The 111770-nt window shown below is 42.9% G+C and overlaps 1 protein-coding gene and 1 pseudogene across 19 annotated transcripts; one reads left to right on the forward strand and one right to left on the reverse strand.

The window, feature by feature from the left end:
* Positions 1-9056: 9056 nt before the first annotated feature.
* CELF1 (CUGBP Elav-like family member 1) lies at positions 9057-89647 on the reverse strand. 19 transcript variants are annotated; one of them, XM_035012824.1, is made up of 18 exons: positions 89493-89647; positions 72663-72799; positions 49763-49802; positions 46060-46131; positions 44606-44757; positions 33206-33393; positions 31431-31513; positions 31004-31052; positions 25531-25665; positions 24904-24983; positions 24418-24579; positions 21663-21738; positions 20049-20177; positions 19601-19711; positions 18696-18881; positions 15995-16138; positions 15371-15537; positions 9057-15283 (listed from the first exon to the last, which is right to left on the reverse strand). In XM_035012824.1, the coding sequence occupies exons 5-17, from the start codon at positions 44674-44676 to the stop codon at positions 15410-15412; spliced, it is 1542 nt and encodes a 513-aa protein (XP_034868715.1). In that variant the 5' UTR covers positions 44677-44757; positions 46060-46131; positions 49763-49802; positions 72663-72799; positions 89493-89647; the 3' UTR covers positions 9057-15283; positions 15371-15409. The 19 variants fall into 19 exon arrangements, with proteins under 19 accessions (XP_034868715.1, XP_034868716.1, XP_034868727.1 ...); XM_035012825.1 differs by lacking the exon at positions 46060-46131; XM_035012836.1 differs by lacking the exon at positions 44606-44757 and having other exon boundaries at positions 89493-89646.
* A 9217-nt stretch (positions 89648-98864) lies between these two features.
* LOC118015570 lies at positions 98865-100360 on the forward strand (annotated as a pseudogene).
* Positions 100361-111770: the final 11410 nt, after the last annotated feature.

Raw genomic sequence — 111770 nt, forward strand, 5'->3', positions numbered from 1 at the left:
GACTCCAAGATCATGACCTGAGCCGAAGGCAGATGCTTAACTGACTGAGCCACCCAAGCTCATATGTTGAATTCCTTTTTGGTTTTGTTTTTAAATCCTCAGAGACTCCTCTGAGTGTGTGTATGTGTATATATGTGTGTTTGTGTGTATGTACATATATATACACACATATATGTATTTTAAGATTTTATTTATCTGACAGAGAGAGCACAAGCAGGGGGAGTGGCAGGCAGAGGGCGGGGGAGGAGCAGGCTCCCCGCTGACGTGGGGCTTGATCTCAGGACCCTGGAATCACGACCTGAGCCGACAGCAGATGCTTAACCGACTGAGGAACCCAGGCTCATATGTTGACTTCTTAACCCCCAGATGGGATGTACTCGGAGACACCGTCTCTAAAGAGGTCAAGTGAGGTCATTAGGGTGGGTGCTAATCCAGTATGACTAGTGTCATGCGATCAGGACACAGACACACAACGTAAGACCAAGTGAAGCCACAGGAAAAGGACAAGCCTTCTACAAGCCCAGGAGAGAGGCCTTGGAAGGAATCCACCCTCTCGACCCCTTGATCTCTGACTTCCGGCCTCTGGAACTGTGAGAAAACAAATTTCTATTGTTTAAGCCACTCAGTGTGTGGTACTTTGTTTTGTTTTTTAGGTTTATTTATTTATACAATCTCTAACCCAACGTGGGGCTCAAACTCACAACCCCGAGATCGAGAGCCACACACTCCACTGAGCGAGCCAGGCGCCCTGCTGGTACTTTGTGATGGCAGCCCGAGCAAACTCATACACCCCGCAGCCCCCATCTACTTTCCATGGAATTGTCTATACTGGACATTTCACATAAATGCAATCATTCAGTAAATACGTGGCCTTTGGTGACTGGCTTCTTTCACTTGGCATCGTTTTCAAGGTTCATCCATACTGTAAATCAGTACGTCATTCCTTTTTATGGCTGAATAGTATTCATTGTAGGGATCTATTTTATTTAGCCATTCATTAGCTGGTGGACATTTGGGGTTTGTTTCACTTTTTTGGCTGTAGAGAGTAACAGTGCTATGAACATTCGTGTACAAATCTTCCTACTTTCATTTTTGTTGTGTTCTGCTTCTGAGGAATTGCCAAGCTGTTTGCCCCAGGGCCTTTGTATGTCTTGATTCTTTTCCTCCTCCCTACCCCAACATTCTGCCCAGTGACATTCTAGTTAGGGTGAGTCAGCTACTCTCATGGAGAATTACATTCCATTCTGATACAAGACTTTTCTCTACAATTTTATAGTCATCAATAGGTTGTTTGCTTGACATCGGTTTCCCCTACTCAAATGTGTGGGCAGTGACCGTCTCAGCCACCACTGACTGTCTCCAGAGCAAGGCCGGGCACACAGGGGTTACTCAATACACGTGCTGAACGAATGAATGGGAAAAGGGGGAGGAACGAAAGTCTAATTTTGAAATTTAAAGCGCACTGTTGCAGGCTTCCCAACCGATCTGCGAGGACCTCCTGCCCCAGCCCCGGGCAGGGATGGCTTCCTGTTTATTGTGAGCAAAGCAGGTCCAGAGAGGGGCAATCTGGAGCAGGGGGCACATCGCCAGCTCAGGGGTCAAGGGTCAGCAGAGGTGGAGGGGATTTAGAAGTAGACCCCTGGGACTGGGCAAGGCCACCAGGACTCCCCAGGGGGAAGTGCTCTTGAACCCCCACCCCAGGGAGCTGGGAAAAGGGGGCGAGAGCGAGAGGTACAGGGGAGTTGGCTGGGCTCTTCCTCTCATCTGGGAAAGTGGGTTCTTCGTGAAAGTAAACCTCCAGAGGGGAAGGAAGCTGGGCCCACTCGGGAAGTGCTGAAGGGCTCGCAGATTCTCTCCCACTCACTAGTCCAGACCTGAGTTTGGCAGGAAGGAAAGGACACGGGCAGCCTGCATCTGTGCCCCAAAGGAGTCTGGAAGCCTTTTGGGTACCTGGCAACTCAAATGATCTCAAAACTTGAGACTTGACGGGAGAAAGGTTTCCTCTGCCCCAGAGTCAGCTCTTTGCTGACGACTGCACACACTTATTATGTCAAGGTCATGTTCCATTAGGGCAAGGGCTATGGTTTGTCTCTGTACCCTGAGTACCTGCACAGCCCCTGGAAAAGTGAGAGACCAACAGATGACAGCTGACATTTTCCAAGCTAATTAATTTCCTCCAGTTTACAGATAAGGAAACTGAGGCACTGAGCTGTAACATGACCGGCCCAAGACCACACAGCTAGAGACAGAGCAGGGACTGGATCTGAGCAATGTGACTTAGGGGTCCCACTCTTAACCACAATACTGTACCCAAAAGGGAGGAGGGAGAAGGAGAGAAGTAAAGGGGAATGGGAGCCATTTTCAGAAATCACAGTGATCTTTACCTGACACACAACAAGCTCCCTGGGAACCTTAGCCAAGGCTCTGGTCAGGGTGGCCGGGAGAACTGTATACAAAGAAGGCTAAGGAGAGGCTCAAGAGTCAAGCCTGCTCACCGGGGCCTGGCAGTGGGGGCAGACACATGGCCCCTGGAAGCTGGAAGGACAAGCCACAAAATCAAATGGTCTTTTCTGGGCCACTTAACCTCCCAGGGGGTACGATGCAGGGGCACAGAGCCTTCTACCAAGTTCCGTCTGTGTCAGGTACCAGCTACAGGCCTCGCAGGTTAGACTCCTGCTTTCCAGTCAAAAGTAGAAAATCTAAGTTGGGGCCCGAAGCAGGGGTCACTGTGTCTCCCTGTGGCATGTGAGCGCTGAAGAGCTGTGTGTTGGCTGGGCCCCATCTGTCACCTGGGAGATTACAGGCAAAACTCTGCATTTCCTGCTTCTCCTGGAGACCAGAGGCTCAGGCAAACCGGGCCCTGGGATTCTGTGCAGTCCAGACCCCATCTTGCTCCCACTATTCTCGCCTTGACACTGAAGCCAAGTGTCGCTTGTCATCTTATATGGGCCTCCTTCCACTCACTTGCATCACCTATTCCAGAAGCACAACAAACATAAGCCGAGGGGACTGTCCCAGGCCCCCTCTGCCACAATTTGTGGGATCCTTGGGCAGTTTGTCCCTCTCGACGAATTCATTTTCCTGGTTGTAAATGGGGTTATCAGCTCTCTGGTAAGGTTTCTATGAAAACCAAATGAAAAGATAAAACAAGAACTTGCTTTGAAAACAAGTCGTTGGGGGCACCTGGGGGGGTACCTGGGGGGCTCAATCGGTTAAGTGTCTGCCTTCGGCTCAGGTCATGATCTCAAGGTCCTGGGATCGAGCCCCACGTTGGGCTCACTGCTCGGTGGGAGAGTCTCCTTCTCCCTCTCCCTCTGCCCATGCTCCTGTACTCTCTTGCTCGCTCTCTCTCTCAAATAAATAATATCTAAGAAAGAAAGAAAAGAAAGAAAGAAAGAAAACAAGTCAATGAACTAACGCCCCTATAATGGGCCTCCTGAACCTTCCCGGAATTGGCTTTTACTGTCTCTAAGAGTGGAAAACCTAGAAGTAATCTATGTCCAGTAGGAAAGTGGTTAAGAAACCATGACATGCCATATAGCCTCTAAAAATGAAAGTTGTAGATCCTGGTGTACATACCCAGATGGAAGGGTGCCCATGACATAGTAACTGAAATAATGCATGAAGAACATTCTGTACATTATGGCATGATCTCATTTTTATTAACAGAAATTATGTATGTACATATTTTTTTGTATATAGAGAGAAAAATTCTGGAAGCATACTTACCCCATCTGTTTAACAGTTATCAATGGGCTGTGGGATGGAGAAACGCTCACTTTTAACTTTTATATACTTAGGGTTGTTAGCAAGTTGAACAAGTGTCTGCCAGGGGCGGCCCTGAGCCAATCTCTCATCTTCCCAGCTCTGGTGGGTGGGTGTTTTCACTTCCATTTGGCAGATGAGGAATCTGAGGCTGACAGATTCAAGTCACTCGCCCAAGGTCACAGGGACTGGTGGTATAACCAGATTAAGAGACTCCCGTACAAAGCTTTTCCCACCATACTCTAAAGTCTCTTCTATATAACTATATTAATGTTTTGCATTAAAAAACCCCTCAAACCCTAAAATGAAATTTTTAAAGCTTTATTTGAGAGAGAGAGAGAGAGAGACTCGGGCACACTTTCAGGATGCCTGGGTTGGTGGCACTCTCAAGGCCGGAGGACCGCAAGCAGGTGCCCCTCTCTGGGGAGTTCCCAGACTGCCAGAGGGGCTCTCCAGCAGCATAGGGCCAAGCAGGGTCTGGTACCAACTTCCTCGTGGGACGCCCCCCCCACCCCCCATGGCTGCCTCAGAAGTTGTATTAGAATTCCTGTAAAGTGGCTCTAAGGGACTTGGCTGTCATTTGTTACATGGCCACTGAGGGCCTATGGAGAACTCGGGTATTGGCTGGTGGCTAGCAATCTATAAACAAGGTATGAATTATTTCCTTTCTTCTGGAGTGGATGGAAATTTCTAAATCAAACTCTAATGTAGTGGGGTGCGGGGAAGCACATCAGGAAGCTCTTGAACAAAAGCAACTATCATTTTTTGGTATCTGTTCATTTACTCATTAAATGTTTCCTGAATACTGATTACCTGCCAGCCCCTAGGGCTCCAGCGAGGAACAAGACATGCATAGTCCCTGCCTTCATGCAGCTCCAGTCTAGAGGTGGAATTTAAACCAGGGCCCACCTTAGACCCTCCCAAAGGAATGTAGTCCGGCAGGACTTCAGAATCAGGTTGGCCTGGGTTAAAAGCCCAACTCTCCTACTTACGGCTATGTGACAAGGACTGTAGCTTCCCTGTGCTGCAGTCTCTACCTTCCTATGCTGCCAGGTGCTGGGTGGACAAGAACAGCTCCAATGTGGGGCTTGAACTCACAACCCTGAGATCGAGACCTGAGTCGAGATCAAGAGTCGGACGCTTAACCTACTGAGCCATGCAGGCGCCCCTATTTTGTCTTTTTTTTTTTTTTTTAAAGATTTTATTTATTTATTTGAGAGAGAGAGAATGAGAGAGAGCACATGAGAGGGAGGAGGGTCAGAGGGAGAAGCAGACTCCCTGCCGAGCAGGGAGCCCGATGCGGGACTCGATCCCGGGACTCCAGGATCATGACCCGAGCCGAAGGCAGTCGCTTAACCGACTGAGCCACCCAGGCGCCCCCCTATTTTGTCTTCTTAAATGTAGAGTAAGATCTAGAACGGTCTTGACCACTGTAACTGACTGCCATGATGGAAATGGTCTAGGCCCCGCACTGGCCAGTACAGTAGCCCCTGGTTACATGGAGCTTCGTGGCCAAAGTGAGGAATGAAAGTTCTTAATTAAACAGCTACAGTGGCTAGTGGCTGGTCAAACAGGACAGTGCAGACAGGTCCTGAAGACAGCCAGATGCAGGGTGAGGCAGATGGTGCAGCAGGTAAACAGGAGCAACTGGAGAGGGGGAAGGGACAGGGGCTGCAGGAACGTGGCTGGACTGCGAGGAGGCCGCTCAGAAGGACCAGGAATGGCAGCCGCGGGTGGCATAAGCCTAGGGCTGTGAGCTGCTTTCAAGGAGGGGGAGGAAAGAACATGGCTTGGGAGGTAGGCTAAGTGAAAGCCAGACACAAAAGGCACATATTCTATGACTGCATTTATAGGACACGTCCAGAATAAGCAAATCTATAGAGCAGAGAGATTCGCAGTTGCCAGGGGCTGGGAATGAGAGGGAGGTGAGAAGGGGAGTGGCTGCTAATGAGTACGGGGTTTCTTTTCAGGGTGATGAAAATGTTCTAAAATTAGGTTGTGGTGATGGTTGCACAACGCTAAAATGCAAGGACTTGTCCCCTTGAAGTGGGTGAATGGTAGCGGTTAAAAACACCAAAACCTCAGAAGGCCTCAGGACAGCGGGACCCCCTCAGCGGCGGAGGGGGGTGTTGGTGCGGATGCAGGCAGGCCTAAAGCCCTGGCTTTGTTCCATTTCCCCTCCCAAGACTCTGACTTTGATTTAAAAAAGCAAGAGCCGTCCCTAGAGCTGAAGCCTTTACCAGGAAAAGAGAAAGTCAATGTATGCACAAGAAATTAAACACCAGATGGTGGGGGTTGGAAAGGACTCCTGAGAGAGAAGGAAGATGCTTGAGAAAGGCAGAAGGTGCAAGAAAAAGCCATCTACGATCCCTCCTGGAAGGGCAACGCTGTCAGTAGTGTGACATTCCCAGCGGTGAAGTCACAAACCTGATCTCGTTTCCTTCCCCATGCCTTTCTTCCTCCGGGACCGAGAGGCTCAGGGGACGCAGCGTGTGGAAGACCTGGGAGCGTCAGGGCAGCCGCGGGCTGGCCGGGAAAGCCGACGCAGGGGCTGTCTCTGCGGTGAGCCGGGAACCAGGGCTGTGGCAACAACTAGGTGCTGAGGAATCGATTCAAAAATAAAAGATGACTGCATGTGGGTTTCAAAATGGAATACAAACCGTTTCAGACAAAGCTGTATGATTATAAAGGTGCACAGGCCTACATTTTTAAAAGGTTAAAAAACAGTACTTTGGGCACATTCTTTGTGGTAAATTTTGAAGAGAAACAACAGCCTAAGTACGATGTCACATTGAAAGATTTAAGTTGTACTTCACATTCTATTTTTATACCAAGTTCTGTCTCAGGAGAACAAGAGTCCCAAGGCAAAGACTTAAAGGCAAGACCTGCCATCTTTTTCTTGAGTGACAGAAGAATCTGTGCTGGATGGGAGAGAACTTCAGGTTCAACCACCTTGTCCTTACAGAGGAAACAAGTCGGGAAGGGACTCCTCAAAGCCCCTGACTCTCCATCTTGGCCCCATTTCCCAGCATGTAAAACGACCTCTTTGAGAAGGCGCCTTATGGGCATTTCATATATATATATTGGTTATGCAGTTTAATGTGCATTTAAACACATATAATTAATGTACAATTTAAAAACAAAATACCAAACTTGTGATTTCATAAATATTAATGGTCAGAATGAGGTGAAGTTGAAATAGATGCATTTCAAGTCGATTTAAAACATCAGGTGGTGGTGATTGTACAAGACTGTAAATGTGCTGAATACCACCGAATGATCCACTTATGAGGGGTTAAGAACATCTTGTGTTCTATGTATTTTGCCACAAAGGAAAAAAAAAAAAGGTAAAGAATAGTTTAGGTGGTACCAGATCCAGGAAAGACCTGAGTGGCTGGAATGACGCAGGAAACACCCCATTCCTCACAGGAAGTGACACCTCATGGATCGTGCTGACCACCTACCTGGGTGCAGTGAGTTATCAGTAAATCCCTTCTACACAAGACAGCTGCTCGAAGGAGGACCAGGCTGCAATGCTTCACCACCTGAGGGAGCCGCACGAGTTGTAGGCCCCCCAGGTTCCCTTCACTAGAGCCTAGAGGACGCTGTGCAATCGTGTGATGAGAAGGCACAGGTTAACTAAAGCACATCTATTTGCTTTTCTGGCGTTTTCTCCTCAGTCATGGTTAAGAGAAAGGGCCTGGGAGGTGGGCAGACCTGGTTTGATTCTCAGTGCACACCACTTTCTAGTAGGCAACACAATCCCCCCCCCCTTTTTTTTTTTACTATTTGAGAGAGAGACAGCGAGCGAGCACACCAGCGGAAGGGGCAGAGGAAGGAGAATCTCTGGCAGACTCCACACTCAGCGCAGAGCCCGACTTCACGACCCTGAGATCACAACCTGAGCTGAAACCAAGAGTCAGACACTTAACCGACTGCACCACCCAGGCGCCCTAACCCAATTTCCCTTAACCTCAGCAGTTCGCTCACCTACAAAATGGGGATGGGAACAGTAGCTCCCTCCCAGGGATGTTATAAAGATTAAAACATGTAACAGGTATCAAGTGTTTCCCACAGCACTTGGATTGTGGTAAACAATGAACATTAGCTAGGATAATTACTACAGAGTAATACCAAGTTTCCACTTAAAAAATATTTTTTAAGATCTTGAGAGAGAGTGCTAGCCAGAGAGAGCATGAGTGAGGGTAGGGAGAGGGAGAAAGAGACTCCTGCTGAGCAGGGAGCCCAATGCGTGGCTCGATCCCGGAATCCTGGGATCCTGACCTACCCAAAGGCAGACACGTAACCAACTGAGCCACCCAGGCGCCCTCTTTTCAACTTATTTTTAATGGGGGTGCCTGGGTGGCTCAGTCGTTGAGCGTCTGCCTTCAGCTCAGGTCATGGTCCCAGGGTCCTGGGATCGAGCCCCACATCGGGCTCCCTGCTCCGCGGGAAGCCTGCTTCTCCCTCTCCCACTCCCCCTGCTTGTGTTCCCTCTCTCGCTGTGTCTCTGTCAAATAAACAAACAAACCTTTAAAAAAACAAACAAACAAACATATTTTTAATGAAAGCAAATGAGAAAGCACTATTCCCAAATGCATTTGCGTTCAGAACTCTTACTTCAGAGAACATTTCCTGGGCTAGTACTCAGTGCAACGGCCACTGAGAAATGCTCCTCCAGACATACCCCACAGAGAGGGACTCTGAGGAGGTTGAGGCCTGGCCCACCCCACCCCACAGCCCACGTGCTGGTCGCAAGCCTCTAACACTCCCAGCCCAGTGTTGAGCCTGCAGCTCTCGGACGCCAGAGGCGGCTCAGATGTTGGGCTTCACTTGGAGACTGATGTAGAATTATTGAGTAGTAAACGCAATCTTTGAAATGCCCTCTGTGACCCTGTTCTGAGCTCAGGATGAGGGGGAAAGTGGGTGGAGCATGAAAGGCCCCAAGAGGGGATGTGCACTCACAAGTTGGCAATTCTGCAGTGTGGCAGCCACGATGCTAGAAATGGAAGCATTACAAAAATGAAGGTTGCCAAAAAAGTTTGAAGGTGCTCCTGTGTCAGCAGGGACGTTGTCAGAAGAATGGAGGATGATGGAGAAGGTAGTTTTCTGGGAGAAATTATGGTCTTGCAGGAGCCTTAAGGTGAGTTCAGTTTCATGAAACTGGCACACCAAGCTGAAACCTTACCAGGACCCCCACCCCTTCCTCGGGGATGCCACCAACCCGCACCAGCCCCAGGGACCCTACTGACCACCCCGACCGTCAATAAAAACTCTGTAGACAACATCAGTTCTTCTCAAACAGTTTAATAGCAAATAAACAAAGGAAGGTACCACACTTGGCAGATACAAAATGACTTTTTGTCCGTGTGTCTGTGCAATTAAAACAGATTTAGGTTCCTCATTGGGACAAAAGGAAAAACACACAAAAAAGGAAGGAGATTCCTTTTAAACACATACTCCCTTGCTCCAAACTTGTAACAATTTTTTCTTTTTTAATCCACTACACAAACTCTGTGATCAAGTCAGAAAAGCAACAAAGGCTCTTCTTGCCTTTTTTTTTTTTTTAAACCATTAAAGTAAAATCCATAATTTTCTACATAGTACAACACAAGTTCACACAAAAAAGACATTTTCTTTTGCAAATCAAAACAGGAAAGAAAGGAAAAGCTCAAACAAGGTAAAGGAAAAGCATTTCTACGGCTGAATCACGACTTTGAGTTGATTGAATCCCGTTGTTGCTGCAGAACAGACTGTGCGTTTGGTCATAGTGGCAATTTTTTTTCTCTTCACATTGTGAAATCACTTTACATTGTTTTCTAGTAGAAAAGGCAAAAAACTGTACAAAACCCCTAGTGTTAAATACAACGTTTGTACCAATAAAAAACTCACACAGGTTTGTCTCCAAAATGTAAAGTTTCTTTTTTTTTTTTTCTTTTTAAATTATTCACAAAAAGCAGCTGGAAATCAGAAAGGCAGCTGCCGCTCCAGGGTCTCAAATCCATTAAAACCACCACAGAACAATTAAAACAATCAGAGAGAGAAAAGGAAAAGGAAACAACGTCCAACGTTTGGCATTTGGTTTTATCCACAGGTTTTCCCAGAGCTCCTCTTGGAATTGAAAGCAAAATAGATTGGCAAACACGGATTCTGAATACACAGGAAGGGGAGCCTCAGGGCCTTCTGCCAACAGAGGCGGCTCTGTGCAGTCAGACTGTGGGGTGCACGGCAGTCTCGCTCAGGCTGGGGTTCCTGGCCTCTTTCCACCCAATCACCCCTTCCAGGAAATTAAGCAACCTACCATGCACTGGGCCTCCATCTGGCTGCCCTCTCTTCCTAGTAAGAGTGGCCTCCAGCATAATACTAGGCAACCTGCGGGTCCCAGGGCAGAAATTCTGCCAGGATCCCTTCCTTCATCAACCCCTGCGTGGATGATGCTAACAGTGCTTCTACCTTCCCCACCCCCCTCCCCCCCCAGTACCCTCGGCTACCCCCTCTTCACCCTTCCCTGGATAATCCTACTTCCCAGCTCTCCCACCCACCAGCAGCTTAGGTCTGGGTGGAATCCATCACAAACTCCTCCCTCTGCAACCTCTTACCTCCACAGATCCATCCTGTGACCTCTTGTCTCCTCTGGCCTCTCCCTCCACCATTCACATTCTTACTCAAAAGTCCCTAAGACCCTGAGGCTGGATGGTGCCACAAGAGAGGAGAGCAAGCTCCCTTCAGGGAACCAAGGAACTGGCTTGCCTGGCACCCAGGGACAGTAGCTATTTGGCTCTTCACTCAATTAAAAAAGAAAGAAAGAGATCCCTGCCCTCCCCCCGACCCCACTAGCTAAGCAAGAGCAGAGCTGTGGTGAAGAGCCAGTGTGGGGTAGTTGGTGGCCAGGGCTGTAAACAGTGTGAAGACTGTAGTATTGTGCTTGTCACCTAGGGAGAAGCGCGGGCAGGTATATTGCTGCTCAGTGCACGGATGGCCTCCTCCGAGCGGTTAAGAGCACCCTCCTTCTTCGGGGCTGAGGGGCGCTCACTACCCCTGATGGGCTAAAAGCCTCTTGCCCGCCCCCTACCCCCACCCCCGCAGCCACTTTCTGGGTTCTACCTCTGCTCCTTGTGCCTCTCCAGGCCCCCTTCCCACCCATGTCTGAGCAGAGCAGCCAGCCTCCTGGGGGCCCCCTCCCCCCGGCCCCCCTGAGGCCTGGAGGCCACATGAGGTGACAGTCTAAGTGCACAGGCAAACGCTCTAAGGGCAAAAGAGGAGAAAGTTGCCACTTCAAAATAAAACAATACAATCTTGAAAAAAATAATCAACCCCGCAACAATTTAAAACAGCTTCTTTGAAACCCTTTTAAATCGGTCAGTTTTTGCACAAACTATAGAAAACAGAGAGGTGAAGGTGATATATACGAAGGTGTGAAGAAACAGCAGGAAACATGCAAAACTTGTTTTTTCTGGGCATAATCTTAGTAGGAAAGGAAAAAATTCAAAACAAAAACACAAAACAATACAAAAACAAAAAATCAAAGCATCACATTTTGCTGTGGAGACTGTAGGAACAAGCATGGAGGTGGGCACAGCAGGGCTGAGGGGAAGGGGCCAGGGGGATTTGAAGGCTCCCTGCAGAGTCACTCCAGGGAAGAACCACAAAAGAAAAAGAAAAAGGGCTGGCTGGGGCCCAAAACTGCAGCCTGTGGTCAAAAAGGAAAGGGGGTTCAGGTGTTTTCTGCAGTTGAGAACTCAGAAAAACAAAAGAACACATGCAGTCTCCTCAAGCCCCACAAACTATCAGCAAAATGTGCTCAGGAGCCTCAAAGGTTTTAGTGACATCTTTTATTTCATTGTTTACTTCAAAGTTGTCTTTAAAACTAAGCACACAGAGAAACAAAGCCTAGAAACGGACTGGCTGTGTGTTCACAGAAATACAAACACCACGCGGTATGTGCTAGTAGGGCTGCTCTGAAGACAGTTACAAAGAATTGGAATCACAAAATCAAGTGGTTATCTTATGAAGTTCTAGAAAAATAGATTTTTTTTTATATTCAAATGCAAGTTTAAATATTTCCCCTTCAGCAGTCGTTCTAGCAAAACCAATTTGGCAGCACAAAAGAAAAAAAAAAGGAAAAGAAAAAAGAAATAACAAAGAAAGAAACAAACATAATAAAAATACACGTCAGCATCAAAGGTCAACACAAGGTCAAAGGTGAGAGTTCAAGCATCAGAGAAGCTGAAGAGACAGGGATTTGGACGATGTACTTGACGCCACATCGACATGCTTTAGGCACAACGATGAACAAACGGCAGGAATCTAGAAAAAAAAACAAACCAGAAAGAGGGAGACCCACTGAGTTACACAGAGCAATACATCCAAACAGAGAGAGAGAGAGAAGAGGAACACTCACTGTGTACAGCCCTGAAATGAGGAGGCGGGCGGGGCGGGGGCTGGGTAATGACAGGGAACTTTTGCACATGCTAACAATGGACACAGGGAAAAGTCAAAAAGGACATGGAGGACACCAAGAAAACATCCAAGTGCCAGAGACAGAAGGGAACCTAAGGCTTGGATTTCCCCTGAGGCGCCCAAACAAGTCCGTGGTGGGAGAAGATAGGTCTCTGGTGGAACAGAGCTCCAGCCTCTCTCCTCCTCAAACCCGGGAGAAAGTAGAAGACAATGGCTGGGGTGGGGGGAACTCTCTAGGGGAGAGGGCCAGGATTTCCCCTCAGTTCAATGGGGATGGCCTTGTGTTTCCAGAAATCCAAGCTCTTAGCTTCCACGCAGGCCCTGGCCACTCATGTGGGACCCAGGAGACAATGTCTGGCTGCACTCAAGGCAAATCAATTTCATGATGAAACCCAGTAAGAAACAAAACTATAGGCAGAAAACACATTTATGTTAGGTGAAACCCCCACACAACAGAAAAGGATTGCTTAAGACTTGACTGCTAGTCTCCACTCTCCGAGCTGAACCCTTCCACACCATGAGACTTGTAGGGGAGCAGCTTCTTCACAAACCATCTTTGGCCTGGGGAGAGAACTGTGCTCAAGGGCAGCACTACTGTGTGCACTCACCGGGCAGGGGGAGGACAACAGAGAGAAGTGCCTGGTCTCACCAGCTGGCCGCCACGGCAGCCCAGGGCCCTGCTGTGGTACACAACCCCTTTTAGAAAAGAGAACCCCACAAGCAGGTATGGAACCTCTGGGTCTGCTAGCAAAGGCAGGCTGATTGCACCTTTGCCTTTCATGTTATTCGAAAAGGCGTTTCATAAGGTCCCAGAGCCCAGGACAAGTAATAGTGAAATGGGGGGAGGAGGGGGAGGGGAGAGAGCGTAGGAAGGGAGTGGAGTTCTGGGCTTTGGAAAACCCCGCGATGGCCAAGGAGGAAGACGGAACAGAAGGTCAGCTATGGCAGCACCGGCAGCACCCTGGGGAGCACAGCTCTCTCCTCTGCCAATTCACAGCATTAACTCCTTCCCCTCTGGCAGATTATTAGCTGGGCTGCAAACGGGCCACAGAGAGTCAGTAGTTTCAATCATACACAGCACCCTGTGTGTACAACAATCACATTCTGGATTCTACAAAATCCTGGCCTTTTCCAGAGATATAATTTAGGTAATAAATATTCTCCACCCCGGAGCTGTATAAAACTTCTATAAAAATAGAAACGACATTCTTGGTTCCAGCCGGTTGGGATTCAGAACAGCGCCTCCCCAACCTAGCATTTTTTTCTTTTTTTCTTTTTTCTTTTTTATTTTTATTTTTTGCATTTATTTAAAAAATCCCATCATGACCCTGGAAGCCTTTGGAACAGTTTTATCCTTGAAACACAGGACACATTTCTCCCAGTGCGCGGAATTCAAGTTTACGTGGTTCAGCTTAAGAAGTATGTTTCACGTCTCTTAGAGGACAACAGACCCAAGATATCACTATGAGAAGGGAACAGCTGTCCCTGCTTCAATGGGATAATCCAACACCACCAAACTACCTGTACAACAGCAAGATGGTCAATCCCTGTCTGTGACCCAAACGGACAGCGTGACAAGGAAAGAGCCCCCCCAGTCTGACTTAATACCAAACCAACCCCTTGAATCTCATCTCTGCTGCTAGGGGTCAGGACTGATGTTTGTGAGGCTGAAGATCCCAGGGACCCAGTCCCTGGCCTTGGCTAAGAGTCAGATCCCAACAGGGCTACCTCTGCCCAGATGCACATTCCCAACAGCACGTCCTTTCTGGCTCTCCACCCCCACAGCATTTCTTGGAGCTGAGGCAGGGCCCAGAGGCTGTGTGGGTCACAGGCAAGGGCTGGAGTAAGACCTGTGGGAGGCAGCAGGGAGCTAACTGTAAGCACGAGGACAAAAATGAACATGGTAATACTGAGGTAAATGAACACTAAATCCATATGGAGGCTGTAAACGTCCTGTTGTCTCCTCTGTCCCCAAGAGCAGAAGGGGCTGGAGTGGCTAGAAGAGGGGCCTGCCTTGAGGGGAATACTACATCTGGGACCCCTCAACCAAGGAGGCAAGCGCAGATTTCTCATCTTTTTAAGTAGTTAGTGCTGGCCACTGACAAATGCAGCACTCTGGCTTAAAGAGACCTTCTGATTCAGGTACACCAAGAAGCAGGCTCCTCCTCCCCTAACTCGATGGCTTTCGATCACTCTGCTCGGGAGAGGTGCCCCCCTCAGCTGGATACTATAAGCCCCTCTTGGATTTACCCTCAAGAAAAAGCTGTGCCTCGGGATGGAAGTGACACTCTCTGCTGTGGTCAACTACACGGAAGGAAACCAGACAGTGTCTTCCCTAGAGGCCTTGTTTAAAGGGACCTGTTAGAAATGGGCCATGTGGTCTTGAAATAAACTAAAAACGACCTGACTGGCTGCTTATTCCTAACAGCCAGCCACCAGCCAGGCAGAGCCAATCCAACACCAATGGATGGCTGGAAAAGCTGGTAATGGGGGACGTCTCCCTGCTTTTTGCATATGTCAGGCTAATTTAACAGGTGCTTTATTCCCAGAGAACTGTCATCCCCTTCTTGGGAAAGAGGAGCAGAAATCTTGCAAAATAGGTGGCAAGAACTCAGCAGGCAGCGAGGGAGGTGCTCCAGCCTCCAGCTCCCGGGGCCAGCGGGTGTGGGTCAACTCTCCTCACCTCCAAAGGCAGCCCTGCCTCCGCCCCCCAAGGCTCTTGGGCGCCAGTTATTTCACCCACTCTTGCACTAAGGTAGATTCTGGGGTCAGTTTTTGGTTTCACTCAGTCCTCTCTCTTGGGGTAGTTTGAGGAAAGCTCTGATCTTCTTTTTTTAATGTTTCTCCATTCCCCCTCCTCCCCCAGGGCGGTTTGATGTTGGTCCTTCTCAACACACACTGGTTACAAACACAGCAAACTTTAAATAAAGAAAAAAACTTAGGATATGGCACCTAAACTCCAAAGTAAAACACTGGAAACCAAAGCACAAACTCGTCCTCTGTACGAAGCGAAACTCCCACAGAAGGCAGTAGCCGAGTCTTCAGGGCAAAGCTGTGCCTGCAGAGTGGCGGGGGTCAGGGTCCAGGGCTGTCAACACACAGCCTTAGGGCTTCGAATCATTAAGGGTGCTCCTCCCCCACTTACCAGAAGACCCTCTCACTCCAGTCTCAGAGGGGAGCACGCTCAGTAGGGCTTGCTGTCATTCTTCGAACGTTTGAGCTGCACTTTAAGCCGCTTCATGCCAATCTGAAAGCCGTTCATGGACTGGATGGCAGCTTGAGCCGAAACAGGATTGTCGTAACTTACAAAACCTGTGTGTCCAAGCAGAACCCAGGGGGAGGGGCATGATGAGGCAAGGAGATTCTGGGTCCTCCTTACACAGGAGATACCTTATGAGTGAGCACAGTCTGATGTCCCAAATATCTCAGCAGGGACAAGCAATCCGGGAATTACATCACATGAGATAGATTAGGTTCCCAACTGTACCACTTGACATCTACGTGGCACTTTTAAGTTTTTTGACCAAGCTATTTCCATACATTATTATTATTTTTTAACCTGTGGAACAACAGTGTGGGTAGAAACCCACCATCCCTGCTACAGAAATGAAAAAATTGAGGCTCAACAAGAGGTCATGATGTCTGCCCAAGGCTGAGTTAAACAGTAACCCAAACTCAAACCCAGTTCTTCCTGCTATCATCAGCCCCTTCTCATTCTCAGTGGTAACAATACTTAACCCTCCCAACACCAGAAGAGAAGCCAACATACCAAAACACTTGCTCAGGTTTGTCTGCTTGTCTATGAAAACCTTGGCAGACACGACATTCCCAAAGGGCATAAACATCTGCAGCAGGTCCTGATCTCCAAACTCCTGGGGCAGGTGGTAGATGAACAGGTTGGCTCCCTCTGGACCTTCAAAATACCCATTGATTGAAAAGGCATCAGTGTCAAGCTCACCTCCTCTCCACCCGCCCCAGCCCTGATACCACTGTTTCTCATTTCTACCTGCGTTAACACTGTCTGGATCCTGGAGCACCTGGGTGGCTTAGTCAGTTAAGCAGCCAACTCTCGATTTTGGCTCAGGTCATGATCTCAGGGTCCTGGGATCGAGCCCCGCATTGCGCTCTGCGGGGAGTCTGCTTAAGGATTCCCTCCCTTTGCCCTTCCTCCTGCTCTTCCTCTCTCTCCCCCTCACTCTCAAATAAATAAATCTTAAAAAAACAAAAAACAAAACCTGTCTGTATCCCAACAAACAGATTCGTTTGGAGAACTAAAGATTCTCCAAATGCAAAACAGGAAACTGAAGAGCAATCACTGAAACAGACTCCTTCCCATTGAGGGGTATCAGAATTCGACCTTGTGGGAGGAGTGAGTGCTAGGACAATAAAGTAGGCAGACTTGTGTGTGGCGCAATAAAACCGGAGACTAAAGGCTTGTAGGGAAACACAGAAAAAGAGGTAGAAAGAGATTACAAACAAAACAGGTTTCAAAACTGTGCTAGAAACTACTGGGACAGCAAGAGACTGGCAGTTGCGAGGCAGGAGGTGGGGACAAGGAATGACTACAAAGGGACATGAGGGAATTTCTGGGGGTGATGGAAACATTCTCCATCTGTGAATGTGGTTACATGACTGTATGCGTTCATTAAAGCTCACAGAGCTATATATTCCCAAAAGCGTGAATTTTACCACATGTAAAGTGCACCTCAATAAAAAGAAATTATATTTTAAAAAGTGCCTATGAGGGCGCCTGGGTGGCTCAGTCGTTGAGCATCTGCCTTCGGCTCAGGTCATGATCCCAGAGCCCCACATCGGGCTCCCTGCTCAGCGGGAAGCCTGCTTCCCCATCCCACTCCCCCTGCTTGTGTTCCCTCTCTCCCTGTGTCTCTCTGTTAAATAAATAAATAATAAAAAATAAAATAAAAAGTGCCTATGATTAACACTGAGCTCAAAAATAGAATATGCTTTCCTTTTCCAACCACTTATGCTCAATGACTTTCTAACCAAAGAAGCCTTATTACAATTGCAGTCCAGCCATTCTCCAACCACCCGGCCTCCCTGCTGTTGCCAAACACATTACAGAACAGTACTGCCTCAGGGCCTTTGCAGTTGGTGCTCCTCTCCCCCATTACTCTTCTTGCTCTAGATTTAGGCATGGCTTGCTTCCTTACTTCCTCTGGACTCTGCTTAGATGTGAAATTAGAGACCTCTGACCATTCTACACAAAATGCTATGCCTCTGGCATTCTCCATCCCTCCATCCCTCTTTCCCATTCATCAGTCTTCAGAGCATCATGTGGAACACCTCATGCCTTTCCTGCTTTACTGTCTGTCTCCACAGTTCTTTCAGTTCCCCTACTACCACATCCTAGCACACAGAAGCATCCTGACTGAGAGCAGGTGAGGATGCACAATACCAGGAGTCCTTGCTGCCGTGGCAAGAGAGGATACGTGTCTTTCCCCCACATTAGTGCTTAAACCTTGCCAGCTTCTGGCCACAGAAATCCAGTAAACTACGAGCACTGAGGTGTCAGCAGGACTGTATTCATGCAAACCACTGTCAGGCGTCTTTCTGCCTAGAAAGTCTCTCCTTATTTATGTCAAAGTACACACTTCCCAATTCACCAGCACATGGGCCATAACTCTTTCTGTCCCATCATCTTCAGTGTGTCATTAGGAAAAATGGAGAGCAAAAAAATGAGGAAAACGCCAAATAACAGAGCTTAAAAGGGACACCCAGACAGAAAGTATCCTCTGACAAGTTTGTAATCCACAGACTTTTTTTTTTTTTGAGATTTTATTTATTTGCGAGAGAGAGAATGAGAGACAGAGAGCATGAGAGGGAGGAGGGTCAGAGGGAGAAGCAGACTCCCCGCTGAACAGGGAGCCCGATGTGGGACTCGATCCCGGGACTCTAGGATCATGACCTGAGCCGAAGGCAGTTGCTTAACCAACTGAGCCACCCAGGCACCCAAGACGACTTCTTAACAACAACAACAACAAAAGACAGCGAAATGCTGTCAAACAGTAAGGTCACTATGCTTCTTCATCTAAAACCTGCAGCCTGGGAGCGCCTGCCTTCAGCTCAGGTCATGATCCCGGGTCTTGGGATTGGCGGGGTGCCTGCTTCTCCCTCTCCCACTCCCCCTGCTTGTGTTCCCTCTCTCGCTGTCTCTGTCAAATAAGTAAAATCTTTTTAAAAATAAAATAAAAAAGTAAAAAAATAAAACCTGCAGCCTGATTACAGGAGGGCAAACAGAGGTTCTGATCTGAGCCACATCCAGAGAACATTCCAAAAGCAGAGTACAGTTTACAGAGCTTATCAGTCTACCTTTGACAGTGCCAAAGAAAAGCATGGGTCTGACCGCCTGACTGGTCCTCTTGGCCTTTGCCCTGCCTTCACCTCTGCTGCAGGTAGAGTAATCCCCCCGTCCTCCCAGTCCTTAACTGTAGCCTCCCTTCTCTACTCACCTTCCTTCTGACTTCCAGCAGCACCAATACTCTGCTGTGTCAACAGGTTCTGGTTGTACAGAGTGGGGAGTGCCGCAGCAGCATATTGCTGGATTCCCGAGTAGGCCTGTGTGAGGGCCTCCATGGTGCTCCCGGTGCCGTTGGAAAGGCCACTGCTCCCTAGGCCACCATTTAAAGCAGCCATCCCTTGGTGGTGGGGAAGAGCAGGATTAACATATCGGAAAGACTCGAGTGGCACCAACAACAACTCCAAAGTTCTCCCTTTTTGCTCTCTCTCAGCTTCTCCCTGAGAAGGACCACCCATCTGACTGGTCAGATCTCAGGACACTCACCAGGCCTTATCGCTCATGGGAACATTAAAAACGCCACACCCACGTGTGGCTCTCCCCATTACCTTTTTCCAACCTGTGCAGGAAGCGATAACACTTACACATGACCTGCTCCATTTTCTCTTTGACTTTTCTGTCACTTTCTCATACAGAGTTGGAATGTGGTAAAATAAGCATCTCAGGTTTGGGTGCTAAAAGGGGTGTGTGTGGTCTAGGACAAGATGTGGGTAAACCCTATCGTCGAAATAGCAGCTAATATTTATTTAAACACATTCTACATGCCTGACACTGTACTAAGCCATGTGCTCGGCACTTTACCTACGTTCTCATTTACTTAACAACCCTCAAAGTGTTCTTTTCCCACTTCACAGATGAGAAAATGACCTTAGGTGGTATTACGTTACAGCTAGTTAAGGGGCAGAGGTGGGATTTAACTCAGGTCTGACTTGAAATCCCATGATTATTTCTAACTTTACCGGGCCACCCTGTTCATCCTAATGGTGACCTACCACAGTTGTTTAAAATGTGCTACCTGCACAACGAATGGCCTAATGACATCCAGGGGCTGTCCCTCACCTGCCAAAGAGCTGACATTGAGGCCTGCCGTTGCTCCAGCTAATGTCTGCAGGGCTCCCAGGGAGGCGATGGGGTTGACAGAGCTGCTGCTGGAGGAGCTCGGTGAGGACCCTGTGATCAGAAACCCGGGTGTTAAAGTCAAGCCAACACCTGCTTCGCGTGTCAACAGGAACCAAAGCACAAGACTGATACTACTCAAGTATTCTCTCAGTAAAGAGGTTTTCAGATTCCGATAACTGTCGCTGCAGGACATAAAGCCAAATAACAGTTACAACAAACTAAAAATTATGAGATTTCTCTGAAGTCAGAAGATGACATTTGAAGATTAATTGTTCACAGTCTGACCCCTTTGGAAATAGATGTTAACTACTCTCCAGAATGACAGACCCCTCTCTGGGGATTCTGCCCAAGGCACACAAGGGCATGTTGGTTCCAGTAACACACTTACCTGAACTGGTGAGTACGCTGAGGGGACTGCTGGATGTAGTGAGAGCATTGGTACCACTTGGTGTGTTCTGAGCTGCACTAGCTGCAGCGGCTAGAGCAGCCAAATTCTGTAACTGCATTGCATTTAACCCTGCAACATCCAAAGCAAGAGATCAGCCAGTACGTAAGGGTTCCTCATATCCGTTCCATCAATGACAGCACACACTGGTGAAGGCTGGTCCCAAAGAGGAACTATTCTAAATAAGCTTTACAAGCAACACTACAAGGCTCTAAAAAAGATTCAGATACCACTCAACTCATTAAGAAACTTGACCTCATTGCCTCAAGAGAAGATATCCAATCCAATAGCATGCCACCCCAAGTGAATATTCAGAAAAGGGACTGGCAATTAGGAAACCAAGACAGGGTAAGGTCTGTGGTCCACCACAAAGCCAGGTGTCCAAGAGAACAACAAATGATAAAACTTGTGGCACAGAATGGAACTGCATCCGAGCCCCTCACTCATACTTTATAAGGGATTTGCTCTTTCCAATGGAGGTGGACAGGCAGAAAACACAGCAGGATCCAGGTGACCAAGGGGGATAATGACAGAGGAGGATGCACGTGAGAAAAGCAACAGGAGAAAGACTAAAGAAAAACCACCATTTGAAGAGCAGATTACTCATTAGTAGGAGGAGAGAAAAACACCAAGGGGAGAAAACCTCCAAGCAAGTTAAAAGGAGCAAGAAATCTGAACTGCACTGACAGTATGCTGCAAACCATTTATTAGATGATAGAAAAGCAGATGGGAGGTGGTGATTGGGGGTAGAGTTAGTGAGAATAAAAACTGAACTACAACACAGATTTACAATCTAGCAAATTTCCAAAAACATAGCAAACTCCAAGTCCTTGAGACAAAGTGAACCCCTATCAAAATTTCTCAAATAGCAAAATGTAGTTCACTTAAGACTACCCCTTTCTCAAATGCACCTGCTGAGCCTTAATCCACTGCAGAAGAGGTAGCGGCAGGGGGCACTGGAAATGCTTTGCTCCCCCCTTCCACTAACTTGTCTGACAGCCCCACCTTCAAGTCTGTCTGTGGAGCCCCATCTTTTGTCGTAACTTAAGTATTTGTCAATTAAGTTTTCCGTGCACGTTAACAGCAACAAAAGGTAATTCACCTAAGAAATAACATGCATAAGACAGAGGTAAACTAACTGCCTAGGTTCTAGCAGTTTCTGGTAAGCCATTTGCATGGATGCTGTCTTAGGCTTCAAAGAGTCACTGGAAAAATCACTTTATTGGGGAAATAAAGAGTTCCTGCAATTTTCTCCTTATCAAAATGGCCTCAGATGGTCTACTCGTGCTAACAGCTCTTCTTCATCTTCCTCCTCAACAGAGACTTAAAGGGGTGGAGAGCATCAGACAACCCCAGAGCAATCTTGTATAGCAACTAAAAGAGCCACCTTCCAGAGACAAGGCAGTTGAGTCCTGGGATGTTCATCTCACGTTGGGTTTATGAAACGGGTGGGAAAACATCTGTTTTCTGTACAAACGGTCCAAAACTCTCAGACTGCTGTTGGCTGGGCCTCGTGGCCTGGTTGCTGCCGCTCCTCCACAGCAGTGAAACACTTACCTCCCATCGGGTGGAGGCCGCTCAGGGTGCTGAGGTTCCCAGAGGAGGCAGTCTGCTGAAGGAGCTGCAAATAAAGCTAGACATTACACCAAAAAACAGAACAAGAGTGAGAGTGAGGGCTGGTTCTGCATCTGGGATAACTCTACAGCACAGCAAAGCGAGAGTGCAGAGGCCCCCAGAGAGAAGAGAGCTGAAGACAAGAACCCAAGCCAACACAACAGAAACATGAGGCTTATGACAGCACAGGACAATACGACACGGCTAAAGCCCTGCCCCAGGAGACAGTTACGTTCACTGAGTACTAAGCCAGGCTCAAGTCCCTGGGCAACAGAGGGCAGCACAGCAGAGGACAGGAGGAGAGCAGAGAACTAAGCTCAACTCAAGCAGCTATGTAATCACTGCAGTGAGTGTCCACACATGGATGACCGCCACTTCTAGTTCCTCTCTCCCAAGTTCTCCTTAGTTCGGGCCACACATCTTATTTTGTAGATTGTTTCCACCTAAATATTCAATTTCTACATCACACAACTACTTTAAATATCAAATCTAACCATTTCAGGGTCTTTCTTTCTTGGAGTCCTTCTTTGCTGGTCACAACAGACCCATGACTAATCAGTCTTTCCACACTCTTCGCACATCCATCCAGCCCCATTTATCTCCTCCCCCACAAATTGGTCTCCACTGTTGCAGATGACCAAATGACTGACTGACTGATAGATCAGTTCAGTGTATATTCCCTTTCAATGGTTGTTCCCTAACAAATAAAACAAGAGGGCCTGTCCATGAGCTTATGGATCTTTGTGACCTTATTCACTATCTTAGCATATAGTAACCTGTGCCTAACAAACCTGCTGAAAACCTTTGCTCCATTCAAAGCCAATCACTTTTCCTTATGGACAACCGATATTCCTGTTTCTGGATCCTTTATTCAACCTGATGCTCATTCCCATAAACACCTGGCCTGGTTTCCCTGTCATCATGAACCTCTTTAGTCCATATAGGTTTCAGGAGGTCCACAAACCTCCGATACAGAATGAAAAAATGTGCATGCACATAATTTTTATCAGCCTCTCAGCGGGGTCCACACCCCACAAAGATTAAGAACCACTGCTCTAGTCCAAGAGAGATCAGGTTCAAGTCCACCTATTCCAGAAAGAACCTCACAATTAATGATAATATACCATTTATACACCCACAGCTTTATTTTTGTCTGAATACCTCGGGCAATGTGCTCAATTCCAAGTGGTGGACTGTGTATACTGTACTTGGCACCTTCATTCCCTCCCTAAAGGAGAACAGCTCTGAGGGCAGGGATCATGTCTAACTAAAACAAAGAGACTTCAGCTCTCAACAAATACCATCATGCACTGCTGGATATGGCAATGGCAATAAAAAGGGGAGTCTTCCCTAAAAAGAGCTTCAAAACTCTCTAAGAAAAGCAAATGCATTACCATGGAGATCATTTTCAACATATTATCATTTTGGCAAAAGACCAAAATAAAATCTTCCTGAATTTTCTGAACTTATAAGCAATGTTCTAGCCCTAAGAAACATTTTAACCTGTTGAGATATATCAACCATCTACATTTTTTTAAAATGATATGTGATGATCTTTATTTTTTTAAAGATTTTATTTATCAGAGAGAGAGAGCATGAGAAGGAAGAGGGTCAGAGGGAGAAGCAGACTCCCCGCTGAGCAGGGAGCCCTATGCGGGACTCGATCCTGGGACTCCAGGATCATGACCTGAGCCGAAGGCAGACACTTAACCAACTGAGCCACCCAGGCACCCCCCATCTACATTTTTTGACTTCAGAGAAATACTAGCTGGAAAACTGGGATTTCTTCTAACGTTTTAGAAATATGAAGGCCATATTTGGTGTCAAATTAGCCAAAACTCAGTACTGAAGGACAGAAATCATTGCCTTTCTTCTGTTTCTGTAGAACAATGTTTTAAAGGATGAGAAGTGAAAGACTATAATTATTCTTATGTGTATATTTCTGGGACTATCCATACAAATCTAATGGTTTCAGCACTGATTTTCCTTCGGTGATAGCTTCACAGATGAGACAGTTTTAAGTGTCTTGTACTGTCTGCTATTCTTTCAAGGGTTAAAGCAGTGGTGATCCCCTATAATATATATTGTAGATCTAGTAAATCTAAATAACAAACTGGAGCCTTTGGACTACATGACTCAAACTCAACAAAAGAGAGATCAAATTAAAGGATCTATTTACAATGTAGTAAACTCAAATATACACCTGTAATACTCATTTAATAATGTCCATATCAATATCTTGACCTCTCACAGTCAGCGGGAAGAAACATTTATCATACTCTTCAGGGAAAACTCAATTAGGATTTTAAAGATGCCTTCTGCATCTGGGAGAAAGAAATGGAGAAAGGTATTTGGTAGTTAAGATTCCCTCAAGATCTTCTTTTAAGAAAACTAAAGGGACAGGGACATATGAGATCTTTCTAAATCTTTGTATCAGGAAATCAGGATTTCACTTTAATAAAGTAGCGGAAGTCTCAAGATATAACCCAAGATGTGTGATGAGAGAGAAAAGAGAAAGAAAGATGGTGAGACAGATACACTAACGTAACTTAAAGAATATTGCACTGCCTGAAGTTTTACAAAAAAAACTGGACACGTTAAAGTAGTAAATGCCATTGTGTCTATTAGCTAGGGACAACACAAGAAGAAACAGCTGGGAGCTTGCACAGTCTGCAGAAAGCAAACCACAAAGACTCACTGCTAAATACTGGGGTCCAAGAGTATTTAGACCAGCAAGGTTTCCCCACACAGATGCTGCGCTGATTTGCTGCATCTGCTGCTGGAGCTGCTGGGCCATTCTCTTCTGTTCTTTGTCCTTCTGCGTATCAGCAAATTTTACCACCATGGGAGATGAGCAACCCTATGAAAACACCAAAGCCAAAGGGTCAAATTCCTCCTTCTGGGTGAAAGAAAAAATCCTTTGTAGTGACACACAAGATGCATTCTAATTTCATTCACTGCCAAATGACTCTCTTCCTGATAGACACAAGTGGCAAAAGACAAATTTAAAAGGGCTACTTCTAATATGTTAACTTCAAGAGAGCATCATTTTTTAACTTTAAGATGTTTAGCCTACTTAACCTTTAGGGCAATCGGACGCTGTACATGCTGCAGAGCTCTGATGGCCAGCTGTCCTAGTACTCTCAGGCTAAGGAACCTTCCCTTTCATTCATCTGCTCCCTACCTCCATGGTCTGTGCTTGGTGCATTGCCTTGATAGCCGTCTGTGCCATGGCTCTTGTTGTAAAAGTCACAAATGCACAACCTGGTAAGAGAAGTGTCAATAACTCATTCATTCATTTGCTTATTAATTATCTGATAGACATTTACTGAGCACCTACTATGTGCCAAGTACTGTGCTAGCAATACAGTTATGGTTCCTGCCTTCAGGGGGTTTAAGATCTAGTGGAGGAGACAGATACATCATAACAGTGCTAGGTGCTTTCATGAAAAACCAGGGAAGCACAAGAGGAAAGAAAGTACATGATAAGGGGATAAAGGAGGAATCACAATCCTCTAGTTCCTCTTGAGAAGAAAGTGTTCCATTTTGGCATTAAGGACCTCTCCAAGCACAAAAAGAGAAAATTTTAACACATGAAACTAAAGTGTAGAATGTAGACTCCTTAGGGGGTTGGGACAATTCTAAAGGAATCAACTGGTAGGAGGAGCCATGATGGGACCTAGATTTACAACACCAAGCCCAACCTCTCCATCATGACAAGGCCATGTTGGCTAGGGAACACTGGTTTCCACTGGTCCAACCAAAAGAGACTCCAAATTTAAATATCTTTAAAAGCTAAAAATGTACCCACCTCGGCTCAGGCCATCAGGTCCCCGTAATATCCGGCATTCTTCAATCTGTCCAAATGAAGAGAACATGACTCGGATGTCATTTTCAGTGCACTTCTTGGAAATCATACCAATAAACAGCTTCCTGTCTTCCACTGCTAAGAGAGTAAAACACAAAAGGCTTGAACATTATTACTACAAGAGATCGTGTAGCACAGACCTCTGGAGTCAGACTATGTTTGAATCCTGGCTCTATGCCTCTATACCATATTACCTGGATTCAAGATAAGCATTTTTTCATCATTAGCACCTACCTCCTCTTATATCAATTGTACCTTAAAATTAAAATTGGAAGCATTTAGATGACGTAATTGTAGTTTTGTGATCTTGTGAAAGTAACTTAACCATTCCATGACTGTCACCTCTGATTAATAGGGATAAACGTGTTTATTTTAAAGGTAGCTGTAGGTATTACATGCAAAGCACTTGCCTAGCACTTAGTGATGTTTGTTGTTACTAGCAGTACTACTGTACCAAAGGATGAGTCTTCACACTTAACTGATACGACAAGAGAAACACAACACACCTTTCAGTGAGTGTGACTGTCACTTTCCTTTTCTGATTATTCTCTTGAGGACTATGTTCTCCTTAACTTGTCCATCCTCCCACCCCCATTTCTGTCCATAAGAAATTATACTGATCAAAGACATCCTAGTTTACTCTAAAATGTTCTTATACTGTTTACCTATCAACTCTATCTCATTTACCATAGTTAAAGGAAAAAAACTATTTATTTATTTTTTAAAAGATTTTATTTAGCGGCGCCTGGGGTGGCTCAGTCGGTTAAGTATCTGCCTTCAGCTCAGGTCATGATCCCAAGGTCCTGGGATTAAACTCCACATTGGGCTCTCTGCTCAGCAGACAGTTTGCTTCTCCCTCTCCCTCTGCCCCTCCCCCCACTCATTCTGTTTCATTCTTCCTCTCTCTCTCAAATAAATAAAATCTTAATATTTTTTAAGATTTTATTTATTTGAGAGAGGGAGAGTGAGAGAGAGAGCATGAGCAAGCACAGAGGGACAGTGAGAGGGAGAAGCAGACTCCCCAGTGAGGAAGGAGCCCGATGTAGGGCTCAATTTCAGAACCCTGAGATCATGACCTGAGCTGAAGGCAGATGCTTAACCAGCTGAGCCACCCAGGTGCCCTGAAAAAAAAAAAAAATCTAGATGATAGATTACTTAGTGCACTGGACTACTATCTTACTTCATACTCAAAATGGCTTAGACTTGAAACCATAAAACCTAAAAGACCTGAAACCACAGAACTCCTAAAAATCGAAGTAGTAAAGCTCCTTAATATGGATCTTAGAGATGATTTTTTGGATCTGACTCCAAAAACAAAGACAACAAAAGCAAAAATAAACAAGTGGGGCTACATCAAACTAAAAAGCTTCTACAAAGAAAACCACCAACAAAATGCAAAGGCAACCTACTGAATGGGAGAATATTTGTAAATCATTTATCTGATAAGAGGTTAATACCTAAAATAAAGACCCATATTTGATGAAACATTCAAGTCAAACACAGAATAAAGCCAGCAGGAAGAGAAAGCATGAGGAACCAGAGAGCTTCTTCACCTGGTTTAGTGACCATTCTGATACAGGTGCAGATGAGTTAGGAGAGGTCATCAAAGATGATATTTGGCCAAATCCACTACAGTACTACTTGGTTCCCGATATGAATGATGAAGAAGGGGAAGGAGATGATGATGATGATGATGATGAAGGAGGAGGAGGACTGGAAAATATCGATGAAGGAGATGAGGATGAAGGTGAAGTTGAAGATGATGATGAGGGGGAAGAAGGAGAGGAGGATGAAGGAGAAGATGACTAATGGAACACTGATGGATTCCAACCTTCCTTTTTTAATTTTCTTCAGTCCCTGGGAGCAAATTTTTTTTTTTTCTTTTCTCCTCTTGTGCTCATTTGCCCTGTTCTTTGAAGTCTCTCTTCTCTTCCTTTATACCATGGTTTTCAACTTATTTTGGGGGGAAATACCTTGAGCAGAATACAGTGGGAAAAGAATCTCTGCCCCTTTCTGTTCCAAATTCATTTTTATCCCTTCCTGTCTCAACAAAAACTTTATGGAATCAACACCACCATGGTCTGTGGGAAAAAAGAAAAACCTTCTGCTCCCTTAGCTCTGCTGGAAGCTGGAGGGTGCTAAGCCCCTGTGTAGTAGTGCAAAGAATTCTAGCTTTTTTCCTCCTTTCTCTGTATATTGGGCTCAGAGATTACACTGTGTTCCTATGTGAATATGGACAGTTAGCATTTACCAACATGTACCTACTTTCTCTTGTTTAAAAAAAAGAAAAAAAAACTTTAAAAAATGGGATTATAGAAGGACAGCAAAGGATGGGTTTGAGATGTTTGGGTGGGTTAAGTGGGCATTTTGACAACATGGCTTCTCCTTTGGCATGTTTGTGATGTTTAATAGACATCCTTGCAGTGTAAGATGACACTTTTATTTTTTTTTTATAAAGATTTTATTTATTATTTGACAGAGAGAGAGAGAGAGAGCACATGAGAGGGGGGAGGGGCAGAGGGAGAAGCAGACTCCCTGCCGAGCAGGGAGCCCGATGCGGGACTCGATCCTGGGACTCCAGGATCATGACCTGAGCTGAAGGCAGTCGCTTAACCAACTGAGCCACCCAGGCGCCCCAAGATGACACTTTTAAAATAAAACTCTCTCCTACTGATGACTTGAGCCCTGCCACTCGATGAGAGAATCAGCAGAACCTGTAGGATCTTATTTGGAATTGACATTCTCTATTGTAATTTTGTTCCTGTTTATTTTTAAATTTTCTTTTTGTTTCACTGGAAAGGAGAGATGATGCTCAGTTTTAAACATTAAAAGTGTACAAGTTGCTTTGTTACAATAAAACTAAATGTGTACACAAAGGATTTGATGCTTTTCGCTCAGAACAGGTATATTTGGGGCGCGGTGGCTCAGTCGTTGAGCGTCTGTCTGCCTTCGGCTCAGGTCGTGATCCCAGGTCCTGGGATCTAGCCCCGCATCGGGCTCTCTGTTCAGCAGGGAGACTGCTTCTCCCTCTCCCTGCTGCCCCCCCTGCTTGTGCTCTGTCAAATAAATAAAATCTTTAAAAAAAAAACAACAAAAAACCCAGGTGTATTTAATATGATTTTCCAAGTTTGATTTGTAGAACGTATTGTCAAACTTTGTCACCCTGACTCCGTATTTTTTGATATGCACTTTGCAGGGTGACCTCAGGGCTGTGTGACTGAGAAAGGGATCTGAATCAATGTAGTAATGTCTCCAAAGCCAGGAGCCATCGTGGGTACAATTTGCTGTCAGTTTCTAAAATCTTCACATCAATCGGGATACCAGATTGCTCAAAACTCAGTTCTGATTATGTTGTGCCCTTGATTTGTGTCTCAAATTGGCATTTTAAAAAATGGGCCTTTATTTACCTGGATATAATAATAGTGCCTGCCACCACCATCAGACAGACCTGGTGCTCTAATGCCAAGTTACACACAAGGCAGTTACTGGCATGTCCTCGTTGGTACTATGAAATATGGCCGAGAAGACAGACTCTCAAAGTAAGAAGTCTGTGTTGGTGGTAAGAAACTCAGGAGTACTTTTGCCTCAAAGTACTAGCTATTTAGCATATAGCTCTCCAGCGAGGCCTGTCTGTGTGAATCCGGGTGAGATGCTGGGCCCTGCTCTGCCATTGTGCATAGGATACCATTTTGGGAAGCTACCTAATGCATAAGCTTTTTAATGCTGTAAATTATAGTAGCTAAAATTAAATGCCACTTAACTTTTTCAGAGATGAATTAATGGATAGCCTGGTCAAAATTCAAAGCTTTTTGATGTATAAAACTTTATAAATGGAACTATTCCATCAATAGGCAAAGCGTAATGAAAACCTGTCTAGATGGATAGTATGTAATTTCTGCACAGGTCTTGTTTAGTAATACGTCACCGTATACCGGTCAGGAATCTTGCTCCAATAAAGGAACATAAAGATTAAAATAAATAAATAAATAAAATAAAATACAGACTCATACAACTCAATAGCAAATGAAACAAAACACCTGGTTAAAAGACAGGCAGAGGATGTGAACAGATATTTTTCCAAAGACATACAGATGGCCACCAGGTATATGAAAAGATGCTCAACATCACTACTTATCAGGGAAATGCAAATCAAAATCACATTAAGGTATCACCTCACACCTGTCAGAATGGCTATAATCAAAACGACAAGAAATAACAAGAGTTGGTGAGAATGTGAAGAAGAGAGCCCTTGTGTACTGTTGGTGGGAATATAAATTGGTTGCAGCCACTGTAAAAATTACTACGGAGGGTCTTCAAAAAATTAAGAGAGAGCTAACCATATGATCCAGCAATTCCACTTCTGGGTATTTATCTGAAGAAAATGAAAACACTAACTCCAAAAGCTGCACACTCAGGGCGCCTGGCTGGCTGAATCAGTGGAGTGTGCGACTCTCAATCTTGGGGTTGTGAGTTCAAGTCCCACATTGGGTGTAGAGATTACGTAAAAATAAAATCTTAAAAAAAGAAAAAAAGCTGCACACCCATGTTCACTGCAGCATTATTTTCAATAGCCAAGAGACAGAAACCACCTAAGTGTCCATCAAGAGGTAACGGATAAAGAAAATGTGGGGTACACACATACACACACCTTGGATATTATTCAGCCATAAAGAAGAATGGAATCTTGCCATTGTGACAACACAGAAGGACCCTGCAGGCATTATGCTGAGTGAAAGAATTCAGAGAAACATACTGCCTGATTTCACTTACATGTAAAACCTTAAAAACCAAACGAACAAACCCACCCCCCCACCCCCGAAGTTCACAGATACACACAAAAGGACTGATGGTTGCCAGAGGTCGGGCATAAGGGAATGGGCAAAAAGGGCGAAAAGGATCAAAAGGTACAAATTACCAGTTAATAGTACTATACTGCATATTTAAAAGGTGCTTAGAAAGTAGATCTTAAAAATTCTCACCGAAAGAAAATCATTTTTAGAACTTTGTATGATGACAGATACTAACTAGACTTATCACGGGTGATCATTTCTAATATATACAAGTACTGAATCATTATGTTGCACACCTGAGATAAATTTAATATTTTGTCACTTAGATGTCAATTAAAAAAAAAACAGAAACAGGGGTGCCTGGGTGGCTCAGTCTTTAAGCGTCTGCCTTCGACTCAGGTCATGATCCCAGGGTCCTGGGATCGAGCCCCACATCGGGCTCCCTGCTCGGCGGGAGGCCTGCTTCTCCCTCCCCCACTCCCCCTGCTTGTGTTCCCTCTCTCTGTCAAATAAATAAATAAAATCTTAAAAACAATTGCTTAAAGCAAATACAATCCAGATGCCATCAGAACGAATAGTAAACTAGAAGAAACCTTATAAGGGGAGGGCTTTACACACTTGCTTACCATTGTTCTTCTCACTGTCGGCAGGTTTCATCTGTATAGGATGATGCATCTAAAAAAGAAAACACATACGTATTATCACTGTACACATTGAAGGCATTCAGAAATATAAACGAGGACTCTAAAGGAAATGCCGAAACTAGAGCCTTGAGTTTTCTCTGACCTCACATCTGTCTCGTGATCATTTCTTCCCAAAATATCAAAATAGAAAGAATCTGAATCAAGAAGTCAAAATTCTCTTGGCTAAGAGAGAACTAAACCACTTTCAGCCTATCTTCTTTGAAATGTTCCCTTTATGTCTTCCTTCATATCAATCCCTCGGGCAGTCACCTTTTCCCCAAAATGTTTTCCAGCGTGTGCCTGACATGCATAAGTATGTTCCATATGTCAAAACCACCACAGTTCCACTTACTAGTAGGAGCTTTCTTACCCCTGGGAGGACCTTCATGTTGTGAAGAGCATTCTGCGCTTCTAATGCAGCTTTGCGGGTGTAAAATGTAACAAAACAGCACCCTGCAATAAATAAAATTTCACCAAATCAAACCAGTCCTTTGAAAGCAGATAATTCCTAGAGTACTCCCTCCTCCATGGACATACTGGAACTTCAAAGAGAAGGCTAAGCTTATTAAAATTAGCAACCCAGGGCGCCTGGGTGGCTCAGTCGTTAAGCGTCTGCCTTCGGCTCAGGTCATGATCCCAGGGTCCTGGGATCGAGTGCCGCATCAGGCTTCCTGCTCAGCGGGAGGCCTGCTTCTCCCTCTCCCACTCCCCCTGCTTGTGTTCCTGCTCTCGCTATCTCTCTGTCAAATAAATAAATAAAATCTTAAAAAAATAAATAAAATTAGCAACCCCCCGGAGAAGCAGAAAAAACCCTACATTACTTTCTATGCATTTTCTTTATTGTTAATAGTCTCTGAGTTCTACTAAAATTCTTTAGCTGCTCCTCTAACTTCTCCGGGAAAGATAACTTCCCTTACAAATGTCACTGTACCATGCCATTCAACCCACCCTAGTTGGAGCACCAGGTTATGTGGGGTAAGACATTCAGGAACAAACAAAAGAGACAGGGGCCCTGCACTCTTGCAGCTTGTAGTCTACCAGGATCTCATTCTTTCTCAGAATAAATCACTCCTTACATTGTAGCCAATTTCTACCATATGCCTCAAACATAATTACCATTTATTAAATTATAAAATGACGAAAGAGCAAGAAACTCTTAGTATCTTTTTTTGGACCCTTGGTTTTCATCAAATATAATTAAGCTTCTAACAGCACATGGCCCTGACTACGGAGATCTGCAGATTTTGTGCTTTGTATCTTTATTAGGGATAGGAGGGGAGAAGTGTGTCTTGTAAATATGGGCTCCTAGTCCCGTGAGATACAATACTGATTCCTTTCAAAATCAGTCCAATTACGATTCTAAATCACTGCATGTTATATAGCCAGTCATTTTCAGAAACTATAATACTTTATATTTTTGGTTAACTATGCCAGAAAAAGAAAATGATTTCTCTGCTTCTAGATCCTCTGTGACTAAGCTGGCTTCAAATATAATAATCCTGCTTGCTTACATCTGCACCGTAGAACAGCTTCCACAGAAAATGATTCTGAAATAGATTATTTGGAAAAGAGTATTACATGTGCATGTAGAGGGCAAAAGCTAATGGCTTTTCTACCATTGTTTCCATAAAGCTTCTACTTTGGTAGGTATTTCTGCAAGTAGCTCGGCCTTTTTTCCATTCATCTTGCAGGCTACAACAAACAGGTCCCTCCTGGTTGCTAAGCCATCCTGCAAGGCCTCTGTAACACTAACAGAAATCCACAGGTATGGTGTGGACAATCTTTTTCTTTCAGCTTAGTCCAGCCAAAACACCAACGAAAACCTTGTGTGGTTGGTTTATTTCAACTTTGTCATTCCATTCCCAAGATCAAGAGAGACACACACACACACACACACACACACTCATGAGTCTGTCTCTTGAATTTAGAGCTCTCGCAAAGGACCACCTACGATCCAATTTACAAATTATCCTCATGATGTCACCTTAACTTTTTATTCTTATGCCATTAAATGTGTTTGGGCTGGGAACTATAACTACTATAAAAGGACATAGTTCCTCCCTTTAGAATGTGACCAGAGGAGCATCCTGGCAATGAGAGAGCAAGCACACGACAGAAATTACCTATAAAACCCAAAGCCCTTACCTTTGCTCTGAGGGGGGTTTTGGCTCCTATCCCTTAGGACATTGATTTCATAGACAGCACCATACTGTTCAAAGAGTTCCCTCAAATCCTTCTCAGACCAGGTCCTCGGAACCTGGCCCACAAACATCTTGATAGCATCAAGATCCGGTTGGTCTGGGTGGTCCAGCGTGCCGTTCATTTTCTTTGAGCTGCAGGAAACAAAGTACAGCTTCTATTACGTATTCATGGTGCTCTCCAGGGGGATGCTTCTTTTCCTTAAACGTCTCAACTACTTCCTGAAAGAGCAGGGGGAAAGAATTCTACTTCTTTTTACTGCTGCCGTTCAGTATACCAGAGTTCCCTGGTCCTCCCCTTCACCCGCGGCCATGCCTCCCATTAGGTCCCAAGCTGAAGTCACACTCTGATTAGGACATCCTGGGTTTTAACCGAGGAACCAAGCATCACTCATTCCTTGTCAGCATGAGGATTCTCAGACAAACTTAAGAGGTAAAGTTTCCAGTGCCAGTTTTCGTAGTTTTGGAGCACAGCTAACAAAACTTTTAAAAATGTCCATAAAAATCACAGAGGCCTATTGATTATGGAGTAAGATGCAGGACTCCCAAAGGATACAAGGACGGGTAAAAGCTTTCTTTCAGCAGACACTGGAACAGAAGCACGTGGTTTCCAAGGCCCGAACAAGAAGAGTGAACAGTGCTGGCCCGGGGCTCCTGGCTGGCTCCGTCTGCAGACCACGTGACTCTTGGTCGCAGAGTTGAGTCTGAGCCCCACTCTGGTGGGGCCTGGGTGGAGGGTGGGAAGAGGAAGGCACGTGCCTTTCAAACTGTCACAATCCTATCACATCAAACTCTTAATGCTCCTACTTAGCATCTTCATTCTTATCCCTCCCACTACCAAGAACCTAGGGAGATTCCTTCCTGGACTACAAACGTTTCCAATCAGAATGAATTAAAGTCCTTCTCCTACCACTGCCCAAGATCTTACTCTTAGCCTTAATCTCAACCATTAACAACTTAAATTCCAAATGGCTAGCATTGTTAACTTTTCTGTTAGTGTCTGCTTAATCCAGAAATCACTTCATCATATTCAAATTTGCCATGTCCTAATATAAACACTAAATAAAATGCTAGTTTTCTAGCAAAACAATAGTTTTTCCACCATTGTTATCTTCTGGGTTTTTTTTTTTTTTTTAAGATTTTATTTGAGAGAGAGAGAATGAGAGAGAGCACTTGAGAGGGGGGAGGGTCAAAGGGAGAAGCAGACTCCACCACTGTTATCTTCTGAACAGTATCTGAAGACCCATGAAAATGCTGGATCTATGCAGGTAGTTCAACCTCTGTATTTTAATTCCTGTATTTCTTCTTTAAAAAGATCTGATTGACAGTGTGTGCATGCGTGCGAGCACACGCACACAAGCACAGAGGAAGCAGGGGAGAAATTCGAGCAGACTCTCCATTGAGCGTGGAGCCCGACTCAGGGCTCTATCCCATTACCCTGAGATCATGACCTGAGCGGAAATCAAGAGTCAGATTCTTAACCGACTGAGCCACCCAGGCACCCCATTAATTCCTAAATTTCTTGTAACTGAACACCCACAGGGACTATTACACGTCACCTTGCCTGAATCTAGCACTAAATATCAAAAGTGTAAGACAAGTGGCATATACAGACCAACTCTTGTCACGATGTCTGTAAAGGTTTCCCATACTCTTTCAGGTTAGTCAGTCTCGTCAGGACTCAAACAGTACTAAGTTCCCACCTTCATTATAGTATTTACCACCTTTTAGCATCATCTGGCTGTATCTACCTCTCCCAACTAGACTGACAGTTCCTTGAAGGCAGAACCTGTTTTACTGGCTATTCATTCTTACAGCCACACCTGGTACAGCACCTGGTTCAGAGAAGTACTCAGATCTGGGATGGGAGCAATTTCTTGTTCTCAATAACCCCCCTTTAATTTAAGCAACTAATCCTGATAAAAAGGAATGCTGTGCACAAAGAGGGCTCACGAATTAAAGATAAGCTAGTATCGCCTGTGATTATTTGATTCTCACAGGATCGATATCTTTTTTTGCCCAAGTGTTTTGAAATGCATTGTTTTATTGGCTTTCCTTTACTAATTCAAAACCAAGTGTGGTAAGTTGTTGTAAAAATATACTTGCAGTTACTTTTAGAAGCTTAATCGCAATGTTCTAACAGAAATCATGCTACTGTGATAAATAAAAAAAAACAAAAACAAGCCTCATGACTAATGAAACAATGGTGGTCGCTCCCTACAACTTGCCTCCAAGTTTAATTATCATTTTATTAAAATGCTGCTGGTCTTTAATCATATTTCTATTCTAGAGAGGGTTAAGAGAGAACCCAAATGGTGCTCAGAATATGTTTTGATGATAAGGACGCTGACACTATTTTTGAAAAAAGGTGGGGGTTTATCAATTCGTAATTACACTGGAGGCAACAGCTCTCAGTCTGTCCCTTCCTTCTATATTTGTGTGCCATTTCTAAATTTTCTACATCACAGTTTAGTGCAAAAGCATAAGCACAGTCAATATATATGAATTATGGTTTATCCAAAAGTACAGTGGAGACGTGGCATTCTAGACAAATGCCCTTTCTCTTTACTCTCCAAATCCTTCTCCATTTCTTCATGTCTACCCACTCCATGAACCACCGTTTCCCCCCCCCGTGTACAGCAATTCATTAGCTGGAAGAATCCCCTAGACCAGTGCTATTTAAAGTGCCTAAGGAGGGTGCCTGGGTGGCTCAGTTGTTAAGCGTCTGCCTTCAGCTCAGGTCATGATCCCAGGGTCCTGGGATCGAGTCCTACATCGGACTCCCTGCTCAGTGGGAAGCCTGCTTCTCCCTCTCCCACTCCCACTGCTTGTGTTCCTGCTCTCGCTATCTCTGTCTCTATCAAATAAATAAATAAATAAATCTTTAAAAATAAAAAAATAAAAAAAATAAAGTGCCGGGGCGCCTGGGTGGCTCAGTTGATTAAGTGACTGCCTTCGGCTCAGGTCATGATCCTGGAGTCCCGGGATCGAGTCCCACATCAGGCTCCCTGCTCAGCAGGGAGTCTGCTTCTCCCTCTGACCCTCCTCCCTCTCATGCTCTCTGGCAAATAAATAAAATCTTAAAAAAAAAAAAAAAAGTGCCTAAGGAGCAGGGGAAATCTTCAAACTTAACCCTTTAGAAACTTTTACAGCAATTGAGCTAAGAAACTTTATATATATATTCCATCTAGTGATAATAAAAGATATGAAATGCAAGCTTATGCCTTATTTTGTTTTCCTACTAAAATGTTTTTATTGTGGTTTATAAGTCGGGTGGCAGCAGGCATAGAACACTGTCCTTCACCAATCTGAGAAGCACTTCTAGAGTATAGCAAATTATCAGGCCAGGTTGAAGATGCCATGGACATCAGGTAACTGGAGTTTCTGCACTGACTTATTCCTTCCTCTAACAAACAGTGGGCACTTAGTTATACAGGCCTGATACTATGTGGAATGTGGTTGTTGAATAAGAAAAATGTGGATATCAACTGTTACTGTGTCAGAGAACAATGTTCTTCTATCCTCAACCTTCCACACATAGTTCCAGTATGCATGTTGTCCTTAGTTAAAAGTCACCACTGCACAAGTCACCTGGGGACAAGACTCTCAGTGTGATATGGCAAGGACCCCACATCATCCACGTATGGCATTTACTCCATATATCACTAAAAACACTCTCAAATGTGTGCCTTACCTCCCCATTGATGGAGAGCTCTTCAGAGTCCGTGATCATAAATTATCGCTATGTATTTTATTTTTTTAAAGATTTTATTTGACAGAGAGAGAGACAGCGAGAGAGGGAACACAAGCAGGGGGAGTGGGAGAGGGAGAAGCAGGCTTCCCGCGGAGCAGGGAGCCCGATGTGGGGCTTGATCCCAGGACCCTGAGCCGAAGGCAGACGCCCAATGACTGAGCCACCCAGGCGCCCCAAATTATCGCTATTTATTATGCCCACTCAAGAACCAATGAATTCAGCAGCCCCCCGGAGAAGGACCTATACTGTCCCTGTCATTCCTAAGAGGCAAGTCTATGGAAAAAAAATTTTTTTTTAATATTTTATTTATTTGACAGAGAGACAGAAAGAGCACAAGTAGGCAGATTGGCAAGCAGAGGGAGAAGCAGACTCCCCGCTGAGCAGGGAGCCCCACGTGGGGCTCGATCCCAGGACCCTGGGATCATGACCTCAGCTGAAGGGAGACGCTTAACGACTGAGCCACCCAGGCACCCAAGTCTATGGAAATTCTTATCCTCTGTGAAAGTATTGACCTGAGAGTAGGTTGGAAGAGAGGAAAAGCAGGGCCCATAGCAGTGAGGGAAGGAGAGAGATGAGGCGGCAGCAAGTGTTTTAGGGGACAGGCACAGCACCAACCCACCTCTTTTAATGTTTCTGGCAGCAACTGGCAAATCATTAAGAATAAGAAATTATGAAAAACCAAGACCAGATGCTGCCTTGTCTACCCTGATTCTTGATAGAACATGCCCCAGGAAAATAAAACAGAGAACCAATCTGGAAGAGAAACAGGAGAGAGAAAACTTATTTTCAAAGCACGTATTTGTTCAGAATTCTTAAACCCTCTTTTCTCTTTCTCCTATCTCTCTTTCAAAACCTCCTGGCCTACAAACTGTGGAAAGAGCCAAGATGTCCATCGACAGATGAATGGATAAAGAAGATGTGGTGTATATATATACAATGGAATATTATGCAGCCATCAAAAGGAATGAGATCTTGCCATTTGCAACGACGTGGATGGAACTGGAGGGTGTTATGCTGAGCGAAATAAGTCAATCAGAGAAAGACATGTATCATATGACCTCACTGATATGAGGAATTCTTAATCTCAGGAAACAAACTGAGGGTTGCTGGAGTGGGGGGTGGGGTGGGAGGGATGGGGTGACTGGGTGATAGACACTGGAGACGGTATGTGCTATGGTGAGCGCTGTGAATTGTGTGAGACTGTTGAATCACAGATCTGTACCTCTGAAACAAATAATGCAATATATGTTAAGGAAAAAAAAAAAAAGAAGAAGATAGCAAGAGGGGAAGAATGAAGGGGGGGAAATCGGGAGGGGGAGACGAACCATGAGAGATGCTGGACTCTGAAAAACAAACTGAGGGTTCTAGAGGGGAGGGGGGTGGGAGGGATGGGTTAGCCTGGTGATGGGTATTAAAGAGGGCATGTTATGCATGGAGCACTGGGTGTTATGCACAAACAATCAATCATGGAACACTACATCTAAAACTAATGATGTAATGTATGGGGATTAACATAAGAATAAAAATTTTTTTTTAAAAACTGATGATGTAATGTATGGTGATTAACATAACAATAATAATAAAAATTAAAAAAAAAAACAAAAAACACTTCCCGGCCTAAGTCCCAGCTCAGGGGGACAGAGTTGATGTTCTGTCCCTCTCTCCCATCCCTTGACCCCAGCCAACTAGACCAGGGGGTGGATCTTAACCCAACAAACTGATCTACTGGCTAGCCAGAAATCTAAGACCTATGCCTAAAACAGAAAGATAGGCCTGGCCAATCAAGTTCCTTACCGCTACACTGAGCAAGTCAATAGCCACTGGCCACATGTGGCTACTGCACAGGACAGCAGAGGCAGAGAACATTTTTATCATCACAGAAAGTTCTACGGCACAGAACACTGCTCTAAAGAATCTGGAACTGGGGCGCATGGGTGGCTCAGCTGGTTAAGCATCTGCCTTCGGCTCAGGTCATGATCCCAGGGTCCCGGGATCGAGTCCCGCATCAGGCTCCCTGCTTGGTGGGGAGTCTGCTTCTCCCTCTGACCCTAACCCCTCTTGTGCTCTCTCTCTCAAATAAATAAAATACAATCTTAAAAAAAAAAAAAAAAGAATCTGGAACTGGTTAACAGAAATAGGCAGTGGTGAAGTCAGAAGTGGGAGAGTTGCAACTAGAGATAGCATAAGTTGACAAAAGGGCAGTGGCAAGAGATAACAGAGGTCATCCTATGACATAGACGAAGGTTGAAAACATGATGCCAAGTGAAAGAAGCCAATCGCCAAAGGCTACACATTGTGTGATTTCATTTATGTAAAATTTCCAGGACAGAACAATCTATAAAAACAGAAAGCAGGTTAGCAGGTGCCTAGGAATGGGAACTGGGGGTGGGGAGGATGCCTGCTAACGGGACAGGATCTCTTCTTGGGGTGATGAAAGTGTTCTGGAATTAGACAGTGGGGACAAGCTGCAAACTTTGTGGATATAGTAAAAGTCACTGAACTGTGCACTTTTAAAAGGGTAAATTTTGGGGCGCCTGGGTGGCTCAGTCGTTCCCTGTGTCTCTCTCTGTCAAATAAATAAAATCTTCAAAAATAAATAAATAAAAGGGTAAATTTTATGTTGTGTGAATTATTATTTATTTTTTTAAAGACTTTATTTATTTGATAGAGACACAGTAAGAGAAGGAACACAAGCAGGGGGAGTGAGAGATGGAGAAGCAGACTTCCCGCAGAGCAGGGAGCCCGATGTGGGGCTCGATTCCAGGACTCCAGGATCATGACCTGAGCTGAAGGCAAACGCTTAACGACTGAGCCACCCAGGCGCCCCGTGAATTATATCTTAATTTGAGAGAGAGACAGATACAGAGCAAGAGGAGAAAACTGGCTGGAAGGGCCGTGGCAAAGCAAAGCCGTGCTGCACCCACAGTTACGAGGTGGGTGAAAAGCAGAAGTAGCAGCACATGCAGAGAGAGCAGAACATGTGTCCAGGGCCAGAAAGATGGGAGTTTCCAGGTCTTCCGGCTGTGGAGTTCCTGATTACATTACAGTCTGGTCCATGTGTGTCCTTACAAGAAAACCCTTTAATGTATCCCCTAGCTCGAGTGAGTATCTGTTCCTTGCAGCCAAACAGGCTGGCAAATACTACCTTTATATCTGTTTAAAAATCATTTCCTTGGAGGGAACGAAATGGGTAGAGGGGATTAAGTACAAATTTCTAGTTACAAAATAAGTAAATCATGGGGTTACAGCATGGGAATTTGGTAAATAAAACTATTAACTCTTCAGGGCGCCTGGGTGGCTCAGTTGGTTAAGTGTCTGCCTTTGGCTCAGGTCATGATCTCAGGTTCCTGGGATGGAGCCCCGCGTCGGGCTCCCTGCTCAGTGGGGAGCCTGCTTCTCCCTCTCCCTCTGCCGCTCCCCCTGCTTGTGCTATCTCTCTCTGTCAAATGAATTAAAAAAAAAAAAAAAAACCCCACAAACTATTAACTCTGCAAGGTGACGGATAGTAATTAGACTTATTATCATGACCATTTCACAACAATACAAATGTCAAAAACTGTGCTGCACACCTGAAACTAATATGTCAATTATACTTCAATAACTTTTTAAAAATCATTTCCAAAACCTTTCATTACTCATTTTTTTCTCTCACCCCTTCTCACTACCTGTTGACCTTCATTTGTTCATTACGTAAACAGAAAAATTTCAGATACTTACCAAACCTTCCAACTCCCCAAGGGGCATAAATATTTGCTGCTTCCTGATCTCCAGCCACCCACCCACCCCTATCAGGTCCCTCTCTGTGCTGTGGAAACTGGCACAGAAGAACATGAGAATAGAAAGGACCCAGAAACACTGGCCTGAATTACTTACCAGCTGTTCTCTAGTGCAAACCAGACAAAATGCATGTATGCTGGAAGGAAGAACTTCCATTTGGATAAAGGGAAATCTTCCTGTTAGCTGGGATGTTAGGTACTAGAAAAGGCTAGTAATAAAGGTTTTTAAATCACCTTTCAGCAACTGACCAGGCTAACAATCTGCTTGTGAAGGTTTTCAGCCTTTTCTGAGGAAGGGAGATAACATCTGGAGACTTTAATTAGTAACTACCTTTATATATAAAAAAAAAAAACCTCACAGGGCTTATCATTCATTCAGCTGTATTTCCCAAGTTCCTACTATGTGCGAGATACCACACACTCTAGGGGCTATAGAAGGGGACTGAGCAAAATTGCCCTGAAGGCAATGGCACTGAACAATTGGAAGGACACAACTATAATGCCCTGCAAATATTTTCACAGATATATACAAGTTCTGTGAAAGAAAGTGACTAGGATAGTTTTTTTTTATTTGGGGGAGGAGGGAAGGGGTTTAAGGTGAATGGACAGAGGAGCTGGAAACACTGCTGTATAGCATAGAATGATGAGGGCATGGTAAGAACTCAGAAAAAAGAGATCAGAGGAGAGCGAGACAGACAGCAATAGAAAGGGAGAAAAGGACCTGAGAAAGTTAGGGGAGAGTACACAAACATTTTAAAAGATTAGAAAAAAAAGAGAAAACATTAGAAAATCAATGAGAATAAACAGATAGGTTGGAGAGACCCAGTGAAGAGCTTTTCATGTGATACTGACAGGTGTGGACTTTATTCCAAGATTTTTAAACAAGGAAGTGATCAGATTTATCTTTTAAAAGACACCTGGCAGGGGTGCCTGGGTGGCTCAGTTGGTTAAACATCTGCTTTAGGCTCGGGTCATGATCCCAGGGTCCTGGGATAGAGCCCCACATCGGGCTCCCTGCTCATTGGGGAGCCTGCTTCTCCCTCTTCCTCTACCGGCTGCTGCTCCCCCTGCTTGTGCTCTCTGTCAAATAAATAAAAATCTTAAGAAAAAAAATAAAATAAAAAATAAAAGACACCTGGCAATAATACAGAGGATGAAATAAAATGGGAAAATACCGAGATTTCCATACAAACTAGCTCCTAAGATTAGGGCCCAGTCTCAGGCAATGCTGAAAAATTTGGGGGCAGGACTCATAGAACTTGGGAGATCCCTTGATGAAAAAGATGAGGAAAAGGGAAGAAGTTACTGATCACTCTTGGGTTCTAGTAGAGACAATCTGGGAAAGTGTTTTTGCATGGGAAGTTCAGGGGACATTGGGTGATTAAATACAGAGATCTGAGAATCAGAGAAGTACACTGGTACCCCCTTAAGCCAAGGGAAAGCCAAGAGAAAAGGGCCTGAGCTACAACTCCTGAACAACACTCAGCTCCTAGGATATAAGCAAAGTAAGAGGAACCAGGGAAGGGAAGAGTGGTCAGAGCAGAATCAAGGACACTGTTAAAAATAAGAATAGGAATGGGCGCCTGGGTGGCTCAGTTGGTTAAGCTACTGCCTTCCGCTCAGGTCATGATCCTGGAGTCCCAGGATGAGTCCCGCATCAGGCTCCCTGCTCAGCAGGGAGTCTGCTTCTCCCTCTGACCCTCCCCCCTCTCATGCTCTATCATTCTCTCTCAATAAATAGATAAAAATCTTAAAAAAAAAAAAAAATAAGAATAGGAACTACAGTTCAGGTCCCCCGACCCTTCCACACCTCCACCAGCCATTCTTTCTTCTCTTCTTTGTTGTAAAGAAATTTTGAAAAAGATACATTGCTCAATTATATTCCCAGGCATGTCAAGTCTCCTACTAATGAGTTAAAACAAGAGCTGAGAATCCAACAAAAAAGTGGCAAACACACCATCAAGAACTTCCTTATTAACTCTGTGGTGTTTTGGCATATAGTACCCATGGGAGTGGGCCCGAGGACTTGCAATAATGAGAGGGTACCTGAGGCAGGCTGGTCTAGGGGGCAAAAATAAAAAGAGAATATCATTAAACTTGATTTTAGGTCCAAGGCTGATACCAATTGTCCTCAGGCAAGTCAGCTATAGCCTCTCTCAACTGGGTTTCTCATCTGTAAAAGGGGCAACAGCCTGTGACCAATTAACTTCCTGAAGCTTTTGTAGGATGGAGGACTAAACAAATGCAAACGCACTAGGGAAGAAATGATGTGATGGTGTCCCATCACCTCTAACAGAATGAGCTGCATTCAGTCCATTAGCTCTCCAACTTTAGTGTGCATGAAAACCACATGGGACACTGCTAAAATACAGATTCTGGGGTCCTATTCTAAGCATAAGACTATCTGGGCATGGGTCCAGGGATCAGCATTTTTATATTCCAGGTAATTTTCCTGCAGTGATCTGTGATCCAGATTTCATGGGATACTGAACTAGTCTAACCTCGTGAAAGATGAGAAATCAGGCTGAGGAAAAATGCTGTATCTAAGGGCCGAATAAAGGCAGTGGCAAAGCATGGAGAGAAACTGTTACAATGAAAGACAATTTGAGCCACAAAGTCCTCTTTCTAAGGAGACATATCTAGTACATGGGAGTACTTCTATTATGTATTAAGTCTTTATGGTGGCATTCATTGTGATTTCACCTGTTATCTTCAGCTAAAATAAAATTTTAGCAGTAAAGAACTTGCATAAAAAGACACACCTAAATTACCATTATTTTTGGATACTACAGAGAAGGCATAGCATCCATTTCAAAGGAGCAAGCCAGCTAACTTTGAGATCCCCCAAACCATTCCACAGAGAACTGTTTAGAATATGCTATTATCCACACCTGTTCCACATAATCCCAAGGGTAAACTGATTTCCAATGGAGGCCCTGATCTCAAGGCCTTACACTACCACCACCTGTTATCTAGGGACTATTCTACCATTTAATATTCTTGGCTTTGAATAACCTAAGGCTCATCTACTTGAGGTTTCAAGATACTTTGAAGCCTGGTTAAAGTAAGTGAAATCAGGAGTCAGAAATGTGTTCTTCTCTACCAAGTGCAGAATTCAGGTTCCCTGAAGCTACAGCTCAGGGCCAGGTTAGCAATTTAGCTGTGTACAATGGCAGCGTCACTTCCTGAACAGTCCTGCACACTGGTTAGATTTCTCATTCCCATGTTGAAAATGTGGGCAAACTGCCAATCAAGATTGATCCAGTTTTGCTTTTTTTTTTGGGGGGGGGGTCAATCTGACATCCCTGAAATCATGTATTGTGTTGCATTTTCAATTAGACTAGGAAAAAATCAGAGCCCAGGGTTACAGTTTAGATGCCAATACAGCATTCTGTATACGTTACTAAATACACTCTAGTAACCAGTCTCCTCTGTGATCTAAGAATTTGATATAACTTCCCAAAAGATTATTTGAAATTGCATACCCAATGCAAAGCAGTAAAGCTAAGGTTAAAAAAAAAAATACCTTGGAATCATATGGGAAAACACTACAGCTTGAAGGATTAGAGCCAACACACTTGAGTTGATGTTGCTGCTCATATATCAAATACACCCTTCTGTAGAGAACTTAGAGCCCCAAGGAAATCAGCAATGATGAGACAGAATCAGACTACAATAGAAAATAATAATAGTGTGGACTTTGGCTTCCTCACCCAATTTTTTTTTCCCTCTTTTAGGGAAAGGGACCAGTTTCATCAAATAACAAATAACCCAGTTCCTCTGCTTATGATAAAAATTAGACAACAAAAATACTTACACAGGACTGGAATTCAAAGAGCAATGATCCACCATCATTTCTGGAAGGAAATCCAACTTAAACGCAGCCATCACCTCACTCTCCCCTTCAGAAGCCAATGATATTAACTTGCTGCACTTGTCTGATCCACAAATACACACAGCTTTAGCTTCCTGGGCCCCACAAAAAACACAAAGTGGAAAGAGGAGCTCAGGGAAACCAGCAGTAAGTGCCACAGAAACAGGCAGGACTGGGGAGGGGAAGGGGAGTACTAGATTAAAAGGGGGATGTGAGCATGTGAAGGGAGGCTCAGCCCGGCACACAATGAAAGTGCTGATGCGCCAGGCTGGGTTTGTGTGATTTTCCCTGGCGAAGCAGTACTAAGTGCACTGTCAGATAAATAGAGTGTCAGATCCATGAAGATAGCAGTGGCTAACAGAGCAGAAGAAACACAAACTTGTTTCACATCCTCCAAACTCCTTTCTGCGAATCAGGTTTTGAAGGGCCCCAAAGCCTAAAACTACCTGAAGCAAAAAACAAACAAACAAAAAAAACAACAACAAAAACAACAAAAAACCCCCAAAACCAAAAATGAAAACCGCTAAGGAAAAAAAAAGAAAGCTCACCTCATGTGGTCTGAAAATGTTTTTGGAAAGGAAAACTGGGTTGTTGGCCTTGGTTTAAATTTAGTTGCCATGTGCCAAAGACAGCAATGAGCACAGTGCTGGGTCCAAACTAACCTCAGCATAGTCGCATAAGGAATGGTTCAGACCGTCAGAAGCAGGCCAGAGGCCAGCTGGCTGAAGAACTGGTCGCCAAAAACTTAAGGCCTCACATACTAACTACAACCTGCACTGGACCAACCCCAACTTCTTGATGGCGTGCTGAGAGCAAATGTGCTCCCTAATGGTTCCTCATCAGAGTGAAGGACTTTTTAAAAATTCCTGATTCAGTGACCTTCATTAGGTGGGAGAGGCAAAACTTTACTCTGAATCTTATTTTACCAGAAAATTTAAAAAGCAAAAATAAAAATGGAATAGTAATATTCTGCCTTTTGACAGAATACTAGGAAACAAGGTCTCTTCTGTTGTTCGACCTTTCTAGAGAAACAAAAACCACCAGAGTGATGATAATGAGAAAGAAGCGGGGCCCACTAGGAGCAAACACTCAAACACGTAAGGGAAGGACAGAGGAATGTAAACTAAGTCTCTTCGTTCTCCGTCGTCCTTTAAACTGATGCTAAAACCAAGATTAATGAACACACACATAAAAATTCTATTATGGGTGAGCAGTAGAAATGGATATACTTAGCAGTCAAGGCAGATGTGGTGCTCCCGTTCTCAATTTAGCTTCCCATCCTCCAAACAACAAATGGTGGCATTTCAATATTTAGGCAGTGACTCTAAAACTATATCTCTGAAGGCTCCCAAATTGCGCAGGCCTTCTTTCCATTTTTATCATTAGGATCGCCTTACCTCAAAGATTTCACTTCACTCAAGCTCAGTTCACAACACAGGGAATTTTGAAAAAAGGAAGTTATGTTCAGCCTGTAAAGAGGTAAACAAATGAACTCCTAAACGTATAGCGTTACTTAAAAACAAAAATAACGAAAGGCAACATGTCATTGCATAGGCCTAAGTGTTGTAGCCTGGCTAACAGTGCCTGACCCCCGTCTGCATCTGACCACGGAAGGTAGAAACTGTGTCTTCTAATAAACAGGCATAACCATCCGGAAGTTAGAACTACAACAGCAGCTAACCGCTTTTCTATTTTGTCAGAGGCCCTGGCTCCTTTGGAGACAGACGTTGCAGGAGCTCTCTTCCACCTTCTAAAGGGGGACGCTAAACCAGGCTGCAGTGAGAGGAGACTGCAATGGGCGCACACACAGCACACAGTTCACCAAGTGCTGACTGCCAGGCGGGCGGAAGACAGTAACCCTAGCTGGGACTGGTTAAGTGACTGGTTAGTTCTGACCTAGCTTCTCCTATGTACCCTGGAGCTGATCACATGCCTCTTCCTATAGAAAGCTATCAGGACCAAGGACTAACTTTGTGAGGCCGGTCAACAACTAAATTAGGGTTGTTGGTTGTTTTTTTTTTTTAGTTCAAGGGTTCCTTTAAAAAGGAATCAACAATAAGGAATCTCACTGGTTATTGTTATGCTTTCACTATTCACTAAAAATATATCCAGTTCTATCCCCATTTTAATCAGAATCACATGTATAACGAGAGTATTTAATGTGGAAGACTTTACTGAGCAGCCAGGCACTGCTCAGTGTATGGAAGGATGTGCACTCCTTATAGTAATTTTTACCAAGCCAAAGGTCGAAAAGCATTGGTTTTAGAGTAGTGTTTTAAAATCCATTTTATGATTTATAAGACAAGACTGCTTTAAAAACTTAAAAGATGGAAATGTTATTACATGAAGGAGGGTGCTTCTCTTTAGGCAGGTCACAAGAGTCATCTCAGTATAATTAAATTCAACATGCTTGTGGGAAAAGAAAGCACGGAAATTAATCACAAGTCACAATTTTAGAGAAAGATTAAAAAGTCAAGTGATGATAAAAACAATTATTCAAATACAAAAATGCAGATGTTAAGGGAAAATTAAAAAGTAGAATTAGCAGTTACTCACAGAAAACTGCCCATAAGTTGTTTTTTAAATTTCTTAATCAGAAACACATTCCAGGCTTGTCCCACAAAGGATGCATTAGAAGTAAAGACATGGCAGGAAAGCTTATAACCAAGGGTCCACTGCAAGAGATTTTAATTTTCCCTCACTCCCTTTTTACCGTCTGTCCTCTCACTATGAATTTACATTCATGGTTTCCTCTTCTTTCCCTGATGGTCTGTGTTAGTTTTCTTTGCCTTGAATATTCTCTACTTCTTTTCTAAGGGCGACAATTCAAAAGCCCAATGATGTGAGGGTAGGGGCAATCAGCCTGCTGTAACATTAAGAACCAAAATCATTAAAACTGATTGGTAGGTAAGGGAAACCCTCTAAAGAACAGCACACATGGCATTCAGAACATCAGAATGGAATAAACAGTTTAAAAACTGGATTAGGAGAGAGAAATGCTAGAAATCACAGCAGTTGTTTTGTCAAAAGAGTGAAAGAGCAAAGAAAAGCGTAGTTGAGCAAAAAGGCCCAGGTGGCACATGCAAACGTCAGGCTGTCTATCTTGACTGATAGAACCAGGGAGTTCAATGACAAGTGAAAGGATTTTATACTTCTACCCCAATAATCTAAATGTGTTTTAAAGGGCAAAATGTGACGTCTGGTTATATGAGCATAGAGAAATCAGAGCCTACTGCCAAATTATAAAAGAGAACCTATGTCATTAAAAACCACCAACAGTCTATATAAGGAAAAGTGTAATAATCTAGGGAAAAGCCATGACACCTCAGACAGTTAAATGGATTAGATATTTTCCCCCCAAAGCTTCTAGCAGTTAGGTGACAGAAGGGATGTAGAAAAGAAGCAACTGATACTACTTGAAAATAGGGGCCCCTGGGTGGCTCAGTCGTTGAGCGTCTGCCTTCGGCTCAGGTCATGGTCCCAGGGTCCTGGGATCGAGCCCCGCATCGGGCTTCCTGCTCAGTGGGAAGCCTGCTTCTCCCTCTCCCTCTCCCACTCCCCCTGCTTGTGTTCCCTCTCTCTGGCTGTGTATCTCTCTGTCAAATAAATAAATACAAGCTTTTAAAAAAAAGAAAGAAAGAAAAGAACCAACCAGACTAACTTAAAATTTTAGCTTAAAACCTTTATGGGCGGGGCGCCTGGGTGGCTCAGTCGTTAAGCGTCTGCCTTTGGCTCAGGTCATGATCCCAGGGTCCTGGGATCAAGCCCCGCATCGGGCTCCCTGCTCCGCGGGGAAGCCTGCTTCTCCCTCTCCCACTCCCCCTGCTTGTGTTCCCTACCTCGCTGTGTCTCTCTCTGTCAAATAAATAAATAAAATCTTTAAAACAAAAACAAAAACAAAAACCTTTATGGGCTTGAATTTCACTTCAAAAATTGAGTACTTATGGGGCACCTGGGTGGCTCAGTGAAGATTAAGCGTCTGATTCTTGCTTTCTGCTCAGGTCATTATCTCCAAGTCCTGGGATCAGCCACATAGGGCTCTGCATTCAGCATAGAGTCTACTTGAGATTCTTTCTTCCTCTCCCCCTATTCTTCGCATCCCCCCACCGACTGCTCATATTCTCTCTCTCAAATAAATAAATCTTTTTTAAAGATCTTTTTTTAATTTTCTATTTCAAATCTACAATTGATGTGAGACAAAAAGCACCAAGTTTAGTCACTGTTGCATTCAAACTGGTTCGACTATAAAATTATCATTTATGGTACACTGAGAGAATATGACAAGGCTGAAGGTAGGAAACCTACCTATCACTTTCTTGAAATCTAAACAGTTTTCCACTTCCTCCCCCTATGTCCTTAATCACTACTACCTCCTCCCCCAATCACTGTCAAAGACAAGGACTGACTGACAGACACTCTTCTGTGTTTAGTGCTGTCAGCAAAAGTATAAACTCAGAGCCTCCCTTGGACTTTCTGAAACTAACTCTGACCTAATAAACTGTCCTATCAAATGGTGACCACCCTTCAAATCAGGTCGTATTTTCAGATCCCAAATTGGTTTTGGAACTTAAGGGTAATTCTTAGTTGGTAACAATATACTATATAAGTTTAAACTTTAAGCTCCAGTGCCAATTAAAAAATCAGTATGTTGAACAAATTCTGGTTCCAGGAGGGTAATGTTTGTGTGGAATCCACTAAGTTCTGTCCTCATCCTTGTTCTAGTTTACTCAGGGTCTTTCAGGAACGAAGTAGAATGGGGAAAGAAAGTTAGCTGGGTAGCTGCTGTGTTTACAGTACTTGCTATGCACGCGCGCGCACAGGCGTGCACTCTCTCTCTCTCTCTCTCTCTCTCTCTAGAACCAGGCAGCAGCTAATTCAAGTGGGAGATAAGCCTGCCTTGGGAAATAGCTAAGGAGAAAGAGTTGAGAAAGAGCAAGGAAATATTTCTAGCTTCCTAGGAACAGGAAATTACATCCCACAGTGTAGGGGAAAAGCCATCACCTTTCTGAATGCAATGTTTTCCAATCTGCACAACAGGCCTCATGCAAGAAGGTTAAAGAGATGACCACAGAGCACACTCATCCAGCAGTTAGCCCATACCTGTGGCTTTACACCTCCCTTTCTGGACTATGTCTTCACTCTAAAAAACCAAGGAAAGAAAAATAAGTGGGCCATGCCTATACTTCTCATAATTCCAGATATGTAGCTTCTTTCCTAAGAAAAGCCCCCTTTTGTCACCATGGCCGAGAATTAAAAAATAAAAAAAACCAAAAACCTCCTCCCTCTCCCATTTTTAAAGTACACAATACCTTAAAATATTAATTGCATTTAATATCTCAAAGTTAACTTAAAAACACCATCATTGTAAAAGATGGGGAAATAAAAATACTAAAAACTTAATACAGGCTTGTCCCCAAATGTCACAACAAATAGCAAAACAATGATTACAACTTATGAGGCTGAATTTCAGTACATCTAGGTCACCCAAAAAGTCCTTTTTAGCATCTGCTTTTGGATGAGAAACTACAATAGAGCTAAAAGCCTTATAATTCTTTTAGCAATCAAGGATCATGTTATTAATGTGGAAAGACCACGCTATTTCCCCAAAGCAACCTTCCTCAATAGGTAGGTGCCAGGCATAAAACTCTTCAAAGACAACCAAGTTCCTGCCTGTGTAAATGCATCTCAGTGGCCCTAGGGCGGTGGTGAACCACTGAAACCAAAAAAAAATCCAGAAGATGGGGAAGTTAATTGAAGCTAAAAGCAAACAGAGGAACCACAAAACCAATTTGTTTTATTTTTAAACATTATCGAACAATCTTGCAAGTAAAGTCTGATTCTATAAAGCTGCCCAAATTCCTTCAAACTTTCTTCTACACCCCCTGCCAGATGGGACTTCTGTTTGGCCCTGGCCTAAAGACAAAGAACTGCTGGAAGTCATCAAGGATGAAGTCTACTTTGGAAAATAAGAATTCTGAAAGACAAAGCCAGAACCAGAACTATGAGACACTGCACTCTACCTACCCTTCCTGAAGACAAAGATGTTTCTTGCTTGACACAAAACAGGTGCTTACGTACTTGACTTTTCCTATGGATCTAACTGGTTTCCAATTTTGCTAATGAACTAGTGATGCTTCCAATCATTTTAAGGCAAAACAAAAAAATTTCTAAAAGGATTTACTTGCAGCTGCCTACATCACCAAAAGTTATTAAGAGGAAAGAAACTTGCATTTACTAAGTTCACAATACCTCACTTAAACCTGTATCATCACCATTTAAGTTGGGGACTACTCTAAGGAATTAGATGTTAAAATAATCTGTATAAGGGATTCTAACCCCAGAGCCCATGGTTGGTCTCTCTTGAGAAATGTGACCATCATCTAGGAGGTACAAACTTTTACTGAGACAGTGTGTTGAGAGGGCTCTGGAATAGTGGCTACACCTTGGAGTGTAGAGAGGGTAGAGAGCAAGTTAAATTTCTACTTGTTCATTTTATTCTGGAAGATGTAAAGGACAAAGAAAAGACCGGAGAGTCATGTTTCCCAAAATGTCATATGAAACGTGCGTGGAACAGTTGAGAAACACTGCTGTTGTGTGAAGCTCTGAAACCAGACTCAGACTGCATGCTAGCTGGGGAATCTCCAGGAGCAGAGAGCAAAAGAGAGGCATGGGATTATTAAGAAGGGCCAATGTACAAAAGAGTTAAGGACACATATCTAGGTCCCAGAGAACACAGCAGCCCTAAAGGGGCTAAGGAAGACCCTAATTGCCTAGCCAAGAGAAAGAGAAAAATGAATTCTTTAAAAAAAAAACCAAACACATAAGTAGGACATTAATCACCCTACTCCTAAGTCACCAAAGACTTTTTAAAGGAAAATTCAGACACACACAAAAAAGGATTAGCACTGTCTTCCACAAAGACCCTCGTCACTTGAAGGACAGTGGGAAGCTTAATACACAAGAAGGTATTTTCTTTAAAAGCTTTGCCTTCCCACTTTTGCTTTTCCTACTGTTGCCTAGTCTGTAAGAAAACAGATGCTTTGGGGAGAGAGGAAAACTGAATGGAAACTAAAAGCTTTAGGTTTGCTTTTCACATCTTTCATTTCTGTGGGGAACCAAACAAAATGCATGCACTCTCTGAGGAAACCTGGACCACATTTGTCCTGTACTTCCTTGGAGCTCCACAGAAGTCTGTCTCCGTTAACATTACCTCTACCTTTCTAGTCACCGTAAGGGGAGGTATAAAGGCAGTTCCAAAGAGAGGTGAAAAGATTTAAAGGGGAGGGACGCCTGGGTGTTTCAGTCGGTTAAGCGTCTGCCTTCGGCTCAGGTCATGATCCCAGGGTCCTGGGATGGAGTCCCACCTTGGGCTCCTTGCTCGGCGGGGAGCCTGCTTCTCCCTCTGCCTGCCGCTCCCCCTGCTTGTGCACTGGCACACTCTCTCTCAAAAAAGAGAGAGTTAAGGGGGAAACGGTGCACCAAAAGTGGGGCTGGGGGGCTGCACAAGGCAATACAGGAGAGAAGGATGAAGGGCAAGCTAACGCAGACAAAAACAGGCAGTATTAATCTATTTGTGAGACTATTAACATGTTCAAAATAGGACCTCCTATCGAGTTTGAAAATTGTACTTATCAAGTCAGTGGTACAGGGGACTCTAAAAGGCAAACTACCTATCCCACAACTTCCCCAAGGAAAGATAATCAGGAAAGAATTTATATTTGGTTTTGGAATATATCTTGGACTTTGTGATCTTGACATGTTTCAAAGATCCAACAGCTGAGGCACCTGGCAGGCTCAGTCAGTAGAGCATGCAACTCTTGATCTCCGGGTTGTGAGTTTGAGCCTCCATGTTGGGTGTAGAGATTACTTAAAAAAAAAAAAAAAAAGATGCAAGAGCAAATGAACAGCATTACCTCTCTGATACAAAAGGACTCACATCTCCTATACACTTTCCTTAGAATAGGCAAGGTAATGAACCTTTTTTTATTTCTCAGAGTTTTCTGTTGGCCTCCAGAGCCTGTATGTTGAGTAAATGACAAAACACTATCCTTCCCAGAAAGATGACCACTGACTCACTCACCATCAGCAACTCTTACGAAGTATGCACTGAATCACAAACTCTAGATACAGGGGCTGGTCGCAGGCACAGTAATGCTCAATGACCTACATTAAGGCCTGAACTCATGACCTTGGCCTCGTTAGTCCGACTCACCAACTCTTACTGACGATTGTTAGTAAATGCCCCCAGTACTTTGAAAAACTTTTTTCATATAAGGCAGGGCACTAATGAAGAACTCAACAACTATCCAGATCAGAGACTTTCAAAAAAAATTTTTTTAGAGATTTTATTTGACAGAGAGACATACAGCAAGAGAGGGGACACAAGCAGGGGGAGTGGGAGAGGGAGAAGCAGGCTTCCCGCAGAGCAAGGAGCCCGATGCGGGGCTCAATCCCAGGACTCTGGGATCATGACCTGAGCCAAAGGCAGATGCTTAATGACTGAGCCACCCAGGCACCCAGAGACTTTCAAAATGTTTTTAAAGACAGAAGTGTTTCTCCCCTAAACATAAAAGTGAAGCTGATGTTCAGGTTGAAGACAGAAAAGGGCAAGGCAGGCCCCACCTTTTGCGTTTCCTGCACTCAGGGTAACCCCAGGTCTCCTGGGAGATATGAAAATAGACCTGGAAAATTCAAAACAGTGCTCGCTTCCGCAGCACATATACTAAAATTGGAATGATAATTCAAAACAATAGATAATTCACCAATTTTATATCCAGCTTTGAGATGAATAAGTTTTTTGAACAGATTTCTCTATATTTAGAATCTAATAGGTTACCAGAAATCAAGGAATTTCCAATGCCATCAATGGTAATAAATGTGTGCCTCCTTGAGTTGACAGAATATAGTATTTAAAATTTATAAACCTTGGAGTGCCTGACTGGCTCAGTTGGTAGAACATGCAACTCTTGATCTCTGGGTCATGAGCTGAAGCTCCATTATTGGGGTAGAGCTTACTTTAAAAAAGAAAACTGTAAACCTTATCACCTGGAAGTAGGGAGAAATGTCCAAACATTTACAAAGTAGCAATAATTTTAAGGGCTAACATTTTCTGAACACTTACTCTATGCCATATGGTGTTTTGGGTGCTTTATATTTAATCCTCATACCTAACCTAACTCCATTTACAATTGAGAAAAGACACAAATGAAGTAACTCTCAAGATCACATGAATCCAGACAATGAAGAAGTTGGAATATATAGTCAGGCAGTTCGACTCTTGGGTGAAAAGCTGACTCAGATTAAAGAAGATCATGCACACAAACCACAGAAAAGACTTTAAATATGGAGGACCATAAAGTTGACTCTGACCATTTTTCTAAGGCAAATCTAAGTAGGTAAATACCCAAAGTTTTAACCATCACAAGAGAAATATGGTTAAGAGTAGTGAAAACCTCCTGCCATTAATGAGTAGATGTGTGACCTGGGCAAGTTCATCAATATCTCAAAGTGTCAGCTTCCTCACCTGTAGTATTAGAGGACTTAACTACATACCTCCAAAGGAACCAAATGGATGCCCAGAATACAACACCAAGCCACTGTACAAATTTCTAAATGGAAGGGGAAAGAAACAATAGAAATTACTTAGGAAAATTGTGCTCTTTTAAAAAATGTTACCTTTTAGACTGCTTTGCAATACTCTTGATTCTTTCTTTTTCCTATTATATGGCGAATTCAATAAAAAGTTTGAGCTTAGTGCATTGGGAAACTGCATGTTCTCACCCACATATCCTAGAAAGCCGAGTAACCAGATAAAAAGATCAAAAGGGAAGCTTTCCTGGCTAGCCCAGCTCATTACGATGCAAAACTCCACCAGGGCCTCGTGCTAAGATCCAATAGAGTTTGCTTAGTACTCCAATCTCCCCAAATCTCCCCACCTTCCTTAGGAATCTGTAGCAGGGAAACAACTGCCACCAGGTAGGTTCTCATCCAGGGTCCTGGGAACATACATGACAACTAACTGTAGGTAGAGTCTACCATTAAAAGAAATAAATTGTGTGAGAGCACTCAGAGAGTCTGAATGACTGTAGAGAAACTAAACTGTAATTGTTTCCCTGTCTGTAACCCTGAGGTGGTTAGGTGGATTAAAGAGATACACTGAAGCACACAGTAAATCCCCTGCTTGTCACCCATTCCCAGAGCATCTCCTTCCACTGTAATTTTGCTCCATGTTGAACAGTCCAGGTCCTGCACTACATCAGGCTGAGTTCTGACCTAAGTTAGCAGGGATAAAACTTAACACTTTCTCTATGGGGTCTACAAAAATCTTTTTTTCCTCCTTGTGACACTTGTTTTGTGGCTACCATTTCCATGATTCAGGCTTAGGTGTGGGGCTTCTGACTCTACTGACGGAGTTATCAATGTGTGCTCCTTTTCCTGACCCTAGCAGAGAAATTTATAAACATCTCAATCTCAACTCCTTCTCCAACGGCCAGTATGCACTCTAGTGGTAATAACTTTTTTCCGGCTTTAAAAAATTGTGGTCAGGGGCGCCTGGGTGGCTCACTCAGTTAAGCGTGTGCCTTTGGCTTAGGTCATGATCCCAGGGTCCTGGGATGGGAGTCCCACATTAGGGCTCCCTGCTCAGCGGGGAGTCTGCCTCTCCCTCTGCCTGCCACTCCCTCGTTTGCGTGCATGCACGCGCTCTTTCTCTCAGACAAATAAATAAATAAAATCTTTAAAAAAAAATTGTGGTCAAAAACACCTATATAAAAGTTATCATCTCAACTCATTTTGGGGCGTACAGTTCAGTATTATTGTGCAACATAACAATTTTAAAAACTTTCCTTTTTCATCAAGATTCTTAAGCTGGGGAGCACAACTAGCTGGTTCAGTTGGTAGATCATGCGACTCTTGATCTCAGGGTTATAAGCTGGAGCCCCATGTTGGATGTACAGATTACTTAAAAAAAAAAAAAAAAGATTCTTAATCTGGGACCCTCACATCTCTTCAAAGTCCATACATGGGCTTTGGGGAAGAAAGAGTAGGTCTATGAACGCTGTGATATTTTTTTGCTAAACTGCGTGAAGATGGACACATGAGGTTTCCTGAAGAGAGAATCCACAGCATTCACCAGATTCTCTCAGGAGCTCATAATTACTGTTAGAATGTTCCCTTCTGACTCTCCTTGCTTCGAGGTAACAAAAGAGTTTGTTAGACAAAGACCAGATCTGATGCCATTTGCATGTCCTCGAGTCACTTTTTTCTGGGCCTCAGTTTCCTGATCTATAAAACTATAAGATGGTACTAGATTAATCCAGACTATCACCAAATCATCTAAAAGCTTAATTCTATTTTCTCTGATTTCAAACATAGTTCAGTCCCTGCCACATGAGATACACCTGGGGGAAACTATTGTGTAAATCTCACTTCTAAATTTTTGTTAATGAAATAGATTTCAAATGCTACCATTTTGAGAACAAGTAATGAGTCCTTCCTTCTCTTTTCTATTTATATATCCTCAGGATACCCGGAATAAAGATGACACATATTAGGGGCGCCTGGGTGGCTCAGTTGGTTAAGCGTCTGCCTTCGGCTCAGGTCATGATCCCAGGGTCCCGGGACTGAGTCCCGCATTGGCTTCCTTGCTCTGCGGGGGGGCCTGCTTCTCCTCCCTCTGCCTGCTGCTGCCCCTGCTCGTGCTCTCTCTCTCTCACAAATAAACAGATCTTTTTTTTTTTTTTTTAAGATTTTATTTATTCATTTGAAACAGAGAGATACACAGAGAGAGAGAGAGCACGAGCAGGGGGGAGGCAGAGGGAGAGGGAGAAGCAGACTCCCCGCTGAGCTGGGAGCCCGACGTGGGGCTCGATCCCAGGACCCCAGGATTATGACCTGAGCCGAAGGCAGATGCTTAACCATCTGAGCCACCTAGGCGCCCCTAAATAAATAAAATCTTAAAAAAAAAAAAAAAAAAGGTTACAAGTATCAGACCTTCAACTGTTGAAATGAGTTCCCTAGCTTATCTGCTCTAATTTGTAAATTTTACACTAACATATTCTTTTTTTTTTTTTTTTTTTTAAGATTTTATTTATTTAGGGCGCCTGGATGGCTCAGTTGGTTAAGCGACTGCCTTCGGCTCAGGTCATGATCCTGGAGTCCCTGGATCGAGTCCCGCATCTGGCTCCCTGCTCGGCAGGGAGTCTGCTTCTCCCTCTGACCCTCCCCCCTCTCATGTGCTCTCTCTCATTCTCTCTCTCTCAAATAAATAAATAAAATCTTAAAAAAAAAAAAAAGATTTTATTTATTTATTTGACAGAGACACAGCGAGAGAGGGAACACAAATAGGGGGAGTGGGGGAGGGAGAAGCAGGCTTCCCACTGAGCAGGGAGCCCAATGCGGGGCTTTATCCCAGGACCCTGGGATCATGACCTGAGCCTAAGGTAGTCGCTTAATGACTGAGCCACCCAGGCGCCCGTACACTAACATATTCTTAAAGAGATAACTACACATAAATATTTGCACTTTTTAGTAAAAAGTCCTTTTATCCCCCTTTAAATTGTGGCATTTGGGTAAAAACATTGTGAGCAGTCCTTTTTTACAGAAGTAATATTTATTTAATATTTATTCCCCCTTAACTTTTCTACTTCAATTAAAATTTTTTATCTATTTATTCATTTTTACATAAAACCACATTTTGGTTCATTCCCTACCAGGCTTTTTTCTATGCATACATACTCAAATACACACAATTATTATCAAATTACAGATCATACTGTATATACTACTGCATAACATACTTTTCTCACTTAACAATTATAAACATTTTCTTGTGAACAGCCCATATTTAAGCATTAAGAGTCACAACTGGCCTGAAGACTAACTTTGCCAACAGCATCCTTACGTTTATGTCACAACCAGTAAATATAAAACCTATTTCACAAAGCCAACATAATCATTAAATCCCCTGAAACTGCTCAAAAAAAAAAAATAGTATACTAAAGCTGAATGGGGATGGGTGAGTTGGGCTATTGGTTCTTCCTTTCCCCGATCTGACATCTCTGGGTGCCTGGATGGCACAGTTGGTTAAGTGTCCTACTCTTGGTTTCGGCTCAGGTTTGTGGTCTCAGGGTCGTCACACTGGGTACAGAGTCTGCTTGGGATTCTCTCTCTCCCTCTGCCCCTCCCCAAAATAGAGGGGCAGCTGCGTGGCTCAGTCAGTTAAGCGTCTTGACCCTTGGTTTCAGGCTTACGTCTTGAGGCTCAGGTCGTGATCTCCTTGGATCAAGATCTCCTAGGATCAAGCCCCGTGCTGGGCTCCACGCTCTCAGCAGGGAGTCTGCTTCTCTCCCTCTGCCCCTCCCCCCACTCATGTGCTCACTCACTCACTCCCTAATATAAATCTTAAGAAAAATAAAATAGGGGCACCTGGGTGGTTCAGTCGGTTAAGTGGCTGTCTTCGGCTCAGGTCATGATCCCAGGGTCCTGGGATAGAGCCCCGCGTCCGGCTCCCTGCTCAGCGGGGAGCCTTCTTCTCCCTCTCCCTCTGCCTGCCACTCTGTCTACTTGTGCTTTCTAGCTCTCTGTCAAATAAATAAATAAAATCTTAAAAAAATAAATTAAAAAATAAACCTTAAAAAAAAAAATCCTGATCTACCATCTTATCTCCTGTTTAGCTATCTTTCCGTATCTTTCTAAATAAGAGGCATCCCATTTTGGAGGTGATCAGGTGAGGCACACAGGGAAGGCAAAATACATTTTTAATTTTTAATTTTTGAAGATTTTACTTATTTGAAAGAGAAATAGAGCTAGAGAGCACAAGAGGAGGGAATGGCAGAGGGAGAGGGAGAAGCAGGCTCTGCACTGAGCAGGGAGCCCAACACAGGGGCTGATCCCAGGACCCTAGGATCATGACCTGAGCCAAAGGCAGACGCTTAACCATCTGAGCCACCCAGGCACCCCTACAAAATACATTTTTAAAAATCTCTGTTCCTGGGCGCCTGGGTGGCTCAGTCGTTAAGCGTCTGCCTTCGGCTCAGGTCATGATCCCAGGGTCCTGGGATCGAGCCCCGCATCAGGCTCCCTGCTCAGCGGGAAGCCTGCTTCTCCCTCTCCCACTCCCCCTGCTTGTGTTCCCTCTCTCTTCGTCTCTCTCTGTCAAATAAATAAAATCTTTAAAAAAAAAAAAATCTCTGTTCCTGGGGTATCTGGGTGGCTCCGTCAGTTAAGTGTCTGACTCTTGGTGTCAGCTCAGGTCTTGGTCTCAGAATTGTGAGTTAAAGCCCTACACTGGGCTCTGCACTGGGTGGTGGAGCCCACTACAAAAAAAATAAATAAAATAAATTTTTTAAAAAATCTCTGTTCCTACATCATTCCAAAATGTCTACACCCTCAAAGTAAGTATTCCCCTTCTCTTCCCCACACAGCTCTCTGCTGGGGGGTGGAGTGGGGTACAGGACTCTCACTCTGCCTTCAGCTCCTCCTGTTTCTTTGGCCGCACTGTCAGTCCTGGGCAACAAACTGCTGCATGTAGCAGGAGCAATCTATATACAGTAGCCCAGCTAGCAGGCAGCTTTCTTCAGGCAGAACTGCTAACTCCTCTACGTATCTTTCTAGTTTGAACCGATGTTCCAGGCATATCAATGTTAAATATTTGCCTAGTGGCCTCTACCTTCAAAGACACAGGGAACCATGCACACAGAAGTCAGAGGCAGCAAAAATTCCCCCTTGTGTGGAGAAGTAGGGACTCTACAGACACAGACGGAGCCTAACTACAAGGACTGAGACCCTAGACAAAGCACCTAATCCAAATACAACGGTTCAGTCCTTCTACTTTCCCATAATATTCATGTATCACTTGCTCAAATTTGGCATGTTCTAAGACCACCAGTTCCGCCTTAGTTTCCCTGCCCTGCCATAAGGCCAAATCTGTCTCATCTAGTGAGTCACTACTGCTCCTCTCTCCAAATGCATTTTGATTTCAGCCCACTTGTGCAGCTCATCAGGGCTGCACCATATGTTAGTTCCATGTAGGCAGAATGTGACTAATTTTTTTCTAAAACACTGTCAGAGTTACTTTTAAAATTACCTTACAATCTTGATGTCTCTAAGGACTCATTTCTATAATGCATAACCTTCTGGAAATGACTTTATAATTATTTTTCCGAGCACTCAGAGATTCAGGATTTTCACTCCCATTTTTCAGACGAGAAATAAAGTGAAGAGAACGGATTAAGTGACCCAAGTTCCACCACCAGCCAGTGAGGCTTGTACTTTCTGGAGTCACAGCACTCTATTTGGTAAAATAAGTCAGTTTGTAAAACGCCCTTTTTTGGGGGGGGGGGTTCAGAATATTACTTTGCTTTTATTTTCTGAGGTGATTATTAAACTTCAGATATCACAACTACTTGCAACTAATTCTGATGACTAAATGATCTCATGATATCCATCTGAGTTTTTTTTTTTTTTTTAAGATTTTATTTATTTATTTGACAGAGACAGAGACAGTGAGAGCAGGAACACAAGCAGGGGTAGTGGGAGAGGGAGAAGCAGGCCTCCCGCCGAGCCGGGAGCCCGATGTGGGACTTGATCCCAGGACCCCAGGATCATGACCTGAGCCGAAGGCAGTCGCTCAACCAACTGAGCCACCCAGGCGCCCCATCTGAGTTGTTCTAAGAGAGGGCTGGATGAGGGGCGCCTGGGTGGCTCAGTTGGTTAAGTGACTGCCTCCAGCTCAGGTCATGATCCTGGAGTCCCGGGATCGAGTCCCGCATCAGGGTTCCTGCTCAGCAGGGAGTCTGCTTCTCCCTCTGACCCTCCTCCCTCTCATATGCTCTCTCTCTCTCTCTCATTCTCACTCTCTCAAATAAATAAATAAAATCTTTAAAAAAAAAAAGAGGGCTGGATGAGCCACAGACCACAAATGTTTTTCTAATTAGTAGAGATCATAAACAGGTGAAACTAACATTCTGAGAGTAAGAGAGATACTGGACTTCCCTACGGAGCAATCTGCCTCTTCTCCAACAATGATGATTGCTGGATTTGATAACTAAACTCATCTCAAGAAGGTTTCTTAAATTTTCCATTTCAGGTCATACATGTTCATTCAAGTAACTGGGGTGGTAGTTTGTCATTGCATTAAGATCTTTCTATCCACTGGGGCGCCTGGGTGGCTCTGTTGGTTAGGCGACTGCCTTCAGCTCAGGTCATGATCCTGGAGTCCCAGGATCGAGTCCCACGTCGGGCTCCCTGCTCAGCAGGGAGTCTGCTTCTCCCTCTGACCCTCCCTCCTCTCATGCTCTCTCTCATTCTCTCTCTCAAATAAATAAATAAAATCTTTAAAAAAAAAAAAAAGATCTTTCTATCCACTAATAACATTCTTCAGTGGATAATATCATCGCAAAATATAAAAAGGATCTCAAGTATCTTATCAATACTGAAAACAGCACATGCTCTTTGAATCCAACTATTCCAATTTTAGAAATATAGCCTTCAAATACAATTGTATCTGATGTACACAAAGTATGCAAAGGGGCATTAATGAGAACATTGTTTATAATAGCAAAAACTGGAAACATACATGTCCATCAGTTAGGGGCTGGTTAAATAAACTACAGTATAGCACTGTGATGGAATGCTGCAGCTATTAAAGAGACTAAGGCAATTCCAATACACTACACTAAGGACTGGTCAAGATTATATTTATACAATAAGAAAGGAATTACACATGGCTTGTATAGGAACAAAACAGGTCAGGAAGGATAAAGAAGAAACTGTTAACAATGTTGCAGAAGTGGAATACTGGCTGAATTGTTCAAATATGGATGTTACCTATTCTACAAAAAAACAAAAAACTGTTTAAGAAAACTTGAAACTATGAGGGACAAAGTAAAGAAAAATCCCTACTCATGCTTTATTCCAAAACAAGCACTTTGTTTTGCATTTTTTCCTGCTTTGCCTGAAACTTGTGTGTGGAAACAGTCATTGTCCAGGTGAAGCAGTATCCACACCACATGTGAGTTGTTTGGGTAAGGACCTTACACCATCTGAAATTATCCCAGCAACTCAACTGATGTTCCCACAGCTTGGACTGCAAACCTTATGGCTGGCCTATTTACAAAGTTTGGAGCTATTTTCAATCACTCAGCTGTATATCTGTGTGTACATTTTCTTCAATCAACCTTTCCTGCCAGGCAGAGTGCAACATTAGCTGGCTTCCAGTAAGGAAGGCAAGGGACAGGGTGAGATAATATGTCAAAACAAGTTCTATAAATACAGCTTTTGGCCTAGTATCTCAAAAAGGAATCAAAACAGCTTCAAGCTTAAATAGAAAAATCCTACAGTCCTGCAATATCTTACTTGAAGGCTCTAGAGAACAGAAGAGGCCAGGGATCTGGAATCTTGTTTCTCACACCATATCTTGTCTCTCTCTCCCTAATCTCTGAGGGAGGTTAAGATCGAATTGCAGGTATCATTCCAAGTCAGCCTCTCCCCTTATCTTACCCCCACACTACCCAACACATGAATATCATTTCACTGAGTTCACTCCACCTCTTAGGCAGACATGCCCAGTACACACGACATACAACAGCCCCTCCACAGCACCTAGCATCTAACTTCTATCATCTCCAAAACCCTTGACCAAGCAGCCAAGAACCCTGCCTGTACCATCTGCCCCAACCTCACCCCAAACACAGGGTCACTCAAGCAGGATGCTTCCATATGGTCTTGTCTCAGAAAGTTTATCCTGTTTTGTTGAATAGCAGGAAACTTTATTTAATCTTTCTGTTCTTAGTATCATAATCCTACAAAACAACTTTTCTGTGGAGATGCTTTCTGAGATGGTTAGGTTATATGCCAGAAAGTACAAAACTTACACCTTTGCTTCAGCCAATCAGAGAGTATGTTTGGCTATGCTGGACTCACCCCAAAGGATACACAGCCTTGGGGCAAATTCTAAATATCTCCTTAATACTGTCACTTTTTAAAAAAGTGATTTCAATGATCATCCTTTCATCACTCTTGAACTGTGCTCCTAAAAGTGTTCCTCACATTTAAATATCCATTTATATGATCTCCTTCACCTCCTTCAAATCACTACTTAAGGGGTGCCTGGGTGGCTGAGTCGTTAAGCATCTGCCTTCAGCTCAGATCATGATCCTGGAGTCCTGGGATCAAGCCCCGCATAGGGCTCCTTGCTCTGTGGGGAGTCTGCTCCTCCCTCTCCCACTCCCCCTGCTTGTGTTCCCTCTCTCTGTCTCTGTCAAATAAATAAAATCTTAAAAAAAGAAAAATCACTACTTAAAAAAAAAATCCCACTGTTCCACAAAATTAAACTTGTCAGTACTTTGACTTCATTTTTACAAAAACAAGCTCTTTATAAAATGGGAGCTCTATCAATCAAAAATGCATATAGAAAACATCCTCTAGGGGTGCCTGGGTGACTCAGTCAGTTAAGCAAGTGCCTTCAGCTCAGGTCATGATCTCGGGGTCCTGGCATCAAGCCCCACATCGGCCTCCCTGCTCAGTGGGGAGCCTGCTTCTCCCTCTGCCTGCCGCTCGCCCTGCTTGTGTACCCTTGCTCTCTCTCTCAAATAAAGTCTTAAAAAAAAAAAAAAGAAAGAAAAGAAAACATCTTCTATATACTCAGAACTAGAGAGGTCACAAAAAAGGCCCAATCCCTGTCCTTAATGAGTTTTTTAAGTCTTGTTCAGAAGACATGACTTACAAGAACAAGAAAAGGACAAGAACAAAAAGCATAGGACAGCATACATCCAAGGGAAAGCATATATGCCAAGGGAAAATCTGCCATCAATTTGAGAGAGACTAAAACATCTCAGGAGAGCTGATTCCTATTTCCCTAACTCAAATTTTCATGCTATTCAATCACACTGTCTAGGAAAGAGTAACATTTTTGCTACCCTCCACTGAAATTATTCAGCCTACCAATAATTCTCCCATCATCATTCCTTTTGAACAGATCTCCCCGTTACCCTGTTAAACTCACACAGATCACAGTTAATGGATGAGGCAAAACCTGCCAACTCCCCCCTTCTCATACTCCTCCTGTCAAGACATCTGATGATGAATAGCTCAGGTAACAAGAGTTAAAGAAGCTAAAGTTAATTCTGCTTCCAATATCTTCAGTAAACAGGCAGGCACTAGCAGAGATAAAGCAGTAATTCTGGGGATACTCCATGAACTTGCTATTTGTCTTGCAGCTTTTTATCATCAATAAATGAGTTAGTCGACAGCGAGCCATAAAGCCAAAGTCATAATCATTTTCATTAAGGAAATTATAAAATTAAGGTGGGTCAGACTAATTTATAATTCAATAATCCCAAATATTCCATATATGTTAATAAAATTAATAGACAAGTATTTACTATAAACCTTATATCCTACACTCAGACACTGGAGTCACACCACCACTTTCTAATCCCAATTTTGCTGCTTACTAGCCAGGTAACTAGGGACAAATTGCTTAACTCTGCTATACCTGTGTCCTCACCTGGAAAATGGCTATATAACAGTATCTACCTTATAGGGTGTTTGTTAGAATTAAAGGATTTGTATACATAAAGCATTTAGAATAGTGCCTGGCACACATAAAGTGCTCAATAAATGTTTGCTATCATTAACAGACACTAAAGTTTGTGCCTATGGTGAAAAAGGATGAGTTTTATCTTTACATAATGGAATACCTAAGATTCTACAGAAATATTTTTTATTAAAAGTGGGGTGTATTGGAGTGCCTGGGTGGCTCAATCAGTTAAACGTCTGACTCTTGCTCACAGCTCAGGTCTTGATCTCAAGTTCATGAGTTCAAGCCCCACGTTGGGCTCCATGCTGGGTGTGGAGCCTACTTTAAAAAAAAAAAAAAGGGTTGGGAGGAACAGATAAGAAAGCAATGACTGGCTGACCCATCTTCAACCTCCAACTAGGCCTGTCAGCAACCAGTGAAGTATAACCTTCATTAGGAAATACTGAACCACTTGTTCTAAGAGCATTTATTTATTTGTAAACATTTATTACCCCCATCATACCAAAAAAAAAAAAATTGTGGAAGCTTTCAAAATGCATACAATGAAAAAAATATAAACTAATGAGACCAGGGAAATTACATACATATATATGTATTTTTTAAATATCAAAAACAATGGGAAAGCAGGAATTGAGACGTGCTAGCCAGTGTCCTTTACTGAGGCTGAGCTGTAAAATCAAAGAGCTGCCACTGATTTTAATCTCCAATGACAGCCCCTACAGAGGGTGTATAGTGATTCATAGTATAAATAGGAAAACATTAGTAGGATGGTAAAATGAGATGGGCACTAAAAGTCACCAAGAAGGGGAGGGTGAAGCCAATTTAAAGTCATACTCAACAGAATTTTAGAAAGTCATTAAGTATGCAGGCCCCACCAGAGACTCAGCACCGGGTCTCAAACTCTAAACAAACACATACACCCAAAGCCAACAATGGACAAGTCACTAAACAGATTCCTAAGTGATTCAAAGCCAGAATCTATCAGCAAATAGTCACACAAACTCTCCAACCATACCACACAGCCACAGGAAAAAGCTGCCTCAGGGAACTGTGTTCCTCCAGCATTTAAAGCCCTTTTCTCTCTTCATCGGCCACAGCAACAAATATGTGCAGAGAACTGTCTCATCCTTACTCAGCTGACAAGTTCTATTCCCAACTCTGCATGCTTATGACTCATGGCGGGGGGGGGGGGGGGTAAAAAGAAAGTGTAAAACAAAGAAACAAACTTGAATTTAGACTGAAGTTGATCGAAAGTGAGGAATTCGTTTCTGCCTAATTAGAATATCTCATAACCAAGAAAATGATCCTTTAAAAATAGAGTAACAAACCCAATAGTCTTTGAAAACAGCCTGAAATCTGTCTACATGTCACATCCCCTACTATTCCTTAAATAGACATGACACCAAAAAACATTACAAGCCCTCTGTAAGGCCAAACTTTACAAAGCACTCTGAATCCACGCAACACAGCACAGGACACTTGCTGCAAAGCCCAAAACAACAGGGCACTTCCCACAGTTCCTTTCCCAGAAAAGGGCCGAGTTAAGAGACTCAGCCCTTACTACACCCTCTTCCAAAAAGATGTGTATAAAATCATTTCTTAAGAAGGTGGAGGTGTCGGGTGCCTGGGTGGCTCAGATGGTTAAGCGTCTGCCTTTGGCTCAGGTCATGATCCCGGGGTCCTGGGATCAAGTCCCACATCGGGCTCCCTGCTAGGCGGGGAGCCTGCTTCTCCCTCTGCCTCTGCCTCTCTCTCTCTCTCATGAATAAATAAATAGAACATTAAAAAAAAAAAAAAAAGGTGGAGGTGTCTCAGTCTTTTACTCAAATTTTGTATCAGGAAATTTGTGTGCCAAACAAGGAATTCACTTCTACCCCTAAGAACTGACCTCTGTGACCAGTAAAAAAATAAAAGAAAAAAAACCACAATGTCTTTAGAAAGAGAAGTTTCGAGGAGAACCCAAAGACCATTTCTGACCCTCTATTTACCAGTTTGGCTTTCCTCCCTAAAACATATTTTGTTAAATAATACAAATCTTGTCTCCCTGCCCCATCCCCAAGATTCTGAAACATTCTCCACAATTTATAACTGACAAAACAGAAAAGACAAACGATCACCTCCTTCACTTGAAAACCTCAATCCTCCACAGAAACGTACACAGACAGACAGAGGGACGCACGTAAGAACACAAACTGCGAGCCCTGCTCAGGCCTGCGCCAGCATGGGTGCACAGGGCGGCCACACCGCCTCGCTAGTGGGCCACTGCTCCTGTACAAATATAGAAAGCTGAAAAGCGGAACAGCAGCTTCAGCAGAACACATTCTGCTCCGTGCTCAGAGAGGGAGGAGCAGGGACCTGAACAGCTTTACCCATACATGGTTGCTGAAAGGGGGCCGTTAGGAAAAGCCCAATTATCTCACACACATGCATTCTGTTCACATGGTCCAGACAAAAACCAGAAACACACAGGCTGGTACTTGAAGAAGGGTTTGAGAGATTCTATTTCAGTCAAGGAACTTCCCAATAATCTCAGTCACTTACACCAAGAATCCCCCAGCCATGGGAACAGAAAAGACAGTGTGAAAACTTTACTAGGTCAGATTCTTACCAGATCAGCAGTAGCCGTGAGGCTTAAAATATCATTTAAAGTATGAAATTGAACATGGAAAAAAAAAAAAAAAGGTTATTCCCCATTTGTGTGAACAACCCTAACCTTCACTGGCCCTTTGCTGTTTTCAGAATCAAGATCTCATCCCAATTCTAAGACTGTTTTTGGGGTCTCTTGGGAGGGGGCAGCAAATGGTACAAGTTAAAATAAATTCTGATGTACTTTTTAAAAAAGATTTATTTATTTTAGAGGGGGGAGGGGCAGAGGGAGAGAATCTCAAGCAGACTCCCCTGCTGGGCGTGGAACCCAATGTGGGGCTCGATCTCCTGACCCCAAGATCATGACCTGAACCAAAATCATAAGCTGAACACTCAACTGACTGAGCCACCCAGGCGCCCCTGATGTAATTTTAATTTCCCAAGATGCTGGTTCATATAATCAGAAGCCAAATATTTATTTTCCAAGAATTACTTTGCTTAGAACAATTCATTCAGATTCATCTCAATGTGAAGTGTATGAGAAGCTCAATTTCTGGCCAGAGGGAGCTCTCCCAAGATTAAAAAAAATGCATGGATGATTGGCTCAAATGATTCCATACTTTAGCTCATAATGAATCAACCGAGTATTTACCAGGCACTGTCTATATTCAGTATTACAGGGGCTGCAGTACAAACATCAACTGTAATCACTGACTCCCAACACTTAATATCTAGTTCTGAGGTAAGATTAATACATGAGATAATAAAAGCTGATAGCATCTGACTAGTGCTAAAGTGTGGGGTACCAGCTATAAACGCTACACAAATTAAGAAAAAGACAGGACAGACAGACATAGATCTTTTTCCACAGGTCCCACCTCCCAGTACTCTCACTAAGGGCACCCACCATTATCTTAAACATGAGGCTATAATATTTGAACTAGATGATTTCTAAGGTCCCTCCATCTCTGAAGTTCTTTGAGTCTGTAATTTAAAAATGTAAAGTTAAAAAAAATGTAGAGTTTTTGCCGACTTCGGAGAAAATATATTCTAAAAAAAGAAAAATGAATTCAGACCATAATTTAGCATCCACGCTAACGTCTCTCATATCATACTTTCAGGAACATATTCTTCTATCTCAGAAATCTCTGATTAGCCTTTTGAGGAAATTTTATACCACCTTTAAAAGAAGGAAGGAAAAAAAGGGGTGCCTAGGTGGCTCAGTTAAACGTCCAACTCTTGATTTTGGCTCAGGGTCGTGAGACTGAGCCCTGTGTCGGGCTACACACTGAGCATGGAGCCCGCTTAAGATGATATTCTCTCTCCCCCACTGCCCCGACCCCCCCAACTCTCTAAAAAAGAAAAATAAAATGTTGATGCTGATATACTCTGAGATCTTTGATTACAAAATACTGCCAGTCATTCAGCCACAATGGGAAGCTCCAGAGAAGAGAGCCCTGCCTAGTTCCTTCCCATCACTGAACTGTCTGATATATATGTGTGCATGAGCCCAAGCTTATGGGGCATAAATATACAAATACACGAGGGAGCCCCCCCTTTCTCTTGAGGAAATGGGAAATAAGAAGTGACTAGTCCAAGACCACACTATAGATGTTTATAGTCATTTTGATTTTGAGGTTATACTGTAATCACCTTGGTATATACAGTTGTGGTCTTTTGCATCATGTTCTTTATTTTTACCTAGTTGTCTTCACGTAAGTAACCTTAAGAAAACTTAAGAAAATTCTTCAAATTCTCAAGATAAAACATATCCACCATAATTACTTGCTCTAATGTATTTTATCAGCAAACTAACCATTTGGGAATTTTAATATTTTTCTTTGCCCCTTGTAATGTTGTAATGATGAGCAAAGAATGCTAAATGATAGCAAACTTGACCTCTCAATCCTACTACCTAGATCTCCTAGCGCAAGGCAGAGCCCTGTCCACACCGTCTGATATACTGAAAAAGAAAAGAACACATCAGGATCCCTGCAGTAGAGCACTTTTCATGTCCAACAAAACACAGACATGCAAGCGTTCAACATTTTATTAAAAAATCTCTTAATTGTATATAGTGGTTTATATATATTTAGTTTTTCTGGGCAGCCTGTTTTGATTTCCCAAAAAGTAACTTATTGCGAATTAACATTCTACTTTTTGGGTAAGAGCACAGCTTTAATTATCTATTACATACTTTACCGAGGTTACTTATGTGAAGACAACTAGGTAAAAATAAAGAACACGATGCAAAAGACCACAACTGTGTATACCAAGGTAATTACAGTATAACCTCAAATTCAAAATAACTATAAACACCTATAGTGTGGTCTTGGGCTAGTCACTTATTTCCCATTTCCTCAAGTGAAAAATGGTACCGGACCACAACAGCAGTCCATATCTAAGGATTCAGAATTCCTGGATAGTTCATGGATATTCCATAAACTCCATTATGTGCAAAATTTTACATATATACGTAGAATGTATTTATGCACAGTTGACCCTTGAACAACATGGGTTTGAACTGCATAGATCCACTTACTTGATTTTTTTGATACAGTATAGTACTATAAATGTATCTTCTCTTCCTTATGATTTTTTTTTTTTAAGATTTTATTTATTTATCTGAGAGAGAATGAGATAGAGAGAGAGCATGAGGGGGGAGGGTCAGAGGGAGAAGCAGACTCCCTGCTGAGCAGGGAGCCCGATGCGGGACTCGATCCAGAGACTCCAGGATCATGACCTGAGCCGAAGGCAGTCACTTAACCAACTGAGCCACCCAGGCGCCCTTCCTTATGATTTTCTTAGTAACATTTTCTTTTCTATAGTTTCTTGTAAGAATTCAGTATATAATACATATAACATACAAAATATATGTTAACCATTTATGTTATCAGTAAGGCTTTCTAGTCAACAGTAGGCTATTAGTAAAGTTTCTAGAGCATCCAAAGTTGTAAGTGGGTTTTCTACTGTGCCGGATCAGCACATTCCTAATCTCTGCACTGTTCAAGGGTCAACTATACTTATTTACTTCTATTTATAGGGAAATAGGTCCATAACTTTTTACCAGATTTTCAAAAGGGGGTCCATGATCCAAAATAGATTTAAGACTAAACAATATACAGTCTGTTCCACCTCTAACATCCTTTTATCTCCCCTTGTACTGCCTGGTCCAAAAAGAAGGGAGTCCTCATGACTAACCCCAGTCAAGAATAAACAAGTTAGGGGTGCCTGGGTGGCTCAGTCGTTAAGCATCTGCCTTTGGCTCAGGTCATGATCCCAGGGTCCTGGGATCGAGTCCCGCATCAGGCTCTCTGCTCGGCAGGGAGTCTGTTTCTCCCTCTCCCTTTGCTGCTCCCCCTGCTTGTGCTCGGTCTGTCAAATAAATAAATAAAATCTTATAAAAAAAAATAAATAAACAAGTTACCCTGGCCAAAAATTACTCAAAATAACGTATTCCAATTCAAACTGAACCTGAATTACTTTTAGATGACAGACTAACATTACAATACTTAAAAAAAAAAAAAAAAAAAGGTTTTCAAGCCAATGTTATCCCAACAGCTCATCTCAGGAGGCTTACATGAGACCAGAATTCCTCAGGTGTGTTAGGGATATCCCACTATATAGCTCCTCTCATACTAGGTACATTTTTTTAAAAGGTAAAGCTTCCAGTTTCCTACCTCTAATTCTATCCTGTAGCAAAGAAAGTAATAGGAGACAAGTACAGAGGAAAAAAACTAGAGCATGGAAGATTGCAGTGAAGGAGACTGATAATAGACAAAGAAGCTACCCATCCGGTTAGCAGGAAGGAATATATGAGAATGGCCACTGCCTAATATCTCAATTTGTAAAAAGTGTATTAGACAAAAGAAGAAATTAGCCTCCCTCTAAGACAATAAGGGAAAAATGTGTGTCTGCTGCTGAACAATTTAAGCCTAAAATTTTTAGGTTCTCATGGCAACCTAAGTCATCACACTGCACATACTGTATATAAAGCACATATTTAGAGGCTTAACTAGTAAACTCAAAATGTGACATATGTGCAATGTGGGCGACTACATTATTCTGGGAACTTTAACTTTAAAATCTTCCAACTTTATTCTGCAGCCCCAAAGATGATATAATAGAGTCAACTATGCAGAAGGTGCAAGCTCAAGGAAGAGGTAAAAAGAACATAAATAGAAGCAAAGAGATGAAAGACAAGAAAATTCAGGCTATCAGAAAGTTTCTGAACATGACTCCCCTACTGTGAATCAACCTGTAAAAGGAGGCTTAAAGAACAAGATCGCTAGTGAGGACATATATCAAGATAGCATTTGGGACATTCTTTCATGTGGGCCCAGACAAAAGAGGACGTGGTCACAGACCAGACAGATTGCTTGGTAAATATGGCACAGACTGAAAGGCCCCCTGGAGAGACTGGGGTTCTCTTTCTCTCTCTTTTCTAGGAGCTCATGGACTATGGCTGCTTAGAATTAAGAAGTCATTTTCTGGGGCACCTGGGTGGCTCAGTCAGTTGAGCACCCAACTTGATTCTGGCTCAGATTATGATCTCAGGGTCATGAGATCGAGCCCCCACAGAGAGCTCCATGCTCAGTGGGGAGTCTGCTTGAGATTCTTTCTCCCTCTCCCTTGCACTCTCTCTCTAAATCTTAAAAAAAAAAAAAAAGAACTAAGTAATTATCAGAGCCAAAAGGATGGCTACGGGGCGTGAGAGTTGGGAGAGAGTGACTAGCTTTTAAAAAGGGGGGTAGGGGGCACCTGGGTGGCTCAGTCGTTAAGCGTCTGCCTTCGGCTCAGGTCATGATCCCAGGGTCCTGGGATTGAACCCCGCATCGGGCTCCCTGCTCCGCGGGAAGCCTGCTTCTCCCTCTCCCACTCCCCCTGTTTGTGTTCCCTCTCTCGCTGTGTCTCTCTGTCAAATAAATAAATAAAATCTTTTAAAAAAGGGGGGGGTGGGAGGAGATGACAATCTTTAATGTCACATCATGTCTCGTCAGGGAACCAAATAAAGCTGTTAACATCCAGTTTTCTGATCTATTAAATGACCCGTGAGAGGGATACCTCCAATAGGAACTTTATTATGATCCATGCATTTTTTTTAAAAAGACTTGAGGATGCTATGAATGCTACTACCTTAAAATCACATTTCCACGCCACTTCTGTTAAGGGTAAATCACTCCCACTTTTTGATAAGAAAACAGGTAAACAGTTTAGCTAAGGTACACAAAAAATATCTCACACCAGGGCAGTTAATAGATGTGCCTACTTTCCTAACTCTCTCAACCTAAGAACTTCTAGAATGAGATACTGAATTTACATCACCGATTTAATGGTTAAAAATTATATTACCACAGGAAAAGGAGTGGCTACAAAAATAAATTATTCCATTACTGTTAGGAGACTGGGCCTCAACAAGCCGGAAAAGTATAGGAAAAGAGTACAGCATCTATAGTGTGGACTGGTAGTCCCACAGTGTCCTACCACTTAATAGCTGGGTGCCCCAAATAAGTTACTCTCCTCAAAGCGGTTCCTAACACTTCAAACTTCCTTGTCTATCAAATGGTAAGGATGCAACCGTATCTCTCTTCTCCCATCCCACCCGTCTCTGTCTCTCCTCCCTCCCCCATCAATGTGAAGTCTAACAATTTCTTTCATTACACTATAATTTGGCATACTTTCTAATCAAGAAAAACTTCACAAATGAACTTTTATGCAAAAACTCACTGGTCAAATTAAGAGCCAGAACAACTAAATAATAAGTGTTGTAGACTAAAAAGGAAAAGGGCACGGGAAATACAGCTAGGATTAGAGATTTCTTTAAGAGCCAGGCCAAACCTACTAATGACTAAAATATTTGATTACCTTAATTACCTTGGCTGCACAACAAGTGCTGGTGGTCATGAAATCCCAGAATATTAAAAACTCAGCCACATTTTCATTATAGCATTCTCTACTGTGTTGAAGTCAAGACAGCAAAAGACTGCCAACAGCATTTTCACTTTAATTTTCTGGTAAGACAAAAAGAAAAGTTAATCTTGGAGCCAAATTCTCCATTTTTAGGTATGGTAAATTCTTCGAGGAAAAAATATCTGTGTTATGAGAAACTGAAAACATTTCTGTATATCTTAGAAAATATGCATGTGTGCTTTTATCTTAAAAGGTATTAAAAAAAAAAAAAAACCTCAGGCTAATAATTTTTTTTTTTAAGTAGGCTCTCCGCCCAAGGTGGTGCTTGCACTCATGACCCCAGATCAAGAGTCCCATGCTCCACCGCCTGAGGCAGCTAGGCGCCCCTGAAGTTTATAATCTTAAATGTTTACCTATTACTACCTTTCAAGCAACTCTGAAAGAGGAAAAGTGAAATAAAAGCTGAAGCCCTCTCTGACAAGGGCATTTGATGACTGGCACACTGAGCAACAGGACATCCAAAAAGTAGACCAAAGAGTGTTTTGGCATAGGTGATTAATAATTGCCTAAATAATGTTGGTTTTGAACCCAAAACTCACTTTTATGTAAATGAACCTACTCTATACAAAAGCATTCATAAATGCACCACAAGAATACAAAACCACTTGCCTATTTGGCTTTGATTTTGCTTTTCAAGTATATTGAGGCCTCTTTTGATACTCTAGCTTACAATCAATTTCATCTTATTAAGCACATTATAAAATACTTTAAGCTGAATATAACATTTATCAATCTCTTCCCTCCCACCCATTAGAAGACTAGCTTGTTCCAAATATGGCATTACCTTTTCAAAGTTCTAGGGTTTAGGCAGGACATAATTCTTTTAAAGAACTATCTGTCTTGTCATGACTGACAAGCATGACTTAAATGGAGATAAACAGGCTAATAAAAAACATTCAGGTCTGATTTTCAATTGCTATTTTATTAGAGAAGAAAAATAAGGCATATAGCTTTAAAATTTCCCATGTAAAACTATCTTCTCTTTGAACTCAGGCAAGGAGGTTCTTGCTGACTAAACAGATAACCCCCACCTGAGGGAAGAAACAGAGGCTGCCTGCCCATGATGGTGCAAACAGGACTCCTTTGCAGGGCAGAAAGTTTTTCTGCATAACCTCTAAGGTCCTTTTCTAACCTCAGAAATTGAGACTTCATTTATGAAACAAAGAGGCATGGTAAATGCAAGGTGTGAGTAGAGACAGCAGAACATTATGCTGGAAATTAGAAGGCCTGGGCTGGAATCCTGTTTCTGCTTCTCTGTGAACCTAAGTAAGGCATTTCACTTCCCTCATTTGCAAAATGAAAGGATTAGAGAAGAAAAAACCCTGAAGATTCTAACCTTCTGAGACTCTGGCTTCCTCCTAAGCCCTGCCTCGGCCACCCACCACCTTCCCACTGCTGCACCTTACCATAATTAGGCAGCTTTTTAAAGCATCTAATTAATGGAACACAGAAATTAAAACCTTTAACTTTCTATTTCTGTCTCGTTTCAAATGTGCAACAGCATTTTATCAAGGAGTAGTTAATGCCACACAGTTCTTGATATACTGGCTTTTCTCTGAACTCCAGTGACAGTTACACAGTGACAAGTTGTAAGCAAGGAGGCTGTTACCATGGGGACCCATTAGGATTCCTGGGGGTGGATCCAGCAGGCCTCTCTCTCTCTCTCTTTTTTTTTTTTTGGTCCAAAGCATTTTTTGATGTTCTGGATCTGGCAATTCAGAAAGCCTGATTCAATTTTTTCATCAGCAAGCTATCTTCAAGAAATATTACCATGTAGTATACAATGCTGAAGAAATATCAGAAACTGTTTCAGTGACTCTCTTACAAAAGAATAAAATATATTCAAGTCTTAACCTTCCCCCATTCATAAAAACAAATAAATACAAACTCAATAGTTTCAGTGACCTATGTATGCTATTTCTTTCCAGATCACCATTTTGCATACAATAAATTCAGAATTTTTCCTATCAAGACTTCAGAGTTCTCCAAAGCAGGTTTCTACATGATTATATTAGAAATATATCAGACATACGAAACATAAAAAATAAAATGGATTAAATAAGACAAACTGGACCAGAACAGAGAAGTGTACATTTAAATTCTAAGCCTGCCACCAAAATTGCTTTGTGTGGACAAAGGGGATGTACGTCAGGGAGATGAACTGCTACTCCCAGCTAAATGTGTGCTGCCACTCAGCTTCCCCTGAGACCCATCCTGTTAGAAGATACCTTAAGAAAACAGATCGTTTACAAACCTGATCTGTGGATCTGGTTTGTTCACAGAAGTTGGAGCAGTCAGAATTCAAAAAACATTTTTCTAAGTTGTACGCTTCCTGGAACAGAATGAGGTCTTTCTCTAGGTCTTTCTTAGGCCAGAGCAAAGTTACGCCAGACAAATGAACATTAATAAATAAAAATAGCACTTGATTTCAATAAAGAAGTTTGCAGGCTTTTTTTTTTTTTAATTGCACTTGTAAATGTATCCCAGAGGGTATTAAACAGAAATAGTATATGATAAAAACAAATACATAATAAACACGGTGTCTTTCCATAATTCTTTCCTATAAATTTAAAAGGGGACGCAAAGAAGGACAAAGCCAGAGCACAGTTTTGCCACCTTAGTTTAATACCAGCCTAACGGCTTGAAAAAAGAGAGACTCAGGCCACAGGACATGAGAGGAAGCAAACCCCTGGGTGCTTTATTCGTTTTTACTACTGGTTTACAATTTCCTTGATTTTATTTTTAAACGCATGTCTTGGCCCAGAAAAGCAAGAGAGCATAGACTGCCAGCAGTATCAGATTCTCCTTTTCTTATTCTCTGGAGCTAGAGAAAACAGAGCCAGAATCAGGGTTGTCTAGAAGCCTTCTGATTTTGTCCAGGCAGTATACAATATGAGGTTTCAAGATTACAGAGGTACACAAAGGCTTTTATAGTACAAATCTTAGCCAACTAAATGTCTTTCAATGGAAAGCTTACTTTTTTATTTTTCAGAAAACTCCTTGTACTGATTATCTTCAAAAGACAATGATGCGAACAACTGAAATTCTTAGAATTTCAACTTTAAAAGATTTTCTTCCTATTCCTCAGTACTGAACGGTCTCAAAACATAAAAGTGCCATTTGACCAGACATGGAATATTTAAAAAATATTTATCGAGTCTCTACTTTGCACAAGGGCCCAATACCACTGAGCACTATGGACAATAAAACTTCCTCTATGCCTCGGGGCGCCTGGGTGGCTCAGTTGGTTAAGCAACTGCCTTCGGCTCAGGTCATGATCCCGGAGTCCGGGGATCGAGTCCCGCATCAGGCTCCCTGCTCAGCAGGGAGTCTGCTTCTCCCTCTGACCCTCCTCCCTCTCATGCTCTCTGTCTCTCATTCTCTCTCTCGCAAATAAATAAAATCTTAAAAAAAAAAAACCTTCCTCTATGCAGAGCATTCAGCTCAGTATCATATGTGCACTCCATGAAGGTGTAACTGGTTAGGTACACAGTCACAATTAGGTTGGCCTCCATTGTGAAATAATGTCTTCCAGTTTTTTCTACCCTGCAAATCCATTCCTTCCTGGTTGTATGCAAACCCACATTTCAAAGCTGGCTCTAGTCTCTTAATTCCTGCTCCTTAATATTACAGGGAAATTTTACATTTTTCTGGAATAAAGTCTTTCAACTTAATAAATACCAAATGATCATAGGAAGAAAAAAATTAGAAGACTTAAACTATCTCTCTCAGAGCTTCTCTCTCTCCCTCATTAACATTTCTCAAAGAGAAAAACACCACTGTGATGCTCCTATTACAGATCATTCATGAAGTTACTAACTGAGCCCAGACGAGACAGACTCCATCAACTGGGCACACAGCCATTCACCATTACCCTTTGTTTAAAGTCTCAACTGCCATTCAACTCACATTATTGTATTCCACTCAAGTCCATCAACTTTCCTTAAGAGGAAACAATCAGGAACTAAAACAAATGTGTTACTCAACTAGAAAAGAAGAACTTAATCCATATGCCTCACAAAAAATTCTTTTAAAATGATGGCTCACCTTAAGTTACCTATCTGAAATAGCAGTATTATTTTATTATCAGTTGCATATGCTGAAAAGAATGAATAATCTAAGCAAATAAACTAAATAGATAAACTAAACAAATAATCATTAAAAATGTGTAAGAACAAAACCTCCATCTTGATTTGGAAAAGCACCAGAAGAGTGCTCTATACACCAAAAGCTACAGCATAGGTGAACGTCTACACTACAGACAGAGGAGCCAAGACCTCAAGCAGCCTAAGGGAGTGTGGGGGTGAGGGGCGCCTGTTGGGGGCAAAGGGCAATCTTCCAAAAGCCATGATCCTAGGCCTGACTATGCTAAAATTCAAATGAATTTAAGAAATGTTAGAGCTCTGTACTCTCTTCAAAGCTTTTGGTTGTAATTAAGAGAAACCTTCAAGCTAGCCTAAGCAAAGAAATGGAATTAATTGAAAGGATACTGGAGTATCTCAAAGAATCCAAAGGCAGAAAGTAGGAAAGGCTTTAAGCACCTAGGTTTCTAGTCTGCATGTGGATGGCTGCCTCTCTCTCCAGAGATGCATTTCTCATCTATACTTCTTTCAGGATGAATCTACTTAATTATCCCTCCTTGCAGACTGGTCTTCACTGCTTCCTGATATATGACAAGACTGGTCTTCACTGCTTCCTGATATATGACAAGCCTGGACTTGACTGTGCATGTGAATTGATATGTTTCAAGTTTTCTTGGAACAGGTTACATGTTTGTTCCCTAAAGACTTAAATCGTGGGACACCTGGGTGGCTCAGTCAGTTAAGCGTCTGCCTTCAGCTCAGGTCATGATCCCAGGGTCCTGGGATGGAACCCCACATCAGGCTCTCTGTTCAGCAGGGGGTCTGCTCCCTCTCCCTCTGCCCCTCCTCCCTGCTTATGTTCTTGCTCTCAAATAAATAAATAAATAAAATCTTAAAAAAAAAAAAAAAGACTTAAATCTCAGTCACAATCTCAAATTCCTAGGAGAAACTGATTTGCCCAGCTTGAGTTAGGTGTCTACCTCTGGTCCAATAAGCTTTTACAAGAAGGGCTAGGTTACAGAGTGTAATTAGCGTAGGGACTGTGTGCCTGACTCCTCAATGTTATATAATACACGAGGTGACTGGCTGGCTCAGTCAGGAGAGCATGTGACTCTTGATCTTGGCGTCATGCGTTCAAGCCCCACATTAGGCCTAGAGCTTACTTTAAAAAAAATTTTGGGGGGGATGCCAGGGTGGCTCAGTCGGTTTAGCGTCTGCCTTCGGCTCAGGTCATGATCCCAGGATCCTGGGATCGAGTCCCACATCGGGCTCCTTGCTCAGCAGGGAGCGTGCTTCTCCCTCTGTCTGCCGCTCCCCCTGCTTGTGTTCGCTCTCTGTCTCTGACAAATGAATAAAGTCTTAAAAAAATGTTTTTTAAGTTATATAATACACTAAGCAATAAAGCAATCTCCATGCTCAAAAAAGCTTAAAAGCTTGCTGAAATGAAAAAATGTGTCTAGTAAAATACTAAATAATATCCTACAGGGCGCCTGGGTGGCTCAGTTGGTTAAGCGACTGCCTTCGGCTCAGGTCATGATCCTGGAGTCCTGGGATCGAGTCCCGCATCGGGCTCCCTGCTCGGCAGGGAGTCTGCTTCTCCCTCTGACCCTCCTCCCTCTCATGCTCTGTGTCTCTCATTCTCTCTCTCGCAAATAAATAAAAAAAATCTTAAAAAAAAAAAATAATATCCTACAATACAGTATTTGGATGGATGGACAGAAAAAGCTTCATGAGAAACTGTGCACTAAATGACAAACAGAAATCGAACCATGAGCAGGGAAAGGCTGACAAATGAAAAATGCAAAGCCTGCTCCTCTTGCTCTAGCCGTCTAAGAAATGCAGACCTAAGGAACAGAACCACCTCCAGTGAAACATCCTTGTTGAAAACCTGCTACAAGGCTTAAAATGGCAATATGATCACAAAACAGTACTGCTTCAATATGCAGTAATAACCAGTTAGCTGATGATGTCAGTTACGGATTTTCAGATTGCTTGTCACCACTACCCTGACTTCCTTTCACTCTCCAGACCCCTAAGGTTCTTGCTCAGGTAACAGCATTCAGAATCAGGCAGGCAGCCAAGAGGAGGCACAGGTGTTTCTCACTAGTAAAATCCCACCCCATCTAGCATGGTAAGTTGGCAGCATCACACAGACAGAAGTCATGCAGGAAAGAAAGAAACAGTAGCCAAGCTGTGATGGTAGTGTGGGGGGAGGGAACTGGAGCAAAAAAGAGTGTTTTCCATACACAAAAGCTACAAGCACAAAGAAACTGGGAAAAGCCTACAGTAAATTATCGGTACAAAACAGAAACTAGCAAAAACTTAACAGATGTCCAAATAATGGGTTAAAAAAGACAGTCTACACACTGTAGATTCTTAGTTACCCCACATTATCGCCAAAATATCACACATTCCCAGTCTCTTCAATCTCACAGGAAACAAAAAGGTAAAAGAACAATGAGAAAGTGGTGACAGTTTCTAATTTAGTGATTCTTTTGCTGAAGAGTAGCAATGTCATGTAAATGGAAACTACTGACCTTCCAAAATTGAAAGTATGACACTATAAAATTAAACAGCTTTGGAAACAAAAAACTTCATTTTGTATAATCCCCAAACTAAAGACATTTCTTCCCAACTTGAAAATAAAGTTTCAGCAGTTTCAACATAGGGCAAAAGTGATATTCAACTCCATTTTGTCAAAGCTGAACACAGCTGTTAGAAGAGTTGGCAGTCCATGGAGGTCAGAAAAGTTAGTGAACAGTTCCTTCTAAAGCCACTCTGCACCTATGAACACATCCCCAAGTGACATATTAAAATTAAGTGAGATCCATCAGATCTCACTGCAGTCTCTAAACTAGAACTCACCATTTTTCTTTATATTTGCTACCATTATTTTCTAAGTGGAGGAAAAGAAAAATCAAAATGTTACAATCCAAAAGCTGTTGTGAAAGTGAGTCCATTTCCTGTAAAGTGGGGAGGTCAGCTGGTAAGAGGGTCACATCAGAACTTCACAAAGTTTTTGTTTTTTTTTTTAAGATTTTATTTATTTATTCGACAGAGAGAGACACAGCGAGAGAGGGAACACAAGCAGAGGGAGCGGCAGGCAGAGGGAGAAGCAGACTCCCTGTAGAGCAGGGAGCCCGATGTGGGACTCGATCCCAGGACCCTGGGATTATGACCTGAGCCGAAGGCAGACGCTTAACGACTGAGCCGCCCAGGCGCCCCAGAACTTCACAAAGTTCTAAGAGCTAAAATGCTTTCAATCATTTTAGATACTGAAATAACTTACGCAGTATTCACAGTCTCCCCTAACTAGGCTTTCTCATCCCTTGAGGAAAAAAAAAGTCTAATTTTAATGTTACTTTTCATATTTATAAAATTCATGTTCTCTGTATAAAAATTTTAAAACAACTGGGGCATCTGGCTGGCTCAGTCAGTAGAGCATGGGATTCTTTTGTTTTTTTTTTTTTGACAGAGAGAGACAGCGAGAGAGGGAACACAAGCAGGGTGAGAGGGAGAAGCAGCTTCCGGCTGAGCAGGGAGAACGATGCGGGACCCTGGGATCATGACCTGAGCTGAAGGCAGACGCTTAAGGACTGAGCCACCCAGGTGCCCCAGAGCACTTGATCTCAGTGTCGTTGCGTTCAAGCCCCAAATCAGGTGTAGAGCTTACTTGAAAAAAGGGGGGGAAAAAGGGGGCGTCTGGGTGGCTAAGTCGTTAAGCGTCTGCCTTCGGCTCAGGTCAGGATCCCAGGGTCCTGGGATCGAGCCCCGCATCGGGCTCCCTGCTCGGCAGGAAGCCTGCTTCTCCCTCTCCCACTCCCTCTGCTTGTGTTCCCTCTCTCGCTGTGTCTCTATCAAATAAATAAAATCTTAAAAAAAAGGGGGGGGGGGAGGTAAAACAATGGTCAGTCTGAAGGGAAAAAAAAACACCCATGCCTCAATGCCTCAAGAAAATTTTGATATTTATGCCTCTGGCCTAGGAGACAAAATTTTTAGGAGAATTAAAGATTTCCTTAGCAGAAAGAATATGTTAAGTCAATATGAATTTTATGATGGATATAAAACTCTTGAAAAATTTTACAGTTCTGGAATTCAAATAAGTTTAAAATAAACAGATATACCCACATGGCCTCCATAACATAGCAGAGATTTAAAAATACTACAGAACAGTTCTGCTGATTAATTCTGTAAGAAAACCTCTACTTTAAAGACAATTTAGGGGCACCTGGGTGGCTCAGTCAGTTAAGTGTCTGCCTTCAGCTCAGGTTGTGATCCAAGGGTTCTGGGATGGAGCCCTGCATTGGGCTCCCTACTCAGTGGGGAGTCTGCTTCTCTCTCTGCCCCTACCCCAGCTTGTGCTCTCTCACTTGCTCTCTCTCGCTCGTGCTCTGTCAAATAAAATCTTAAAAAAAATAAAGACATTTTAACAGCCAATTTCATGACAAGGACAGAGTTACAATTACAAAAAACTCATCACGTAAACTAGCAAATTACAAAGCTCAAATAAGGATTCTTCCTACAACATAGTTTACAAAGCAAACAACTAAACTGATCATGATTAACTCTTTCATCTACATTACTACTCTAAATATTAGAGCCGGCTCTCTCCCTCCATGCCTAAAACTAGTTACCTAATTAGAAAGAGACCCAGGCCTATTACAAATCCAGTAATATACTCACCTGTATTTTTCAATTTTCTATGAACATAGGAGACTCCTATCAACAGACTCTCATGTGAGAAATACAGTGAAGATGAATCTAGGAAACCACATTACCCAAATATTCCAGAGGGGAACAATGAACTAAACAGGTTCTATGGCAAAGGATGCCCTGTGTAGCAAAACATTTCAGATGCACAAATTGGACTTTAGGAAACAATCTTATCCCTTAAGCCAGCACAAAGGAAAATGTGAAACAAAATACACCCAAAAGGGGAAACAAAATGAACACTAACTTACTGCCTGTTTATGTATGGTCCTATTAGGCATTTTAACTGTGCTGTTTTATTTGGTTGAACTGTGTTACTGATTCATGAGATAAATATATGCCCATTTTTACAGATGAAAAAAAATAACATCATCAACACTTTACCAGGCACTGCTCAATGCTAAGCATTAGTTATCTCAATTAATTCTCATATTACCATTCCAAGTTGGTATCTCCATTTTAAAGATGAAAAAACAGGCCCAGAAATGCTGAAGGTGACACAGTGAAGGTACCAATTTTTGACTGCAGCAGTCACACCTATTCCTCCAAGGCTATGGTTATAAATCCCTTTCAAATCACATCATTCTTTCAAGCCACAAGTTTCCATTTTAAGGACTAGAAAATCAGAGATCAAATCTCAATTATAGGGAGACTAATTTTCCAGGTTTTAACAAATTTCTTGTTTCTATTTTACTTGACCATTTCAGCATCCATAGCACCTCTAGGAAGAAATGTGCAGGTAAATACAGGATTATACTAACAGCAATCAACCTTGGCCCCTGTGAGAAGTCCCATTCAAAGGGGTGCCTGGGTGGCTTGGTCAGTTAAGCTGACTCTTGATTCCGGCTCAGGTCATGATCTTGGGGTCCTGAGCTTGAGCCCCAAGCCCCCTGCATCTAGCTCCGCTCAGCACAGTCTGCTTGTCCCTCTCCCTCTGCTCCTTCCCCAGTGCACACGCGCGCTCTCTCTCTCTCTCTCAAATAAATAAATAAATAAAATCTTAAAAAAAAAAAAGAGGTCCCATTCAAAAAAACTACACTGGATTTTAATCTCTGGTTCAAACTATATTTCTGAAATACTTAAACTTTCATAATACATTCTAACTACTATTAAAATAACCAAAAATCAAAAAATAGTTTTGAACAAAAGAATGGTTTCATGTTGTTTGAAGAAAACATGCATGTCCTCCCTGACCCTAAATAAAGTCCCACGTGTTAAGTATTGTGAGGGCTGTAATAGCTTTGGGACAATGGCTGAATGAATAAAACTTCCAGTTCATCCCATACCCCAAGGACTAATATTAAAATTCCCTTGATAACTGGAGAGGAGGAAAATGGAGTGGGAGGCTAAGTCCAAAAAGTAAAGAGAAGAAACGTAGATAAGCAGATAAAAATCAGTTATGAACCTCCAAAAAAAAGGCAGGCAGAAGCTCATCTTAAAAAAAAAGGCCTTTCATGGGGTGCCTGGGTGTCCGTCAAGCGTCTGCCTTCGGCTCAGGTCATGATCCCAGGGTCCTGGGATCAAGATCAAGCTCCGCATCAGGCTCCCTGCTCCACGGGAAGCCTGCTTCTCCCTCTCCCACTCCCCCTGCTTGTGTTCCCTCTCTCACTGTGTTTCTGTCAAACAAATAAATAAAATCTTAAAAAAAAAAAAAAAAGCCTTTCATGCATGAGAATGAAGAGTTTTGTTCATACTGAAACAAACCAGGAGGACTTATGATTACCTTCAAAATGCTCTTACCCTAAGAGCATTAGTTATTTATTCTAACTAGGCCATTAAATTCTGTTTATGAAAAACCTATCTCTACACAATATGGAGTACCTAGATATCAATCCACCCCCTAACAAAACCACTACATAGTTAAAAAGCAAAGGTAGAAATTTGCCTATTCTTTACTCTTGTTCCCTTCATGTGACACTTTTTCTGTACACAACAAAATATTCTGAAAATGATGTACACTGAAAAATTGGAAATTATAACTAGACCAGAATTAGAAATGATGCCAATAACTATGGCTTGGGTTACCAAAATAGACTTTTACACACACTAATATGTTTGAATTTTCAAGAGTTTTGCATATGTCAGTGGACATCCCCCGTGACTGGGAACCCACATTAAGAACATGAATTCGAATCAGTTCAACAGCCTTTATGAAAGAGCTCCAAGAGAGGGTGAGGTATCAAGATGAAAGAGACATCCCTATGGCTCCTGGATGGCTCAGTCAGTTGAGTGTCCAACTCTTGGTTTCGGCTCAGTTCATGATCTCAGGATCATGAGACTGAGCCCTGCATCAGGCTCTGTGCTCAGAGAGGAGACTGCTTGAGATTCTCTCTCCCCGTTTCTCTTTGCCCCTCCCCCTGCTCTTGCTCTCGCGTGCACTCTCTCAAATAAATAAACCTTAAAAAAAAAAAAGGATGAAAAAGACATCCCTGGCCTCAAAAAAGCAGAGAAAATCAGCCACAAAAAGGAATGACATCCTGATACATGCTACAACACGGATGAACCTTGAAAACATCATGCTAAGTGAAATAATCCAGACACAAAAGGACAAATATTCTGATTCCAGTTACGTGAAATACCTAAAATAGGCAAATTCATAGAGACAGAAAGTAGTGTAGAGGTTACCAGGGGCTAGGAGGAGGGTAGAATGGTGAGTTTTCGCTTAAATTCTGGTTTATTAGATAAATGAGATAAATAATTCTGATAAATTAGTTATCGCTAAAAATTCTAGTTACAGAATTTTTATTTCAAATGAAAATATTTTAGAAACAGTGGTGAGGAGGACTGAATAACATTGTGAATGTACTCAATGCCACTAAATTTTACTCTGAAAAAAAAAAAAGTAGGAGCGCCTGGGTGGCTCAGTTGGTTAAGCGACTGCCTTCGGCTCAGGTCATGGTCCTGGAGTCTCGGGATCGAGTCCCGCATCGGGCTCCCTGCTCAGCAGGGGGTCTGCTTCTCCCTCTGACCCTCTTCCCTCTCATGCTCTCTCTCAAATAAATAAATAAAAGCTTTAAAAAAAAAAAAAAAAGTTGGCGCTCCTGGGTGGCTCAGTTGTTAAGCGTCTGCCTTCGGCTCAGGTCATGGTCTCAGGGTCCTGGGATCGAGCCCCGCATCGGGCTCCCTGCTCAGCAGGAAGCCTGCTTCTTCCTCTCCCACTCCCCCTGCTTGTGTTCCCTCTCTCGCTGGGTCTCTCTGTCAAATAAATATCTTAAAAAAAAAAAAAAGTTAAAATGACTTAAACTTAAAACCATAAAACTCCTAGAAGAAAACATAGGGGAAAAACTTCAAGGCATTAGACTTGGAAGTGACTTCTTGGATAAGACACCAAAAGCATAGGCAACAAAAGCAAAATCAGACAAAAGACAAAATGAACACTGAAAAGACATGGGCAAAAGTGTTTTTGCACATCATATATCTGATAAAAGATCAATATTCACAATACATAAAACAACCACAGCTCAACAAAGAAATCATATAACCTGATTTCAAAGACTTCAATAGATATTTCTGCAAAGATGATATACAAATAGCCAACAACCGTATGAAAAGAAGTTCAATTAACATCATTAATAAGAGAAATGCAAATCAAAACTACAATGAAGTTATGTATATAAATATCCAATCACCATACTGCTTACATGAAACTAAAATAATATTGAACATGAAACTACACTTCAATTTTAAAAAAAAATCCCCTCATACCCTATTAGGATGGCTACTATTTAAACACATACACACATAAAATAACAAATGTTAGCAAAGATGTGGATACTGGAACCCTTGTGCACTGTTGGTGGGATTGTAAAATAGTGCAACCACTATGGAAAACAGTATGAAGGTTCCTAGAAATTGAAAATAGAACTACTATGTGATCCAGCAGTCCCAATTCTGGCTATTATAAGAATTGAAAGAAGGGTCTCTAAGAGATATTTGCACACTCATTGCAGCACTAATCACAATGGTCAAAAGGTAGAAACTACTCATGTCTATCAAAAGATGAATGGATAAACAAAATGTGGTATATACATAAAATGGAGTATTAACCAGACTTTTTTTTTTTTTTAAAGTAATCTCTACACCTAACATGGGGCTCCAACTCAAGATCAGGAGTCGCATGTTCCACTGAATGAGCCAGCCAGGTACCCCAGTACTATCTGGTCTTTAAAAGTAAGGAAATCCTGTCACATACTACAACATGGATGAACCTTAAAGATATTATGGTAAGTGAAATAAGCCAGTTACAAGAAGCCAATACTATATAACTCCACTTATATGAGGTATCCAAAAGCAGTCAAATTCATAAAACAGGAAACAGACTGGTGGTTACCAGGGGCTGGCGGTAGGAAGAAGAGGGGAGTTGTTTAATGGGTATAAAGTTTCAGATTTCCAAAACGAAAAAGTTCTGAAGATATGTTTCCCATCAATGGGAACGCACTTAATGCCACAGAACTACACAAAAATAGTTAAAATAGTAAGCTTTATGTTGTTTTTTACATTAAAAAATGCAAATATATCGGAGTGCCTGGGTGGCTCAGTAGATGAAGGGTCTGCCTTCAGCTCAGGTCATGATCCCAGAGTCCTGGGATGGAGCCCCACATCGGGCTCCCTGCTCAGCAGGGTGCCAGCTTCTCCCTCTCCCTCTGCCGCTCACCCTGCTTGTGCTCTCTTGCCTTCTGTTAAATAAATAAAATCTTTTTAAAAAATACAAATACAAAAACTGATTTAAATGGCCAACTTTTGTTATAAATAATTTACTACAATTTTTTATTTATTTATTTTTGGGGGGATGCAAAAAAGGTGGTTTTATTAAAGCACAGGGACAGGACCTGTGGGCAGAAAGAGCTGCCTTTACCACAATTTTTTAAAATTAATAAGGTAATAGAAAGCCCACTGAATTGTATGGTATGTGAATTGTATCTCAATAAAGCTGCTAAAAAAAAAAAAAAAGCTGAGGAAATAGCTTACCTAAATCCTTAATTCCATGGCTTAGAGAAATTTGGGGGGAAGAAAAAACGAGCAATTTGTTCAAAGTACCCTGAGCCCTGAGCAGAGGTAACTATGCTCCTACTATGTTCCTACTTCCTCCAACTTCTTCACCAGGGCCGCCAAGTGACAGCTCTTCTCCCCCTTTCCAAGGCATACCATCACCTTCTAACCACCTCTCCTTCCTTAGGTCCAGTCTCACAGGAAACTTAAACTGCAGTGGCAGTCATGGGAAGGATGACAGAATTCAGAACTCTCCACCAACATTTAGCAGGAGAGCCCAAATCTTTATCAAAAAAAAATATATATATATGTGTATGTGTATATATATATATATATTTTTTTTTTTTTTTTTTTACATGGTAGACATATGATAAATGTTAAGTCTCTGCCCTTCCTTTCCCTCTCTTCTTCGATCCCAGCATATGTTTAAAAGAGCAACTTTTCTGGGGCACTTGGGTGGCTCAGTCAGTTAAGTATCCGGCTCTTGGGGTGATGAGATTGAGCCCGGCATCCGGCTCCACGCTCAGAGTGGAGTCTGCTTGTCCCTCTCCCTCTGTTCCTGCCCCTGCCCACACATGAAGGTGTTCTCACTCTAAAATAAATAAATAAGTAAAATCTTAAAAATAAATAAAAGAGCAACTTTTCTGTGCCTTGCTGGACATCCACTGGCCCACCTCACATGTGCTGGAGCTATTAAATCCACAGCACCATTTAAAATATATTTAAAAAAATAATAAATTAACTGTGCTTGTTAAACCATGCCTACCACATACTATTAAATCTTAAAAAGACATCACAAAACTGTGAGGATAAACTTATTATTTTGGTAAAATAATAAACATTTGTCTAGTATAAAAAAAGGACAAGATAAAGACCAAGGACTAACAATCACTTATGCGTGATGGGACTAAGAGTGAGTTTCTTCATTTCTTTTCTGTATTTTTTATAATGAATCTGTAGCTTCTGTAATAAGAAAATTAAGTGGAAATCTTTAGAAAAATAAACACTCTGGCTCAAAATCTCACTGTCTGCCTCTTACACCACAGGCACTTTCACACATACTGCACTGAAGCTGAATTAGCACCCTAGGAGACAGACACTATGTCCTCCATTTTGCAGATGAGAATAAACTGAGGCTCAGAACAGTTAAGTGACTTGGTCAAGGTTGTATACCTAGCAACGGACAAAGCAAGAATCATCAGGCCTTTTAACTTCAATCCCAGGGCCCTCCCCATTCCATCACATCTTAAAAGGCAACTTGCATTATTGCCAATACTGTTTGTTTTGTTTTTTAAATCTATGATGGGACTCTTTTAAGAATACTTGCTATGTAACCGGGCAAGTAAGTCACTTAACCTCTGGGGGCTTCAGTTTCCTCATCTGAAAAGCAAGAGTTGGAAAAGATATTTTATGTCTAACAGCCCCACATGCTAATGGATTTTAAGCCTAGATACCACCTAGCATAAGAAAACCCTATGCACAAGAATGAAGGATTGGAGAAAAGTTGAGACCTATGCTCTGGGCTAAGAGCCATTCTTAAGGGAAACAGGTGGTGGACAGACAAGAGGAAAAAAAACCACTGGGGGAACCACAAACTTCCTGGTTAAAGAAACAGCTGAAAGCTCCAGCTTTGCTTTACTAACAGCAATGCTTCAATCTTGGCTAATTCATAATCAGAAACCACACACTGTAGGTAAAGCTAGACTAAGAGTATAAAAACTGGCATGCGGGGGGGGGGGGGCTCTGGCAATAGTTTATGCATGCTATGGCAACTTCATGATCTTCCGAGTGGACTCATTAATGTTAAAACAGAAAGGAACCCTGTGTGCTTCTATGTGGAGACGCCTTCTTTCTCCCCAAGAATGTTAAGGAGAAACTGAACTTGCAGAGTCCTCTAAGAGACGCCACACTTGAGGAAAAGGTGAAAGAATGCAATTAAGCCTCTCCAATCTACAAAGAATCAGAGACAGCGAAAAGACCTTTAAAAGATGAAGTTCCTGTAAAGGATTCGCTGAGTACCTGTAACCTCTTACACTGCACACATTATAAAGCACTGCCGCTATTTAAAACTGTTACACAGCCTTCCTACTCGAGGGTAATAAAAGTACAGCATTAACTCTGCTGGAGAGAAGAAGATTCCATTTTGCTGAAACAGACTCCAACCCAAATCTCGCCACCTTCCCGTCAACTAGGAGGATGAGCCTGAACCGACGAGAAGCTCCTTGGAGCCTGTGCTATAGTCCTAAGAATTAAAACATCCTGCCCCAAAGACCGCAAGCAAGACACCACACCGGCTTTAAATCCAAAGCCAGGTCCCTACAGAAAAACGCTCTTCAATGTGCGCTCCGTGCTCTCGGGTGCGAGATTCCAGCCCTGCTACTAGGCCACGACTGGGTGAGCACCTGATGTGGGGGGAGGGCGAGCCAAGGCCCTAGCGGATCTGGGGCGGGGAACGGGGGGCTCTCGAGGCTCGGGAAGAGAAGCGCTACCCCCCACTAAGGCAGGGGTCCTGGGCCCCCCTCCAGGGGTCGGCACCAAGAACACGTGGGACGTCAGGAGGAAGGAAGGGGTGTCCCGGGCAGACAGCCCGGGTCTGGCACGGCGGCCGGAAAAAAGAGAAAGGAGCTACCCCCGGGCGGGGAACGAAGCCCTCGGGGCCCAGAGGGTGAAGGCAAAGGGCGCGGGGAGAAGGGGGAAGGCCACGAGGAGGGCGGGTCTCCCTGGGCGCGGGGGCACGCGCCGGACTAGGGCGGCGGGACCCGGGAGGCGGAGGGCCCCGACACGCGGGAGGAGATCGCCGACCTGCCCCCGGGGCGCGGGGGAGCCAGGAGCGGCCGCGCCCGAAGGGCCCTGTGACCCGCAGCCGCCAGGACCGGACCCGCCCCGCGGCGCCTCCCTCCTGCCTCCTTTCCCTCCCACCCGCGGCCCGTTAACCCGTGGCCGCCGCACTCACCAGCGGCTGCACCTGAGCCCGCCGCTGCCTCAGCTGCTGCCTGCGCCTCCGCAGCCGCTGCCGCCGCCTCGCTGCTGAGGCCGAGTCCCGGGGGAGCCTCCGCGTCCCGCCGCCGCTGCCGCTGCCGCCAGAGCAGAACACCCCAAAATGGCGGCACTTCCGGCACCTACCACCGGCGGGGAGGGCCGAGGAGGAGGAGGGGGAGGGCGGTGAGCGGGAACGTACCACCGCGGTGCGGCCCGCAGCGCCGAGAGGAGCAGAACGCGGCGCAGGGGCGAGCGGAGCGCGCGGCGCTGCAGCGCCCCCTCGGGCTGGGGAGTGGAGAAGCAGGCGCGCCGAAGCCCCCGGGGCTGCGGGCGGAACCCTCAGCCCGGGGAACTACAGGAGCGCATCTCTTTGTCTCGGAGCTCTACTGATGGAAAGGGTGGGCAGACCCGGCCTGAGAATCTGAAGTTCTCGGCCCTGAGCACCGTACCCACAGTTCTGGATGACTTGGTGGGCGAGGACCTCTGCGTGGCACTGAATCATGCGCATAATAAAATATTTGATGAATGAATGAATGAGTGAATGGAATGGTGCTTGGCCAGGTTTGGGCACATGACACACCCTCCTTCTGCCCCAACAGACAAGCAACGGAATCCAGGCCTTCTTCATTCTTTGCTGAGATGTGGAACGTGAGTGTATACTGCAAGCTTTCTGAGTTAGGGAGTGCTTTCTAGCAGGATGATCCGCTGTGTGAACGCACAACCTTGCAGAAATCCCTGCAGCGCCAGGAAGCTCAAAGGGTTCTCATTAAGAGAGTGATTGCCCATAGGGTGCCTGGGTGGCTCAGTCGTTAAGCGTCGGCCTTTGGCTCAGGTCACGATCCCAGGACCCTGGGATGGAGCCTCGCATCGGGCTCCCTGCTCTTCAGGAGCCTGCTTCTCCCTCTCCCACTCCCCCTGCTTGTGTTCCCTCTCTAGCTGTCTCTCTCTCTCTCTGTCAAATAAATAAATAAAATCTTAAAAAAAAAAACAAAACTGATTGCCCAGGCCTAACCTACTTTTCCCAGAAAAAAAAATTATTTTTTATTATTTAAAAAAGATGTTTTTTTAGATTTTATTTATTTGAGAGAGAAAGACAGAGATAGAGAGCACAAGTGGGGAGGAGAGGGAGAAGGAGGCTCCCCACAGAGCTGGGAGCCCGATGCGGAACTCGATCCCAGGACTCTGGGATCATGACCTGAGCGGAAGGCAGACGCTTAACGACTGAGCCACCCAGGCGCCCCCCCAAAATGTTTTTTAGCAACGCAGGTTAGGTCCTGAAAGACCTCCTTCAGAGTGACTCAGGAATCCCAAGATCTAGGTGGAATTCAAACCACAACTGTTTGTTGTTTGTTTGTTTGTTCTTTTGTTTAAAAAGGCTAATGCAGGTCCTACATCTTATGTGACAGTGAAATACACATTAAAAAAAGAAAACTTCGTTCTGGGACCTTTTGGCCCCAGCAACAGGCAATTAGCTCATAGGTTTGCAAATGATTTCTCTGTAACATCACCTGGCTTCCCAGAGCAAATAATTCCTATATCCACAAATACAGCTTATACCCTACCTCACCACAAAAAATAAAAAATAGGGGCGCCTGGTTGGCTCAGCTGGTTAAACGTTGGCCTTGGGCTGAGGTCATGATCCCAGGGTCCTGGGATCCAGCCTGGTGTCAGGCTCTCTGCTCAGCAGGGTGTCTGCTTCTCCTTCTGCCCTTCCCCTGCTCATGCTTGCGCTCCCTCTGAAATAAATAAATAAAAATCTTATAAATAAATAAATAAATAATAAAGGCACTCCCAAGCAGAAGCTCCAAGGGTTTCCCCATGTGTTGGAAACACCTCTTTCCTCTTTGGGGGGAAAAAAAACCTACAGTTTTTCTGGTACCATACAGACAGGAACAATTAGCCCCTAAATTATGCATTATCATATTCCCTAATTGTACCATATAGTTTATGATTTTATATACATTTATAATGCTGATATATGATCTTGTTCTTGTTAATTATATGTGTAATTTACTGAAAACATCTTATGTTTATAGATCATTACAAATTATAGAATGTTGTCATATACATTACGACAATTAATTTTATATTTGTCTCCCAGCTGCCATAGATTGTACAAACTTTGTAAACAGACTGTCTTTGTGGGCCACAGAATCATCCAGATATGCACCTGGCTCACTTCCTTACCTCCTTCAAGTCTTGACGTAAATGTCACCTTCTTGTTGGGCCTTCTCTGACCACCTCATTTAAAATTACACATACATCGGGGCGCCTGGGTGGCTCAGTCGTTAGGCGTCTGCCTTTGGCTCAGGTCATGATCCCAAGGTCTGGGATCGAGCCCCGCATCAGGCTCCCTGCTCTGCGGGAAGCCTGCTTCTCCCTCCCCCACTTCCCCTGCTTGTGCTCACTCTCTTGCTGTCTCTCTCGCTGTCAAATAAATAAATAAAATCTTTAAAAAAAAAATAAAATTACACATACACAGGGGTGCCTGGGTGGCTCAGTCAGTTAAGCATCTGCCTTCAGGTCCTGGGATCCAGCCCCATGTCAGGCTCCCTGCTCAGCAGAGAGTCTGCTTCTTCCTCTGCCCCTCCTCTGCTTATGCTCTCTCTCTCTCTCAAATAAATAAGATCTTTTAAAATAAATAAAATAAATAAAATAAAATTACACACACACAGAAAGACAGAAATAATTAAAATTACACACACATACACCCATGCTTCTAATCCCCCTTTCCTGCCTTATTTTTATCCAAAGCACTAATTACCATCTAACAGAGTATATTTTGTACTTCATATTTTACTCATTTTATTTGTAAACCCCACCCCAATCAGATGGTAAATTCTACAGGAATAGGGACTTTGTCTGTTTTATATCCTCAGGGCCTAGAATAATGCCTAACCATAATAGATGCTCAATAAATATTGGTTTTTAAATTTGACTTACATATATTGTGAAATGGTTACCACCATAAGTTTAGTTAACATCCATCATCTCATATAGATACAAAAAAAAGTTTTCTTCCTCGTGATGAGAACTTAGGATCTACTCTTTTAATAACTTTCCCATATACCATAGCACAGTGTTAACTATAGTCATCATGTTGCATATTAGATCCTTAGTACTGATTTATAACTGAAAGTTTATACCTTTTGACCATCTTCATCCACTTCCCCTCCCCCGTCAATACATATTGTTGAATTCGTGAATGAGCATATCTAGGTGCTGGGTATGAAAAAAGAGAATGAATTGCTTAGCCTTCAGAAGCTTCCTGGAACCTACCCATGAGTTAGATGAAGGTAGGGATCACGCCCATTTTCTTATTGTCTCTCCAGGTTTTTGTTGGTTTTTTTTTCATAGTATCTGACTCAGTAGGTATTTCTTGAAGGGCAACCAAAAACTTTTCCCTTTTTTATCTGTCTCTTGACTTGCAGCTCCCATTGGCAGAGAGGAAGTAACCCTTGTTGCAGGGTACTAGTGTGACTCTCGCATCTAGTTACCAAGGAGGGCCACAGCCCACCAGCCCAAAGTGGTGGGTGGGTGGAGACCAGCAGGCATGACAATTACATGAAAAGCACAAATAGGCTCCTATAACTTCAAAGGGCTTCAGGGCAAGACAAAATACTAAATAGTCCAAATACAAAAAGCCTGAGATGCAAACAAGTATGAAAAGCTCCCTATTTCACTTAAAGATTTTATTTTTTTTAAGATTTTAGTTATTGGGCGCCTGGGTGGCTCAGTTGGTTAAGCGACTGCCTTCGGCTCAGGTCATGATCCCAGGGTCCTGGGATCGAGTCCCGCATCGGGCTCCTGGCTCGTTGGGGAGCCTGCTTCTCCCTCTGACCCTATCCCCTCTCATGCTGTTTCTCTCTCTCTCTCTCTCTCTCTCTCTCTCTCTCAAATAAACAAATAAATAAAATCTTAAAAAAAAAAAGATTTTAGTTATTTATTTGACAGAGAGAGCACAAGCAGGGGGAGTGGCAGGCTCCCTACAGAGCAGGGGGAGCCAATGTGGGACTTGATCCCAGGACCCCAGGATCATGACCTGAGCCAAAGGCAGACGCTTAACCAACTGAGCCACTCAGGTGCCCCTTAAAGATTTTAAGTGATCTCTACACCCATCATGGGGCTCAAACTTACAACCCAGAGATCAAGAGTCACAGATGCTACCAACTGAGCCAGCCAGGTGCCCCTATTTCATTTGTTGCCTTCCAAATTGATTAAGATTTGTTTAAAAATAAATAAACAACAAAACAAAAAACAAATAAATAAGTATGTAAATAAGTAAAAATAAATAAATAAATAATTTTTTTAAAGGGGTGCCTGGCTGACTCAGTCAGTAGAGCATGCGATTCTTTATCTTGGGATCATGAGTTCAAGCCCCATGTTGGGCATGTAGCTTACATTTAAAAAATAATGAATACATAAATAATAACAATAACAACAACAATAATATTAAAGATTAGTTTTTAAAAATAGCTAATGTTATCAAAGGTGCAAAAAAACAGGCCCTCTCCAAGTGCTGGTGAGAGTAAAGTTCAGATAGTCTGTCTAAATTTGAAATTTTACATACCTTTCTAGGAATTTTTCTTTCTTTTTTTAAGATTTTATTTATTTGAGAGAGAGAGAGCACAAGCAGGGAGAGTGGCAGAGGGAGAAGTAGACTCCCCGCTGAGCAAGCAGCCTAATGTAGGGCTTGATCCCAGGACCCCAGGATCATGACCTGAGCCGAAGGCAAACAATTAACCGACTGAGCCACCCAGGTGCTCCTCTAGGAATTTTTCTTAAGGAAATAATCATGGATAAGTGCAGAGATGTACCAGTGGTGTGTATGGATCAAAACATTGTTGAAATAGCATAAGGAGACTGATAAAATATGGTATATCCATAGCCTAGAATATTATATATAAGTTCAAACAATGATAGAGGAAAATACAATTGTGGAGAAAATGTTCATGACACATGCTTAGTGAATAAAGCAGGTAGCAAAATATAGTTACAATATGATTCCACCTTTGTTACAGAGTGTGTTTGTGGAGAGTGACAAAACCCAGAAAGAATGTTTATTAAAATATTAACAGTGCTCTGGGCACTTGGTTGGCTCAGTCAGTTAAGCGTCTGCCTTCAGCTCAGGTCATGATCCCAGGATCCTGGGATCAAGCCCCACATCGGGCTCCCTGTTCAGTGGGGAATCTGCTTCTCCCTCTTCCCCTGCACCCCACCTTGTGTTCTCTCTCCCACTCTGCTCTCTCTCTGTCAAATAAGTAAAAAAAACTCTTTAAAGAGGGGGCACCTGGCTGGCTCAATCAGTAGAGCATGTGACTCTTGATCTTGGGTTTGTCAGTTCAAGACTCCCAGTGGGGGTAGAGATTGATTTAAAATATGTATATATATATTTTTTTAAGATTTTATTTATTTATTTGACAGAGAGAGCGAGAGAGCACAAGCAGGGGGGACAGTAGAGGGAGAGGGAGAAGCAGGCTCCCCGCCAAACAGGGAGTCCGATGCAGGGCTCGATCCCAGGACTCTGGGATCATGACCTGAGCCAAAGGCAGGTGCTTAACCATCTGAGCCACTCTATTTTAAAAAATAAAATCTTAAGGGGACCTGGGTGACTCAGTTAAGTAAGTAACTCATGATTTGGGCTCGGGTCATGATCTCAGGGTTGTGAGATCAAGCCCTGCTTTGGGCTCTGATTTGGGCACTGAGCCTGCTTTAGATTCTCTCTCGGGGTGCCTGGGTGGCTCAGTTAGTTAAACGTCTGCCTTCGGCTCAGGTCATGATCCCAGGGTCCTGGGATCGAGCCCCACATTGAGTTGGGCTTCCTGCTCAACGGGGAGCCTGCTTCTCCCTGTCTGCGGCTCTGCCTACTTGTGCCCTCTCACTCTCTGTCAAATAAATAAATAAATAAATAATATCTTAAAAAAAAAAAAATCCTCTCTTCCTCTCCCTCTTTCCCCCTCCCTCTCTAAAAAAATTAAAAATAAATAAATAAATCTTAAAAAAATTAACAGTGCTCTGAATCCTCACCACCACTTGGCATTGTCCTTTTAATTTTAGTCATTCTGGTAGGATATAGTGATATTTTACTGTGGGTTTTTTTTATTTTATTTTATTTAAGTAACCTCTACACCCAACATGGGGCTTGAACCTACAACTCCAAGATCAAGAGTCACACACTCTACTAACTAAGCCAGCCAGGCACCCTTTATTGTGGTTAAAATTTTTACTTCCTTAATGATTTTGAGAGACTTTACATATATGTTTATTGACTATTTGGATATGCTCTTTTGTGAATCATCTACTCAAGACTTTTCTTTCTCCCTCTCTCTCTCTCTCTAGACTCTTTTGGTTTAGTAGGAGATATATATAGATATAGATATAGATATAGATATAGATATAGATATATAGATATATAGATATAGGTATATATACCTTTTTTTTTTTTAAGTAGGCTCATGCCTGGTGTGGAGCCCAATGTAGGGCAAACTCACAACCCTGAGATCAAGACCCATGAAATCAAGACCTGAGCTGAGATCACTTAACTAACTGAGACACCCAGGTGCCCCAGTTCTTTATATATTTGAATACAAGTTCCTGTTGGATATGGGTAGTGCTTATGTCTTCTCCCAGTGTGGCTTGCTTTACCATCTTAATGGTTTCTTTTGATGAACAAATATTTTTAATTTTAATAAGGCCCTATTTTTTGTTTTGTTTTTTTCAAGACCCTGTTTTTTGGTCCTTATTTTATGGTTGTTGATTTCTGTGCTCTGTTTGAGAGATCTTTGTTTACCCAGGTCATGAAAATTTTCTCCTTTATTGTTTTAATCTTTCACACTTAGATCTAAGATCCACCTGCTGTTTTTGTGTATGGTGTGAGATAAGGTTCAAGTTTCTTTTCTTTTGTCTTTCGTGTGGATATCCAGTTGATCCATCACCATTTGGAAAGACCATCTTTTCCTACTGAGATTTGCAGTGAAGCTTCATTCATTCTTTCTTTTCTTTTTCTTTCTTTCAGGTAGGCTCCACACCCAAGGCTTGAACTCATGATCTTGAGATTAAGAGTCACATGCTCCACCAACTGAGCAAGTCAGGTGCCCTGAAGTTTTCTTTTTTTGAACTCTCATATATTGTTAGTAGGAATAAAAACTAGTACAACCACTTTGGAAGACTGTTTGAATGTATCTACTAAACCCAAACAACTAAATGGACTTATATCCTATGATGCAGTAATTCCATTTCCAGCAGAAATGAGTACTTTTATTTTTTTACCAAAAGAATTGTTTGTAGCACTTTTATTGATAACCTCCCAAAAAATAATAACCCAAACTGGAAATGATAGACAAATAAATTGTAGATATATTTATAATGGACTATTTATATAGCAATGACAAGGAAGAAACTGCTACTGCACGTAACAACATGGATGAATCTCAGAGACATACTATTAAGCAAAACAAATCAGAAAGAGCATATATTGTACAAGTCTATTTAATTGAAGTTTGAAAAGAGGCAAAAATAATAAGAAATGTCAGAATAGAGGTAATCTTTGCCAGGAAGAGGGAATTGACTGAGGGGAGTATGAGGGAACTTTCTGGAATATTGGAATGTGTTATATCTTAGTCTGAGTGGTGGTCTCATGGATGTATAAATATGTGAAATTTATCACACCATGCCCTTGGAATTTGTGTGTTTTCTATGGCCAGGAAGAATAACAACAAACAACCCATTAGACAAATGGACAAGGAAATGAATATATGATTCACAGAAAGAATACAAATGGCTAATAAACAAGAAATAGTCAGTCTTAACAAATAATTTAAGATATTAAAATTAAAACAATGTGGATTTTTTGGACTGTCAAATGGGAGATAAATTAAATAATTAAATTTAAAAAGTCGATGGAGTTGTGAGCAACAGGCACTCTTAGCGCATGCGCACACAGCCATATTGGAGGGAAATATAACAATAGTCATTAAAATTAAAAACATTCACGTCTATTTATCTAACATTCTAGAAAATGCTACTTAATCTATAGCAGATCAGTGGTTGCTGAGGAACAGGGTGAGGGAGTAAAGAGGTATGGGAAGAAGGGGTTACAAAGGAATACGAGAACACTTATTCGGGGGTAATATGCTCCATTATCTTCATTATAGTAATGGTTTCACAAGTATGTACATATATCAAAATGTATTAAAGTGTATACTTTATTTAAAAAAAAAAAAGATTTGGGGCGCCTGGGTGGCTCAGTCGGTTAAGTGTCTGCCTTCAGGTTAGGCCATGATCCTGGGGTCCTGGGATCGAGTCCTGCTTTGGGGCTCCCTGCTCAGGGGGGAGCCTGCTTCTCCCTCTCCCTCTGCCCCTCCCCCTGCCCATACTCACGGGCTCTCACTCTCAAACAGATAAATAAAATTTTAAAAAAATAATAAATAAAAATAAATTAATTAACTTTTTTTTTTTAAAGATTTTATTTATTTATTTGAGACAGAGAGAATGAGAGAGAGAGAGCACATGAGAGGGGGGAGGGTCAGAGGGAGAAGCAGGCTCCCCGCCGAGCAGGGAGCCCGATGCGGGACTCCATCCCGGGACTCCAGGATCATGACCTGAGCCGAAGGCAGTCGCTTAACCAACTGAGCCACCCAGGCGCCCAAATTAATTAACTTTTTAAAAAGATTTCATATTTTAAGTAATATCTACACCCAGCATGGGTGTGGAACTCACAACCCTGAGATCAAGAGTCACACACTCCACCCAATGAGCCAGCCAGGCAACCCTAAAGTGTATTTAAAGTATTAAATATGTGTAGTTAGGGTATGTCAGTTATACTCAAAAAAATCTCCAGCAACCCTCTTAAAAAGATGCACATATCCTCTAATATAGCCATTGCATTTCTAGAAATGTTTCCTTCAGAAACATAAGTGGGTGAAGCATATCCAGGGCATTTTCTGCCACATTCTTTGATTCAGCCAACTAGTATTTATTGAATGCCAACTATGTCAGACACTGGGCTAGACAAATAGGGTTATAGGCATGAATAAAATAGACAAGGTCTCCGCCCTCATGAAACCAACTATATTTATTATTGGTTAAAAAAAAAAAAAAGGAGCTACCCAGTTGGGTTCCCCATCCATCAGTAGGGAAATGGTTATGGAAATGGTACCAATAGTTGCTGTGGAGTGTCTTTTGAAACCAGAGCAACCAGAGCCGTGGGCAGGAGTAGCAGGCACCTGGGGACAGCCAGTGTGGCCTCTACGATGATCTGCACGGTTAACATAGTGTATACACTGCAGCCTCTCTCCATATTCAGCGGTGCTGCCCCCCCCCCCCCCCCCCAATGTGAACCACTTCTTGGAGCCTATTATCTGTTAAGTCCAAAGAAGTCAATGTTTCCAGACTTCTTCATTCAGGACATTCAAGGAATGATGGTATAAAAATCATCAAACTGGGGGCACCTGGGTGGCTCAGTTGGTTAAGGACTGCCTTCGGCTCAGGTCATGATCCTGGAGTCCCGGGATCAAGTCCCGCATCGGGCTCCCTGCTCGGCGGGGAGTCTGCTTCTCCCTCTGACCCTCCCCCCCTCATGCTCTCTCTCTCATTCTCTCTCTCTCTCTCTCTCTCAAATAAATAAATAAAATCTTTAAAAAAAAAATCATCAAGGGCGCCTGGGTGGCTCAGATGGTTAAGCGTCTGCCTTCGGCTCAGGTCATGATCCCAGGATCCTAGGATCGAGTCCCGCATCAGGCTCCCTGCTAGGCGGGGAGCCTGCTTCTCCCTCTGCCTCTGCCTCTCTCTCTCTCTGACTCTCATGAATAAATAAATAAAACATTAAAAAAAAATCATCAAACTGAGGGGCGTCTGACTTCAGCTCTGGTCATGACCTTGGGGTCCTGGGATAGAGCCCCCGGTCTGGCTCAGCAGGGAGTCTGCTTGTCTCTCTGCCCCTTTCCCTGCCCCTGCTCGCACTCTCTCTCTCTCTCTCTCTTTCTCACAAATAAATAAAATCTTTAAAAAAAAAATCATCAAACTGAAGAAAAGAATGGGCAGGTGGAAGCTGCAGCCATCGCCATCAGGAGGAAGGTCAGAAAGAGCCATGAACCATGGAGTAAGCAGAATCAGAGGGGGAGCTCAGGGATAAGAACCACCTCCTCGAGGCTGTCTGGAAGCAGTTGTCCCAGAAGTTGATTGAAACTCAGGAAGAACTGAAGGACCCGACCCAATAAGTGGGGCTGCTGGAGATGTTGCCGGCCAACAGTTGGGCAAGGGCACCAACCCAGTTTTAGGCACCGAGACCCTGGCATCACAGCAAGAATCCACACGGATCCCACAGGCTCTATATTGTTGTTAGAAACTTTGCAAGATGAGCTGAAGCTTTTTAAAGAAACAGCCAAAAAACAGATGGAGGAGTTCTAGGCCCTGAAAGTAAAGTTGAAGATGAAAGAAGAGAGGGCCCGGTTCATAGAACAGCAGATTTTATGTAACAGTCAAGTAAATGATTTTACAACAGCCCTTGAGGAAATGGAGCAGCTATTAGAAATGTGATAAAAAGCAAGTGGCCAGATGGCTCCCTCTTGGGGAGAAAGTCTCAGAGGAAGCCACTTAGAACATCTGCTTGTTGGCCATGATCTAGGATTCACCATCCTCAGAAGGAAAACAGTTTCTGCAGTAGGATTCAGGATAGTGTATGCTGGTACGGAGGTTCCACCCGTAAGCAAGCGTTCCCAACCTTCCGATGGGTCAGCTTTCCTGAATCTCATGCATATGTAATGGGGGGGCCTGGAAGGGCCCCAAAGGAGAGAGGCCAGGAAGCTCGGATCAATGTCCTAGGCAACAAAGCAGCATGCTTGTAAGAATCAGGAGACAAAACCAGCCACAGCCAGAGGATCCAGAAGGTGCCATTCAGATATGCGGGAAGAAAACTTTAATTGTACAATGGGGCACTGGCCCTCTACGAGAGATGTCACTGAGGAGCCAGGCACTCTCCTTCTAACTTGGGACACATTCTGTCCCATCTGGTTGGGCTCTGTACCTCGCTGTAAATTTATGAACTTGAAGCAGTTTAATAAGTGGAGTGAAGGTACAGACAGCAATAATACCTACCTGAAACTATGTACCTTGGAGCTTTTCATTTAAATCACTCCTGTATATATACATATATATATATTTGTAAAATGCTGTTTTTAAAGTAAATATTTTGTAACTATGTAGGTTATAACTTTGAGAAATGAAGAAGTGATAGTACAATATTACACATTGGTCTATCAAAAGCTATTAGAAACCTATATGGGGGCCGCCTGGGTGGCTCAGATGGTTAAGCGTCTGCCTTCGGCTCAGGTCATGATCCCAGGGTCCTGGGATCGAGTCCCACATCAGGCTCCCTGCTCCTTGGGAGCCTGCTTCTCCCGCTGCCTCTCTCTCTCTCTCTCTCTGTCTCTCATGAATAAATAAATAAAATCTTAAAAAAAAAAAAAAGAAAGAAAGAAACCTATATGGGGCACCTGGCTGGTTCAGTCGGTGGAGCATGTGACTCTTGATCTCGGGGTTGTGAGTTCAAACCCCACATTGGGTGGAGAGATTGCATAAAAATAAAATCCTTAAAAAAAAAGAAAAAATATATATAAGCTGAAATGGAAATATGTTAAAAATACATGATTTAGTACTAAAAAGCAAGTTACAAAATTCCCATTTTTGTTTTAAAGAAATACATATATATATTCAAATCTTCCGTGTTGTTAACAACTAAGAGAAGGGAGGTAGTTTCTTGTGGGAGGTAAATATGGGGGAATGTGGGCCTGAGAAGGAATAGTGAGAGACAAAAAGTCCCGATGGCATTTGAGTCCCTGGATTGTTGCTATTTGCTTACTTGCCCTTTCTGAGGTTTGTTATACGAGTCAGTAGATCATCCATGTTGCCCAAGCTAGTTAAGAGTTGAGCATCAAGGGGTGCTTGGCTGGCTCAGTCAGAGGAGCAGGCAACTCTTGATCTCAGGGTCGTGAGTTCAAGCCCCTTGTTGGGTATAGAGATTACTTAAATAAACTTAAAAAAAAAAAGAGTCGGGTATCACCCAACCCAAGTGTCCATTAGTGAATTAATGGATAAGCAACATATTACACACACACACACACATATGTATATATGTACACACACATACACACAGTGGAATATTATTCAGCCTTAAAAAGGAAGCAAATTCTGATACCCGGTACAACATGGATGAACTCTTAGGACATTATCCTAAGTGAAATAAGCCAGTCATGGAGCACCTGGGTGGCTTAGTCGGTTAAGCGTCTGCCTTCAGCTCAGGTCATGATCCCAGGGTCCTGGGATCGAGTCCCACATCAGGCTCCCTGGTCAGCTGGGGGCTTGCTTCTCCCTCTCCCACTGTCCCTCCTCCCACTTATGTGCTCTCTCTCCCAAAGAAAGAAAGAAAGAAGGCAGTCACAAAAGGACAAATGCTACATGATTTCACTTATATGAGGTATCTAGTGTAGTTAAGATTACAATAACAAAGTAGAATGGTGGCAGCTGATAGACACATGAAAAGATGCTCATCACCACCCACCATCAGGGAAATGCAAATCAAGACCACAATGAGATAGCACCTCACCCTTGTCAAAATGGCTAAAATCAAAAACATACGAGATAGCAAGTGTTGCCAAGAAAAAGGAACCCTCATGCACTGTTGGTGAGAATGCAAATTGGTGCCATCTCTTTGGAAAACAGCATGGAGGTTCCTCAAAAAATTAAAAATAGAGTTACCATATGATCCAGTAATTCCACGACTGCGTATTTACCCAAAGAATAAGGAAATACTAATTTGAAAAGATACACGCACCCCTATGTTTATTGCCACATTATTTACAATAGCCAAGACATGGAAGCAACCTGAGTGTCCGTCCATAGATGAACGGACAAAGAAGATGTGGTGGGGCGCCTGGGTGGCTCAGATGGTTAAGTGTCTGCCTTCGGCTCAGGTCATGATCCCAGGGTCTTGGGATCGAGCCCTGCATTGGGCTCCCTGCTTGCGGGAAGCCTGCTTCTCCCTCTCCCACTCCCCCTGCTTGTGTTCCCTCTCTCACTGTCTCTCTCTCTGTCAAAAAATAAATAAAAACCTTTAAAAAAAAAATAAAGAAGATGTGGTATATATACATATATTGGAATATCACTCAGTAATAAAGAAGAATGAGATCTTACCATCTGCCACAGCATGGATGGACCTAGAGGGTATTATGCTAAGTGAAATAAGTCAGTCAGAGAAATACAAATACCATACAATGTCACTCAGATGTGGAATTTAAGAAACAAAATAAATGAACAAACAAAGGAAGAAACAGACAAAAAACCAAGCTCTTAAATATAGAGAACAAACTGGAAGTTGCCAGAGGGAAGGTGGGTGGAGAGAAGTGAGACAGATAAAGGGGATTAAGAGCACAATGATGAGGAGGGGTGCCCCGCTGGCTCAGTCAGGAGAGCATTTGATTCTTGATCTCAGGGTTTTGAGTTTGAGCCCCACATTGGGCATATTTACTTAAAAATAAAACCTTAAAAAAAAATAGTACACTACGATGAGCACTGAATATTATAATTTTTTAATCATAAAAAAGAGTTAACCATTATATTGTACACCTGAAACTAATACAACACTGTATGTTAATTATAATTCAATAAAGAAAGAAAAAGAGATTTTAAAAATGTAAAAAAAAAAAAAGAGAGAGGAGAAAAAAGTAGAGTGGTGGTTGCCAGGGGCTGCAGGGAGGGTGGTATGGGGAGCTGTTTTTTTTTTTTTTTTTTTTTTTAAGATTTATTTGAGAGAGAGAGCGAGAGAGAGCATGAGTGGGGGGTGGGGAGGGGCAGAGGGAGAGGGAGAAGCAGACTCCCCGCTGGGCAGGGAGCCTGACGTGGGGCTCCATCCCAGGACCTGGAGATCATGACCTGAGCTGAGGGTAAACATAAACGGCTGAGCCACCCAGGCACCCCTTAATTAATTTACTTTTTATGTAATCTTTACACCCAACGTGGAGCTTGAACTCACAACTGTAAGATCAAGAATCAGATGCACTCTAGGGACTGAGCCAGCCAGGCACCCTACGGGGAGTTGTTTTGTAAGTACAAAGTTTCAGTTTGGGAAGATGAAAAACGTTCTGGAGACGGACCATGGTAATAGTTGGGCAACAATGTCAGTGTGCTTCATGTCAATGAATGGTATACTTAAAAATGGTTAAGATGGCATATTTTTAAAAAAGATTTTATTTATTTGTCAGAGAGAGAGCACAAGCAGGTAGACCTGCAGGCAGAGGGAGAAGGATCATGACCTGAGCCTAAGTCAGACCCTTAACCGACTGAGCTACCCAGGTGCCCCAAGATGGCACATTTTATAGCATGTACATTTTGATATAATTTAAAAAAAAAGATTTGGGCTTCACATTGCAACTGACTAGTACACTTACATTAGCTAAAGTTTAAATAGTTGAAACAAAATAGAAGCTTATTTCTTTTTTTAAGATTTTATTTATTTGTCAGAGAGAGAGAAAGAGCACAAGCAGGGTGAGTGGCAGACAGAGCAGGCAAAGGGAGAAGCTGGCACCCTGCTGAGCAAGGAGCCCAATGCGGGACTCCATCCCAGGAATCTGCGATCATGACCTGAGCCAATGGCAGATGCCCAACCGACTGAGCCACCCAGGCATCCCAAGAAGCTTATTTCTCTCTCCGTCAACAGACTGGGGAAGATGTTCCCAGTTAGTGGGAGGATGAAGAGAGATAGCTTCTACTCGAAGTCATTATTTAGTGGCCCCAATTTTTTTTTTAAGATTTTATTTATTTATTTGACAGAGAGAGAGACAGAAGAGCACAAGCAGAGGCAGTGGCAGAGGGAGAGGGAGAAGCAGGCTCTGCACCGAGCAGGGAACCCGATGCGGGACTCGATCCCAGGACCCTGAGATCATGACCTGAGCCGAAGGCAGACGCTTAACCATCTGAGCCACCCAGGCGCCCCCAAATTTTTTAAAAATATATTTTATTTATTTGAGAGAGAGAGAGAACGTGAGCGAGGGTGAGGGGAGCAGAGGGAGAGGGAGGAGCAGACAACACACTGAGCAGGGAGCAAGAATGCAGGGCTCGATCCCAGGACCCTGGGATCATGGCCTGAGCTGAGGGCAGATGTCTAACTGACTGACCCACCCAGGTGCCCCAGATATTTTTTTAAAGATTTTTATTATTTATTTATTTGAGAGAGAGAGAGTGAGCAAGCAAGAGAGCGAGCACAAGTGGGAGAAGGGGCAGAGGGAGAGGGAGAAGCAGACTCCCCGCTGAGCAGGGAGCCCAACCCAGGGCTCCATGCCAGGATCTCCAGATCATGACCTGAGCTGAATGCAGATACTTAACCGACCCAGGCACTCCTAGTGACCCAGATTAACAGGGACTCTACTACATATAACTCATTCCTGCTGAGATGGTTCCAGCCATCTTCATCACCACTCCACCTGCCAAGAGGAGAAAAGGAGTGTGAAGGAGACTCGTGGGCGAGTTATGGACTAGGCCTGCTGGTCCTGATGCTGGCACACATCACTTCCTCTCACACTCCATTGGAGGTGACTGAGTCCTGTATCACCTCTCACTGCAAGGAACACTGAGCATATGACAGCTCAGATATTGTAAGAGAAGTGGATAAAGAATTTTGGTGGACAGTGAGTCTTTAAAAAAAAAAACAAAATCCCTAGGGGAATATACATCTAACTGAAATATTAATTATCTCCAGAGGTAAGATTACAGGAAACTCTCACTTTTTATATATAATTTTGAAGTGCTTGCATTTTTTATAATAAACATATGTTACTATTATATAATCAGAAACTATAAAGTAAAACCAGGGTAGAGGAAATGAAATAAAATGTTTGCATAAAAGCTGAAACCAAAAAACAAAAATAATACAAAAAACACTAAACTTGTTTATTATTTTTATTTTTTATTTTTTTAAGATTTTATTTATTTATTTAGGGGCACCTGGGTGGCTCAGTTGGTTAAGCGACTGCCTTCAGCTCAGGTCATGATCCTGGAGTCCTGGGATCGAGTCCTGCATCAGGCTCCCGGCTCAGTGGGGAGCCTGCTTCTCCTTCTGACCCTCTCCCTTCTCATGCTGTTTCTCTCTCTCTAATAAATAAATAAATAAAATCTTTAAAAAATGTATTTTATTTATTTGAGAGAGAGAGAGACAGAGGCAGAGAATAAGCAGGGGGAAGGAGGCAGAGGGAGAGGGAGAAGCAGACTCCCCACTGAGCAGTGAGCCCGATGCAGGTCTCAATCCCAGGACCTGAGATCATGACTAGAGCCGAAAGGCAGATGCTCAACCGACTAAGCCACTCAGGCACCCCAGCTCCTTGTTTTAAACAAAAAACAAAAAACTACTAAACTCCTTATTTAAAAAAAATAAAAAGCTGAAACCACTTAATCAGTAAAAACAGAAACCAACCTAAATTTCCATCACAGGAGAATGGGTAAATAAATGGGTATAGGGCTCCTGGGTGGCTGAGTCAGTTAAGCAGCTGCCTTCAGCCCAGGTCATGATCCCTGACTCCTGGAATTGAGCACCTCATCATCAGGCTTCCTGCTCAGCTTCTCCCTCTCCCCCGCCCCTCCCTCTTGCTTGCGCTTGCTCGCACTCTCTCTCCCTCAAATAAAAAAAACTTAAAAAAATAAATAAATAAATTATGGTATAATCATATAAGGGATTATTATTAGAGTAGTAAAAATTAATGAACAGTATCTACACACAACAATGTGGTTGAACCTTTAATGAAAAAGTCATAAAAGACTTAGTTGCTGTGTTTACCATTTTATAAAGCATACATTTACATGGTAAAAACTACATTGTTTTTAATTTTTATTATGAAATATTTTAAAAAGTAGGCAAAAGGGCATAATGAATCCCCATAGAACATCACTCAGATTAAACAATGATTAATATTTTGCCATATTTGTGTAATTGCTTTTTTTCTTGGTACAGTATCTTGATGCAAATCCCTTATATGTCATGTAGGTCTACATACTTCAGTAAGCATGTAATAAGTAAATTTATAGGCATTTCCTTACACAGCAACAATGCCATGACCACATTAACAAAATTAGCAATAATTCTTTGGTATTATCTCTGTCCATAATCAAATGTCTCCAATTGTTTCAAAAACATGACTTTTTTTTAAGTTTTATTTTTTTAATATTTATTTGACAGAGAGAGACACAGCAAGAGAGGGAATACAAGCAGGGGGAGTGGGAGAGGGAGAAGCAGTCTTCCCACTGAGCAGGGAGCCTGATGCAGGGCTCGATCCCAGGGCCCCGGCATCATGACCTGAGCCGAATGAAGGCAGAAGCTTAACGACTGAGCCACCCAGGCGCCCCTTAAGTTTTATTTTTATTTAAGTAATCTATACACCGAACGTGGGGCTCAAACTCATGACCCCAAGATCAAGAGTCTCATGCTGTTCTGACTGAGCCAGCCAGGCACCCCAAAAACATGACTTTAATATCTGATTCATTTCAATCAGGATCCACGCTGTTCACACACAACTTCTGGTTACCATGTCTCTAGGACTCCTGATCTGAAACAGCTGCTCTTCCATTCTTTTTTTCTTCCCCATGCTTTTGCCTTGCAGAAACTGAATCAACTGTTCCTGTAGAATATCTACGCTCTGAATTTGTCTGTTGTTGCATGTGATGACATTTAACTTATCCTTCTATCATCTATATCTGCTGTAAATGAAAGTTAGCTCCGGGGCGCCTGGATGGCTCAGTAGGTTAAGCATCTGCCTTCGGCTCAGGTCGCGATCCCAGGGTCCTGGCGGGCTCCTTGCTCAGTGGGGAGCCTGCTTCTCCCTCTCCCTCTGCTGCTTCTCTCCCTCTCTCTCTCTCTGTCAGATAAATAAATTTTAAAAATCTTAAAAAAAAAAAAGCTCCTTATAACAGTTACCACACTGGAATTAAAATTAAAAAAAAAAAAACAACAAAGAGCATGAGGAAAAGATTTTGGTTTCACTGCATAAACAATATAAGACCAAAGTGTGTGTGCATATGTATGATTAAACTACAAAATATAAAATAGTATGTAAATGCACATAAAAAATCAATTAGAAAAACATGTTTTACATATACATGTGTGTAAAAATAAAATATATTCAGTCTCTTAAGTAGTGAAATGGAAATAAAAATAAAGAGCTGTCATTAAAAAAGAAGAAAGAAAGCTCTTGAGGCTTGTTTAAGTTCAGGTTGGACTTTTTTTTTTTTTTAGATTTTGTTTATTTATTTGCGAGAGAGAATGAGAGACAGAGAGCACGAGAGGGAGGAGGGTCAGAGGGAGAAGCAGACTCCCCACTGAGCAGGGAGCCCAATGCGGGGCTCCATCCCGGGACTCCAGGATCATGACCTGAGCCGAAGGCAGTCGCTTAACCGACTGAGCCACCCAGGCGCCCGCAGGTTGGACTTTTTTGAGGTTGAGGCTATGAGTGTCTGGAGACATACAATGGCAGGTTGTCCTGCTTTTAACAATGTAGGGATTAATCAGTGAGCGGTTCAGGTGGCTACAGCCGGATCCCTCCAGGTAAAGTTTCCTATCAGGGTTGCATCTAATGCTTTTGTCCATTGATGACCATTGACTGGATCAATTATTTGACTAGGGATGCAAAATGCTGAGTTCCTATCATTCCTTCCACATTTATTAGCTGGGACACGAAATACTGAATTTCTAATTTTATTATTCCTTCTGCATTCATTAACAGGAAGTCTGCTGTAAAGAAGAAATTTCCCTCACCAACTGGGGATATTTGGTTGCCCTGAAACACAGTTCATACAGGAATACTGTTCACTAACATATGCCAAGTGCTGAAATATTGTCTACTCAAATATTTTTCAATTGAATTGGAATCCATATACTAGGGGCTCCTGGCTGGCTCAGTCTGTAGAGCATGCAACTCTTGATCTTGGGTTGTGAGTTTGAGCCCCACGTTGAGGGTAGAGTTTACTTAAAAAAAAAAAAAAAAGAAATCCACATACTGGAATACTAATTCTTTAAAAAGCATAAAGTAAAAATACACGTGTCTACATAGACATGGCATAATACTTATAAACATTGTTGAGTAAAACAGCAGGTTACACAACAGTAAATATAGGATAAGTCAATTTTTATAAAATATACTTTATCAAAAATAGAATGGATTAGGGGCACTTGGCTGGCTCAGTCGGTGGAGCATACAACTCTTGATCTCAGGGTTGTGAGTTCAAGTCCCACGTAGGGTATAAAGATTACTTACAAAAATAAAATCTTAGGGGCTCCTGGGTGGTTCAGTCCACTAAGCATCTGACTCTTGATTTCGGCTCAGGTCATGATCTCAGGGTTGTGAGACTGAGCCCTGTGTCGGGCTCATGTGCTGGGCGTGGAGCCTGCTTAAGATTCTCTCTCTCTCTGCCCCTCTCTCTAAAATAAATAAATAAATAAATAAATAAGTAAGTAAGTAAGTAAGTAAGTAAGTAAGTAACTTAAAAAAATAGAATGGATTAACAGGTGAGTATGTGATAAAACCAAGTATTAATTGTAGAATTTAGATGGTGGTTATATGGGTTTTTCCTATTCAATTTATTCAGTTATTCAGTTAATTTATCATGAAAATGTTCATCAGAAAATGTTAGAAAAATATGTTTATAAAAATTTGTATTTCTGAAGAGTGGGTTTGGGGGCAAGGATGGAATTTTTCAGGTTATGTACTTTCTATAAAGCAAAAATTGTAAATGATTCTTTGACTTTCCACTTTAGGATCCACTTTTGAATTCCACTTTAGGAACCTATCCTAATAGGGGTGCCTGGGTGGCTCAGTTGGTTAAGCATCTGCCTTTGGCTCAGCTCATAATCCCAGGGTCCTGGGATCAAGCCCCTCATTGCACTGGGCTCCCTGCTGAGTGGGGAACCTGTTTCCCCCTCTCCCTCTGCCTACAGCTCCCCTTGCTTGTGCTCACGTGTGCTCTGTCAAATAAAATCTTTTTTTTAAAGATTTTATTTATGCATTTGAGACACAGAGATACAGAGAGAGAGCATGAGCAGGGGGAGAGGCAGAGGGAGAGGGAGAAGCAGGCTCCCTGCTGAGCCAGGAGCCTGATGTGGGGCTTGATCCCAGGACTCTGGGATCATGACCTGAGCTGAAGGCAGACACTTAACCATCTGAGCCACCCAGGCGCCCAAATCTTTTTTTATTTTTAAAAATTTTTAAAGATTTTATTTATTTATTTGACAGAGCGATATACAGTGGGAGAGAGAGCACAAGCAGGGGGAGCTGGAGAGGGAGAAGCAGACTCCCCGCTGAGCAGGGAGCCCGATGCGGGGCTCGATCCCAGGACCCTAGGATCACGACCTGAGCCGAAGGCAGACGCTTAACGACTGAGCCACCCAGGCGCCCCTTTTTTATTTTTTTAAAGATTTTATTTATTTATTTGACAGAGAGAGAGAGAGCACAAGCAAAGGGAGCTGCAGGCAGAGGGAAAGGGAGAAGCAGGCTCCTCGCTGAGCAGGGAGCCTGATGCGGGACTTGATCCCAGGACGTTGGGATCATGACCTGAGCTGAAGGCAGACGCTCAACCGACTGAGCCACCCAGGCGTCCCTAAAATCTCTTTTTAAAAAAAGGAACCTGGGCGCCTGAGTGGCTCAGTTGGTTAAGCGACTGCCTTCGGCTCAGGTCATGATCCTGGAGTCCTAGGATCGAGTCCCGCATGGGGCTCCCTGCTCAGCGGGGAGTCTGCTTCTCCCTCTGACCCTCCTCCCTCTCATGCTCTCTCTCAAATAAATAAATAAAATCTTAAAAAATAAAAATAAAAAAAGGAACCTATCCTAATAAAGTAATTCTAAATATGGAAAACATAGAAATATAGAAAAAAATTTCATGTTGGACTTATAAAATAATATTTGGAAATATCCTGAATGTCCAATAATAGGAGAATGATCATATTATGGTTTAGTAATTAGGTTCATTCCAAATGGTAAAAACAATGTAATAATATGGAAAGTCCTCATAGCACATTTTGTGAAAAAAAATGGATATAAAATTTTGTCAACATGATTACAATGATTTAATTTTTTAATTTTATTTTTAAGTAATCTCTAAAGCCAACATAGGGCTTGAACTCACAAATCTGAGATCAAGAGTTGCAATGCTCTACCGACTGAGCCAGCCAGGTGCCCCTACAATGTTTTTTTAAAATGGTATATATAGACCACAAAGTGTTATCATATGACCCAACAATTCCACTCTTAGATAGACATCCAAGAGAAATGAAAATGTATGTCCACACCAAAACTTGTATATGAATGTTCACAGCAGCATTATTCAAAATAGCCAAAAAATATAGTCAAATGTCTGTCGACTGATAAATGAGGAAACAAAATGTGATATATCCATACAATGGAATATTATTTGGCAATTAAAAAAAATACAGTACTGGGGTGCCTGGGTGGCTCAGTCGGTTAAGTGTCTGACTCTTGATCTTACCTCAGGTCTTGATCTCAAAGTCGTGAGTTCAAGCCCTGCATTAGGCTCCACGCTGGGTGTGGAGCCTACTTAAATGAATACAGTAGTGACAGCTGCTACAAAATGGATGAACCGTGAAAACATTATGCTAAGTGAGGGAAGCCAGACACAAAAGACACATATTGTAGGAGTCCATTCACTTGAAATGTCCAGAACAGGCAAATATATGAGACAAAGTAAATTAGTGGTTGCCTAGGGCTGGGGGATAAGGGGATATGGGATTTGGGGGCGGGGGAATGACATGTTCTAAAATCCTTTGTGGTGGGGAGCCTGGGTGGCTCAGTTGGTTAAGCATCCCACTCTTGGTACAGTATTTCGGCTCAGGTGGTGATCTCGGGGTCATGAGATTGAGCCCCACATCCAGATGTGAGCTCAGGGCAGAGTCTGCTGGAGATTTGCTCTCCTTCTGCCCCTCCACCCACTTGCACTCTTTCTCTAAAATAAAATTGTGATGACTGCACAACTCTGAATATAATAAAAACCATTGAACTGTACACTTTAAATGGGTGAGCTGTATGATATGTGAGTTAGATCTCAAAGTTGTTACAAAAGTTTTCTAGTGGTACACATAGGGAATTGGAGGAAAAAATGTATCTGAGGTGGTGAAATTATGGGTAATTAAAAATCACTGTATTTTCCAATTGTTATGAGTATGTATGACTTCGTTTTTCTTAAGTAAACTCTAACCCCAATGTGGAGC

The sequence above is a fragment of the Mirounga leonina genome, unplaced genomic scaffold, assembly GCF_011800145.1.
Source record: "Mirounga leonina isolate KUSES-001 unplaced genomic scaffold, KU_Mleo_1.0 Mir_166, whole genome shotgun sequence".
Classification (NCBI taxonomy): Eukaryota; Metazoa; Chordata; class Mammalia; order Carnivora; family Phocidae; genus Mirounga; species Mirounga leonina.

Bases quoted from the DNA above. Each gene is read 5' to 3' on its own strand.
- CELF1 (XM_035012826.1), bottom strand. From the start codon at position 44,676: ATGGCTGCGTTTAAGTTGGATTTCCTTCCAGAAATGATGGTGGATCAT. The intron at 21,739-24,417 runs GTGAGTCTTTGT...TGTAATGTCTAG, and splicing joins TTGGACCCCAGTATTTAGCA to CTTTATTTGCAGCTCCTTCA. The intron at 19,712-20,048 runs GTAAGTGTGTTA...TTCTGATCACAG, and splicing joins CAGCGTACTCACCAGTTCAG to GGTCCTCACCGAGCTCCTCC.